The sequence below is a fragment of the Salvia splendens genome, chromosome 19, assembly GCF_004379255.2.
Source record: "Salvia splendens isolate huo1 chromosome 19, SspV2, whole genome shotgun sequence".
NCBI lineage: Eukaryota > Viridiplantae > Streptophyta > Magnoliopsida > Lamiales > Lamiaceae > Salvia > Salvia splendens.
Window position 1 is genome coordinate 8,550,551 of NC_056050.1, and position 132,549 is coordinate 8,683,099.

The 132,549-nt window shown below is 39.5% G+C and overlaps 10 protein-coding genes, 2 long non-coding RNA genes and 1 pseudogene across 35 annotated transcripts; 6 read left to right on the forward strand and 7 right to left on the reverse strand.

Annotated features, from left to right (window-relative positions):
* Positions 1 to 1,342: 1,342 nt before the first annotated feature.
* LOC121778978 (protein FAR1-RELATED SEQUENCE 5-like) lies at positions 1,343 to 4,014 on the reverse strand. The gene is made up of 3 exons (XM_042176345.1): positions 3,867 to 4,014; positions 2,934 to 3,666; positions 1,343 to 2,816 (listed from the first exon to the last, which is right to left on the reverse strand). The coding sequence occupies exons 1-3, from the start codon at positions 4,012 to 4,014 to the stop codon at positions 1,343 to 1,345; spliced, it is 2,355 nt and encodes a 784-aa protein (XP_042032279.1).
* Positions 4,015 to 4,434: 420 nt separating this feature from the next.
* LOC121778568 lies at positions 4,435 to 6,155 on the reverse strand (annotated as a pseudogene).
* A 226-nt stretch (positions 6,156 to 6,381) lies between these two features.
* LOC121778569 lies at positions 6,382 to 7,096 on the forward strand. Its single transcript, XR_006045694.1, has 2 exons — positions 6,382 to 6,678; positions 6,757 to 7,096. It is a non-coding gene; the product is annotated as an uncharacterized LOC121778569 (long non-coding RNA).
* A 10,617-nt stretch (positions 7,097 to 17,713) lies between these two features.
* LOC121780400 lies at positions 17,714 to 20,901 on the forward strand. Of its 2 annotated transcripts, none has more exons than XM_042177999.1 (2): positions 17,714 to 20,132; positions 20,401 to 20,901. In XM_042177999.1, exon 1 carries the CDS (start codon positions 18,501 to 18,503, stop codon positions 20,118 to 20,120), a length of 1,620 nt encoding a protein of 539 aa, XP_042033933.1. In that variant the 5' UTR covers positions 17,714 to 18,500; the 3' UTR covers positions 20,121 to 20,132; positions 20,401 to 20,901. The 2 variants fall into 2 exon arrangements, with proteins under 2 accessions (XP_042033933.1, XP_042033931.1); XM_042177997.1 differs by having other exon boundaries at positions 17,714 to 20,128.
* Positions 20,902 to 38,331: 17,430 nt separating this feature from the next.
* LOC121780109 lies at positions 38,332 to 40,106 on the reverse strand. Its single transcript, XR_006045977.1, has 2 exons — positions 38,650 to 40,106; positions 38,332 to 38,561 (listed from the first exon to the last, which is right to left on the reverse strand). It is a non-coding gene; the product is annotated as an uncharacterized LOC121780109 (long non-coding RNA).
* A 10,799-nt stretch (positions 40,107 to 50,905) lies between these two features.
* LOC121778290 (aberrant root formation protein 4-like) lies at positions 50,906 to 55,347 on the forward strand. 2 transcript variants are annotated; one of them, XM_042175613.1, is made up of 14 exons: positions 50,906 to 51,075; positions 51,183 to 51,356; positions 51,416 to 51,565; positions 51,770 to 51,842; positions 52,119 to 52,294; positions 52,381 to 52,484; positions 52,572 to 52,696; positions 52,833 to 52,892; positions 52,971 to 53,239; positions 53,321 to 53,392; positions 53,888 to 53,965; positions 54,064 to 54,261; positions 54,581 to 54,632; positions 54,938 to 55,347. In XM_042175613.1, the coding sequence occupies exons 1-14, from the start codon at positions 51,025 to 51,027 to the stop codon at positions 55,141 to 55,143; spliced, it is 1,788 nt and encodes a 595-aa protein (XP_042031547.1). In that variant the 5' UTR covers positions 50,906 to 51,024; the 3' UTR covers positions 55,144 to 55,347. The 2 variants fall into 2 exon arrangements, with proteins under 2 accessions (XP_042031547.1, XP_042031546.1); XM_042175612.1 differs by having other exon boundaries at positions 50,907 to 51,075; positions 52,381 to 52,440; positions 52,546 to 52,696.
* A 2,163-nt stretch (positions 55,348 to 57,510) lies between these two features.
* Positions 57,511 to 61,183, forward strand: LOC121779535 (geranylgeranyl transferase type-2 subunit beta 1-like). Of its 11 annotated transcripts, none has more exons than XM_042176873.1 (11): positions 57,512 to 58,015; positions 58,483 to 58,496; positions 58,582 to 58,636; positions 58,858 to 59,008; positions 59,196 to 59,312; positions 59,776 to 59,842; positions 59,908 to 60,056; positions 60,407 to 60,540; positions 60,621 to 60,719; positions 60,799 to 60,874; positions 60,970 to 61,183. In XM_042176873.1, exons 3-11 carry the CDS (start codon positions 58,583 to 58,585, stop codon positions 61,062 to 61,064), a joined length of 942 nt encoding a protein of 313 aa, XP_042032807.1. In that variant the 5' UTR covers positions 57,512 to 58,015; positions 58,483 to 58,496; position 58,582; the 3' UTR covers positions 61,065 to 61,183. The 11 variants fall into 11 exon arrangements, with proteins under 11 accessions (XP_042032813.1, XP_042032807.1, XP_042032811.1 ...); XM_042176877.1 differs by having other exon boundaries at positions 57,512 to 57,682; positions 58,481 to 58,496; XM_042176869.1 differs by having other exon boundaries at positions 57,513 to 58,015; positions 58,352 to 58,496.
* On the reverse strand, positions 61,034 to 64,174 carry LOC121779534 (MLO-like protein 1). Of its 2 annotated transcripts, XM_042176867.1 has the most exons (14): positions 64,001 to 64,174; positions 63,865 to 63,922; positions 63,438 to 63,637; positions 63,234 to 63,350; positions 63,110 to 63,170; positions 62,599 to 62,699; positions 62,455 to 62,529; positions 62,296 to 62,384; positions 62,182 to 62,231; positions 62,062 to 62,102; positions 61,774 to 61,983; positions 61,641 to 61,708; positions 61,502 to 61,562; positions 61,034 to 61,417 (listed from the first exon to the last, which is right to left on the reverse strand). In XM_042176867.1, exons 1-14 carry the CDS (start codon positions 64,121 to 64,123, stop codon positions 61,205 to 61,207), a joined length of 1,467 nt encoding a protein of 488 aa, XP_042032801.1. In that variant the 5' UTR covers positions 64,124 to 64,174; the 3' UTR covers positions 61,034 to 61,204. The 2 variants fall into 2 exon arrangements, with proteins under 2 accessions (XP_042032801.1, XP_042032802.1); XM_042176868.1 differs by lacking the exons at positions 63,438 to 63,637; positions 63,865 to 63,922.
* A 779-nt stretch (positions 64,175 to 64,953) lies between these two features.
* LOC121780266 (actin-related protein 7-like) lies at positions 64,954 to 70,104 on the reverse strand. The gene is made up of 7 exons (XM_042177808.1): positions 69,855 to 70,104; positions 67,181 to 67,396; positions 66,808 to 66,949; positions 65,886 to 66,130; positions 65,583 to 65,766; positions 65,446 to 65,513; positions 64,954 to 65,370 (listed from the first exon to the last, which is right to left on the reverse strand). The coding sequence occupies exons 1-7, from the start codon at positions 69,930 to 69,932 to the stop codon at positions 65,218 to 65,220; spliced, it is 1,086 nt and encodes a 361-aa protein (XP_042033742.1). The 5' UTR covers positions 69,933 to 70,104; the 3' UTR covers positions 64,954 to 65,217.
* A 31,711-nt stretch (positions 70,105 to 101,815) lies between these two features.
* LOC121778243 (methionine aminopeptidase 2B-like) lies at positions 101,816 to 105,829 on the forward strand. Its single transcript, XM_042175566.1, has 12 exons — positions 101,816 to 101,969; positions 102,068 to 102,214; positions 102,485 to 102,521; positions 102,612 to 102,719; positions 103,734 to 103,833; positions 103,928 to 104,073; positions 104,187 to 104,278; positions 104,412 to 104,506; positions 104,607 to 104,703; positions 105,007 to 105,150; positions 105,226 to 105,443; positions 105,535 to 105,829. Exons 2-12 carry the CDS (start codon positions 102,079 to 102,081, stop codon positions 105,643 to 105,645), a joined length of 1,284 nt encoding a protein of 427 aa, XP_042031500.1. The 5' UTR covers positions 101,816 to 101,969; positions 102,068 to 102,078; the 3' UTR covers positions 105,646 to 105,829.
* A 3,232-nt stretch (positions 105,830 to 109,061) lies between these two features.
* On the reverse strand, positions 109,062 to 111,447 carry LOC121780305 (aquaporin SIP1-1-like). The gene is made up of 3 exons (XM_042177865.1): positions 111,064 to 111,447; positions 110,463 to 110,735; positions 109,062 to 109,384 (listed from the first exon to the last, which is right to left on the reverse strand). The coding sequence occupies exons 1-3, from the start codon at positions 111,364 to 111,366 to the stop codon at positions 109,238 to 109,240; spliced, it is 723 nt and encodes a 240-aa protein (XP_042033799.1). The 5' UTR covers positions 111,367 to 111,447; the 3' UTR covers positions 109,062 to 109,237.
* A 9,436-nt stretch (positions 111,448 to 120,883) lies between these two features.
* Positions 120,884 to 130,596, reverse strand: LOC121778126. Of its 11 annotated transcripts, none has more exons than XM_042175434.1 (17): positions 130,295 to 130,596; positions 130,156 to 130,221; positions 128,886 to 128,947; positions 126,617 to 127,003; positions 126,254 to 126,511; positions 125,888 to 126,067; positions 125,110 to 125,245; positions 124,326 to 124,657; positions 123,359 to 123,488; positions 122,449 to 122,577; positions 122,325 to 122,369; positions 122,132 to 122,159; positions 121,909 to 122,005; positions 121,741 to 121,816; positions 121,608 to 121,661; positions 121,468 to 121,551; positions 120,884 to 121,146 (listed from the first exon to the last, which is right to left on the reverse strand). In XM_042175434.1, the coding sequence occupies exons 4-17, from the start codon at positions 126,934 to 126,936 to the stop codon at positions 121,003 to 121,005; spliced, it is 2,013 nt and encodes a 670-aa protein (XP_042031368.1). In that variant the 5' UTR covers positions 126,937 to 127,003; positions 128,886 to 128,947; positions 130,156 to 130,221; positions 130,295 to 130,596; the 3' UTR covers positions 120,884 to 121,002. The 11 variants fall into 11 exon arrangements, 8 of the variants coding, with proteins under 8 accessions (XP_042031368.1, XP_042031369.1, XP_042031364.1 ...); XM_042175435.1 differs by having other exon boundaries at positions 121,468 to 121,533; positions 130,295 to 130,595; XM_042175430.1 differs by having other exon boundaries at positions 121,741 to 121,830; positions 122,080 to 122,159; positions 126,617 to 126,983; positions 130,295 to 130,477.
* Positions 127,239 to 131,039, forward strand: LOC121778979 (ethylene-responsive transcription factor 5-like). The gene is made up of 2 exons (XM_042176346.1): positions 127,239 to 128,070; positions 130,875 to 131,039. Exons 1-2 carry the CDS (start codon positions 127,813 to 127,815, stop codon positions 131,037 to 131,039), a joined length of 423 nt encoding a protein of 140 aa, XP_042032280.1. The 5' UTR covers positions 127,239 to 127,812.
* Positions 131,040 to 132,549: the final 1,510 nt, after the last annotated feature.

Sequence of the window (132,549 nt, forward strand, 5' to 3'; positions counted from 1 at the left end):
AAGGATGACAGCGGTGTGTATTTGATGAGACACCTTGAAACTTACATGGGTCAGAAAGGGCGTGAATGGACTTGTGGCCTATCAAAGAAGAGCAAAGGGGTGTTGCAGATATTGAGAGCCAAGTACTGTACTGCACTAATGCTGGCAGAAATAAATCACGAACACTTCAAGAATAAAGCCAAGGTAATACCATATTACGCAAATGCACTACAGACCGAGAAGATAGACGTGGAAAAGTTGATAGCCAACTACGCAAAAGAAAGAGCGAATCTATTTAACTAATTCACCAGAGGTTTCATCATTTTAAGTAGTTTTGAGACAATGTTTCAGAAGTTTTCGCTACATTTTGAATAATCATTAATGACATTACACATGAGGTGTTTTTTTCAAATGACCTATATGAATTGATTGTTTCTCATATTATTTGAAACTCATTTTGGTGTTATTAGTTGATATTTGCTTAGCTTTTTTATATGATAGTTCAATGTCTTTGGTTTCCCATTCACAAGTTGACCCAACATTGTCGTTAATAATGAGTAATCAATTAGTCTGCAAGGTCTATATTAGGAAAATCTAAAAGTCAATCAGATATGGTGTCCATTATCTGTCATGATTACGCAAGTCAAATGTCATTACGGTGCACGTCGTACTTATGACGTAAAAATAAACTTATGATGACTTAAAAATGACATTTGCATGCTTGGTTCTGCATTTTTGTAATAAGAATGGGCTTTGCATAACACGAACTATAACAATTATAATTGAAAGATTCTACTCCCTCCGCCCACAATTTATAGAGCCCTTTTGACTCGGCACGAGTTTTAAGAAATTATTTGACTTTGTGAAGAAAAGTAAAAGGAGAAAGTGAGGGGAATGTGAGACTCATTTAAAATATTGGTTTTATATAGGATTGTGAATGTAAAAAGTTGGTGGAATATGGGATTTGTACACTAAAGTGGAATAAAGTAAATGGTTCTATAAATCATGGACAAACAAAAATGGCAAAATGGCACTTTAAATGGTGGACGGAGGGAGTATTATTTTTATTCTTAATAGCTTATAATTTTACTCTTAGAAAAAACAAATCGACTGTGAAAGTCTTAATTTGTTGCAATAGAACACGAATGATACTCTTCAATGCATTAGCATGTCCAAAAAGCACCAGACACTAGAGAACTATGGTGGTCCTGATTTCTGCATTAGAAACTAGGCGTAATTACCTTAGTTCCTAATATGAAAATATTAAAAAAAAATTGTCATTATTAATGAAAAATCCGAAGTTCATCACAAGACTGCATGAAAACAAAAAGAACAGAAATGAACAAATGAACAAGTACTGCTCTTAACTTTGAGACTTTCTACGACGTTTTTCTTTTCTTTGACTCTGGCGCAGTTCCTTTTCTTTTTCTTTGACTCTGGTGCAGTTCCGCGAGTCATGGTGCCCCATCTCTTTGCACTTTGCGCAGCGACGTTGAGGTTTTTTTGACAGCTGAATGGCTTTCTCCTTCTTTGAAATCAACCTAGCTACAGCAGTACTGCCGCAACCTTTTGTATTCACATATTCAGGAGGATGAACATCGATTTCATCCGGCTTCTCGCAACCATAATAGCTCTCAATCATCTTCTTCTTGTCAAAGGCCGACATTACGACATCTCCGCTGAACAAACCTTTTTTGGCATCATCAATGAGGGCAGTGGCAGCATGAATTTTTTCAATGTCGCTTTCCACGGCTTGCACCAACTCAAAAAAGGAAGAATACAACTTCTTTATCGCCATTTTCTTCTCATCTGCAAATGCGTATGTCCTGTCCTCCTCAGATAAAACACCATGTGCAGCCTTCATTAGTGGTGTCTTCAACCATCGACCTCCAAATAAGGTGTCAGGGATCAGCTTCACGTGGTTGTTTTTAAGTATGAAAAATATGTGACTACATATCTTTCCAATCCTCTCAAACAATTTACAGCCGCATTGGTATGAATCATCATCCGCACAGAATGTGACAGTCCATGTCTTCTCATATAGATCATCAACCTCGTAGTACTGAATATCGTCCTCCGTGAACATCCCTTTCATACCACAGTTAGAGGATGCGTCAGCCATCTCCTCTTGAATTGATTTGAAAGCATTCTCAGTGAAGATGGTCGAAGCATATTTCTCAAATAACAACTTCGTCTTCAAAATGGGGATGGTTGTCGAGTCCAAGTAATCATGCTTCGCACTATTGTTTCTTTGGGCATCCAATGCATGATTGAAATTCATGATGAACTGAACAAGATTCGCTGTAGAATTGTTGTATCTTTTGAAAAACATATTCTGTGATTCTGAAACGGAAGTTGTTTTTATCAATGAACTCATTGGGAAGTCCCTAAAGTAAGCAGGGACCCACATTTTTCTTGCTGCAAACATTTTTCTAAACCAACCCACACCCGTCAACCCATATTTGTTCATGACTTCATTCCACGCAGCTTCAAACTCGTGAGGTTCTATCAACTCTGACCAAACACAAGAATTTAATTCCTTCTTAAACCGATCATCAGCTCTAAGATCCTTACCCACTTTATCAGCAAGCTTAAGCATAATGTGCCACATACACCACCTGTGTCTAGTATTTGACATTACCTGCTCAATAGCACCTCTCATGGCTGGATCTTGATCGGTTATGATGAGCTTAGGAGCTGAACCCATACATTTAACAAATTGCTCAAACACCCAAGAGAACGATTCAGTACCTTCATTTGCTAACAAAGCAGCTACAAATGTGATAGGCTTGCCATGGTTATCCTTGTCTGTGAACGGTGCAAAAATCATGCGATACCTGCAGCGGAAATTAAGACATCATTACTAAGAAATCCAAAACGTCATTACATTAGAAAGTTGCAATCATTACTCCTATAAGAACAGAATCATTGATAAAAATGTTTAGAAAAATTACCTGTTAGTCGAATATGTTGTATCAAAAGCGACGATATCACCAAACATGTAATAACTCATCTTCGAATAAGCATCACACCAAAATAGTCGCGTGAGTCTTTCTCTAGAATCTTTTTCGTATTCAAACGTAAATCCCTCACAATTATCTTTCTTTTTCTGCATTTCATTGAGTAACATTTGAACATCAAATCCGTCGGCATACCTTCTGACATCACGTGTGAAATTCCTAACTTCACCAACAGTACATCCAACTGATTCGTATCCACCGAGCAGCTCCTTCAATAATCTATAACTAAGTGTAGGCCCAATATTTGCATTGGCACAATCAATTATAAATTTTTGATGCACTAAATCCAACGAACGATTCAACCTCATGAAGTGCTTATGTTCAGCTTGAACCATCTCATGGTTATGTCCTTCTATGAAATCATTAACAACATAACCCAACGAACCAGCAAATTTGAAGGAAATCCTTGCCGGACAACTGCACTTCTTCGTAGACCGTTTGCGTTTTGGAGTGAAACCTTCCTCATTAATTTTCCTTTCGCCTTCTCTCGAGCATACCATATAAAGCCAAGTGAACACATCACCTGACTTTTTAGAACCGTTTCTACGTGTATCAAATCCACCAAATCGAGCATAATTGTTGTAAAACTCAGTAGCGTCTTCCAATTTGAGAAATCTTTGGCCAATATATGGTTTAATTTCGTTAGAGCAAACTGGCGTGTGTGTTCCTGTAATATATAGGTACCCAATCAAAACATTGTCAATCTCCTAAAACTACTGCATCAGACGTACATATTAATATCATTAATATAGAGACGTAACATCATTTTAGCCAAATGAAAACTTTTCATAAATTGGTTTACACATAATTTATAAAAAGTTCAGTCAGAGAGACACTAAAACCATGTTCGTCGAGTTAACAAGTTACCTTCAGACTCAACTGTGTCGTCAGTTATGGGTGATGAAGCATCGAAGGATATGTCTTCCGGAGATGACGGTGTATGATTGATTGGCATCTCGACAGGATAGTCTGGTATAGGTGCAACGTCTGACATGGGTGTCTGATTGATTGGCATCTCGACTAGATCGATTGGATTCAATTGTGCCGACGCTGCCATGGAGAAGACGAATCTTTTTCTGAAAAGCTAATCGTGTGGGATATTTGTGGTCTTGGAATAAAAGATTATGAACATCAAAGTAATTAGTGTTGAATGAATTGATTGCAATTAACGTGATATGTAGTTTCCATAGTAATCTCTCATCATAATAGCATGCAAATGATTACAAAGTCTAAACTAACCTTCTACGAAAATAACACACAAGATATCCGTTATTTAATTATTATTTTATGGTAATTGTTTGACCGTAGGATCACTAAATCCGAAGGTCTATATTAGGCCTGCACTTAAGGAATAAAAGGGGTTTGGGATTGATCATCCTCCTATATATATATATATATATATACCAAAACAAGTATATCTCTTATTGCATCTAAATCCACCATAAAATCTCCTCATTTTCCATTTGTTGTTGGAATATTCTTGGTGACCTCCTCAAGGTCACAATTTGTATCCACTCCTATTTTTTCATTTCCAACAAAATTCATATTCATTTCAATATCTTTTCCGGAGTTTGAGACACTCTCCTTGAGCTCAAAATTTGTTTCCACAACTTTCTTTTTGTCCTTGTAGATGAAGTACAAAATCATTTGGGTAACTCCTAATAGAAGTCCCAAAATATTTGGCAACTGTCAAAAAAAATTAAAATCAAATCACAAAAATATGAATAAATTGAGAAATTAATTCATTTGTCACACTTACTGCAATGTAGTAGTCCCTGATGAAGAATCCATGGCAAAACCAACTTGCAGCACAAAGGGAAAGGAAAAATGATAGTGCAAATGGCATGAACTCTACACTTCTCGTTCTAATGACTTGTCTCTGTAAAAAAATAAGTAAAAACAAGTACGTACTTATGTTTATTCGATACTCGCACCAACAAACAGTTGTTACAAGTATCTTAAGAAAACGGAAAAAAAATATTTACCATTACACTTAGAGGAGAGCAAACACAACTATATTGATGATGGCACAAACCCATCCTACTAAAGCAACCCTCTTTGAGCCATTTACGGCTAGTAGAGAAACTAGCATGATCACCCCTAAACCTTCCTCCATTGAATAGTAGAATCCATCTCATTGTGAAAATCTGAAACAAAAATCACATTATCAATAACAAAAGCTTGTGTTGTTTACATACATTCATGTAGGGCTGACAAAACGTTCAGGCTGGATTGTTATCGGCTAATCTTTAAACCAAATCCAGTAAGGCCTAGCCCAACCCAAAATCATCGGGTTGGGCCGACCCAATAATGACCCGAACCCATTAACTTAGTGTGTATTTGTGTCATACCGAAAGTTTTCAACCCTACCATCGATGATATGATACAATTCGAGTAGACACGACCCGAACATGATATTATACGAGTAAAACTTGATATTAAACGCTTAAATCTGAAACTACACAGTTAAAACATGACATAACTCGATTAAAATTTTATCACGATTTAAATATAAATAATAAAACTAAAATATAATATAATATTTTGCAAAATAACTAAGATAATAATATTATTTCTTAATGGAATATTCGAACCCAACCCAAAATCAGCAGGTTCACTTCGTGCGTGTTCGTATCAAGTTGAAAATTGCAATGGAGTAAATTGTGGTACCTTAATCTTGTTTGGAGCGTATAGTATATAGAGGAAGATGTATAGTGCTTCAATGACGCAACCAATACCATTAATGCTAACGATCATATAGGCATTTGTTTTAAGGTAAGTATAGTAAAGCAACAATGAGGCACTGAAAAATGAAATTGAATATGATATTGATTGAAACCCTTCCGACGATTTCTTCCTACAAATTCTGTAAAATGTTGGCCTGCATATAATTAAACATTATTACACAATTATTATTATAATAAGAAACCAAATTAATGCATATATAAACTCTTCATTGTATATATGGTTCATACAGTGGCGCCAAGAATACCAGAAAAGATATTATATTTTCTGCAAAACGAGACAAAATATATTTTATCAGAACTAGAAAATAAAAAATACATGCACATCATTTTTATAGTAGTAAAGTGAAACATAAAACATACCCAATAGGCCAAAAATGATAGCTAATTTCTCAGCACTCAAAAATGCCATTTTAATCTTTTATTTTGTCAAATGATGCAATATTCGAACACTTTTTTCTAAAAACAAATCGGCACAGTATTATTATTATTATCATCATGTACAACTTATGTATACTTGAGACTATTGTATTTGCGTATAGGCAATTTATGCTAAATGCTTGGCCTATCATCACGGTATAATTGTACGTTGTTAATATACCAAACAAGGAGGAAATATACGACTAATTAATTAATTAATTCAGACATATGGTTTGCCACGTACTTTTTATTGACAGTAACCTAAACTTTAATAATTCCATACCTAATATCAAAAAATTTGGCATACTTTTTTGTGATATATAAACTTACAAATAATCCATCTCACCTGTTGTCATCTTTATTAACTCTAAACAAAAATCTAATTCATTTTTTCCTTCACCACTGATATAAATTATAATGAGTTGTTTTAGAATTGTTATGAACTCGAAGATTAAGTAGTATGGCTAAAAGGTCCAAATTTACCTGAATTTGCATTTATGAAAGTTGGATCAAAAGTACGTAGCTTTTTCATTTTTGTTATGATTGTAATTTTGCAACAACACTGTTTGTAAGATTGATTGCAACTGTTTTAGATAAGTGTCTGTTATGAACCCATCTATTCCACCAGTGATGGAGGTGCCACCGAGCGAGGAGACGGCAGAGCCTACCCCGGAAACACTATCGGGTGAGTCGGTTTCGACATCAACGGAGGAACGTGGAACGGAGGAACGTGGAGAACAGGTGAAGGAGGTTAGGGAGAAGACGGAGAAGAGACAGTTAAGGCCACGGAAGGGACTCAAGCAGCCTGATCGCTTTCAAGACTTCGTGACGAAGTAGCACACCAGCTGCTCGAGGAAAGGCCAGAACCAGTTTACTGTTTTATCCCTTTTATTAGACTTTCGTATTTTATTGTAATTTCCCATTTATTTTTTGCACGAATATTGAGTCGAGCGTTTTATAAGCTCCGTCGGGTTTTCTTTGTTGGTTCTTTCCCGATGTATAGGATTAGGTCGAACCAACCCTAGGGTCCTAGATATTATAAATAGGGCATATCATTAATTCATAAATCAATCAATGAAATATATTTAGCCCACTTATCGTGATTAACACTCTCAACACCCTACTTTGTTGCCGACGGAAATCTCTTCCGCGCCGACGTTTCGTTTTGGCCGCCGACCCTGCACGCGGGGCGTCGGAGTTCGTGGTGTTACTCTCGTAACCGGGCGAATATCGAGTTAGGAGAAGGAATCTCCTAACAACTGGTGCTTTCACATTGCTGAATTCATGGAGATACCTACCGAATCGACGAGCGCTCCTGTCGTGTTGACAGGAGGCAACGCACAAGAATTAGTAACAACCGACGGCCATCGTCACCAGGGTAATCGGAGAAACGGTGGCGGCTCGCCTCGACCTCCTCCGAGAGGCGACCGCCGCCCGACGGATAGGACCCCTACTGATCCGTTGTTGCAGGGATTTGATAGGATCATGGATCGTTTTGACCAATTGGAGTCCCGAATGGATAATTCTGATAGGCGGGTAGATGTTTTGGAGAACCCGCATGTCCCGGACACGTACCCACTGGACGACGAAGTTGATTCGGGGGATGAGGCGTATATGGAGCACCGGGAGTCAGAGTTTGTGAGGAGAGAGGAGAACCCACAGCATCACCAATTGGGGTTTCGGGATCTACGACAGCCTGGGTGGGGCCGTCGGGGTGGTGCCTACGGAGCACGTGGCGATTATCGTCGCGACGGGGCATGGCAGCAGGAAGACGGCGCTGACCGCCGGTTAGGGGTACACCAGCCGCGTCGGTGGTCCAGCTGGGATCCACCACCAACACGCGGGCACGGTTGGCGTGACAATCGCCGCTCTTCGTGCTGGGACCCGCCACCGCACCGGGACCGTGTATCCTACAATCAGGACTTGGGTTCGCGTCATGGGGTGAAGATGCGTGCCCCCCACTTCGATGGGTCAGACGCGTCTAATTGGATCTCTCGTGTCGAGTACTATTTTGACCACGTGAGGATGCCGGAGGAAGACTGCCTTCATTATGTGGTTATGTTGTTTGACCCCCCAGCCGCAGAGTGGATTTTCAACTACCGAAACAACAACCGTTTTGTGTCGTGGACTGAATTTTTGGAGGATGTACGTCACCGTTTCGACCCGCAAAGCTTTAAGAATTACATTGGTCCTTTATCCAAGCTGGTTCAAACCGGGACGGTGGCCGACTATCATGATACTTTCGAAAAGTATTTGAATCGAGTAGTGGGTATGCCCGACTATGTATTGTTGCCAATATTTATCGAGGGATTAAAGGAGCCTATTCAGGAGAAAGTGGAGATGCATCAACCCCAATCCCTCGCGGAGGCAATGGCTATTGCGCTCCGCCTTGGGACTAATCACGAACGCCGGTGGCAGCAGTCCTCGGGAGAGACGAAGAAACAATGGTCGGGTCGCGAATCGCGACAGCCGGCGCTGCCCGCCTCCAGCCCTGCCACGTCCACAGGGCCACAGCCGTCCACTGTACTACCGAAGGTTACCCCGATTCGGGTATCTAATGCAGAGAAGTCAGAGAGATCTCGCAAGGGGTTGTGTTGGCATTGCCCGGAAAAGTACGTCCCGGGCCATGTTTGTGCGGTAAAACTCCTTTGTTATGTAGGAGAGGATGACGTGGAGGAAGATGGGGATGGCCTTGATGAGCATCAACAAACCGACGAGGTCATCCGGGCGGATTTGTCTCACCTTCATGCTTTGAGCAGCAACACCCGCTCCAAACCATTCCAAGTAGTGGGCACGATTGGGTCGACGGAAGTGGTAATTTTAATTGACACTGGAAGCACACATGATTTCCTTCACCCACGCATTGCGGAGCGTCTCAAATTGTCGTTGACACCTATTCGACCGTTTCGAGTTTATGTGGGCAATGGTGGGTCCTTGCTTTGTTCACACGTATCACGTCGGACTAAATTGAGTATGCAAGGCGCCGAGTTTCTGATCGACCTCCACATACTGGATATTCATGGACCCGATATCATTCTAGGGATGGAATGGTTGGAATCCCTCGGGAAAGTGGCCGCTGATTTTGTGGGGAAGACGCTGGAATTTCACAAGAACGGTCAGAAATTTTTTATTCAAGGCAAGCTTCCGGGCCCTCGGCAGATATCCCTCCACTCCTTGGCGTCGCTCAATACACACTCGCCGGCACACGAGTTTTATGAGCTGGTACCCCTAAGCCCGGACGACCATTCAGCCGCGCTCCTGTCGGCTCAACCAGAATTTCCGCCAGACTTGCCCGGGGAGGTCCGCCAGGTGCTGGGCGAGTTCAAGCAGGTTTTTGGCCTCCCGGTGGGGCTTCCCCCTGCACGGCCTTTCGACCATAAGATCCATCTACTGCCACACACGAGGCCGGTCAATGTGCGACCTTACCGTTACCCGTACTTTCAAAAGAATGAAATTGAGAAACAGGTGCGAGAAATGTTGGATCAGGGAATTATACAACGGAGCCAGAGCCCTTTTTCCTCCCCAGTGCTGCTAATCAGGAAGAAGGATGGCACGTTCCGCTTCTGTATAGACTATCGAGCCTTGAACCTCGCCACGGTACCAGACCATTTTCCCATTCCCACAGCCGATGAGTTGTTCGACGAATTGGGAAAAGCTAAATTTTTCACAAAGCTGGACTTGCGCTCGGGATATCACCAGATCCGGATGCACGAAGTGGATATCTTTAAGACTGCTTTCCGAACGCATGATGGGCATTTCGAATTCTTGGTGATGCCGTTCGGATTGACCAATGCCCCGTCCACTTTTCAGGCGGCGATGAACAGTATATTTCAGCCGCTTCTTCGGAAATGCGTGATAGTATTCTTTGACGACATATTGATTTATAGCCCAACCATGGAGTCCCATTGTACACATTTGACCGAGGTACTATCGCTCCTACTCGCACATCAATTTTTTATAAAGTTGTCAAAGTGTGTTTTTTGTAGCACCACTGTTGAATATTTGGGGCACTTGATTACAGATGGACAGTTGGTGGCTGACCCGGCGAAGACTGCAGCGATGACCGCCTGGCCATTACCGCGCACGGTTAAACAGTTGAGGGGATTCCTGGGTTTGACGGGGTACTACCGTCGTTTTGTAGCTCATTACGCGGTAATTGCGACTCCCTTGACTGATTTGTTAAAGAAGGACTCTTTCGAATGGTCAGCAGCAGCAGATAACGCATTCGGGGCTCTCAAATCAGCCATGACATCGGCCCCTGTACTTCGTTTGCCGGATTTTAACAAGACTTTTTGTGTAGAAACGGATGCCTGCGATGTAGGGATTGGGGCGGTTTTAATTCAAGAAGGTCACCCGATTGCTTTTTTCAGCCGCAAATTGGGTCCGCGACGCAGAGTGGCGTCCACCTATCACAAAGAACTTTATGCGATTGTTGAGGCGATTCAAAAATGGAGACATTACTTGCTCGGCCGAGATTTTGTCATCCGCACGGACCAAAAGAGCTTGAAGGAGTTTTTGCAGCAAGTGGTGCACACACCAGACCAACAGTTATACGTCCGCAAGTTGATGGGATATAAATTTCGTATTGAGTACAAGCGGGGTATAACAAACAAGGCGGCGGACGCCCTCTCTCGTCGGGATGTCGTCGAGCTGCCGCCTCAACCTTCGGCATCAGCAGACGCGCGAGACCTAACTGGGGCAGAGCCGGCGCTGGACGATTCTGAGGCAGATGGGGCGTTATTGGCGACGGCAGCCCACCCGGTCCCGATATTACTCGATGTGTTGCGTCGAGAGACAGCCACTTTGACAGATTTGAGAGACTTAACAGCAAAGATTCAGGCGGGCGACGCACCTCCTCAGTTCTCCTTCGTTGACGGGTTAATCTATTTTAACAGAAGAATTTTCGTAAGCCCCACATCTACTATGAAGACGCTCCTATTGGAAGAGCATCATAACACGCTGGTGGCTGGTCACCCCGGCCAGGATCGCACTTTCCGTTTACTTGCAGCAGGTTTTTATTGGCCAAGAATGAGAAAGGAGGTCAAGGAGTTTGTTGATGCTTGTGTCATCTGCCAATCCACGAAGTACTCCACCCAAAAGCCGGCGGGGCTGCTCCAACCTCTCCCCGTTCCATCCCAGGTGTGGGAGGATGTATCCATGGATTTTATAACCGGACTGCCGCAATCCCGGGGGTACACAACAATAATGGTGGTGGTGGACAGATTGTCCAAATATGCTCATTTCGCTGCACTGCCGGCACGTTTCGATGCCATCCGTGTAGCCCACCTTTTTGTCAACACGGTAGTACGGCATCACGGCTTCCCGAAGACCTTAGTCTCGGATCGTGACTCGGTATTTCTGAACGCCGTGTGGGAGGAAATTTTACGACTCAGCGGGACCAAGCTCAACTTCACTACGGCCTACCATCCCCAATCCGATGGCCAAACAGAGATTCGGAACAAAGGGCTTGAGCAATACTTGAGGGCATTCACCGCGGATAGACCATCTACGTGGTCCAATTTTTTGCCATGGGCGGAATTATCTCTGAATTGCTTTCATCATGCAGGGTTAGGGACGTCTCCTTTTCGAGCATTGTATGGTCGGGAACCGCCTTTACTGGTTGCTGCTCGTCCATAGACAAAAACCCCACCCAAGGTGGCTAAGCTGATCAGACAGCGAGGGGAACTGTTGGAAGAACTTACACGCAATTTGTCAAGATCTCAACAGCGAATGAGAGATACGGCGAACAAGCATAGGCTGCACATTGAATTTGAGGTGGGTGATTTCGTATGGTTAAAGTTGCAACCGTATAGGCAACATTCGGTGGCCAAACCGTTATCGGCTAAACTGGCCAAACGTTTCTATGGCCCGTTCGAGATTTTAGAGGGGATTGGTCCGGTCGCATATAAACTGAGGTTGCCTGAAGGGAGTCGAATCCACAATGTCTTTCACGTCAGTCTTCTCCGGGCGTTTGTGGGAAGCAACGAGGTGATACCGTTGCCTGACAGATTCTGGGGCAACCGGCCCATTGCTCACCCGGTGTCGATCTTGGACTCCCAAACAATGTGGCATAAGGGGGCAGCGACCGAACACGTGCTGGTGCGATGGTCGGACGGATCCGACTCCCCTTCCTGGGAACCGCTTCAAGAGTTACAGCGCCGATTTCCTTCGATTCCCCTTGAGGCCAAGGAGATACTTAAGGAGGGGGGAGTTGTTATGAACCCATCTATTCCACCAGTGATGGAGGTGCCACCGAGCGAGGAGACGGCAGAGCCTACCCCGGAAACACTATCGGGTGAGTCGGTTTCGACATCAACGGAGGAACGTGGAACGGAGGAACGTGGAGAACAGGTGAAGGAGGTTAGGGAGAAGACGGAGAAGAGACAGTTAAGGCCACGGAAGGGACTCAAGCAGCCTGATCGCTTTCAAGACTTCGTGACGAAGTAGCACACCAGCTGCTCGAGGAAAGGCCAGAACCAGTTTACTGTTTTATCCCTTTTATTAGACTTTCGTATTTTATTGTAATTTCCCATTTATTTTTTGCACGAATATTGAGTCGAGCGTTTTATAAGCTCCGTCGGGTTTTCTTTGTTGGTTCTTTCCCGATGTATAGGATTAGGTCGAACCAACCCTAGGGTCCTAGATATTATAAATAGGGCATATCATTAATTCATAAATCAATCAATGAAATATATTTGGCCCACTTATCGTGATTAACACTCTCAACACCCTACTTTGTTGCCGACGGAAATCTCTTCCGCGCCGACGTTTCGTTTTGGCCGCCGACCCTGCACGCGGGGCGCCGGAGTTCGTGGTGTTACTCTCGTAACCGGGCGAATATCGAGTTAGGAGAAGGAGTCTCCTAACAGTGTCTTACTACAATATTTTTTCCACACTGCATCCTAAATCTTATTAATTCAATATTTGCGACAAGATCTTGTTACACTTGTCAAATTCTTTTTAATCTGTAAATTTAAACAAAGATTAATAATTTTATGGTCAAATAAATTGTCGTTGGTCACTTAAGTAATTGAAAAATCAGTCATTAAAGCCTATGACTCGTTTAACAACACAAATATTTTAGTATACAAATAAATTAATTATACTAGTACTAATATATTACCAAAAATTATAATATTAATAATATAATACTTCCTCTCTCCCACAAAAAGAGTCACATTTTGTTATTTCAGTTTGTCCTACAATAAGAGTCACATTTCACTTTTACCTTAAATGGTAAGTAGGTCTCACATTCCACTAATTTCGTTCACTCACATTATATTATAAAACCAATATAAAAAAGTGGACTTCATATTACACTAATCTTTCCAATCCACTATTCTTTACATTCCTTAAAACTCGTGCGCACACCAAGTGTGACTCCTATTGTGGAACGGATGGTGTCACGACCGCATTTTGCTAAGGATAGCAAAAACGGGTAATTCGCGACTAATAAGGGGGGATTATAAAAGCGGGGAAAGAAAATGGGTAGAATTCAAGGAACTTGCCGAAAGGCCAATCAATTGATACCATAAAATAGAAGCCAAGTATTTGATTACAAGATCTCAAAATAGAATATTTCAGCATATCAACTAAATCGGAGTTCGAATGTGAGACTTTGACATTCTCACTTGACAAAAGTACAGCGGAATAGGACCTTACTAAACGACTTCATGTATGAAGACACGAATCGTAGAGAAATTCACTTGATTATTTAATAGCATCGACTCCGATCAATATTCCTTCCTCTTGACGTTCAACCTGCACATTTATAAATACATGCATGGCTGAGTACAGGAGTACTCAGTGGACACGTGCCGAAAAAAAAACATACATATATAAGTTGTCATCCATCAACAGTATCACACGGGGGTTTTTCTTAAAAAGGCCCGAGCATACTAAATTCTTTTGTGATCTTAAAAGTCCGACTGCAGTCTAAGTTCTTGGTGTATCCTGCCTTGTCTGAGAATCTAGTGTACCGTGTAGGTGGCCACCTTCAATAGTACCCTCGCCGGCCAACCTCTCTAGGATGGCTCCCGACTCTTGCGCGCTATATTCCAATTCGTAACGTTTTGGCGTAGCCAAAACCAACAAACATATATCTCTAACAGACAAGTCTCGAAAACAAACATTTATGGCATGACAACAACTTTAAAATGATCGCATATCCATTTTTTAGAAAAGGTATTTCATAACTTCAAAACATTTGCTTTATATCCACACTATACTGTTGGATATTAAAAGAAAGCCCACCTGATACGCTTGTCTCCAAATAACAACTCTCTTCTGGCCTCACTTACCCTTGAATAATTTATCCTTTGAAAATAGCGTAGCACGCTAATTAGTACTTGACTATTTCTCTTGAGAAAAAAGAATGCATGCATCCTATTGGATAGCACCTATATCTTAGTCTTGTCTTATAGGATTTTCTTAATCCTATCTCGGGTTTTACTCCTCTGCAGAGTTTAATTATTCTCTTTACTAATTCTGGCAAATCCTATTTTCTCTAGCACAATTATTCGTGCTCTTATTTAATAGAATATGGATTCTTGAAAAAGATCCCTTCTAATTCTTTTCTTCGAATTTTCTTAAGGCCGCCCATGGCGTCGCGGGGCGACGCCGGTCGGACCTTCGCATTTCCAACTTTAATATTTTCTTTTTTCCATATTCGGAAACTTAGTAATTTATTCAGGAATTATATAATTAAGCTCCAAGCTCTATTCGTTAAATTATTTCCGCTCCAAGAGTAAAAATCTTAGCCCAAATCTACTAATTAAATGTGGCACTCCAACTTTTCAATTTGTTAATTAACTAGAGCCTCTATTTAGTAGCCCAAAATCTTAACTAATACATGGCCCAAAAAGAGACAGCCCACTGTACATATTTAGTTAAATGGACTTAGCCCAAAAATCCTTCTCCTTTGACTTTCCCGTCGGTATTCCTTCTCCATTCACATTTTCATTTTTCAATTCCTTTTGAGAGCCCAAAATGCAAGGTATAGAATTGTCTTCTCCACTTCGTTCCTTTCTCGGCGGAATCGCCGTTCAACTAGATCGCCGGAGCTCCACCGGCGCCAGCCGTCTCTCGGCTCTCTCTCTCTTCTAATTCTCCCTCAATCAATTTACACCACAATTCCTCCAACTCAGAACCCTTAATTTGGGGAGAAGCAGCGCCTACCTCATTCTCTCGCCTCGCTCTTCTCCGGCGAGCTCTCCGTCGCCGTTCACTCAGCCCGTCGGGGATCCGCCGGGTCCGTCTCCTCCATCTCCTCCGATTTGGAGAGCAGCGGCGTTACCAACGAGAGAGAAGGCGTCGCCCTTCCCATCTTCACCTCCTTTTGGTTTCTCCACCGCGAATCTTCCTCTAGAGATCGCGGCACTGCCACCGGCTGCCAGTCCCTATCCCGTCGCGTTTTCCTCTCCTCGGCGGTGGAATCTCCTCGCAATGGTAGGAGCATTCTCCGGCGAACAGCCGCACCGCGCGCTCCATCGCGCCCACGCAATCAGTCCCGGCGAGCAGCGTCGCTGCCCTCGCCACCTCCGTTGCTTGCCTGCTCGACGCCGGACTGCCCGTCGTCTAAGCTAAGCTCCTCCCCCCTTTCCCTTCGTACCTTTTTATTTGTGAGTTATGGCAGTAACATGTTGATAATTTCCAAATGCATCTGGTGGAGCAAGTTATGATTTTTTTCCCTTTTTGGAAGGATTTATCTCACTGAAATGAGTATTATTATTTTTTTGTGAATTCTTGGTTCGACTCAGTGGTGTTGGAGATTGCCCATGTTGTCCTAAAGCTGTGATCTTGGGGCAGAGGACTTGTTCAATTGTGTTAGCTATCGTTGCTTGGCTAACTTTCGAGTTGCCTAACGTGGTGCTTGCTTATTGTTGTGTTGGATATCCTATTTGAGCTCCTATGTTTGGCTATCCGTCGTTCTAACATGATGCAAGAGGGGGATGGGTGTTGAGGGAATTACCTCACTTGGTGAACACTCTCGGTTTGTGACTGCCCTCCTCGCTGCCACTGCCTTGCGTCGCCCGTTCCTCCCTCCGTCGTTCTTCACGCCCGAGAACCTTGGGGCCGAATGGGTGTGTGGAGGAAAGGGGTGATGGTTGTATTTATAGGCCACTCCTTGGCCTCTTGTGGCAGGTTTTGGGGCATTGGTGTTCCCATTTTCGGCTAAGAGCTTAGCCCCCTTTTGAGTTCCATGATTATGTAGATCATACTAAATTTGTGTAAGCTTTGGGGTTGCCTCACTTGGCTGTCATCTTAGCCTCGTTTGATGGGGAGGAGAATGTATTGTTGCCTCTAAAAGGCATTAGTGATGAGCTCATTCCTTGCTCCTTTTTGTTCTTTCCCTTTCTTGTAGGATTGGTGATGTATTGCCTAGATTCCCACACTCACTATCTTGAAAGAGCCTCCAACCTGAGTCCTGGTGAGACCTATTTCTAAGAGCATCTCCAGTGGTCGGCGAGCGAGCGCTCGCCGATTTTTGGCGGCCGAGCGGCTCGCCGAACTATTGCAGCCGGCGAGTGCCGGGTAATCTTGCCAGGTGAGAGGAGGTTTATTGAATGGTTTGAAAAAATAGTGGGTGGTGATTTAGAGGTGGAAGTTGAAGAAGTGGTTGTTGTGCTGTGGCATCTATGGTGTAACAGAAACAAAATTATTTGACGGAATGAGAACGGGTCAGCTGCTGGAATTATTGGTGCTACTCGTAGTTGTCTGACGGCTTGGAGAGAAGCTCAGGTTCAAAATGATATTGGTGGACGGGGTGGGAGACCTCACTTGGAGGAAAAATGGGTGAAGCCGCAGAATGGTGTACTAAAATGCAATATAGATACTGTTGTGTTCCCGGGGCAAAGAAAAGTAGGTTGTGGGGCGGTTGTTCGAGATTCTGAAGGGATGGTGGTAGCGGCGATGTGCGGACAGGTGGGAAGTGTAGCTGACCCTTCTATGGCCGAGCTCCTTAGCTTGAGAGAGGTACTGAGTTGGGTCAAAAGAGAGGGATGGAAGGAGATGGAGTTTGAGATGGATGCCCAAACGGTAGTTCTCGCCGTGACAGGGGTACAGAAGGATGAATCCATCTTTGGGGCAGTGGTAGAAGATTGTTGTCAGCTTTTGAAAGAGGTATATGGATCATCTATGATGTTTGTAAGGCGATCAATGAATTAGGTTGCTCACACGCTTGCTCGGACATCGGGTTCTATAGTTGATAGCAAGTATTGGTTGAATTGCATTCCAATATTTATTCACAATGTAGTCGTAGTGGATTTAATTGAATAATATATTACATTTGGGGTAAAAAAAGGTCATTTTTTTTAAATTCACTTTTTCGGCTAAAACGAACAAATTCTAATTTATACTTTCATATTCTCCGGTGCTTAAATTTTCACTTATCGTTGGCGTTATGCATTTTATTACTCCCTCAGTCCGGTATTAGGAGTCTCATTTGAGTTCGGCACGTGTTTTAAGAAATATAAATAAAAGTGAGTGAGAAAAGATAGTGGAATGTGAGGCTCATTTTTTATATATTAGTTTTATAATAGAATGTGATGTGTACCTACCATTTATAATAAAAGTAAACCGGGACTCCTAATGGCGGACGAACTAAAATGGTAATCCGGGACTTCTAATGGCGGACGGATGGAGTAAATGAAAGATTCAAACCTACCATTCGATTGTAAGTACCAAACAAAAATCACCCAAGATCACTGCGCGAAAACGGATAATCATGCACGGTTGCTCAAAATTGAGAAAATGCATCACAAATTGTGTTTTTATCCGAAAAGTGGTTGAATTTTTTTTTACTCCATATAAATAATGGAGAAAACCAAAACTCCAATTTTTAAAAATAAATAGCAAATTATTTTATATTGCCTCCATCCCACTATAGTTGTATTCTATTTCTGGGTGGATCGTCTCACTATAGTTTAAATGATTTTTTAGCAAAAATAATGCATTCGAACTATCCTAATTTATTCTCTATTTTGTACCTTGTTTTTTTCTTATTTTCTAGATACTACTTTATTCTCTATCTACATGACTCACTTTATAGTAATTTATAGTAGAATGAGTACTATTTTATTTTATTCAGATTAATCCTAATAATTCCTTTTGAATCCAACTTTTCTTATTTACTATTCCAGCTGCAATTAATTAGTGCAATTAATTATTTGACTCTATAATTAGTTAGGTTATAAATGATTGGAGAATGTCAAACAACCTTTTTAATTTGTATTGTTCTCATTTCCAACGGTCACTAACAAAATAATGTGAAATTTAGTTTAAATAAAAAATTGCAGACACCGAAATCTGAGCTATGTCTGATGAGTGACAACTGAAAATGGAGGCCCAGAAAAATGCATTGAGCTTGAAGCGGAAGAAATGCGAGCAATCCAACACTAAAATCACCTCAAACTCATCTTCTTCTGCTGCTTCAGCTGGATCTCGAGATGGCCGTTTGAGATTTTTACTTTCTTCAAACACTTCTTCTGATGCTTCTTCTTCGAGGGCTCGTGTGGAGAGAAAGCCCTCATCTTTGCCCAAATTGGGAAGCAATTTCTCTGCGAAATCGTTCAGATCTAAAGAGAATGAGCTTCCCAGAAAGCCCTTTTCCGAGGCGCCGAAGAAGAAGAAGCAGCAGTTGTGTGTTGACGGGAGGGGAATTGGCAAAATTAAGACGAATCCCATGTCTAAAACAGCTCAAATGTTAATGCTTTATTGCGGTAGGGGGAATCAAGTGAAGGGTTCTGAAGAATTGGAGGGGAAGAAGTTGAGGAGTGAACCACAATTTTTGAGTTCAACTCCCCCACGTGTTCGACGAAATGCCGCATTGGAAAAATTGGATTCGGGAGCAGCTGAATGTGGCAATTGCAGCGCTACTACGCCTCCGGTGGAAGTCTCTGTGTCTCCTCAAATCCAATCCAAGATGTTCGTTTCGAAATCTTCTGCAACTCCGGTTTGCTACGGTGCAGGCCACCTTCTCTCTGGAGTCACTGATAAAAGGAAGTGCAGGCGAAGAGGGAGCTTGCGAGGAGGCTGTGAGAAGGTTACTCTCTTTGATGATGAGAATGTGGTTGATGATTTGCAGGATTCATTGATTCCTTTGCCTAGCGAGGCTTCGGTGCGCTGGCTGTCGTCGCCCTGCAAAGAGGGGGCCGAGGACCAGGGGCGTGATTCGGGGAATAAATTAGAAGATTGTGGTGATGATGCTCTTGCTCTTGATTTATCGTCTTCGCCTTCCACATTGTGTGAGTTAGAATGTGATGACAGTGACTTCAGAAGCAGTGAGATTTTTAAGCTTTCTCGTCGAAAAATTTCAGGAAATAACATGTGTGATCCTTTGTTAGCTGCTACTCCCAATTCAGTTTCGAACGATAATGGTTTCGGTTTAGGAGAGGGGAATAGTTCAGCAGTATCTTTAGGTTCATTAGGTAGTGGAAATTTGATTCAGACACCGGACTCTGAGTGTAGCTCGTATGAGTCTTTTAGAAGGTGGAATGTGGAGCTTGATTCAATAACAGAAACTCTAGATGCAGTGAGTTTATCTAGATGTGAGAGATTTGCATACGCAGGGATGGATTCATCTTCTCGTTCTACTGTTCCCGAGATAAATGTGCGTTCATGGGAGTCGAGCTCGACATTAGACAACTTGACACTCTCCCAGATGAGGATATCATGGAGGGATGAGGAGATTGATGCTTATGATCAGCAGCTGAAGCCATACCGACTGTCTCGTTCAGGAAGGGAAGAGAAAAATAAACGTAAAGAGAAAGATCCGTGGATGGATAATGATGTATCACCAATTCTTCTTGAGTATGAACCTTGCATTTCTACAGCACCTAATGGAAAAGCAACCGGAGATAGGCACGATGGTTGTGCTGAGTCGATATGCACCAACGCGGGTGACTTGGCTGTCTCTTGTGATTCGGATTGGGCAACTATCCAGAGTCGGGCCGTGTAGTGACAACTGTAAGTAAGTTAATTCTTTGCTTTAATTTTACCTTATGTTTTTTCCTACAGATTACGATATTGATGTATGTGACTTAAACTGTTTTGGCATTGAAAAATCACAATTTTTTGAAGGAATAATGCTAACACTTCTATTCATTGAAATGTCTAATCTGGATTGCATATCTTTGGCTTTTTAGTTTTTGTGAGTTAAGAGTGTGATTTGTTGTGAAATGTTAAGTAGATAACACATTTCTTATCTGATTAAAAACTTTGTATTGTTTCTATAACAGGACATGAGCCAAAGGCGATTTGACATCGTCTCTACTAAATTCAACATGTTCTTCGAGGCTGTGATCACAAGCTAGATGTGATGGCGATGAATGAAACCTCAATAGACAGTCCTTTGATGATCGGTGACACTGACACCCCGTAGTTCTATCTTCGTTTACATTTCCACTTGAAAGATGGAACTGCAACTTTAAGGTATACCATCGTTTAACTTAATCCCTTCGGTTGAACTGTAAATCGAACGTATATGAGCAATTATGTAGCAATAGTTGTTGCTATTTGAGCTATGTACTCGTTGAGGAGAGGCCCATTTTAGATTTATATAGTAGTGGTTTTAGCTATCTATTTACACCGGTGAGATATTGTTGTAGTAATACTATTTATTTTTCTTTCATTTGCCGGCAGAGGAAGTGTGTATTATGCTTGAACTTGTTGGAAAAATTGCACTTGTCCCAGTTCATTTATTCATTGAGATGCAAATGATCTTCAAATACATTTCTTGACTCTTCACTTTTTACTGTAATTCATTTAATCTTTGAGATGCAAATGATCTTGAAATACATCTGTTGAATCTTCACTTTTTTAGTGTTACACAATCGTCAAATTTTATTTTGTGGCGAATCAGTATGCACAAGCTCACATCAGCAACCTAATTGCTTGAAAAAATACTTGAAAAAACAAATCTCAAACTCAAAATTTGGCAAATCAAAATAGTCAGTTCTCCTATTAATATACAAATGTTTTTTCGCAGTGTCAAATTAGAGCAAATTCAAAATTTTGTTACCTATTCAGATACAGTCAAGCAACAACTCAAATATAGCTAAGAAAATAGTAGTACTTAATAATTTAAGGTTAATAACCATTAAATCATGAACTTTGGTTAAATTCTTGGCTTGTCACGAGAACTTTGAAATTGGAAGGTTTGTCCCTTGAACTTTAAAATTGGAATATCAAATCATAAACTTTCACCTTTTCTAAATTGTCCCACCCATGATCAAAATATGGTCTTTTTTAACGATATTCAAAATGACATGTTTAATTAAAACTAAAACTTTCTCAACATTTTAAAACGACAAGTCAAGCAAAAGAGGTCTGGGTGTGATGCCAACTCATAGAGCATTCATAATGGGGCGGACTCATAGCCTACCCTATACCAATTTATAGTCCTTCACGTCGGCATCATATAGTACTCATTCACGTGTAATTGGGCGTCCTATAGCCCGCTCTATCTTTTTGAACAACTATTTTGTATTTCTTCTAATTTTTTTTTGTTTTCGAATAAAATAAAATAGTGAAATATGCACAATCAATATGAAAATCTTCGTTTTATTAAAAATCTGAAAATGTACAAAGCGAAATAGTTAAAAAAACTACAATTTCGACGTTTACGTGACCAAATTTCTACGATGGGAAGTGAATTGGGAAAAGAGATTGGAAAGCGTGAGAAATGAAGATAAAATGTGGTGAATTTATAGAGTGGAAAATAAAAAAAATGAAAATCATAGTCCGAGCTATAATCTGGGTGCCCGCAATGGTGGACTATAGACCGGACTATACATAGGGTGCGTGTATGGGGCGAGGCCTAGGGCGGCCATCCGCAGTGGCGGACTATAGCTCGAACGATGCACAGTCCGAGCTATAGTCCGCCCCATTGTTGATACTCTTATACACTAATACGAAAAGTATGCAAAAATTAAACCCAAAGACTTTTAGCTACATATTCTCTATGAATACAATCTCGAATATTCACATCAAAATTATCAATAAATTTTTGTAATCCAGAATCGGCAAAAATCTCATTTTTATCAATTTCTTCCGATCAACTATTGATGGAGTACGTACTAAACAAGCCCAACAGCAGTAAAGCCCAAGACAGAGTATCAGTTCGGCATGACTAAAGAGTATCAGTCCGGCATGACTAAAGAGTTCAGTTCGGCACAACCAAAGAGTTCGGCCCCAGCCTACAGCTCGGTGAAAGCCAACTCATCAAGCTCTGCTCTCAGGTCGGCATCAAGCTCTACTCTCAGATCGGCAAAAGCTGCTCGGCAATAATTCAGCAGTTCGGTCTCAGTATTCGACCGAACTAGGAGATAGTGGGCTCATGCAAGATTTCCACCTCCACTACACCGACGATCTATTTAGTGGTGTCAAGCAGTCATTAACTCATGCAGGATAGTGGACCCATGCAAGGTCGCCACGATCTCCACGACATCCACTACCTAATAAATGCTGCATGCCACGATCTTGGTTCACTGTATAAATAGAACCTAGGTCAGATAGATAGTTTCTTCTGTAAAATTCTAAAAAGCTCTCTAGAGAGAATATCATAAAGCAGGCCAGTGCTGTAAGCTGTAATTCGCAGATCAAGCAATACAAACCTGCCCCCTTTTCTCCCCGTGGACGTAGATTTACATCAGTAAATCGAACCACGTAAAATCCCTGTGTTGATCTTCATTTATTTCCTGCATTTACAAACATCAAAAATTCGCCGATTCATCACTGGCGCCGTCTGTGGGAAACAGAGAACAAAATTTGTGATAAAGCGAATTTTTGACCCTTTTCCACCCCAAAAAATGCATACCAGATCACATAACACTCATAATACCGTTCGTGATAACCGTGAGGAAGCTAGTCCAGCTCGCAGGTCTGAAAAACGGCCTCGGGAGACATCTACCTCCGGTTCTCACGAAGAAGGAGCAAGCCACTCCAGGAGTCATCGCACCGAGTCTTCCCAGCAGCCCAATTTAAATGAAGCTGTCAAGCTGTTCTTGGCCGAGAAGCAGGAGGAGTTCTTAACCTTCCTGCAGAAGAGCCAACAGCCGGAGAAGACAACGGCGGATTCTCCCTCCTCATCCAGACATGAAAGTCACTACCGCAGTAGTGACGTGTCTTCCAGGAGAAAGAATCCTCAACCTCAACATGCTCCTGCTCCTCCTCGGTACCGGAACCACAGGAGAACTCCGTCTCCTCCGTACCGAAGAGATGTCGGGTTCGCCATGTACGGAGCATTAAAGACTCCGTTCTCGGACGACATCACCCGAACTCCTTTGCCGCGGAACTACCGGACACCGTCAATGACTTATGACGGGCTAGAGGATCCTCATGACTTCTTGGGACGCTATCAATATAATATGGCGAACCAGGGTCTCAATGAGGTCCATATGTGCAAACTGTTCCCCGAGCTGCTCATCGGGAACGCCAGAAGGTGGTTCGACAGCCTTCCTCGAGGCAGCATTAGATCCTACCGAGATCTAATGGATGCTTTCCACAGGAGGTTCTTTCAGAAAGCAGAAGCCCGGATCACTTCGGCTCAGCTGCTTTCTATACGTCAAGGTCGCGACGAAAAGATCAGCGACTTCCTGACGAGATTCCATAAAGAATGCCTACAAGTAGATAATCTCAATGATCTACTTGTCATTTCGGCATTCCAAAATGGAATCCTGCCCGGAGCTCTCTACAGAAAGCTCGTGGAGTGCGGTCCGCAAACAGCTCAAGAAATGTGGGACATTGCGGACCAGTTTTCCCGTGCGGATGAGGCAGACCGTCGAAAACGGTCTTTAGACAGCTCATCCCGAGGAGACGAAAAGAAGCCCGATCATAGCGATCAGAGGCTTCCTCGCCGAACTCCTTTTGAAAGAATTCAAAGGGCACCGGTACAAGGCAGATTGGGACCACGTCTCAACCCCGAGAAGCCGCCCGCTCAGTTCGTACCGCTGAACAAGTCAAGAGCGGAAATTTTCGAACTACATTCCGATATGTTCGAAAGACCAAAGCGGATGACGAAATCAGCCGCGCGGCGACCTCAGGATCAATATTGCTCTTTCCATCACACCCACGGTCACGATACCGAGGAGTGCCGAGATTTGGCTGCAGGTATTGATGTTCTTGTGAAAACAGGAACGTTAAAAAAATACCAAAGCAAGCAGCCGAAAAAGAACAAAAAGCAGAGAGGTGCGAACTGCAATCCTCAGGATCCGAAAAGGCATGAGGATCCCGAAGACGACGACGAGCCGCAATATGATGGAGTAATCCTGACTATTGATGCTCTCCCTGCCGGGAAGACTAAGTCGTCCCTAAAAGCAGAACGCAGAGGTTCCAATCAAGAGGAACCAACACATAAAAGGCTGAAGAAAGACGAAGTGATTACATTTTCAGATGCCGATCCCGTCCCAGCCATCTCTCCTCACCAAGACGCTATTGTCATTCAAGCCGGGGTGGCAAACAAACTAGTCCACAGAGTATTTGTGGATACAGGAGCGTCAGTCAGCATTCTTTTTAAAGAATGTTTCGATAAAATGGAAGTGGATCCAGCTCGGCTCAGTCCGGCTCCACTTCCTCTGAAAAGTTTCGCCCAGGAGGACACCCGCCCTGAAGGTATTATCAGCCTTCCGATCACGGTGGGAAAAGCGCCTACAAGCTCCAATACGATGATCGAGTTCTTTGTGGTGAAAGCTCGGTCTCCGTACAACGTCATCCTGGGGAGGGACTGGCTCAACACAGTTCGGGCCGTTTGCTCTACTTATCACCTCACCATCAAGATCCCCACTAAAGGTGGGATAGCGGTCATCCGAGGTGATCAAAAGAGAGCAAAAGAATGTCTGCAGATTGCGCTTAAAAGTGCCGAGCAATCAGTTCGGCACCATCAAGCATAGCAATCACAGCAACCGGAGCCGAACTCGATGACAGTTCAGCTGTACGAAGACGATCCATCCAGAACGGTTAAGATCGGCTTCGCGGGAACACCTCTACTTCGGGAAAAAACCATCCAGCTCCTCAAGGAGTATAAAGACGTCTTTGCATGGTCTCCGTTGGACATGACCGGAGTGCCCCCCGAGGTAATCACTCATCGGTTAAATATTGATCCTTCGGTCCGGCCGATAAAACAGAAGCAAAGACTCTTTGCGGCAGAACGAAGTCAAGTCATCCATGATGAAGTCCGTCAATTATTGAAGGCGGATGTGTTATTCGAAGTGAAGTATCCTTCATGGGTGGCCAATCCTGTCATGATCAAGAAAAAGGAAGGAGGATGGCGGATGTGCATAGATTTCACCGATCTAAACAAGCACTGTCCTAAAGATTGCTATCCCCTTCCGAGTATAGATAAAAAAGTAGAAGCTTTGATCGGCTTCGAAATTTTCTGTTTTCTTGATTTATACAAAGGATATCACCAAGTATTGATGGATGAGAGTGACGCTCCGAAAACAGCTTTCATTACCGATTTCGGCATTTTCGCTTATAAAAAGATGCCATTCGGTTTAAAGAATGCCGGAGCCACTTATCAAAGGATGGTAGACAAGCTTTTTCGGCACCTAATCGGGAAACAGGTTGAAGTGTATGTCGACGACATAGTTGTCAAAAGCAAAAGCACTTCGGAGTACGAAGACAACCTCAAATCCACTCTCAACGTGCTCCGAAAAGCCAACCTCAAACTCAACCCCCAAAAATGTACCTTTTTGGTAGATTCGGGAAAGTTTCTGGGTTGTTGGGTTTCAAAGGACGGACTCAAGGCAAATCCCTCAAAAGTTCAAGTCGTTCAGCACATGGCAATGCCGAAGTCCATACATGACGTGCAAAGGCTAACCGGATGTCTAGCCGCACTGAATCGATTCCTTTCCCAAGCAGCCGAAAAGCAACTGCCATTCTTCAAGGTGTTGAAAAAGGCACCAAAGTTCGAGTGGGGAGCCGAGCAGAAAAAGGCCTTTGACGAGCTCAAAAGTTATCTAGCCGAGCTTCCTATTCTCTCTGCTCCAACCGAAGCCGAAGTAATATTCTTATACTTAGCGGCATCAGATCAAACCATCAGCGCGGTGCTTGTACGAGAAGAAGGCCTAAAGCAGCTTCCCATCTACTTTACAAGCCGAGCATTAAGAGGTCCAGAAACAAGGTATCAACCTCTGGAAAAAATTGCTCTGGCGTTAGTAAATGCAGCAAGGAGACTGCGGCCATACTTCTATGCTCACAAGGTATGCGTCTTAACCGATCTGCCTCTTCGGCAAGTTTTGACCAAGCCAGAAGCATCAGGCAGAATCGCCAAATGGGCCATAGAGCTGGGAGAACACTCAATCGAGTACCTACCTCGGAAAGCCATCAAGGGACAAGCCTTGGCAGATTTTCTTACAGAGGCCAAGTTCGATCAAGCAATCCCTGTCATTGCCGAACAGAAAAAGTCTGCCAATACCGAACTAGCACAGCCCTTGAAATCCGAAGTAGAGCCGCCAGACTGCTGGAGCGGATTCGTAGATGGAGCTTCAAACAAGATGGGAAGTGGAGCTGGTATTTTACTCGTCGCTCCCGACGGACACGAGGTAACCTACTCACTTCGGTTCCTATTCCCCACTACTAATAATGAAGCCGAGTACGAAGCCCTCCTTGCCGGACTCCAGTTAGCGCAAAGTCTGCTCGTCAAATCTCTCAAAGTCCATTGTGATTCACAAGTCATAGTAAATCACATGTTGAGTACAAGTGAAGCTCGTGACGAGAGAATGAAGAAGTATTTGGACAAAGCGCAAAGCATCAGCCGAAGTTTCTCCTATTTTCGGATAATCCGCGTTCCCAGAGCGGAAAATAGCCGAGCAGATACCTTAAGTAAGTTGGCCTCAGATCCGAGCTCAAAGGCGGAAGAATTAATGCATCGAAGCATTGATGAAGCCGAGGTGCATTCAGTATCCAGCTCGCCGAACTGGATGACGCCGATCTTGCAGTATCTGGATCAAGGACAATTGCCCGAGGATAAGAGAGAAGCTCGGAAGATCACGTGCCGAGCACTTCGGTACGAACTTCATGAAGGAGTCCTCTTTAGAAAGTCTTACCTCCAGCCGTTATTGCGGTGCGTAGGACCAGAAGAGACGGACTACATCCTCAGAGAAGTTCATGAAGGATCGTGCGGCAGCCACATCGGAGCTAGAGCTTTAGCTAAAAAAGTTCTAAGATGGGGATATTATTGGCCAACCTTGGTACAAGAAGCAGTGCAGCTCGTCAAGACCTGCCCGAAGTGCCAAATCCATGCAAATATCCCAAGGATGCCGCAAACCGATCTATCCACTATGCAGAGCCCTTGGCCTTTCATGCAATGGGGCATAGACATAGTGGGACCACTTCCTCAAGCTCCTCGGCAAATGAAATTCCTAATCGTTGCCGTGGACTACTTTACGAAGTGGGTGGAAGCTGAACCATTAGCTACGATAACGAGTTCGAAGGCATTGGATTTCGTCTGGAAGAACATAGTGTGCCGATTTGGCATACCCCACATCCTCATCTCGGATAACGGGACTCAGTTCACCGACAAGACGTTCAAGAATTGGTGCCAAGAGCTGAATATTCAACAGCGGTTCACTTCGGTCTCTCATCCACAAGCAAACGGACAAACGGAGGTAACAAATCGTATCCTGGTGAAAGGGTTAAAAGCTCGGTTAGAACAAGCCAAAGGACAATGGATAGAAAATCTCCCTCAAGTCCTATGGTCCTACCGAACTACACCCACAACCTCCAACGGTGAAACTCCGTACAGTCTTGTGTACGGCACTGAAGCCGTAATTCCGGTGGAGATCGGCATGCCCAGTCCTCGAACTCTAAATTTCTCAGCAGAAATGAATGACGACGGACTGAAAGCTGAGCTAGATCTCGCCGAAGAAAGAAGAGAATTGGCATGCATAAAAGCAGCCAAGTACAAGGAGCAAGTAGCCCGGTATTACAACCAAAGGGTGAAGAAGCTGCAATTTCAAGTGGGAGATCTCGTCTTGAGAAACAACGAAGTAAGCCGAGCAGAAAAGCTGGGCAAGCTCGAACCCACATGGGAAGGTCCGTATCGGGTGTCAGAAGTCCTCGGCAAAGGGTCTTACAAATTGGCTCACATGTCAGGAGAACAGGTACCCCGAACATGGCACATTTCCAACCTCAAAAAGTTCCATTTGTAAGAGACAGTCCGGTCAGTCTGTCTTGTGTCTAGTTCGGTCCTAAGGTTATGTGCGTTTTTTGTCTCTGTGCTTTATTTGGCTTACTTGGTCTTTTTTTGTCTCTGTGCGTTTTTGTCTGTCTGTTTCGTCTGTCTCTGTGCGTGTCGTCTCTTACAAATGTTACTGAGGCATCTTGTTCTTCGAAGGCTGATCCCCTTCTTAGAACATATACAAGCTAAACGATTGTGAGTCAAAGCTTCTACAGAAGATACAAGACTACAATTCAGCTTAAACAAGCAGTTCGTCCGAAACGAGCTGCAACAAGCCAACGATTGTAAGTCAAAGCTTCTACAGAAGATACAAGACCACAATTCAGCTTAAACAAGCAGTTCGTCTGAAACGAGCTGCAACAAGCCCACGATTGTGCGTCAAAGCTTCTACAGAAGATACAAGACTACAATTCAGCTTAAACAAGCAGTTCGTCCGAAACGAGCTGCAACAAGCCAACGATTGTAAGTCAAAGCTTCTACAGAAGATACAAGACCACAATTCAGCTTAAACAAGCAGTTCGTCTGAAACGAGCTGCAACAAGCCCACGATTGTGCGTCAAAGCTTCTAAAGAGGATACAAGACCACAATTCAGCTTAAACAAGCACTTCGTCTGAAACGAACTGCAACAAAAGTCCAATTCTCGCGATAAAACTTGCCTGAATTAGGACTAGGGAAAGTCCGATCCACGCGATAAAACTCGCCGAATTAGGACAAGGGAAAGTCCGATCCCCAAATTAGGACAAGGGAAAGTCCGATCCCCAAATTAGGACAACGGAAAGTTCGATCCGAGCGATAAAACTCGCCAAATTAGGACACAAACCAAGTCCGGTCAAAGAAGAGTTCACTTCATGAGACCGTGGACAAACATCAACTTACCCCATACTTTTATCCAGAATGCCGAAGTGATTCACTTCTCTTTTCGGGGGGGGTAGTGATGGAGTACGTACTAAACAAGCCCAACAGCAGTAAAGCCCAAGACAGAGTATCAGTTCGGCATGACTAAAGAGTATCAGTCCGGCATGACTAAAGAGTTCAGTTCGGCACAACCAAAGAGTTCGGCCCCAGCCTACAGCTCGGTGAAAGCCAACTCATCAAGCTCTGCTCTCAGGTCGGCATCAAGCTCTACTCTCAGATCGGCAAAAGCTGCTCGGCAATAATTCAGCAGTTCGGTCTCAGTATTCGACCGAACTAGGAGATAGTGGGCTCATGCAAGATTTCCACCTCCACTACACCGACGATCTATTTAGTGGTGTCAAGCAGTCATTAACTCATGCAGGATAGTGGACCCATGCAAGGTCGCCACGATCTCCACGACATCCACTACCTAATAAATGCTGCATGCCACGATCTTGGTTCACTGTATAAATAGAACCTAGGTCAGATAGATAGTTTCTTCTGTAAAATTCTAAAAAGCTCTCTAGAGAGAATATCATAAAGCAGGCCAGTGCTGTAAGCTGTAATTCGCAGATCAAGCAATACAAACCTGCCCCCTTTTCTCCCCGTGGACGTAGATTTACATCAGTAAATCGAACCACGTAAAATCCCTGTGTTGATCTTCATTTATTTCCTGCATTTACAAACATCAAAAATTCGCCGATTCATCAACTATCATATTATTTCTAATCGTCGTGGCGAGATCAACGGTAGCATTAGAAGAACCATGGGATCTTTTTGAAAAATACATTTCCATTGATTTAAAAGTTGACAAGAATCCAACATTAAAAGGGTGGGGGGGGGGAATATTCTAGAAGTATGTTCGAGAGCAATTACTGTAACAATGCAAACAATCAAAAGAATAAAGATTATGTAATAAAATTAAACAAATAGAATTAAATACATAATAATATCAACTAAGTTAAAGAAAATTATAATCGTTTAATATCTGAAATATTTGTGCCTTATTGATACAGCAGCAGGCCAAAATTGGAAGAATACAGTTTAGGAATAGAATCAAATATGTTCATTGAAAATGGGCAACTAGGATTTAAATGGGCTATGGCACAACGTTAATTAATGATTATTTACATAGTACCGTATCATGATGTATGCTTTGAATTTGTTGGCATATCAATGTGTAGTGCTAATTGTTATGAATTCTTGTATTTGAGCGTAGCGAAAATTACAGACAAGAATAACAGATCTATATTCATAATCATATTGCAAGTTGAGCACGTAATACACAACGGCACTAAATATTACTTGTTGTTGTGTTTTCTTCTACGATTGTGTCCTGCAAGTTGAATCCACTACTATCGAGGTCCACGTGTATTCTGATCCGATGCAGGAACAATTCCTCGGTACAATCGCTCTATAGAGAAAGCTAGGAATTCTCTACAAAGCTTTACATATTTTCTCTCTAATGTTACGATATTTCTCATCTCCCCACAATGGAGAATAAATAACCATTATATAGACAAAGAGTCATTAGGGTTTCATGATTGTTGGGCTTATGGACTAATTATAATTGTAGCCCAACTATAATTATTTAATCCATATTAATCTAATCTAGCTCATATCCTTTCAATCTCCCACTTGGACTAGCATTAGATATAATACGCAGTTCCAACTTTGTACCCTTGAGCGGATCAAATTACACTTATAGTGTGACCCTTTAGGCCCTCATTATCGACGACTATCTAATCGAAGTCTGCACAAAACTCCTAGACTGCGTTGGCAGCGTAGCTCGATATATGAAGGACGTTTACGTGAATTCGGTAAACAAGCCTTTACACAAAGTTTATAGTAATATCCTTTCATTCACGAACCACCTGATTGAGCCTAAGATTTGTCATGTGTCATCCAAATAGCTCAATCACTTTATCTCATCTTTATTAAATGATCCATTCGATCATATTCAATTACTTTAATTGAATATATCTTTGCATTGGCCAATGACTTAATGGTCAAGTAATATAGAGAATTTGAGTGTTCTCTCGAAATTCTAATCGAAGAATGAATCTCATTCTTGGCTCAACTACCATTTCCATTTATCTTATGATGTACCCAACACAAGTCCGTGTCTTAATCCTCCGAGGGGAGGCAAAGCGTTTTACAAGGTCAAAGCACACCACTCAATAAACAAAATGTGTAATGACCTCAGATCCAAGGACTATTACATACTTCATGTACTAATAAACTGTAGACACTCAACAAAACAGTTTAATAGTAGGGTATACCAATACTCTCCAAAGTATACCATGTGTCCATCACGAGTATCTAATATCTCATAGTTGTGAGAACAACTACATTCTCGAAGAATGTGATGCAAACCACATGCTAACCTATAACATATCACCAATATCTCATTCTTGATGATCATTGGTTAGGGCTATTTTAGAATTATACTATATCATTAATGTCTCACACCATTAACGACAATCACAATTCAAGGGAACAAATATTTAGACTAAAATCAAACATTTAAAACAATTATTCCAATAAGTGCACAAAACCCATAGGAAATAAAATTTTCATATAATGTGATCAAGTAATATTGTCTCAACACAAAATGTTTCTAAGACATATAAAACTGTAACTCCCACTGATTCAAAGCCATCTACCAACATGCATAACACCTAAGCTCTCAAAGTGCTTGTTGTGTTTTGCTATACATAACGGTTTGGTGAAAGGATCAGCCAAGTTATCATCAGTGGGTACTCTTTCTAATTTTATGTCGCCTCTTTCAATTATTTCTCTGATCAGATGATATCTTCTGGGAACATGCTTGTTCCTGTTCGTAGCTCTGGGTTCTTTTGCTTGCGCAACAGCACCAGTGTTGTCACAATACAAAGGTATTGCACTATTGGCACTCGGAATGACACCCAGTTTTTTAACGAACTCTAACAAAGCAACAGCTTCTTTGGCAGCTTCAGATGCAGCAATATACTCGGCTTCGGTGGTGGAATCGGCAGTTATACCTTGTTTGGAACTATTCCAACTCACTGCTCCACCATTGAGGACAAAAACATATCCAGACTGAGACTTATAGTCGTCATGGTCTGTTTGGAAACTAGCATCAGTGTACCCAGTAACTGATAACTCTGGTTGTCCACCATAGACTAAGAAATATTCTTTAGTCCTTCTAAGGTACTTAAGAATAGTCTTAACAGTTTTCCAATGTTCCTCACCAGGAATTTGCTGAAATCTGCCTGTCATGCTAAGCGCATAGGCCACATCTGGCCTAGTAGATATCATGGCATACATAATAGATCCTATCGCCGAAGCATACGGGATCCTTTTCATGTTGTCTCTTTCTTTGTCGTTAGAAGGACAATCCTTCTTTGACAATACAATGCTATGTCCCATAGGAAGAAAACCTTTCTTAGAATTCTCCATTGAGAAGCGCCTTAGCAACTTGTCTATGTAAGTGGATTGTGATAATCCCAACATCCTATTCGGTCTATCTCGATAAATCTTGATTCCAAGGATGTAGGAAGCATCACCCAGATCCTTCATCATAAAGGAACTAGACAACCATTCTTTCACGGATTGCATCATGGAACGATCGCTTCCCATAATCAAGATGTCATCAACATATATGATGAGGAAGACAACGTTTCCATTCTCGCGTTTACTATAAACACATGGGTCCTCTTTGCTTCTGACAAAACCAAACGATTTGATTGTTCTGTCAAAACAAATATTCCAACTCCTCGAAGCTTGCTTAAGTCCATAGATGGACTTCTTTAGCTTGCACACTGCATTCGGCCTTTCTTTCGATACAAAACCTTCTGGCTGTGTCATATAGACATCGCCTTCTAATTCTCCATTGAGAAATGCGATTTTGACATCCATTTGCCAAATGTCGAAATTGTAGTATGCAGCAATTGCAAGTAATATCCTAATGGACTTGATCTTAGCAACTGGCGAAAAGGTTTCATCATAGTCAATGCCTTCGCGCTGACTATAACCCTTTGCCACCAACCTAGCCTTATATGTTTGTACTTTGCCATCTGCATCTCTCTTCTTTTTGAAGATCCATTTGCAACCTATGGGGTAAACCCCATCTGGCAAGTCAACTAGTTCCCAGACTAAGTTGAAGTACATCGAGTCCATTTCAGATATCAAGGCTTCAAGCCACTTCTCTCGATCGGTGTCCGACACCGCCTCGGTATAGGTCTTAGGCTCATCATCATCTAAATCAACTTCATCATCTTGGTTCTCAACCATTAGATTCAGTCTCTCGGGTGCACGACGAATCCTTCTACGCCTATTGAGTTGGTTTTCTTCTGGCTCGGGCTGTTCATTCTGATTGTGAGTAGGCCCAGGAATATCACTATGATCTTCTTGAGGTAGAGGTGATGCAACTATTGTATCATCTTGTATTTGATGCATCTCATTGTCTTGAGGAGGTTCTTCGAGAGTCCCTCTAAGGTCTCCTCTAATAGTATTTTCCCCTCCCAATAGATCATCAAAAACTCCCACTGAGTTATTGTTCAAATCATTTGACAATACATCATCCTCATTGTTAACTTGTGGTTCTTAAATTTCTTCAAGATCTACTGTACTTTGACCTTGTTCCTTGCAGACATAACTGTCTTCAAGGAACGTCACATTCCTTGATGTTATCACCTTGATATTTTCAGGACAGTAGAAATCGTATCCCCTAGTTTGTTTAGGATATCCCACAAAGTAACACTTCTCACTTTTAGATTCCAACTTATCAGTCATTTGTTTCTTAACAAAAGCTGGACAACCCCAGGTCCGCATATAGTTAAGACAAGGCTTTTTGCCATACCATAACTCATATGGGGTTTTCTCAACTGATTTAGATGGAACTCTATTCAGAATGTAAATAGCAGTCAATAAAGCATGACCTCAGAGAAATAAAGGAAGACTAGCTAAACTCATCATGGATCGAACCATATCTAATAATGTTCGGTTTCTCATTTCAGATACTCCATTCATTTGTGGTGTACCAGGAGGTGTCCAGTCCGACTGAATTCCATGTGATTTCAAGTAATCAAGAAATTCTCGGCTCAAGTATTCCCCTCCTCGATCTGATCGAAAAGTTTTTATACTTTTCCCAAGTTGTTTCTCAACTTCACACTTAAACTCTATAAATTTCTCAAAGGCCTCAGATTTGTGTTTCATAAGATACACATATCCATACCTTGTCAAATCATCAGTGAAAGTAATGAAGTACGAATAACCACCTTTTGCTTGAGTTGGAAACGGTCCGCACACATCTGTGTGGATCAACTCTAGCACATCATTAGCACGCACCCCTTTCCCAGAAAGTGGCTTATTAGTCATTTTTCCTTTGAGACAGAATTCACAAGCACCATATGATTCAAAATCAAATGAATTTAGATAGTCTAACTTTCTCAATCTCGCTATCATTTTCTCATTGATATGACAAAGTCTACTATGCCAAAGATAAGTAGCATTATCCGTATTACATAGCTTAAGTCTTTTATTTTGCACATTGAGAATATCCTGTTTGCATTCAAGCATATATAATTCATTCTCTAAAGAGGCATTTCCATAAAACAATCCATTATTAGAAAACAAGCACCTGCTGTTTGCAAAATGGAAGGAAAAACCTTCGATGTCCAACATCGGAATGGAAATAATATTCTTTGAAATAACTGGAACAAAATAACAAATATGTAAATCAAGTCTATGTCCCGAGGGAAGATCTAATCTATAAGTTCCCACGCGTTCGGCAGCAACTTTTGCTCCATTTCCAACACGTAGGTCTACTTCCCCAGGCCTCACTTTCCTACTGTCAATTAAACCTTGCACATTATTACAAATGTGTGAACCACAAGCGGTATCCAATACCCAGGATTGTGGGTTATTCATAGACATATTTATCTCAATGACAAACATAGCTGAGCTCCCACTCATTGCACCTTGTGCCTTGAGTTTTGGGCAGTCTCTCTGCCACTCCGTGAAATTTGACCTAGTCAATTTGTTTGTTTCCATCATACACTCATAAGATAAGTTTGACATATTATCTGAACAGAAAATAAAACGAAAAGCAAATTAGAAAAGCATACAAAGATCACAATCGCATCACTAATCAAACAAGGGTTTATTGTATTGATTAGCTCCCACTAATTTTAACATATATTATGTACCCCAAACATAAAATACGAATTTATATCTAATATAAATTTTAGTGGTCCAAGATCCAAGTCTATATTATTGCAGCCTCTGCGAGGGCTGATGACTACAATAATATCATCAGGTAGGCCTCCAAGCCAATTGTAAAAACAATTTTACAATTCTTGGTTTATTAATCTAATTAATATACGTCCATAAATTATTCTGGTTGCGAGGGCTACTCAAAATAATTTAAGCAAGTCAACCCCATCACACGATGCCAACCATGCATCTATGAATGAGCCTAAACCTTGTAGATTTAGAGTAAACGCGAGGGCGTAAAACTCGTGGTCGAAAAGGCTAGGAGCATCAAACAATTGTGATGGACGACGCGTTTGTTTCAAAACGAGACTTATATTTTGTGGGGAATAATTTTGTGATACTAATTGTCAATTTAATATCTAATATTAAAATCTTAAACAATTACTGGGCGCCGCCTACCCAGACATAGTATAACACGGACTACAAATACTGGGCGCCGCCTACCCAGACATAGTATAACATGGACTACACATACTGGGCGCCGCCTACCCAGACAATAAAACGGTCTCTAACTACTATAGTTAAAATAAATAAGCATAAAATCAAATAGCATGCTTATCACATAAGATATCAAATAATGCTCAACAAATAAAATCAAATTTTATTCTCTAATTAAATATGGATTTAATTATATTAATTCTAAATTAATATAATTATGCATATTTAATACTAATTCTAAATTAATATTGTGCTGTGGAGTATATATTATCATTTCCAGATGATAATTATGTCCCAATTTGTTAATCTAATTAACGAAATTAATCCAATCTATATTAATTCTAAATTAATAAATTTGTAAATCAAGTAATAACTCCAAATCATCATCAAGCACATATATTATTTATTATTCTAAAAATAATAATATTAACAAATTCTAGCTCATTAATCCATTAATCCAATTAATAAATTTATTATCTAATCTATATCAATTCCAAACTAATATAAACAGATATTTAATATTAATTCTTAAAACAATATTAAAACAGATTTACTATTATTATTCCAAATAATGATAGTAAGTAATAATTTATTGGCTTGATTAATATTATTGATTCTAAATTATCATGATCACATATTTAATATTAATTCTAAATTAATATTAATAATATATTTATTATTATTAGTATCCAGTAACCTATTGATGAATTCAAATAATAATATATATTATAATAATTGTACCATAATCCTAGTGAAGCGCATGAATCGTCACTGCAACGACACGACACTTACGCAATATCATTATTTAAAATAATAACAATGAATCATAATCTATTAATCATCATTCGTTGAGTTAATCGTCACAATTACAAATCTTCCAAGATCACACAAAAAAAATTCTATTGTTCTTGGATTTGTCGGCAGAAGCTTTTCTTTTCCTGCTTGTTGCTTTCGATTAAGAATTCTCTTTCTGCTTACTAGTACATGCCTCAATGATGTACAATAGGAATTCAAAATTAATGACTTCCAGCATAAAACTAAAACGCATCGCAACTTCCAAATATTGCATAACTGTACTGCTCTATTGTATTAATCAGTAATTGCGTCATATGTTGCACTAATTTTCGAAAGAATTTTGAAATCCAATTTTAGAATTTTGATTTCCAAAATCATCCACAAATTAATTAGGAAACAAAATTAATTATGAATCGAGCCTCGAGCTTTGATACCACTGTTAGGAATTCTTGTATTCATCTAATGAGCGCAGCGGAAATTGCAGACAAGAATAACAGATCTAGATTCATAATCATATTGCAAGTTGAGCACGTAATACACAACGGCACTAAATCTTACTTGTTGTTGTGTTTTCTTCTACGATTGTGTCCTGCAAGTTGAATCCACTACTATCGAGGTCCACGTGTATTCTGATCCGATGCAGGAACAATTCCTCGGTACAATCGCTCTATAGAGAAAGCTAGGAATTCTCTACAAAGCTTTACGTATTTTCTCTCTAATGTTACGATATTTCTCATCTCCCCACAATGGAGAATAAATAACCATTATATAGACAAAGAGTCATTAGGGTTTCATGATTGTTGGGCTTATGGACTAATTATAATTGTAGCCAAACTATAATTATTTAATTCATATTAATCTAATCTAGCCCATATCCATTCATGATTGTTAGGCTTATGGACTAATTATAATCGGAAGAATACAGTTTAGGAATAGAATCAAATATGTTCATTGAAAATGGGCAACTAGGATTTATATGGGCTATGGCACAACGTTAATTAATGATTATTTACATAGTACCGTATCATGATGTATGCTTTGAATTTGTTGGCATATCAATGTGTAGTGCTAATTATACAGATTTCTGATATGTAAGTAACTGTAGTCACATTAATTCAAATGTATAATGAGTATAATGATTTGTGTTCATTAATCATTATAATATTGATTAAAGACCTTCAAAATTAAAGTATTCATTAAATTCCACTTAAAATTGCACAAACTGGAAAAATCATATCCCTCAGCCCCATTCAAAATAGCCACATTTTCTAATGGCACGAAATATTAGTTGGAGTTATTGAGTAGAACGAAATAAAGTGAAAAAGATTGTTAAATATTTTAATAAAAATAAGGAAGAAGGGAGGTTTATTCTAAAAGTAGAAATGAAATGATTATCTTAATTGTGCAAAAAAAAATGTCCACTACATAAGAAGGTTGTTGGTGCCATTTTGGGGTGTCAACATGAGCCACGACAATGTCTTAGGTTGTGTCTCCTGACTGTGAGCCCAAATAGAATGTGATCATGGCCCGTGGGTTTAGATCTCTATTGTGGCCACCAACGTGATGATTTATTCTAGCTTCTTTTTTTTTTAAATAATACGTTCGTTCACAAAAAATTAGTTTTAGTATTGGATAATACCAGTTGTAACGTAAAATTAGTAAAGTTGTAACAACCGGAAAAAAAAAAAAAAGAAAAAAAAATTTAAAATAATCTAACTTGGTCACCAAGTTAGTAAATTAATATATAAAAAAAAATCTAAGATATTTTCCTCCAAACCGCCATCCCTCTCTATTAAATCTTCTCCTCAGTCTATTCTTCTCTCTTTTTACGTTCTCTGCAGCAAGGAAAAAAAAAACACATCATGCTCGAATTCAATTCAAGAAACCCAGAGCTCAATCAATTGAATTACAAGTAATCCATACTCCTCCGTTAATAGCACAATTTCGCACTCCTTTTGGAAATCAAATATGTAAAATTTTGACAGAAACTGAATCTGCAAAATCCAGTGGGCTACTCCTTTCGGTCCTACAATTTCACAATCGATATCGGATTATCGAGGTAAAATCCTTTCCCAATTTCGAGTTTCAATCATCAGTTTATGCATAAACATACCATCATCCGAACTAATCGCATAACTCAAGCAATTAACACAATTGAACACTCCCACGATTAATTCGAAATGCGAAAGAACTTGGTAAAGGGAACTTATCTTTCGGGGCTGAACGGGTTAGTTTCGGGACGTTTCGGGGCTGTTCGGAGTTGCTCGGAACTGCGCGGTGTCGGTTCGGGGTGGACTCGGAGTCAATCGGAAGCTGACCGGCAGGCTGGGACAGCAGCGGCTACAGCAGCGCCTCCCGGCAGCTGCGTCGCGTCTCCCGGCAGCAAAAGCAGCATCTCCCGGCGGCGACGGAGCAGCGACAGCAGGCGCCTGACTCAGCGCTGCTGCTCGGCTTCGGTGACTCCACGGCGGCGAATCTGGAGAGAAAGAGCGGGGCGGCGGCGGCGTGAGAAAGAGGGAGAGAGAGAGAGAGAGATGAGGGGGGGAAGGGAACACCGCCGGAGACGGAGACGGAGACGGAGATGGAGACGGAGGAGGAGGAGGCGCTGGTGGGGTGGTTGGTCGACGGAAAGAAGAGAGATTTTTCCCTAATTTTTGTGCAAATTGGGGAAGGAGATTAAATAGTGTAGGTAGAGAGAGAAACCGAGGGTGGAAGGAGTACATCATACATGAGTTAATTAAAATTAGAATTTGGGGGCTGCACTTTTGTTGATTTATCTATTGGGCATGCAACTATGAAAATCAAGCCCAACTGCTCCTAATTAAATTGGAGCTACAAGGCATAGGGAATAAGAGGCCCATTTCGAAATTTAATGACTGGGCTTAAATTAAATGGTTTTTAAATGGAGGGAAGCCCAATTTTGAAATTGACTTATATTTTGGGCCTCCCTCTTTAAATTTGGAGTTGGACCCTAAATTAATTTGGAGAAAATAAAGATTGGGCCTCTCTTGGAGTTATAGTAGTTGGGCTTCTTAATTTAATTAGAGGAATAAGTTGGGCTAAGTAAATAATTAATTTGATTCTTGGGCTGATATTTTATCGTGGGGAATTATCTAATTAGCTTCCTGCTCCCGAATAATTTGAAGTATGAATAATTTATCCCAAGCCCGGAAAACATATAATTTTTCATAACAAAGGGAAATACTTGCCATAATTTAATTGTGCACTTTTATAATTTTTGGGTTTTTAATTCGATATCGTGAAGGGAAACACGAGGAGCCAACGGAGGAATTATGGGCGTAAGCGACCGACCGGCATCGCCCCGCGACGCCTCGGGCGGCCGCTAAGGAAATGGAAAGAAAGAGGGAGACGAAGTTCTCAAGTCACAGAAATAATTAAGTTTAATAAATAAGTGCTATTAATTAAATTTCCCAATTTAATTAATATGCAAGTTTCTAAAATTTTCTAACGGTGAACAAATGATAAAAGAAATAAAGTAGGGGCATGTATTCCTATAAGTATGTGAATTTCTCGAGTCTTATTAGTACGTTGTTTGTTTTCAAAAGGCTATCTCCGTGAGTTAAGGGTGGAGTCAGGAAAATTCAAGTTAGAGAAACTAAACGATCAAGGTGAGCTTTCTTATACTAAAAATACAAATCGTATTTTTATGAAAACATGAACACATGTTTGTGATTTTTTTAAAGATGTTGTCTTGTCATAAATGTTTTGTGTATGATGCCTATCTGTTTGGCTAAGGCCAAATGAATTATGAATGATGATATAAGTCGAATTCGGGTCCCAGTGAGGGTGGTGTCCCCGCTCGGACTAGTGTACACAAGCTACCTCTGTCATGATGGGCAGAGCAGGTGACCGAGGAAGGTGGCCACCTTCCCGGCACAAGGATACCTCTGACATGTTGGGCAGAGAAGGTGACCGTGGAAGGTGGCCACCTTCCCGGCACATGTATGTAAGGTGACCGTGTGAGAACACCATCTCAACGGCACAATGTGATCAGATATGGCTAAGTACATGATAAAGGGACTGCAGTCCAATGTGATATGTTTAGTAAGCTCGGGTCTTTTCAACAACACCCCGAGTGTTACTGTGATGATGGCTTGACAATATTTTCAAATGTATATGTGTAATTTTCGGCAATGTGTTCACTGAGTACTTTTTGTACTCAGCCCTGCATATATTTCTAAATGTGCAGGTTGAGCAGCGAAGTGGTGGAGGAAGTGCTATTGAAACAAGACATTTAATTCAGTCAGATTTTGACTCTCGGAGGTTCATGTCTTCATACATGGAACCGCGTTCATTTGCTTCCGTTGTGCATCTTAAAAGACTCAAGTCTATTTTGTTCAAAACTCTGATTTTATTTCGAGCTATTCCCATTTGTTTGGAGCTATGGTCGAGTTTTGATGTTTTTCCCCTTTCTTCCCCGCTTCTTTAACCCTCCCCTAGTCGCGATCAACCGTGTTTTCTATCCTTAGAAAATGCGGTCGTGACAAAAGTAAAACTAGTAAAGTAAGAGAGATAAAGAGAAAAGTTGGCTGATGTATAATTAGTAGTAGAAAGTAAGGTCTACTTCATTATAAAAAAAATTCTTCTAAAATAGATAGAGATTAATTTTTATGGACACCTCGATAAGAAAAAGTAAGACTATTTTTCTGTGAATGTAATAATATTAGTATCTTTTTTTTTTCTAGGTACTGAGCAATCTTTTAAACTAACTTGATATAGAAACTCATACTTTTTGTGGTTGTTCGATTTGTTAGACAAAAAGATGTAGTCTATGATTGAGTTATGAGATTATTTTAATTGGAGGGGGTAGTTATGGCAAATTATCATATGACTATCCATCTAGGATTGAGTTGTAAGATTTAACCGTAGGAACCAAACACAATACAAATTTAATCACGATATATAATCTTGCAAACCAGACAACTCCCTAATAAATAATAAGGGCATTCATATCAGTCCAGAGCCCTTGTCCTAGCGGTAAGGAGCTTAGACATTATTGCATAATGTGCCGAGTTCGTGCTCTCTTGACATCATATATATAGTATAGGAGTTTATTTGTAATTTCCTTCCCTTATATAGGAGTTAATTTAAAAAAAAATAAAAATAAGGGCATCCATATCTTGTGTCGGAGATATGTACTTAAGTTGCCTGAATATTTATCCATTTTCTATATCTATGTGTACTTAAAATGATTTAATACTTTTACATTTATTATTTTTATTTAAATTAAGATTTTATGAATAAAAGAAAAATAATTTCATTAAATAACTAAAGTTACATAATTTAAAATTATGCACTTCAATTTTATAAAATACTAAAAAATAAAGAAAGACTCAGTAATTTAAATAAGAAAATTGCATAATTAAAATTTGAAGCTACAATTCCACTTCTAGAAGAAGGTTGCTCCCAAATTAGTGCACAACGCTGTCGCGAAGAGAGATGGGAGAGAGACGATATGATATTGTGACTTGCTTTTTCTTTTGATTCGCATATATATAGGATCCGTGTTTTTCTCTTCTAACCTAAGAATTGAAAGTCGTGGAATCACATTTTTTTTGGTTTAATATGTGGAATTGAAATGGTGTAATTAGGAAATTTGGGATTAGAATTCCATTCCAATTCTATATTTCTTTTGTGATTCCAAACACTAGGATCGGCTGAAGTCTCCAATTCCAATTCCAATTCCATTGTCTGAATTCCACGTTCCCAAGCGTCGCCTAAGAAACTTTAGATGTTAGCAAATCACTAATAGTAAACACTGCAACTTATTTGAGCTCCAATGCTAAGATATGGCTAGTATTCTGTAGGACATTTTAGATGTTATCAGATCACTACAAATAAACGTTATCAACTTATTTGAGCTCCAATGCTCGGAATGGCAAATCAAAACTTAATTTTAATGAAAGATAATTACTTTGTTTGGCACAATATCTTGAGTTTGAGTTCACACCAATACGCAATAAAAACGTGAAAACTAAACTAGCTTGAGGTCGACTCATCGTATATTCATTTAAAATAATTTTCAAGCAATTTAAGTGAAATATATCAACAGATACATTTCTCAATTTTTTTCCTATTAATGTGAATTTCGTGTTGGCAGCGATGAGCACGTAGCTACGTCCATGGCATGCAATTTTTATTGACTTCAAAATTTTAAAAACTGAAAAGAAAGAAAAATCAATCTCTTTTGTAGAAAAGAGGAAACAGCCGAATTTCCAGACTTTATGAAAATTCCAAATTTAATAATCCTCGTCTCATAAAAGTAGATTAAGAGTATTTCTTTTTAGGCACATAATTTTATATAATACTAGTATTATTTTGCGCAGAGAGAATAAATAACAAATAGTGAAATTATTTATTTTTAGAAATGTATCACTTTGTGAAGAAATAATTAGGGATTTGAAGAATGGTGTAATATTATTGCTTAATGATATGTGCAGAGATTACAACTCTTATAGGTAAGATTACAATTTACATATGGTAACTAGTATCTCCTAATTTAGGGATATGATCAATTAGAGATCAACTAGGAATCAATTTACATTAATTCCTTGATTTCTTTCCAACACTCCCCCTCAAGTTAAGCAACGGGATTCCCGATACTTAACTTGCTTAGTACTTCTCTGAATGACTTTGCGTTCACAGCATTGGTTAGGATATCTGCCAGTTGATCTTCTGATCTTACATATGGGAAATCAACAATCTTGGCTTCAAGCTTTTCTTTGATGAAGTGTCTGTCGACCTCCACATGTTTAGTTCTATCATGCTGAACCGGATTTTCAGAGATGCTAATTGCAGTCTTGTTATCACAGAACAACCTGCATGGTTTAGACATTGTAAGGTTAAGCTCCGTCATGAGTCTTCTCAGCCATAATATCTCAGTGAGACCACTCTTGATCCCACGGAACTCTGCCTCAGCACTAGATAGTGACATCACCTTCTGCTTCTTGCTCCTCCAAGTAACAAGGTTTCCTCCTACTAGCGTAAAGTATCCTGCCGTGGACTTTCGGTCATTTGGGTTCCCTGCCCAGTCTGCATCAGTAAAACCATTGATCTCTAAGTGCCCATGTTTTTCAAATAATACCCCATACTCCGCAGTGCCTTTCAAGTATCGAACAATGCGTAGAACTGCTTCCCAGTGATCCTCTTGCGGTGAGTGCATAAACTGACTTACAATTCCCACGGCATATGCTATGTCTGGCCTGGTATGGGAAAGGTAAATAAGTTTTCCCACCAATCTCTGGTATCTTCCTCTGTCTGTGAGTTTCGCCCCTTCCACCATCTGCAGTCCATGATTCTGTATCATCGGGGTGTCTGCTGGCTTGCAGTCTACCATGCCCACTTCTGCTAGGAGGTCAAGGACATATTTTCTTTGATTGATGAAGATCCCTTTTTCTGATCTCAAAACCTCAATTCCCAAGAAGTATTTGAGTGAACCTAGGTCTTTCATTTCAAACTCTTTGAACAGGTTTTTCCTCAATTCGCCGATTTCTTCCTCGTCGTCCCCTGTGATGATCATGTCGTCGACGTAGACAATTAGGCATGTGATTCTTCCATTCTTCTTCTTGAGGAATAACGTGTGATCTGAGTTACTCTGCACGTAGTCGTATTTCTTCATCTCTTCAGTGAATCGACTGAACCAAGCTCTGGGGGACTGTTTCAGTCCATATAGCGTTCTCTGGAGCTTGCACACTTCCCCGGGTTGAAACTCATCTAAAAAACCTGCTGGGGGATCCATGTATACAGGCTTAGGTAGTTCTCCATGTAGAAAGGCATTGGTCACATCGAACTGATAGAGTGGCCAATCCTTATTTGCAGCGACCGAGAACAAAACTCTAACCGTGTTGATTTTAGCTACCGGTGAGAAAGTCTCAGCATAGTCGACCCCGTATGTCTGAGTGTACCCCTTTGCTACGAGTCTTGCCTTATATCTCTCAATTGACCCATCTGGTCTCCGTTTGATGGTGAACACCCACCTGCATCCTACGGCTTTGACTCCTTCTGGCAGCTTTCCTTTTACCCAGGTATTATTCTTCATCAATGCTTTCATCTCCGTAAGCATAGCCTCTTTCCAGTGCTTATGCTTCATTGCTTCCTCGGCAGTTCGTGGGATCTCTTCTTCCTCATAGAGTGCTGCTTGGAAAACACGTGCCATCTTACTCAGATTCCCTTGCACGAAGTTTGCAACTCCATATCTGCTCTTAGCTCCAATTCTCTTGGGAGAGTATCTTTTTGGGGGAATCCCTCGAGTACTCCGAGGTGGAAGAACATACCTCCCAGTGTCCCCATCAACGGTGTTGTTTTCTTCTTCTGCAGTGTTAGTGTCAACTACATAGTTTTCCTCAGAGATAGGTGCGGGACATACCTGGGATATTGGGTGAGGTTGATCGAGAGGTGGTTGAGTAGACTCTGGTTGGGGGCGTGCTCTGCGGCAGTGACCGCAATAGACTCTGTTGGTTCCTCAATTGAAGGACTTGGAGGTGACACAAACCAACTTAGACAGTCCCTATGAGTAGTTTCAGGATTTTTCTCCCCCTGACTGCTAAGGTGGTGCGGGTAGAAGAACTCGGTTTCCAAAAAGTTACAGTTTATAGTGGTGATGATTTTCTTAGTATTCGGGTCAAAGCATCGATAACCCTTCTGGTTTACCCCGTATCCCACAAAGACACATTTGGAAGCACAAGGTGAGAATTTGGTTATTTCATGTTTGGGTGTATGGACGTAGACGGTGCAACCAAAGACTTTGGGAGGCATACTAAGGGTTTCGGGTATTTTGGCTTGTTGGGAGAGGACATCAAGATGGGTTTTTTTGTTGAGGATTTTTGTGGGTAGTCGGTTTATGAGGTAAATTGAGGTTGCCACGGCTTCAGGCCAAAGGAAAGTGGGTACTTTGGATTCGATCATAAGGGCACGGGTGACTTCTAGAATTGTCCTATTTTTTCTTTCTGCAACCCCATTTTGTTCGGGCGTATAGGCACAGGAGGTTTGGTGAACGAGGCCTCGTTTTTTAAAGAACTCAGACATGTCACTGTTGACAAATTCTCTCCCATTATCAGATCGAAGAATTTTTATGGTGGTTTGAAACTGGGTTTGGACCATATGGAAAAACAGGCTAAACTTTTCAATTACTTCAGATTTGTGTTTCAAGAAATAAATCTAAGTCATCCTAGTGCAATCATCAATAAATGTAACAAAATATCTAAAACCCTTTCCCCCGGTAACAGGTACAGGGCCCCAAACATCAGCACAAGTTCAAACATAAATTTCATACGAGTATCTGAAGGTTTGAAAGATTGTCTGTAGCTCTTGGCCAAAACACATGTCTCACAGGAAAAATCTCTAGGAATTTTAAAGTTTGGAAATAAAAGCTGAAAATAACCATGGGAAGGATGTCCTAGTGTTCTGTGCCACAGCCAAGCCTCCTCTCTCGTGGATCCTTGAGCTAGCATTGCACTGCCATGTTGAGCTACCCCATCCACGTAGTAGAGTCCCTGGTTCTCAGTGCCACGCCCAACGATCTTCCTCGTCCGAATATCCTGTAAGATGCAACAATTTGGATGCATTAGAAGTGTACAGTTCAGCTCTCTTGTGACATGGCTTACTGACATCAATCTTTGAGATAAGCTTGGCACAAACAAACAATTTGACAAACGAAGGTTTGGAGAAATTTCTATGGTTCCGGCCCCTGCCACTTTGATTAATTCCCCGTTTGCAGTTCTAATATAAGTCTTAGTGACCTCACTAAAATCAATAAAATCTGGTTTCTCCGGAGTCCTAGTATCTGTGGCTCCACAATCAAAAATCCATCCCCGGGTATCCCTTTTATCCCTATTTTGCACGTTAAATGCAGCGGAAATTTTTAACAGAGGTGCAAAACGATTCCGGGTTTCAATTTGGTCAATATGTGGGTTTATTTCGGATTTTAAGATAGTTGTAGGCGACTTATTGTAATATAAAGAGTTCAGGGGCCTACTTAAAAGAGTGGGGTTGGTTATGTGTTTTTCACAAGACGGAGGACCTAATTGCAATAAAACAGAGTTGTTAGGGTTTGGTCTATGACCAAACCCGTTACCTCCATCCAAGGCGCCGCTGCTCCATTTCTGTGATTCCATCGTTCCTCCGGCTCTCGCCACAAAATTACCGACCCGGACTTCTCCCCCGCCGCCTCCGCAGTTGCTGCCACCATTGATTTCGGGGCGAGTGGGATTCGCCTGATTTTCCCCTCCATTTGGTTCGCCCCTGTTCTGATTTTGGGGAATCTGTCGCCGCTCCGTCTCGGCGACTCCCATGGCGGCGAATTTCGCCTGAGTCCGTGCCTTTTGCTTCTCATCCCACCACTCCGGATATCCTACACGGAGGAAGCAAGTTTCCCTCGTGTGCTTGTTCTTCCCACAGTGGGAACACCATAGCTTGCTTTTGTCCGGCTTTCCTCCGAAGTGGTGCGCGGCTGCGGCAGGTGGCGGCGCTCCACGGTTGTTCGGTCCTCCTCGGTTCGGTCGATCCCTCTGAGCCCCGAATCCATAGCATATCTCCCCCGATGATGCATCAGCGCTTCCTACGCCAGTGGAGTCTCCGGTGGGTGGAGAGGATGCCGGTGGCATGATTTTCTGTCGAGCCGCCTCCTTCTTCACCCATCCGTAGGCTTCTTCGACTGAGGGGTAAGGCTGCTCCTTTAAGATCTCCCGACGGATGTGATCATACTCTTGATTCAATCCAGTGAGGAATTTGATGAGTCGTTTCTCGCTCGTGTGTTGTCGGAACTCCCCGATCCCCTTGTCGCAACATGTTACGGGTGGTTTCTGACTTCGATCAATTGTTACCCACAATCCGTGGATTCGACGGTAATACGTCTCAAGATCAAGATTTCCTTGTCTCATGTATATTATCTTGTCTTCCAGGTCGTAAATTTGATAGGGATCCGCCTTGCTTTCGAAGGTGATCGCGAGATTGTCCCACAAGGCTTTGGTCGTTTGATGGTGAGCAAAATCGGCGATAATATCATTTTAGATATTATTGACGATCCAAGAGAAAACGATCAAATCGGTTTCCTCCCATTCCCGGTATCCCTTGCTGTTCGGCTCCGGTGGTTTGTCGTAGATGTGGGAGTATCCCCCCTGCTTCCAATCTCGACTTTCATCAGCCGAGCCCACAACGGGTAATTTTTCCCGTTCAATTTGAACGCCACGGTAACGCCCTTGTTTGTCCTCAACTTTGAGGATTCTCCTGTTGGCTTGTTGTCTGTGTCTGTCATATTTGGATTGGTTTTTTTTGGCTGAATTGATCTATGGTCACTCGGCTATGATGAGAATTCTCTGAGCCAGAATTCTTCCTGCTCTGACGCCATGAAGAAATAATTAGGGATTTGAAGAATGGTGTAATATTATTGCTTAATGATATGTGCAGAGATTACAACTCTTATATGTAAGATTACAATTTACATATGGTAACTAGTATCTCCTAATTTAGGGATATGATCAATTAGAGATCAACTAGGAATCAATTTACATTAATTCCTTGATTTCTTTCCTAACACTTTGAATGTAACATTTTAAAAATAAAAACGTGTGAAACTGAGTGAGTAATAGAAAATAGTAAGTTTGTAACCATGCATTTTGAGTTGAGATCTTTCATTTACATTGAACTATTAATATAATATATGTATGTACATATATATTTGCAATGTATTTCTGATGTATTAAATAGTTACTTGATTTCTTTCCACCAACAAACGATCCATTTGATACTTAAACTGAGAATCAATAGGATAATAAAGTGAAGATTTGTTTATTTTTCTTTTTAGAGTTAATAGCTATTTAAATCACAAAATTTAGTCAAATTCTGGCCTATCTCATGATATTTAAAATTGAAATATAAATCATTAGTTTCAATTTTTCTCAATTATCCCTTTTATGTACAAAATATTTTTTTAATGTTGATAAAAATGATATTTTTCATTAAAATTGAAATAAGAAAAAAAATAATACTTAACTTCATATAATAGACCAAAATTTAATTAAATTTTAGTATAATTTAAATGACTATAAACTCCTTTTTATATTCTCCATCCAAGACACCCTAAGTAATAGAAAGAGAGGGAGAGATGGGGTGAAGGGACTAGGGGAGAAGAACCTAGAGGAATTCAAATTCATTAGATTAGATTGAACAATCCATCAAAATATTTGCTTGTCAACAGCCCCCACTTGACTCTACCCCCATACACTGAATCCACCCCCAAACCCCCCTTGTCTGCCCATGGTTTTCTCTCATGCACACAAATGGGGCTCTTTTTTCAATCATGTAAAATCTATATATTCAAATACTTATAATTAATTAATCATGCATACATGTACTCTCTCTCTCCAAATTTTTTAATTAAGGCAACAAACACAACCACATGATCCACCCAAATCCCTTCCTTCCTACCTAATAAAGCAAATTGCACCCCCCCCCCTTACCCTACCCACCCACCCACCCCACCCGTCCCGGTAAACAAGGAATAAAAATACCGCCACAAGACTCAACTTGTTAATCAAACACCCATGGCAATAAAAACTCCTATTCTCAGTTTCAATATTGAGTTTTGAAGAAGAAACAATTTTGGAAATAAACAGAAGAATTGTGGAGTGCGAAATCTGCATTATAATTTGTTAAAGGTACAGATTCCAAACCTCTTTCAACTGGTGTTGTTTTGTGTGTGAATGAATCTGTAAATAATTTTGAATGGCAGACAAGCGACGAGATCTATCTCTGGAATTGAAGAAAAGGAGAGATCAGAGATTGAGTAATGAATTGGGAGCATCCTAGGTCTAGATCAGCATTGATGAATCTCCATCTGAGAAGATCGAGAAATGGGGAGGCGGATGTGAAGAATGAATATGAATTGAGTAGTAATTATCCATTGCGATTGGGGCATGGGAAGAGAATGTTTCGATACTTCACATTGGAGTCGTTGTTTCTGCTGGTGTGCTTGACGGTGTCGTTGCTGGTGCTGCCCGTGCTGCTGCCGCCGCTGCCGCCCCCGCCGTCGCTGCTGCTGCTGCTGCCCATCCTCATCCTCGCATTGCTCATGCTCCTCGCCTTCGCGCCCTCGTCCTCGTCCGCCACCACACAGGCCTGCGCCTACGCATAGCTCTCTCAATTTCCATCCATTTTTCTTTTTTCTTATGTATAATCATATTTGTTCACATTTTGACCACTTGTAATTTCGAGGCCTAAGAATTAGTAGTACAAAAGTGAATTGAAAGTTGCAAACTCAAAGGTAGTTAATTCTTTGTTCAAGCAATGTGATCCAACATTAAAAGAGCATTCACAATATGCGACCATCCGATCGTCGTGTAGGACTTACGGTGGTCGCGTTGGCGCCTATCGTGGCCGCCGAGCGACCGCCATCCCGTTTTATTTTTAATTAATTTATTATTTCAACTCTATATATACGATTCACTGCACTTCATTTTATTTATGCCTCTCGTTCTTCCAAGTACAAATTTTATGCACAACTCTCATTCTCTCGAGATATAATGAATCACGATAACGATTACACGTGCACCGTCTAATCTGATAAACACCAACAATTAATATGAATTAAATAAGAGGCTGTTAAGAGAACTGTGAGAGTGCTGATGATGTGACGGGAGGTATTTCTGGATAACTGTGGGAGGGCTGAGTCTATTATGAATGCTCTAAGGTCATGAATTTAGTTGAGAGAATTGGTTGTAATAGAACATGTAACTAGTGGCCAGTATGTTAACTACTCACTATATTATAGTATTCCCCCTATTTCATTATAAATAACTCTGTATTCTTTTTGGAGAGGTCTCATTTAAAGTAAATATAGTATTTCCCTGTTTCATTATAAATAACTCGTATTCTTTTTCGAGAGGTCTCATTTAAAGTGAGTCATTTTCCTCTTTAACAAAATATTATACAATTAGCAATGCAATGGGTCTCCAAAATAAAGTACTTGTATGGAGTAATTGCTAAAAGAAGGAAATGACGCTTGTAACCTTTGATATATTGTTGAGCCTTAATGGACCTGTGGCCCATTATCAAAGCCCAACTTATCGCTTGGATCTATTTTGTGTGGGAAGAGCCCAATCAATTCCTCTCTCATTGCAGCAAAAGGCGATTCCATCGCTTGGCGGCCCCATACTCCGGCCCGATGAGAGGTTAAATCGCAGTAGCAGTTGAGGGTAAGCCTTAATCCATTGACTGCCGATCAATTCCTGTCTCATGATAGAGAGACACTGTTACCTTCGCTGACTGATACTGAAAGCTCCGATGGATACTGTGCTCACCACTCTCCATCAGACCCTAACTTCGTGCGCCAAGGTAATGGCCTTTTAATCATGTTTCCCCACGCTTCTACTTGTCTCTGTTCATATCTTACGTATCAATTCTCCCGAATTCCTGAGCAATTCCTCTCATGATGCGGGCAGCTGATTGTAGCTGGTGATTACGCCACTTCGGAGCAATCGATTGCAGAACTCGTAAAAACTCTCAATGCGATCTCCGAATCGCTGATAGCAGAAGAGCCTCAGTATTCGCAAGAGTTGGCGGTTGAAATTCTCACTCAAATTCATCAATACGTCGCCACGCCTGCGCTTGGACAGGTATGTCGCGAATCGGTTGTTACTGATGTTCGATGATTGAGATGGAACTATTCTTTTAGGAGATCATCGATGCGTTAGCTTTTGAGTTGCCCAAGGCTGTGGCGCGGTTTGCTTGTGTATCTGATAGGTGTTTGGAGGTCGCAGAAGGCGTAGTTGATTTGTTCGTAGAGAGATGTAGTCCACGAGAGATGCTTTCGATTTTATTGGAGGTATAACATGTGTGCTTTTGATTAATTTTCCTTGAAATAGTTCAGAATTTTAGCTACTGAAATTTGATTTATGTATTTGTTGATCTTCCTCTCAAAAATCAAGCAGTGAATTTGCAAAATCAACATTTTCTTATCAGCTTAATACTTGCATTTGGCTTTTGATCCTGCAAATAATGTGAAAAATGATACTTTGCAATATGACAGGCAATATCTTCTCTAAGCCATCCATTTATGCTTCCTGATTGCTTCATACCTCTTCTTACCGGGCTCACAAAAGGTATATTTTTATTTATGTATGCATGGTTAGGGGTAATAGTGTTGGCTACTGACCCACCCTTTGCATTTATCTTATTCATGTTTTCGTTTGTATGCTGGAAGGTTAATCACACACATATTCTGATGCCGAGCCCTGAAAATAGATTCTGATTTGTCATGTTTCTAGCAAAAATTAATGCTTGAAAGTTGAAATCCTTGATATCCGTGTGTACGAAATAAGTCTAAGGACCTCCCATTGAACTATCCTGAATAGTTATTCCTGCTTTTCTGGTTCCAGTTATCGTATTGATCCAGAGGCGGCTCTATGAACAAGTAAAACATGCAGTTCCAATCATTCTTAATGTTTTCACAACCTTGTGCTTGAAGTCAGATGACGAAGATACAGATTATGAGAAACTGTTTAATAGAACAACTGGCATTGCCAGCTCTATAAGAACAATCAGTGTAAAGTTGGTAGGTAACACTAACCATCCTGCATTATTAGCTTTATCTTGTGTCTTTACCTGATTATGCTATGATATTTTTATCTCATATGGCAGGAAGGCAAGGACAACAGGAAACTGAACGCTTTGTTAGGCCTATATGTCTTGCAGATCATGGTGGACAATCTTTGTGAAAGTGAATCTAGTTTTGGCTGTACTAAGTTGTCTCATAGTGATTTGATGCCATCATCTATGTAATAATGCATCATCCTTGATGTGTAGGCTCTTGTTTCACATGGAATGGCAAGTGACAAGTTGAGATGTCGTCTCGTGGTGCTGCGATTGTCTGACTTCCTTCCCCATTGTGATTTGTCTTATATTGGTCTGGTAACAGGATGTGAAGTTGATATGATCTCTAAACTAGTTATTGGAGGTGACTTATTATTGCCTTCATATGAGTATATCATAATTCATCTCTAGGTTGTTTGCATATATAACTATTGGAGAAACTTACCTCTCCTTGTTGTGGATGCCATACAATTGTGATCCTTTTTGAACTAAAATTACAGATGATAGTGAAGTTGGCGTGGATTGCTTTTCTCAAGTGAAGCTTGGAGCGGCACTAGCTGGTTAGTAATTGCCAACTATCTCTCTCTAGTTGATGTTGCCAGGACCTGATATTGATCTAATTGCTCTGACTGATCCAGTGATTTGGGGCTTTGGGGATGGCGAGATTGCTTTTGCTGCCAAAGCTGATATGACCTCTGTCTTAATGGAACTCAAAGGTAACTGGACTAGAAGATGGGAGGCAGTAGGCATGTTAAAGTACCTATTCTCATATGCCAATATGCCATGGGGATTGAAGTGGGATGGTATCAGCTTCATTGCATGTATCATGGATGGCATCGTGTCGAATACAAACAATGAATTTGTGGACTACTCCTTACATATGCCAACCATGTATACCAGCTTGCAGGTAGGTTGGTACTGTATGAGTATTTCCTTTTCCTAAACTCTCAAGTTTATACCATTTACTCATTTGACTTATTATTATTAGGTTGTCACAATGGTTATCATGCATACTCCAGAGACTGAACTAAGAAAGAAAGCATTTATAACATTTAAGAAGGTAAATTTCTGGTGCTTTAGTCTTGAGTATGTTCTTCTCTACGAGAAGATTATCATATGGTTTCTTAAGTTTTAATCCACCCTCCCCCAGTCAATGATGCTTCTGAAAATTTCTCAAAAACAGTCATTCTTAATAACTCAGAAATCTCATGATTCTCTTAATTATCTTTATTTTTGAAGCAAGATAAGCCTCTATTGCTTCCAGGCTTTTCAGCAAGCTTAAAATGGTAGTACTCACAGACTTTTTGTATTTTTTTGCTTGTATTTATGCACCAGAAATTTATCCAATTTGCAGTTTCATGCCAATAAAAATTCATGTTCTTGTTCTTATGAAGCTTGGAGTTACTTCAAATGTCTATAGACTGTGCTTAATGATTTAGGTGCATAACTGCTGATTCTTATGGGATAAATTTGCTGTTGCAGAAGCTATTAACAATGTCTTTTAGATTTTCCACTGAATACTTTCATGGGCATGATATATTGCTTGTATATGCAGATGCTTGCCGACATCCCAACGCCTTGGAGATTTGATGTCTTAATGGCTTTGATCAAGAATAGCAACTCTCCTTCTATGGTAGGCTCTTAGGTACCCTCATTTTGGAAGTATGAAAAACTGCTAAGCCTCTTGAATTGACAATTTTAATGTTGAGTATGTTGTCCTCTGGATTGCAGATTGGAATACTTATAGATTGTGTCAGAGAGGAAATGCGATTGGAATTGGTGAAAAGAAATGCATCAGTGGATACCCTCCCGAATAGAGAAGTCAGTCAATCTACATCGTTTTGGAACCCATCTGTGCTACAATTAGTGGAAATGGTTCTCAAGCCTCCAGAGGGTGGACCTCCATCCCTTCCCGTGGACAGTGATGCAGTTAACCTCTCTCCTCTCTATGCTTATCAACTTTTAGCTACCCCTCCCCACCACGACCCTTACACATGCCTGCCTTTTTAATTTGCTTTTGAAAATAATGGAATGTCATAAATTCTAAAACACTTTATTTTCATTAGTGTTGCATGGTTATAATATTATGCTCCGTATTTCATTTTTGGTGACATTTTTCGGTTTTTCCTTTTCTCTGGAACATTTAAAGATGTTATAAGTTTTTTTGGGACTATGATCCTAGTTAATGCTGAGTAAATTGTGTTGCAATGTAGTTAATCCACCTTCTATTGATTTCCTCGTGCTGCAGGTTTTGTCTGCTCTCAATCTCTATAGATTTATACTGATCACCGAATCAACAGGTAAGCACGAGTTTCTTTGGAATCATAAAAAATCCGTATCTTGTAATACTGCGCTTGTTGCTTCAGTTTTGGAGTTTCTGTGATCACCCTCCCTTTTACAAGTCGACGATGTAGGGTATTATATAGACTTAACCACTACATGATTATATGCTACATGTATATGAAATTAATCACTAGATTTCCCTCAAAATAATGAAATATGACCATTGATCTTGAATTTCACATGAGTCACCAAAACTAAGTTCCTATATACACGAAGCAAGTGTTGTATATTGCATTGTGATGTGATGGAGACGGTGATGCAGGAAATTCTAACAGTAGTGGAATTTTAGCCAAGGAAAAATTGCAGAAAGTATACAAGGAATGGCTTCTCCCGTTACGTGTATTGGTGAGTGGAACCATGGCTCGAAGCATGAAAGAATCTGATGATTCTATGTGCGCTCTCAACCCAGTGGAGTTGGTTCTCTACCGTTGCATCGAACTCGTTGAAGAGAAGCTCAAACATTTGTAACTTGTGGCAGATGTTAGGTGTTCATTCTAGGCATGGCACGTTTGTCTTTTAACTAAAATCAGATCTTATTGTGAGATCCATTGCTTTTAATATTGTAAGAATGTTGTAGCGTTTAGTTTGGCTTTTTTAAAATGCTCAAGAACATTCGACTTGTTGTACATTATTTGCTGAAATTCGAACTTTTATAATCTGTTCTGTAATAAATCCAAATCTGGATTTTTTTGACTTGTGTTCGGATCTATAGAAAATAATGAGATCCTGTTCAAATTTGCATGCTCCAAAGATCAAGATTAGGGATGTTAGTGTAGCTTAAAACTCATGGATTAACCTTAATAGCATGCTAAATTTAGAGGTTAGGGTCGAAAATATTTAGCTGGTAAATCTCATACTCGATCAGCCCGCCCGCAAGCTGAGTAGCGCTTATCCGGAATTTGATGTCTAGTCCACTTTATGGGCTCTATACAACTTTGTACTTGGTCATATTTGCATTTATACTTCTATGATTAGTATCTTCAGTTTTTGTATATTAAGTACTATAAATATAGGATCCTTAGAAATAAAAATATATTATTGGGTTAATTTTAATATTTAGCTTTTAACATGTTTGGCCTGCCAAGCTAATTAAACTCGACCGTTTAGGGTTTAGATCACAAATTTCAATCCAATTAGCTTACAAACTAAATGGAAATGACGCGAAAATGGACCGACGTAGTTAATATTTTTAATTTAGACTCGAATTTATAATTTTTCTATCTCAAAATAAATCCTAAACGAACAAAATTAACCACAATGATAACCATATAAAGCAATAATAGCACCATAATCTAAAAAAGGTCACTTCCTCTGTTGAAGTATTGTTAATTACTCTCTGTCCTAGAATAGGAGTTCTATTTGGTTTCGACACGAGGTTTTAAGAAATATAAAGAAAAGTTGGTTGAATAACTTAGTTAAATATGTGTATCGCTTATATATAATAAAATGTGAGTGAAATAAGTTGGTGGAATGTGAGACCTATTTACAATTTAGGGTAAAAATGAAATATGACGTTTAATGGAGGACGGGCAAAAATAACAAAATAAGACTCTTACTGAGAGGACGAAGGAAGTGTAGTTTAAGAAATAGAAGGGGAAGAAAAATATAAACGAGAGAAAAAATATATTGAGCTATGCTATTTAAAATAAAAATTGATTAATATTTATGATAGGACTAATAATTCCAAATAAATCAAAATATTATGAATAGTAATAATAAAAATACTACTACAACTATCAAAATAGTGAAAATTATGATTTAATTTGTTACTACCTGTCATTTACTAACAAATTAGGATTGTTACTAAATAGAAACTTTGTAATTTAGAGCATGCGCAGCGGCGTCGTCACCGCCGTCCGCGCCGCTGGCACGGACGCCATCCGCCGCCGCTGCTCTCGGGCCGCTGGCACGGCGCTGCTCGATGTATCGAGCACGTCCGTGCCAGCGGACGCACACGTGGCGCGCTCCCATTCGTCAACGGCATAGCCGTTGTGTTTAAACATTTTTTATTTTTTTTTAAAAATTGGTATTTAATTATAAATAATGCTAAAAAATAAAAAAAAAATATTTTCCAAATCCCAAAAATATGGCCGTTTTTTCCCGTTTTTCTGAATTTTTTTTATTTTTTTTATTTTTTTTTCCCAAAATCATCTATAAATACACACATTCATCACTCATTTATCACATCAATTCATCTCTCATTCATAATTCTTATACAAACTATCAACACATTCAACCTTCACTCAAAACATCAAATGGATTTCACTCATCTCATGGCGGAAGCGGAGCGCGAAGAACAAGAATACTACGAACAACATCGTGCCGCTTACGAAGCATATGTCGCGGCGAATACCCCCGCTCATCCTCCTCAACGCACTAGATCAAATCGCCGCTACATCCATCGTGACCGGGAGGGAGCCCACGAAAGGCTCGTTGCCGACTACTTTGCCGACTATTTTAATTATGTAATGTTTAATTTTATTTGTCATTTGTAATATTTATTGTGGTTTTTAAATGAATTTTAATATTATGGAAATGTTATTGTTTAATTGAATTTTAAATTAATTGTGCTCGTCCTTGCGTAAGAGCACAGTTGTGGGTGTTGTGCTCTTGCCAGAGAGCAGACATGAATAGTACCGCCCGGGCCCACAACCGTGCCGCTGACAAGAGCACGGTTGTGAATGCTCTTAGGATTGGGATCCTATATGTCACTAACACTATTTTTTAATTTTTTCTTATATTTTATTTATTTATTTTCTCTTATTTTGCTAATTCTATCTTAGTTACTAGTTCTATATTAAAATGTGTGTAATTTTAAAAGTTTATAACTATTTTACAGGAAAGCAAATCGTATAATTTAGATTGAAAAAATTTGATAAGAGATTTTGCCTCCTCCAAAATCTAATTCTGAATTTAACAATCCCTCATTAAGTTCGCCGCCGTGCCACCGTCTGCTTCTTCCCGCCGCCGCTGCTGCTGCCTGTGTCTGCTCCCTTTCCCACACTCAAGTAGTAGTAATATATTGTTAATTTTTATGCGTATTAGATTTCTATTTTTTTCATTATTACTTGCTGTTTATTTTTTATATATTTTTTTCGTTTAGTTTTTTCCCACACAGCCAGCCAGTGCCCAGTGCCTGTTCTGCCTTTTGCTGTTTTTATTAGATTCTTTTCGAAATTTTGTATTATATCGGAGTGGGTTCACATGATATTTCTCTTCTCCTCCCTTGTGCTCTTGTTCTTTGTATTAGAATTTGGTCCCTTTTTTATATTAATTTTCTTTTGATGATTTGTCAATAGTTGGAAATGACTTGCATTTTGTAATACTCCAATTTTACGAGGTAAGTCAAATATAAAGAAGACATTTTATGATGTAGCAGAAGCCACAAGATTTTAGGCAGTATTGAATAATGTTTTAAGTGGCGAGAGATTAAAGTATAGAGAGCAGTGTTTGTTTTAGAAATTGTGTCACTTTGAATGGAATGGGGAGAAGTGGGATCCGTGTTTTTATTCATGTTTTGTTTGGTTTTAATATGAAAATTTTTGGTTTTACCATTTTGCTTTATATAGGTAATTTGGTGCGGTACAGTGATTGTTTAAGTTGGAATTTTGGTTTGGTTCGGATTTAGCAAAAATCTAATTGAAAATTGAATACTCATTACTTGCCTTCAAAACAGGGTATGCATCCTTTTATGAGATTTTTTTGACAAGATTGTTGTTCAGTTTGGTCTACTGAAGTGAACACCGTAATATTGGAAGATGTGTTTGTACGCTAATGTGTCGATTTTCTTTTATGGAGTAACTTCAGCTAACATATTGGAGGTTGAAATTTTGTTCTTGATGTTATATTTTAAAGCTCCTTTTATTTTATCTTATGTTTGATTTTCTGTGTTTGAATAAATGACAGAATGGGGGAGCTCATGGTTGAAAAACATGTCAAATATATCGTATCAATTGAAAAGGTAGGCCTCGTATTCGTTTTTAGTTTGTAGATTGTACCAAGTTTTGTTTTCCCCCCTGGGGTAATGGAATGAAACTTGCTGAAAAATGCACATTATAAAAGAATGGCATTAAGAAATGATACGACATACACTAAGACGGGGTTTCTTATAGATAAAGGCCTCTAGATTCTTGAAGTGGTGAGGTATTTCTTTTAGTATTAATGAGCACCCTTTTGTAGCAGAAAAAGGATGATTTTGCGTCTGTGGTGATGGAGCACCTGAGGTTGAATGGCGCTTATTGGGGATTGACTACTCTGGATGTTTTAGGAAAGCTTGATGCAGTGAATCAGGATGAGGTTGTTTCGTGGATCATGCAATGTCAGGATCAATCTGGTGTGTATCCAGGCTTTAGTTTTTGCGTGCATTGTTTGCCTTAGATTGATATTAGTCAAATTATTGTTTATTGCTTCACATTGTCCTGGTTCCAGCTAGTTCTTTACACTATTTTTACTGATTGAAGATGTTAAATAGATTGGTTCTGATAAACTCGCATCATCTTACTGCCCCTTGGTTTATGCAGGTGGTTTTGGTGGTAATATAGGGCATGATCCTCACCTGCACTACACATTAAGTGCTATTCAGGTTTTAGCACTATTTGACAAGATAGATGTTCTTGATATTGAGAAGGTTGCCAATTGTATCTTTCAATAATAGATATAATTATATACTCCTCCTTCCGTCCCTTAAAAATAAGAACTACTATTTCCTTTTAGGTATTGTGCTACATATACAAATCCAACTAAACACTACTAATAATATGGACCCTACTATCCACTAACACTACTTCTACTGTCTTTTCTCTTTTTCTCTCTTACTTTACCGATTGTGCATTAAAAGCCTGTGGCCCTTCTAAAGTTCATTTTTTAGGGGACGGAGGAAGTATATATTTTCTTCTTTAGTATAGTTTTTGAAGTTCGGGTCTGTGAGTAAAGCTTTAAAATTAATAGTGCCAGATGGTGGTTGCTATTATGTATTTGCACTGATGGATGATTTTTTCCACTTCATTTTTTTCTCTTCTTGCTGAAATTTATCTATTCCATAGTATAGTCGAACACAGAATCAGAATTGAATACTACGTAAGCACTTAACCTACTAGCTAGATATTGCCAGCTTACAAAATGAAGATGGGTCATTTTCCGGTGACATTTGGGGTGAAGTGGATACCAGGTATGCTTTCTTATTAATCCAACACTTTTCAGGTAGGAAAAATAACAAGCCTTTGCTATTTTCAGGTTTTCTTATATTGCAATATGCTCTCTCGCATTACTACAGCGTCTGGATAAAATAAATGTAGAAAAAGCTGTAGCGTACATTGTAAGTTGCAAGAATTTAGATGGTGGATTTGGATGCACACCCGGAGCAGAATCTCATGCAGGACAAAGTATGTATCATGTCTTTAGTTGTTTCGCATACTTGCAAAATTTGTCGAAAGTAAATGAGTACAAAAGGTATCATATGTTGTGGTTCAGTACTGCATCTTTGGTTAGCTTGTTAAGTGATTGACTCATTATATAACTGAATATGACGAGACCATTTATACCTGCAGATTTATAAACCTGATAACTTAACTGAACTGAATGCATTTTAGTAAGAGTCTTGATCCCTTTTATTCCGCTGCGGGAGAAGTCATACACAAAATCATTAATTTCTGTGACTGATTTCTGGAAAATAAAGTTTGGCCCAAGTGTCAACTAACAGATGTCGACGCATGTTGCTGAGTTGTTATTGCAGTTTTCTGTTGTGTGGGAGCTCTTGCTATCACTGGTTCTGTAGATCATGTTGACAAGGATCTCCTTGGATGGTGGTTATGTGAACGACAAGTAAAATCCGGAGGTTTAAACGGGCGCCCTGAGAAGCTTCCTGATGTGAGTGATTCTTTCCTCATATGAAATCTGACAACAAGAATATTGTTCTCATATGATCTAGTGTATATTCCCAACTCCAGGTATGCTACTCGTGGTGGGTTCTTAGTAGTTTGATTATGATTGATAGAGTTCACTGGATTGACAAGAAGAAGCTCGCTGATTTCATCTTGGATTGCCAGGTTATTGTTTTGCACTCGGAATTGACAGAAGCCTACATTTATAGAGTAATCTTTGACGCTGTATCCTTGAATGGCGCAGGATAAAGAGAACGGTGGAATCTCAGACAGACCTGATGATGCTGTTGATGTCTTCCACACCTATTTTGGTGTTGCTGGTAAGATTTTGAGCTACTACTACTATTACTGCTGCCCTCCTTTTTGTATGATTTACTTGCTACAATGCAATAGCCATTTTTTTTGGTGAATTCAGGTCTTTCGCTTCTTGAATATCCCGAACTCAAAGCTATAGATCCAGCTTATGCATTGCCTGTGGATGTTGTAAACAAAATTTTCTTCACCACCTGAAAACTCGTAGTTGATCATTAGATTTGTAGTGCTACATGTACTTCTCTTTTGGCTATATATGAATTATTGACTACTCAGAAATCTTGAATTACATTCTTTTAGAGCTCCATATTTTAAAATCCTTCCTTGTAAAGGAATGCTCAGTTCTGAGCATTTGATGGAGCACTTATAGTTTGGATTTCAATTTCTCTGCCTTGATCTATGGTCGACTCCGTGGCAGGTGGCTGCGGAGAGGGAGTTTTTTTATTGCCGCCGTCTACATTTTTCCTGTTTATCTTTGCCTTGTTTGCCCAGCCTGTGATCTTGGCTTGTATGTGATCTTCAAATATAGCCTTGTTGAATGAGCTTCCCATCTTCACTCCAGAAATCAAGAAAACTGTTACAAAACTGAACACGAGTGTCTGTTTCTCCAAATTATAGAGGAAAGCAAGACATACCTGAGCAACAATGGCATACAGTGGAAGGGTACTATAACTGCAAAGAAGCTGCACCAGAACCCTATACACGAACACATCTTCATGTTATATTTTCATTTAACATACGGGAAACTGATGTGTAGGGGTGTGGTGTATGTACCCTATTATGAGCCGGGGGATTATGTAGCCGAATTCTCCCATGATGCAAGAATCGAAGCCATACAAAACCTGCACCGGCAATATGGTGTTTGAATTTGGAGAGTTAAAAGGATAGGGAAACAATCATATCTCACCAACACCCAGAAGAAAACTGCGATCTCGAAGGAGTTCTGGAAGAGAATAATGTGGATGAGGATGAGGACGAGACGCGGTTTGTTGAACCAGAAATGATGATCAGAAGGCTTCACCACAAGCTCCCCAGGTATTGCTACATGCCTTTGAGCTACTTCTCTTGCTAGTTGAGTGATAATGTGCTCAAGTTTTGCTCCCACAGCAAGAAGAAGCTACCAAATCAACAAAAGGAGGTTAATTAGGTTTGTGTGTGTGTGCGTGTGTGTGTGTGAGAGAGAGAGAGGGCTCACAATAAAGGGCAAGAATGCAATCCAGAAATATGCATGCCATCCTGCATGATAAATGTTATGTATATAAACCAGCATTGGTGGAAAGATTTGATCTTGGAGGAAGTAGAACTGAGAGGTTACCATGAACATTGAGCAGCAAGAAAAGCACCACAAGAATCCATAAATACCAACTGCATGTGACAGAAAATCAGTAAACAGGGTGGTGGTTGTGTGATACGATGAGAAAATACTGACCTTATACCGACGACTTTCTTGAAATCAGTTTCGAGAGCACGAAGCATGTACTTGTAGAAGTTGAACTTGGGATTATCTCTGTAATGATTCTGGAAAACAGATTTGTCAAGTTAGTTTGTGCAAGGAAAAATATTGTAGTGGTAAAGGTGAGAAGATTACATTGATGAAGCCGCGGCGGAGTGTGGTGTAATCTAGTTCATTCACAGATCCATAAAATTGCTTGCAAAAGGAGTGCTGAAAAAGAAGAAGAGTTACAAAAAAGAGTAGTGTAGTATTTGGAAGAAAATGAGAGTTACCATTTACCAGCCAACTCAAAAGAGCCAAGTCTTTCCCTATGCCAAGAAACCTCCCTCTAATGAAATCATGCTGGTGGATGTGCGTTACTTTTTCTTGCTGTTGCTGCCCTGCGTGTATGCATACCAAACTTAGTCGTGCGTATGTACACCAACATAGTCGTGTCGGCAAATGAAACATAATAAATATAACAATTTATAGGAGTATATCGGTGTAAAGAGAGAACTGGAACTACTTATATAAGTCTCATTGATCACTCCGATTACCAATTTTTGGTTTTATGATGAAACCCCATGTATTTCTATCATAGTATCAGAGCAGGTCGCCGATTGTGAGCTGAATTCAACTGTCTAGACTTTAAATTTGAATCAGTTCGATATAGTACAACTGGTCCAACCCATTTAGAAAAAAGTCCAATATCACCCTAACTAAATAAGTCTCATAAGCCACTCCCCCTGACACCAATTGGTTTTAGGATTGGTCGAGTTGGATCGATGGGTTCGGGAGATGTTAACACTACCTTGTTCTTGATAGCCTTCCTTTTTCTGGATAGCATCTTCCCAATGTTTCCATTGCCGAATCTGCAGTACAATACAATTAATGAAGAAGCCACATTCATCAAGGTGTTTATTTTTTTTACCAACCTGTAAGCTTCCAAAGAGAATTGTTAGAGCAGAGAATACAACATGCACCACAGCTAGCACAAATATGAATATATGTAGATCATGCAATGCCTGTAGAGACAACAATGGAGCCTTCCCCTGCATGCATGCATACATAAATATATCAACTAATCCATCCCAATTATTATTATAAATATGTGTATTTGAACCCCTTTTTTTTAGAACCTCTAATTGACAATGGCCTTGAGCATCAGATGGCGCTGCAAGAAGGCGGCGGTGCCCACCACCGCCATCGCCTTCTTGATCATCTCTTTCCTTTTTGCAAGGTAGCCAGTCATATGTTAAATGTTGTGCTATGCATATTGTGCTGATTCTATCTTGGAAAACAGTGAGCAGCAATGATATGAATCCAAGCAACATCAACTCTGCATCAACCCGCTGCCCCCATCAATACTAACTCCGTCCATCAATACTAACTCCGTCCACGAATAATAGTCTTATACGTATTTAACAGTAGTAAGTTTTTTCTCTTTAAACATTTTTGTTAATCATTTCTTACTTTACCAATTTTGCATTAAAACTCGTGTTGTCTACAACTAAGACTGGACGCAGGTAGTATATACAACCCTCTCTCTCTCACTCGCTCGCTTACCTTCCTTAATCTTGAGCAACGCCTCGAATAGGGGCCATTGCTTTTTCTTCACCAAGAACTGTACACACGAATCACATGATGATGATCATCATCATCCTACAAATGAAATGATCGAAAACAAGAGAAATATCATAACCTTGCCAGTGTAGTGAAGGAGTCTTTCTGCAGTCAAAGAGATGGCGACGATGACCGTACAAACCAGCGCAAGCACCCACGTCGGTGTATACTTCAAACTCTCTCCGTCTCCCCCGCCGGCCATTCTTAATAATCACCTCTTTCCTAATACTTCCATTTAAATTCTTAATAGCTACTACAGCAAGTCAAGCAGGGAGACTGCATTTAAAATGTTGAATTGGGACAACTTGCATTATGGTTTAGGTCCACAAAAAGTTAAATTGACGTAGACTTCCACGAAGACAATTTTAATGAATATGTTAAGTTGCAACTAATCTGTTGTTTGCTCCTTTTTTAGTCGATGTTTCCTACCATATGGCAATTAGTTCTTGTCGTGTGAACAACGTTTACAACATCTTCATTTCCCACCTTTGCAAATAAATAAAATTTAATTGAGGCCATCTCTTTATTACTCCCTTTGGCCTATAACAGAAGTTACACGTAATGACGTGAAGGTGATGTTATTTTGTGTGTTAAGTAAATAAAGAAAATAATATATTTATATTACTATGAGAGAGAACTTTTTTCGAAAAAGAAAATATGATATTTTTTATATGACAAAATAAAAAGAAAAATATAACATCTATTTTGGGACGAAATGAACATTTGTAAAGCCCAGCTACCAAAGCCAAAAACCCACTCTCTCCCTTTGCTGCTCTACCCGGAACCCGCCCAATAGGGCTATGTGTCTTTCATCTCCAAAACGGAAGAGGAAATCGAAGAATTCGGAGATGGGGCTAGTGTTCTACAGAACACTTCGAGGAAGCTCATTGATGGTGTAAGGAGGAAGGGTCTTCCTAAAAAAGGTTACAACATACAACCAATTTTGAGAATGATATTATTTCCCTATAGCATCATCCATAGTTCACTGGTTTGAAATCTCAGACTCAAGATACAGTGAAATTAAAAGTCGACTGATGTAAATAGTTTTCATATTTGAAAACCACATTTAGTTTTTACTACTTATTAAGCTACAACTCAAGCCTTAGGCATCCAGAGTATCACATGAAATATGAAAAAAAATGTAATTTTACTTAAGCTACAACTCAAGCCTTCAGCGTCTAGAATACGCACATAAAATACGAAACGACGTGTAGTTTTTGCTTAAGTCCATAATAGCTCAATTACTGATGCACACACAGGCCTAGCAACTACCTCGACCAGAGTTGATCTTGTTGCTTAAAAACATTTGCGATGGATGACGGATGGTCCATGCTCGTCATAATCAGCCTTGGTCAGATGCTGGTTCTGAGGGAACACCACTTTGGCTAGTATGGCTCCTCCCACCCATGCTGAGTGACGTGTCACATTATCCGGCATGTATTCTGGCGCCTGTGTAATAAGACACAATCAAATGTGCTGTGCGTTAAAAAACGTTCAACTGCTATAGTTAGGAGAGGATTATACCTTCACCAGACATGGCCGGATAGCAGAGGAGGAGACAGCAGCTTCCTTCTGAAACCTATCCTCGAAACCTACAACCGAAGGGATAAAACATCAAGGCATTTCCTTTAGCCTTATATAATACAATGATCACGTCTCACCAGTCATACAGGCAGTTCCACCACACAGTACAGTATTTTCCAGCAGCTGGCGGTGATTCTCAGTTGACACAGTTGAGATGCAACGAACAAGCTGCTCAGCTATTCCATGAGCCTCTAAACCTAAAATTGATGGTTGGAATAAGGCCTCACCAACAGTATACCTTTCTTTTCCAATTTTTATCACCTGAATTAGATAGCATTAGAACATCAAACCAAAGTCTGTAAACGATCAGATTCTAAAGAATTGTGTGATATGCAAAAGGATTCTCTCTCATTTCACCACCAGATAGAAATACATATAACCTGTCCATCAGGCAGAGTGTGTTGCTCCTCAGGGCATCCCTGCTGGAACCTTCTGTAAGCAGCCTCGTCCTCAGCACAGCAGGAATATTGCTCCTTCAACTTTTCCACGTCAGAGATGCTTAAGTTCACATGTGGATTGGACATACAGAGTTCTTGAGCAAATAAGTTGGTCAAATCCAAACCACCTATTTCAAATCTTCTAGATGATATATGCTGAACAGCACCTTCTATTACTGATGCAATATCTGAAAATTTGAGAAAATAAACCATTTGTTAACAGAACATATACCAGAGAAACTATACTGCTATCCTAGGTCAAGTCCTTAGGCAGTCAAAAGGAACACTTGATACAGATAGAGTTGAGGACAAACAATGAAGAATTAACAGAACACCTCAAACTTGAGCTAATCGAAGCCACCTACAAGTCAAAACATACGGGTTGCCAAAACAAAAATGGCTGATAAGGTCATATGAGTAAAAACAGAGGAGACCACTCCACTATCATTATTGAGTTAAAAATTGGTCCATATGAGTAAAAGTAAAAGGTTAAGAGAACACATCTAGAGCCGAGAGACAAAGTTTCGCAAATAAGGTAAAATTCCTTATCTTCTGTTTTTTTCCCCAATGTTTTATGAGGAATGGCAGCATATTAATGGTTAATAGTTCCACAAGACTTTGCAATTAACTCTTTTGTATCTAACAGAACATTGTTTAACCGTAGAAAGAAAGAACAAGACATCCAGATGACTCTCCACTTACTAAATTTAGATATATGTTTGAGTTCAAATAAATAAACTACTACTATATAATGGGTTAAGATCAAGCTCATACAGTAGTTCAGGCCAATAAACGTCTACATGTCATCTTCACAGCAGCAGTTCAAGAAAGGAAAATCAGAAACAACAGGTTCAGCAACACATACCCATTTTTCCATGTCCAATATCAACTGTGCATCCTGAAATGCGGCCTAAAGCATAAAGTGATAGCACTGCTTGCTCAGATGCAAAAAAGCCTGAGATGTTGAACTTTTCAAACATCAATTGTACCACTTGCTCTCTAACTGCCTGTTTCACAATATATGACGTTGACAGATCAGAGAAGTGTTTAAACAATATATATTCCCATGTCACATGATTTGAATGCTACATTAGCATCCTACAGTTTTGAAATTTAATTTATTTAAAGGTCAATAACACGTCAATTACCAGCAGTTTATAGAACAACACATATCTGAGAAGGCCAGGAACAAATGAAAGATATAATTTTGACAAAGGGAAGACTTTGACTAAACCAACCTTTGGAGTTGCCAGTGGATCTGTAAACAAAATTTGGCCTTCATTACCAATCTCCCAGCCAAGACCAGTATATAACACATGGCTTAATAAATCTTCCATGGCATCCCAATCTCTGATAAAGCCTCGGACGACTGGATCAATAGTCACACTTTCGAGGGAGGAAGAATCGGTCAAGGATTCATCTGCTGGTACACGTTGCATTTGTGTTGGAATTACCTAAAATGAGGAGGGGACATTGTAAATAAAGTATGTAAGAGAAAATGGCATAAATGAAAGAAATCATCATAGTTAAGTGTAGACAAGTGCTAGAAAAGGGTATGGAGCACTGGAAATCATGAACAACATATATCCAATACAATAAGTAAATCACTAAGAAAGGTATAAAAGATTAAGAAGTACTAGGTGCAACATTAATATAGACTGGGCCATTCACAAAAACTAAATAACTGAAGCACATTTTTGCAACACAAAAAGGAGCACAAGTTCAACTGAAGGGAAAAACTAAATAACTGAAACATAATAAACATTGATAACTTGAACAAATGATGAAGGACCACAAAATTTCTTCAAATCCAATTTGGGAATCTTAGTTTGTTTCCTTAATTGAACACTGAATAGTCAAGAAGCTCAAGCAATTAAAACTGAAATGGATCCATCACTGATCTTGGTATCAGTTTTCAATTTCGTTTAGTCTGAATTTTTTCTAATGCATCACGATTCCGAAATGAAACTCAAACATTAAAACCCTTAAGCATTAACTCCAGTTTAAAACCCCTAGCCCGTACCAAATTCAGACCCATAATTACAACACATTCCTTTGCAGAATTCTGAGATCAAAGGTAAGAGTTTCACCAAATTTTTCTCGCAAATCGCAATCTCACCTGGATCACTCTAAAGGCTTCCCAATAAAATCATTATTTCCCTAAATCGTAAAAGTATTACCTCAGGGTCACATTCAGGAAGGGCATGATTATATTTGAAAAGTTTAGAACCAGCGTCAACCACAGCTGGCTCCATGCTCCAAATTGAGTTCCAGAGGAACCGCGACGGCCCAATGGTGGATGATGAATTGAGATAGAGAATTTGGAGGAGAAAAATTGAAATGTAGGGCAACCAAACTAAGCCGATGTTCATTTATACGACAGGGGAAAAGGTGGTGAAGATGCTCATTTATTCCATGGTACTAAGGCTGACGTGTGAGTGATAAAAGTCAATAATGACCCTCGGAAAGCACCTTGACATCTCCTTAAAACATTAAAAATTACTGCTAAATATTAAAAGTAGAATCTAGGTTAGCATAATAGAGTTCTCTGTGACAGCACAAATTAGAATTACAACTCAGCTTCTTAAATCTGCCATAAATAAATTGCTTCCAAGTATAGCTCCTCCTCATTATGGAAAGATTATTTGCTATTGGGGCTGATCTACCTGTTTCTTAAATCTTCATATTTTCCAATCAAACTGAATTCAATACCAATTGACAGAGGATCGAACTAAAGATGGTAATGCTTATCTTTAAATGCCTTTCTAATCAATGTCACGTGGACAACCTATTATCATTGAAGGAGTCCTTGATGTAGATGCTCAAAAAGAAATGAGTTGAGAATCTTCATTTCACTCAAATAAGAAAGGGCGGGCGCTCTTGCCTTCAGTAGCATGAGTTGAACCCTAGGTAACTGACACTAATAATCTATATGTGACAATTGACATAAATGGAAAGCCTAAAAGGAACCGTTATCCCTTCAAAGCTTGTAACACACATCCCTTGAGTTATTTGGAATTATGCCAATCTGCACATAAGTCATTATTTCATTCTTCTATCCGCACTCGATCAGAGAATAAGAAAAGGAATTGCAAGTTTAATTGCCATGTCCCTCTCTGGCACGGAGCAACCAGAAACATCGTATTATTGATCATTTATGATGAACTGAACTGTGACAGAAATGGAATTTAACTTTCATTTGCGCTCTAAATAGTAGTACTACCACTGATGATATATACCATATATTTTGCAATATTTTTAGGATCAGCATTATGTTGAGAGGTCAGATGAGCCTATAGACTACAATAACTACAAAAAAACGCACTTCTTTGCAGTCATACCATTCGACTGCATAACTACGAAATTACTAGCTATTTTTCATTCCTGAATAATGCAGTATGAGGATGCCTAAAAATTTCCTAATTAAACTTAAACTGAAGGCCGGAAGGAGTAATACTCGAGCCTCCTTCCAATGTTGTAACTCAAGCAATTCGCTTTAGCAGAGATAGGGCTAAACAGGACAATCAACGTTCTTTTGTCAAGTAAAAAAGGGTATAAATAAATCAAACAGCTCAAACTCAAAAAAAACTTCTCTGGATCCATCCACTGGATGATGCTCAGATAAAAATAGTTCTACAACAACACACAGCAATGAAAAAGAAAAAAGACGTATCCAAACACAATTACTGCTTAAAATTGATTGCAGAGAAGAAGGGGACAAGCGTCGGAAAAAAACATCCCAGTTTCGTAACTGTAAGGGTTTCATGTCTTCTTATACAGCAAAATTGGTCAATTTTTTACAGTGGAAGCATAGCAAAATGAAGAGTGCTTTAAGCAATAGAACGAAGGGCGGAGGTTCGTCCTTGACAGCGAACATCAGAGGAAGAAAAGGTGAGCCGAAATTGAAGTTACCATAGAAGGAGGCTGGTCGGGAACAGCAAAACCGGATTTGAGCATCTTAGAGCCAGCGTCAATGACGACGGCGTCCATATCTCCGGCGGCGAATTGTTAGGGTTTTAGAGTAGAGGAGGGAGCAAATGCATGCGATGCCTGAAGCTGAACGACGTCGTGCAACGCCGGTGTCTGTATATATAGGGAAGGGTATTGCAGAGTGAAAGGAGCAAACTTGGAAATTCGAAAATGTGAATCGGCTCATTAAATGCTCTCTACACTGTTGCTGCTTGCTTGGATTAATCAATTAGCTTTTTTTCTTTTTTGGGTAATTTAATTAAATATTGTTACGATGTTTTCAAACTAACCTGTCTTCGTCCATAAAAAAATAAGGAAAAATATAGCTTAAGATTCTTATATTAATGGAGTAATGAAAAGTCCCTTCTTCTTTGCATCTGCTTTCTCCTCTTTTTTATCGTTGTGAACTGCTCAAGTTGAATCGTCAGACTGATCCATTTGGCCTAGGTGTGCTTTCAACTCGCAAATGTCAGCGAGTGGATCCAGTGGAGACTCGGACTGATCAACTCGACTTGAGTGAGGTGAAGTGAGAGACTCAAAAGCGTGTTTTTAAAACCTTAACCCACAATACTGTTAACTAGTATAGGGAAGTAAGGATCGATCTTACAGAGATGATGTGTTTTACATTTGTTTGCGAACACGATTGGGAATGGCTGCGGCCACTCTTTCCAGGGGGTGGGTTAAGTTAACTACTTGACTTAAGAGACTAAACTACTAAACTGATCAACTTGCTAAACTTAACTAAATCTACTTGATCAACTCATACTAAAACTTTCCCGAAATGGGCAAACAGAATAAAATGGAGGGCTGTCAGTCTCCTGCAAAGTGTACGATAAAGTAAAACTTTTCTAACAACTTCATCTTTTTCACAGAATCAACATGAAAAACAGAGTAAAAGCATATCCAAACAATTACGAACAACGAAACATCATAACAACTTGTAAACTTAGATCTACTCCTAAGAACTAAACTACACCCACGTGAACAAGAAACTAAACCATTATCATGCGGAAATATGACATTAGCTACTAGATCTAAACATCCTAAACAACTTATCCATAATTTCCTTCACAACTAGACAGAAACATAAATCGAAAGCTCAGATCTAACCAAATCAAAACATAACGAAACATTTTAGCTAAGATCTGCATCATAGGGCTGAAATCAAAGGAAGAACAGAAATATCATGCATGTACGCAAACATTTCAACAAAGATCGAAATCAAAGAGTTGGTAATATCAAGCATAAACAGAAAATAGACAAAACAAAAGAGATATTGTTTCGTCGTCTCTTCTCGTAGCGGAATAACAGAGCTAAAAGATTAAAACGACAAAAACCAACACCAAAACACCTTCTAAACTAAACTAAAACAGGAACCAAGCGTGTATGCAACGAAATTTAGGAGTGTGGAGTGTTGGGAGCCCCCATTTCAGCTCTGGAAGAGAGCTGAAAACTAATGAACGTCACGGCTGGAAGCTCTTTCTTCCTCCTTCTCTATTTCCATTTATAGGAAGGCGTGAGGTCTTGACCCTTACGGCATTTGTTCTCTGAAAAGTCTGCTTTACCCTTTACCCTTGGGGATCTTTCTTGTGTGACGCATCAGTCTTCTAATTGGGTGCTCCCGCTGCATGCCATTCGGTCCAACTTGATCCGTTTGCGCAACAAATTTGACTCCTTCTCCTGATCCATTCGTCCGCCCAGTTAATCAACTCATTTTCTAAAAATGGCGGACTTTCATATACACCTGGCTCAAAATTTGATAGAACACATGCGTGAAACGAGCCTAATCAAGTACATTTTATTTCATTATCCTTCTACTGTACCAGAATTTAAAAATAAATACTTTTAGGATAACATAAGTTTCAATGTAATCCAAGTCCCCTAGCTCAAGTGGTTGAGGAGGGAGGCAAGGATACCGCGCCATCCTAGAGGTCACGTGTTCGACCCCTGGGAGGTGCATCTTGGGATTAATTTCTCTTGGGGTGATAGTCGATAAGCCGTGTACCATTTCTGGGGTCCGACCGTTAGGCCGAGGGTCCGAGTCACTTCGGGGGTAGGTGGAGAACCACCGTTGATCCTCCTAAAAAAAAGAGGAACATAAGTTTCAATGTACATTTGACAAAGAATGTTAGAAAAAAAAATAATTAAATTATTGTTAAAAGAAAATATGATCTATTGTATTAGAGAATAAAAACATAAATTATTTTTATAAGACGGAATAAAATAAAAATAATGTCTATTTTAATATGACGGAATAACTTTTTGTTGGATTGTATAGTTAAACCGTTAGTTTTATTTGTGATTGCTCCACCATTTGAAATTATTTATAGTTTTAGTGCTAAGGTAATAATACAATGAATATTATTGAAATACAAATGTCCTTAGTAGTATATTAGGTAATCAATGTTATTTTCACATAAATTAGATTCTCTTTGACTAGATATTTCTTGGCAGCCATGAACGTATATGTGTATTATATGAGAAATTTCATAATATGGATCTCAATTTGCTGATCTTTTGAAGTTTAGGATTAAATTTGATGATTTTCAAAATATGGGATCAGGACATGCGAATTTTTTTGAAATAAGAGTTTTTTAACTATTTTTCTATTTTCTGTTCATTTTCTTGTTATTTTCCAAATAAAAATAAATGAATGGACTATCATCTCCTTCTCCCCCTCTCTCCTTCGAGAGGAGATCCTCTACTGTGGTGAAAATCACAACACCAATTGCTATGCATTAAACGCACCAATTAAAAAATGAAACGCAAATGAAATCTTCTACTGTGGTGAAAATCACAGCACCAAACGCACCAATTAAAGATTGATACGCAGATGCTTTTTTCTTTTGAATTTTGTTTAATAAGTTTATTTAGTAATTATGGATTGTTTTATCATTTAAAAATTCATAAGCATGTCAAAATTAGTTAGTTTCAAAAATTAAAATCCTTTAATGCTAACTGATTCTAACTATCATATCATATACTCCATTACTCCTATTATATTTATGTTTTTGTTTAATATTCTCTTTATTTACAAAAACATACTCCCTTCGTCCCTGCAAATTTTATCACATTTCACTTTTATCATTTTTTATAGTGAACCCCATAATACATTAACTCACTCTCACTCATATTTTATTATAAAACTAATATGTAAAAGTAGGACCTACATGCCACTAACATTTTTCAACCTAATTTTTTATTACATTTCTTATAACTCGTGCCAGGTCAAATGGTGACAAATTATTTGGGACGGACGGAGTGATATTTGATGGAGTACAATATCAAAATAAAAATAGTAAACAAAAATATACTCCCTCCATTCTATAGTAGTGGAGTCATTTTGCTATTTCAGTGCGTTCCTGATAAGGCTCGTTTCATGCATTGTTTTTTGGTAATATTACATGCTTTTTGGGGGAGATAATGCGCAAATTTGAGCTTAAGTGTGCAGATATTTGCTGGGTCAAGTAGATGCTGCAAATTGACCGAGCAGATGCAAAATGAACAGAAAAGGAGTAAAAAGTGTCAAAAATCCACTAGGTCAAGGAGAATTATCAGGAGAGCAGGTGTGTGAAAAATCTGCCGGACCTAGGAACGCACACAAATTACCCGGGGCAGGGAAAATGGAGCAGAAAAGGTGAAGAAAGGAGCAGATTTAAAAGATCATATTTTAAGGGTACAAACGTCAAATCATGAAGAGCATACCCTAGGGATTCGAGCTTGAAGCCTCCCTATATAAAGGGACCAACATGAATGAAGAAAATGAGCGCTTAACGCTATGGTAGTTTCGGTAGGGAGCTCTCGGTAGCGCTTAACGCTACCGTTCTCGTAGTTTAGGTAGGAAACTCTCATAGGCGCTTAACGCCACTGCTCTCTTAGCTTAGTTTAGTTTAGTTGCTGATTTCTTAGCTTAGTTCAATGGTTTCGACGGTGGAATTGACGACTCCGACATTGGATCCTTGCTTTCTTTACCGCTTTTGAGACGATGTAGTTGGATCTCGAGTTTCATCGGAGGAATTGACAACTCCGCCTTTGGATCTCGACCTATTTTTGATTTTATGAAGCTTTGGTGTTTATTTTCATGTTGATGATGCTATTTACTCATGTTTCTTGGATGCTTTTCACAATTGGTGGCTTAGATATTTAGATCCATGATGTTTACATGATTTCCAGTAGTTTAGAGGTTGAGGTCTAGTGATTCACGTGCTCGATTTCTGTGATCTGTTAGTTTAGGTGATGCATGCAAGGTATATCTGTGTTTATTCTGCTTTCCGCTTGACCCAGGAGAGTAGATCTGTTAGTTCTAGCTTGAATTTCGTGTTTACGAGAGGTTTTGAAGCGTGCTCTGTTTTATTTCGTCAATGGTGTTCAATGCTCTGTTTTCACTCTGTTTTAGCTTAGTTACATGAAGAAGATGGAGTGGGAAGTTGGTTAGAGAATCAGATCTGCTTTGCTTTTACTTTTTGCTTTTACAGTTTCTGTCAGGCTATTTAGGGAAATCTGTTCTGCTGCTTTTCTTACAATCTGTTGTCTGGCTGTTTTAGGAAATTTATTTGCTTGACCCAGGAAATTCAGTGAATGTTCCAAAGTTAAATTCAGTTTCGAATCATGCATGCATTTATATTTCAAGCAATTTCCATTCTCTGGACCCAGTGGATAGAATAGATTAGGTTTAATTTCCCAGGTCTAGAAGTTAAAACTCAACCCTCTCGTTGCGTGGCAGCAGCCGATCACTTTTCTGAATGTGTCGTAGAAACAATCTCGAGTAGGTCCCTAGTCTCAGTGGTTCAACCCCGCTCTTGCCGCTTATACTTTCTAATATTTGTTGCATTAGTGGGAAAATTATAAATCTTGTTGAAAGGAGGAACACGTGCACACGACACACGTGCAAAAATCCTCCCTTCAATATGTCTTTGCCATAAAGACAAAGCATCTTGTACACATAAATTTAAAATATGACATATACATCGTTGGTGAAAATACTTACCACTTATCACCGGGGAGCAAGCCGCAATTAATTCGGGTATACTTGCAGTGTTAGCGGTTGCGTTATCAAAACCAACCGAAAATATTTTGTTGCATAAATCATAATCATTCAAAACGTGAATAATTAAAGATGCAATTGCTTGTGTGGTGTGTGGTGAAGGAAATTATCTAAAACCAATTAAACGTTTATTTAAAGTCCAACTATTATCTATAAAATGATATGAAATTCCCATGTAAGAATTTCTTTGGAAAGAATCCGTCCACACATCAGAGCAAATATTAACTTTGTCTCCCAAGTTAGATAAAAATTTTCCTACTTCTCTTTTTTTTATCAAAAAACTGTCGGTTGTTAGATCTTTGAGCAGTTAAGGGGGAATTCTTTTTGTAGCAACATTAAATGCGGTTTGCATAGTAACTTCATATTTTTTGTCATTAAAAAAATTAAACGGCAAATGCTTCATTGCCGCCCATCTTACCATAGCATCGGTAACATTTTTGGGATCATATTAAAATAGAGGCGTACCTGTTTGAGACGATGAGCCGGCATGGAAGTTTATTTGGCTTTGGGACTTAGTATGCCCATATTCCACGGGATGTTTAACCTTCAAATGGCGATGGAGAGTACCATATCCCCCACCGGTTCCAAATGGATAGACTTTCTCGCAATAGTTACAATATGCTTTGAACTCACTTGTCTCTGTGGTAGTGGTCGGATCATTAGGATTTGAAATTACCACCGGGACCTTCTTGTAATATTTGGTGAAAATATCGGATTTCAACTTTGGAGACATCTTCTTCTTTTGTCATCCTGAAGGAGGAGGAGCATCGGGCTCCTCATCATTTTTGCCAACTTGGCCAGCGCTAGAAGGGGGAATTGATGCGATCCATCATCTCCTTCGTCCGATGATAGATTCACATCGTATTCGAAATGCGAAGCCGAATGTGAATGCCCCCCCTTCTTGGTCGGTGTCGGCGAGGGCAAGTAACAAGGCCGCATTTCAATCTTCTTCCTCCTACGAAAATTATACAATTAAGTAAAAATACTAACAAAAATAAAACACATAGACACATAGATGTTAAAAAATGAAATTATGAATTTAATAAAAATGAATTAAAAAAACAAAAACATATTAGAACTTACTTGCGCTCGAAGAGCGGCTCGCCTCCCCACCTCCTCCGCAACTTGTGCTCTAGTAGGGGCACGACGATGACGAGTATCACTTTGATCTTGGGCAATTCCCTTGCCCCGATCACCACCACGACGAGATGAAGACATGATATTTATGGAAATTGAAAGTGGAGAATAGAGACTAGAGAGTAGTGTGATTGTGTGAATATGATAACGTAAACAACGTGAGTAAATTATGAGCGCAAATAACGTAAACAACTTGAGCAATTAGAGAGAATGGTGGCTTCAGAATAGAGAAATTGAGATTGAGAAGAGAAAGACTTGTTAACACAAGAATGAGGTGAGTAGAAGTGAAGAGGAATGGGGTATTTATAGGGGAAAAATGTGATTAAATTAAATATAAAAAAAATTCAAAATTTCAAATTTTTGAAAATTCGGCGGAACTGCCGGTTAACCGCCAAAACCGGCAGTTTTTTGGACGGAACCGTCGGTTTAGTCAACGGTTTCTGACGAAAACCGGCAGTTTCTGAACCGGTTTCTGAAAAAGGCTAGGGTGTTGGTCGGAAATAGTGAAAAGCTGTCGGGAACCGTCGGTTTGGTTCCGACGAAACCGACGGTTCAAAACCGCCGGTTACGGTTTGCATAAAATTGAAACCTGAACCGGCCCGGGGGAACCGGCGGTTCCGGTCACGGTTCGAACCGTCGGCGACGGTTCCAGTTCCGGTTCGGAACCGCCGGTGACGGTGACGGTTCCGGGCCGGTTCGATTCGGTTTGGGGACCTCTAACGAGCACCACCGCCTGCACCGACGAGCTTGTCGTCTTCTCCTCGGCTCATCCCTCTCCCTTATGCAGACGCAGTCTGCCAAGCCCTCTCCGGCTCTCCCTCTCGGCCCGCGCCGCCCAAGTAGTGGCCGCCCCGCCACCTCCGCCGCCATCTGAAGATTGAAGAAGGTATACATACATTATCCTTATTTGTTTACGTTATGCTTATTTGTTGAATTATACACTTTCTAAAATAGCCATAGTTAATTAATTAATTAAGCAATTCCTATAGTTGTTTTGAACTTGAATTATACACAAATTAAGCAATTCCTATAGTTTTTTTGAACTTGAATTATACACATTATAATCCTTGTGTACATGTTAATTATACACTTTCTAAATCAGCCATATATATGTTTTGGACTTGAATGTGGCTGTTTTGGACTTTCTAAAACAACCACATTACATATATATGTTTTGGACTTGATTACTTGAATTATACACATTAATCATTAGAATGTGGTTGTTTTGGACTTTAATTATATGTTTTAGACTTGAATGTGGCTGATTTGGACTTTCTAAAACAACCATATTACATATATATGTTTTGGACTTGAATTATACACATTAATCATTATAATGTGGTTGTTTTAGTCTTTCTAACACATTATATATTCAAATTGTGGCTGTTTTTTGGAGTTTGGACTGTTGTGGATTGTGATGGACTTGTTTTGGTCTTTTGGACTTTATTTGTGTTTGTTTTAGACTTGAATGTGGTGTGGTTGTTTTGGACTTCATTTGGAATTTATTTGTGGTTGTTTTGGACTTCATTTGATAAGCAACTTATTGATATGATATGTGTAACTTCAAACTCGTAGGACGGCTGAAAGTCAAAGTGGAAGATCACCAAATTGTCCAAACATATCTCAATCACCTTTGAACACGCAACAAGATAGCAACGATGTTCTAAATGACCAAGATTTAGAAGATGCTTCCATATTAAAGGATATAGAAGAGGAAGATGTAGATGTCGATGTTAGTCAATCACGATCAAAGAATAGAAAAACTGAGAAAAAGAAGGAGCCAAGATCTATTCATTGGAAGGATTACATTAGAGTGAAGGTTATGTCAGGCGATCCTCCTACTGAGATCCTGAAAGGAAAGTGCAAATGTTGTGACACTCTAATTGCAGCTGACCCGCGTTGGTGTGAAACTAATGGTTTTAAAAACCATACCATTTCCTGTTTGAAGAAATTGTCACAAGTGGAAGGCAGCAATAGAGGTCAAATTGTGTTGAATTATGTAGTAGATGAAACATGTGACAATTCATCTTTGACTAGTTGAAAGTTTGATCAAAAGGCGAGTAGACTTGCTCTGTGCGAGATGATCATCCTTGACGAGCAACCATTCAGGATGGTGGAGTACGAGAGTTTTAGAAGATTCTGTCAAACTAGTTGTCCACAACTACAACTTCCTTCAAGACAAACAATAAGAACTGATTGTGTGAAGTTGTTCCTTGAGCGCAAACAAGGTTTGGCCAAGTATTTAAAGAAAGAGAGCATGGGCAGAGTATCAATCACGAGTGATTGTTGGACGGGAGTGAATAACTCAAATTTCATTTGTGTTACTACACACTTTATTGACAAAGAGTGGAGATTCATAAGAGGATAATAAGTTTTTCCTTGATTGAAAGTCATAAGGCGACAGACATTGGTGAATCTATAATCACAACGCTGAAGGATTGGGGATTGACGTCTCTTTTTTGTTGCACAATGGATAATGCATATGCAAATGATGGAGCTATTGGAGATGTCAAGTCTTACTTGAACAAGTTTAATAGTAATGTTTTGGAAGGTAAGTATCTTCATATGCGTTGTGTGAGTCACATTCTCAACTTGATTGTTCAATATGGTTTGGAAGAAATTGGCACGTCAGTGCGCCGAGTTAGGGAGGCCGTCAAGTGGCTCACAAGTTCACCACAAAGAATTTTACAATTGGCCAAGGTGGTGAATATTCTTGCAGACAGGATTGATTGCAAGAAGGCATTGTGCTTGGATGTCCCCACTCGTTGGAACTCGACTTACTTGTTGCTTCAGTCTGCCATACCTTATGAAGAGGCATTCCAGCTCTACAGTCAAATGTATCCTTCTTATAAAAAAGATTTGAGCCAAAAGAAGCACAATGATGACTTCATTGGATTGCTTGAGGGACAGGATTGGATAAATGTGAATAAGATGATTGAATACTTACAGAAGTTCTATGAGTTGACTGTCCTCATGTCTGGCACCAAATATCCAACTTCACACATTTTTTTTCGCTGAAATGTGTGATATCTTTGATCTCATCTCCGAATTAGAGGTTAGTGATGATGAGGTAAATACTTAAATTGTTTCTTTGAACCACAATCTACAATACATTACTTTTTGGTAAAAATAATTTTATTCAGTTTCATTTTTTTTCTTAAATAATACGGTGAAGATTGGAAAATATTGGGCTGAGGACATGGAATTAAATCCACGGATGAACATGATCTTATACATTGCTGCCGTGCTTGATCCGAGACAAAAGATGAATCATGTTGAGACATGCTTCAAGTCAATCTATGGAGATGCACGTGGGGAAATCCTGGTAAGAGATATTACATACGCATTGAATGAGTTGTTTGACTATTATGTGGCACAGAAAGAGGCTCGGAATCCTGCTCAACATCGGAAAGATGCTGCCAATGAGAATATGCGCAGTCAAGGGCGGTTTGATCGTCGAGGATCCCTTAGTCTCGTGGGCTTGAGAGGTAATCGGCAGGCCAACAACAATGCAAATGAGCTCGCTGTTTATCTTACTAAAAACAATCACATAGAGGATTTTTGCACGTGTGTCGTGTGCACGTGTTCCTCCTTTCAACAAGATTTATAATTTTCCCACTATTGCAACAAATATTACAAAGTATAAGCGGCAAGAGTGGGGTCGAACCACAGAGACTAGGGACCTACTCGAGATTGTTTCTACGACACAAACGGAAAAGTGATCGGCTGCTGCCACGCAACGAGAGGGTTGAGTTTTAACTCCTAGACCTGGGAAATTAAACCTAATCTATTCTATCTGCTGGGTCCAGAGAATGGAAATTACTTGAAATATAAATGCATGCATGATTCGAAACTGAATTTAACTTTGGAACATTCACCGAATTTCCTAGGTCAAGTAAATAAGTTTCCTAAAACAGCCAGACAGCAGAGCGTAGGAAAAGCAACAGAGCAGATTCCCCTAAATAGCTACTGACAAGAAAGCTGCAACTAACAAACTAAAGCAGATTTGATTCTAACTACCAGCACACTTCATCTTCTTCATGAATCCAACGGGAAATACAGAACAAAACAGAGCATTAAACACCATGAAAACAGAGCAATCTCAGATCTAAATTTAAACATGAAATTAAAGCCTAAACTAACAGATCTACGCTACTGGGTCTAGCTGATGCGAGATCGAACAGTAAACAGCCATAATCATGCAGAATAGAAACAGAGAACTTCAGATTCACTAGCACAGATTCAGATCCATAACTTCCAATATCGAAAACGAAACGTAAACACGAAATTCAAGCTAGAACTGCCAGATCTATTCTCCTGGATCAAGCAGAAAGCGGAATAAACACGATTAACCTTGCATGCATCACCTAAACTAACAGATCACAGAAATCGAGCACGTGAATCACTAGACCTCAACCTCTAAACTACTGGAAATCATGTAAACATCATGGATCTAAATATCTAAGCCACCAATTGCGAAAAGCATCCAAGAAACATGAGTAAATAGCATCATCAACATGAAAATAAATACCAAAGCTTCATAAAATCAGAAATAGGTCGAGATCCAAAGGCGGAGTCGTCAATTCCTCCGATGAAACTCGAGATCCAACTACATCGTCTCAAAAGCGGTAAAGAAAGCAAGGATCCAACGTCGGAGTCGTCAATTCCACCGTCGAAACCATTGAACTAAGCTAAGAAATCAGCAACTAAACTAAACTAAGCTAAGAGAGCAGTGGCATTAAGCGCCTATGAGAGTTTCCTACCTAAACTACGAGAACGGTAGCGTTAAGCGCTACCGAGAGCTCCCTACCGAAACTACCATAGCGTTAAGCGCTCCTTTTCCTCATTCATGTTGGTCCCTTTATATAGGGAGGCTTCAAGCTCGAATCCCTAGGGTATGCTCTTCATGATTTGACGTTTGTACCCTTAAAAATATGATCTTTTAAATCTGCTCCTTTCTTCACCTTTTCTGCTCCATTTTCCCCGCCCCGGGTAATTTGTGTGCGTTCCTAGGTCCGGCAGATTTTTCACGCACCTGCTCTCCTTATAATTCTCCTTGACCTAGTGGATTTTTGACACTTTTTACTCCTTTTCTGTTCATTTTGCATCTGCTTGGTCAATTTGCAGCATCTACTTGACCCAGCAAATATCTGCACACTTAAGCTCAAATTTGCGCATTATCTCCCCCAAAAAGCATGTAATATTACCAAAAAACAATGCATGAAACGAGCCTTATCAAACTTCTCACACTTAAATCATGCTTGTCCTCAAGCATGAAAGACAAGAAAAAGAAATAAGGCAAGTTTCAATGCATGTTCCCCTTTTAACCGACCCTAAGAAAAGAAAACCAAACTAAGACTCCTAGACCTAGGAAAACTTGGACACAGAAAACAGACACGAACACTCATACGGAAAACAACATGACAAAGAAAAACACAAAAACACATAAACGCATAAGCTGGTATTTTTCCTAGCAGCCATCCCCACAAGTTTAAGGTCAATCCAAGCATTTACAGCCTCAGATTCTTCCCCCTCCCTTCTTCTATCTAGTCAAGCTGTCAGTTCGTCAAGATAACCTTAAATTTTACCTTCTGTTGGATTCACTTGATCACTCATTCCTCACTAGGGATGTTAGTATCGATTCACTCTTAAGTCAATGACACACCACTGATGCTTCGGGTTATGAGAGTTTCTCCTTTCTACAGTCCCCTTTTCCTTTTAAATCCTGGGTCAGGTTACTATTGCTTCCTGCCCTTAGATTTTTTTTTCTTCTATTCCCCCTTTTATATATATATTTTTTCCCCCTGGACTTCGTCCAGCTTATACCTCCGAATTTTTAGTTTATTTCTCCCTTGGACTTCGTCCAGCTTATACCTCCTTTTCCTGGACTTCGTCTAGCTTATACCTCCAGAAACTTTTTTTTTTCTCCGTCAGACTCTTCTCCCTAAGCATTCAGTGGCGGTCCCCCTTTTTTTGTTAGCTCAAAGTGTTTAGGCTTATAACTCACTCTTATAGAGGGGCTTCACAGTAAGCTTAAAATTTAGGCATTTTCTATCGTTCTTACTTCATCCAACTGACTTTGATTTATTAAGAGAAAAGGATTCACAAATTGGCATGTATTATCTCTTCAATTACTCTCCCTAAGGGGCTTTTGCTATTTATTATACCATTTATGCATACACAAACAGAGAACCTAAAAAAAACTACAGACTCTTAGACCTAACAGAATATGTACAAGACACTAACTGCACTAACTGCTTCCCCCCTCCCACTTCATTTATGCTTGTCCCCAAGCAATCCTTATGAAGTGGAAAGCAGGCCCATTAGTGGCGACAAAACAAAACAAAAAAAAAATAGAAAAACAACAAGACACACACTTCTCACACTTAGACCAAGAATTGAGCTAAGTGTAAGAAGACAAAAACACAACGAACAAAAGCAAAACAATCTTCTCACACTTAGGCCAAGCAATGGGCTAAGTGTAAGAAGATACCCAAGAAAAACACAAGAAACACAACATACTAGGCATACAAACTTCTCACACTTAGGCCAAGCCAATGCCTAAGTGGGAGAAGGCACAGAAACAACAACCTAGCATGCTCACTAAAGAAAACTAAAAACTAAAACAAAAATAAAACAGAAAAAAAAAATTACTTGGTTACTGGGGGTGGTGGATCAATTCAGACCCTGGCTCCTTTGAGAGTCAGCCTTCCTGGGGGTGCTGGGGTGCTTGCCTTCTTGGTCCTCTTGCTGGTCATGGGGGTTAGTCCTCTCTTGCTGGTATATCAACATTGATAGTTCTGGAGTTTGTAGAGCAGTTTTGGCCACCCCTGCTGAGCAGAATCATCTGTTTCCCCTGTTTCTGACTTGCCATTCTGCTGGGTAAGGCGGTCGTCTTCCTTATTTCCTGAATTGGGAGCTTCATCCTTGGAATTCCTTGGAGGTCCCTTGTACTCTCTTCCTGACCTACGAAACTAAAACTTGAAATTCTTAAGCAAACTGGTCAAGTGGATGTAAGATCCAAATTTTTTTCATTTATAAGCTTCTTTCCCAGATTTACTTAGAATTTCGAAAATATTTTTGGGATTAAATTTTTTTCTTTGTTTGGATTTTAATAAGGAATTTCAGAAAAAACATATTCACACTATGTACAACTTTTGCTCAAGTATTCTTGGGAGTATACTGGTTCAGTCCAAAAAGTTTCAAATTCCTTCCTATCTACCTGACCCAGCAGATTCCCAAAGAGTACTTAGCAAACTAACCTAGGCAATAATAAGGTGCATGCATAGTGGAATTTCTTCCACTATGCGTAACTCCGAATTATCCCTAAAAACTATTTTTTTTAATTTTTTAATTTTTTTAAAATTTTTTTTTTCTTTAAAACATAAAATCTTTTTGTAATTTTCTGATTTTTTAAAATGTTTTTGAAATTTTTTTTTAGAAAACTATTTACAAAAATTAAAACTCAACTAAAAGTATTTACAAAATGAGCTTTTAAATTATCCAAGGATTATATATGCAACCAATAATCATAAAATTGAAAGAACAAGAAAACTCCCTGCCCCCACTGGCATTCTTTTAGCCACATGTATTAGGAGAGCTTTCCTTCTCCACTTCAGCCCTTGATTTTTTTTTCAACCTTGGAGACCGCCTTGGATAAGAAGTCATGCCTAGACAAAAGAAAACGATCAATAACAGAAAATTAAAGAAAGCCGAAAGCTATTTACAGTGTCATAGAAACAAAATCAAGTATATAACGCCATAGTCCCCGGCAACGGCGCCATTTGAAGGGAGGATTTTTGCACGTGTGTCGTGGGCACGTGTTCCTCCTTTCAACAAGATTTATAATTTTCCCACTAATGCAAGAGCGGGGTCGAACCACTGAAACTAGGGACCTACTCGAGATTGTTTCTACGACACATTCAGAAAAGTGATCGGCTGCTGCCACGCAACGAGAGGGTTGAGTTTTAACTCCTAGACCTGGGAAATTAAACCTAATATATTCTATCTACTGGGTCTAGAGAATAGAAATTGCTTGAAATATAAATGCATGCATGATTCGAAACTGAATTTAACTTTGGAACATTCACCGAATTTCCTGGGTCAAGCAAATAAATTTCCTAAAATAGCCAGACAAAAGATTGTAAGAAAAGCAGCAGAACAGATTTCCCTAAATAGCCTCTGACAGAAACTGTAAAAGCAAAAAGCAAAAGCAAAGCAGATCTGATTCTCTAACCAACTTCTCACTTCATCTTCTCCATGTAACTAAGCTAAAACAGAGTGAAAACAGAGCATTGAACACCATTGACGAAATAAAATAGAGCATGCTTCAAAACCTCTCGTAAACACGAAATTCAAGCTAGAACTAACAGATCTACTCTCCTGGGTCAAGCGGAAAACAGAATAAACACAGATATACCTTGCATGCATCACCTAAACTAACAGATCACAGAAATCGAGCACGTGAATCACTAGACCTCAACCTCTAAACTACTGGAAATCATGTAAACATCATGGATCTAAACATCTAAGCCATCAATTGCGAAAAGCATCCAAGAAACATAAGTAAAAACATCATCAACATGAAAGTAAACACCAAAGCTTAATAAAACTAGAAATAAGTCGAGATCCAAAGGCGGAGTCGACAATTCCTCCGATGAAACTCGAGATCTTACTACATCGTCTCAAAAACGGTAAAGAAAGTAAGGATCCAACGTCGGAGGCGTCAATTCCACCGTCAAAACCATTGAACTAAGCTAAGAAATCAGCAACCAAACTAAACTAAGCTAAGAGAGCAGTGACGTTAAGCGCCTATGAGAGTTTCCTACCTAAACTACGAGAACGGTAGCATTAAGCGCTACCGAGAGCTCCCTACCTAAACTACTATAGCGTTAAGCGCCCCCTTTCTTCATTCATGTTGGTCCCTTTATATAGGGAGGTTTCAAGCTCGAATCCCTAGGGTATGCTCTTCATGATTTGACGTTTGTACCCTTAAAATATGATCTTTTAAATCTGCTCCTTTCTTCACATTTTCTGCTCCATTTTCCCCGCCCCGGGTAATTTGTGTGCGTTCCTAGGTCCGGCAGATTTTTCACGCACCTGCTCTCCTGATAATTCTCCTTGACCTAGTGGATTTTTGACACTTTTTACTCATTTTCTGTTCATTTTGCAACTGCTCGGTTAATTTGCAGCATCTACTTGACCCAGCAAATATGTGCACACTTAAGCTCAAATTTGCGCATTATCTCCCCCAAAAAGCATGTAATATTACCAAAAAACAATGCATGAAACGAGCCTTATCACATATTCAACATATTACAACAACTGTATCCTTGATCCACTGGAAGCCTCATATTGGCAAGGCGTGGAAGAAGTATTGCCATTCGAAGAAAATACGGTACACAACTTTTACTTTAGATGTGTCTACTATATGGAACTCTACATATGATATGTTGCATTTTACATTAGATCATATAGAATATTTGGTTGATTTTTATAGAACTATCCCTGTAGATGATTTATATCTAACCTCTTCTTGTTGGGATCAAAGCATGAGTTTATTTAAATTATTCAAAGGGTTTAGAAGTGCCACCGTTGAGTTATCGGGTGTGTATTATTTCACATCCGTTCGTGTTTTAGAACATTGCATGTATATATCACCTGGTTTTAAAAGTGCAATGAAAAATTCCGTAAATAATCCTGAATTAATGTGTGTTTTATATTATATGGTTGAAAAACGGCTTAAGTATTTCAATGAGATCCCAACGGTTTTTTTGCTTGCAAAAGTTTTGGATCCAAAATGGAGACTAGTTGGTACTTTAAAAATTTTAGAATTTTATTACAACAATTTGGCTTCTATTGATCTTGAACCACTCCGAGCTTTGCAATCGAATGACGAGGATGACGACAACAACATAAACCTAGCCTAAACATTCCAAATAAACCTCCCCCACCTCTCAACCCTGCAAAGAAATTTTGAGTTCGACTTGCGGGCTCTTTTTCACGATTATGAAGCTAAGTACAACAGTACCCACCAAGTGAGACCTAGACCCCCCCGTCAAACACATAACTTTGGCTTCTTCCAAGTTGATGACCCCGACGCCCAATCCCAATTGGCGGACCTATACGGCTACAACAACGGAGGAAGAACGGCAAATTCGGTAAGTGAGTTAGATTTATATTTGGACTCACACTTTTCTTTCAATGATAAAGAAGGAGGTTCCGTTCCCCCAACAAATCGACGTCCTAGATTGGTGGGGATCACACGAGAAAGATTTTCCCATCCTTGCATCAATGGCCAAGGAGATTTTTAGGTTTCGGCTTCTACTGTCGCCGTCGAGTCCGCCTTTAGTGTTGGAGGCAACGTCTTGGACAACAGAAGAAGTAGACTCACCGGGCAAAACATGGAAGCCACCATGTTACTTGATGATTGGTGCTCCACCGAAATTAGAGAACAAGAACCGGATTGGGATAATCAAGTAGTACAACCCGACCAAGACTACTTCCCTGACGAAGAAGAGTAGGCCAATTCCTCCGATCAAGCCAAATAGGTAAGCAAGGTAAGAGAACTACGTGGACTTTGATTCCAAAATGCAATTGAGCATTGAGGATACATAGGCATCTCAACTTAAATTTTAAATTTAAGTTGAGCTCAAGTCCTTTTCCTTTATTTCTTTTTTCTCCCATTTGTTTCGAATATGTAATTTGTAAATTGTAATCAAGACTTTAAGTCTTTTGTAATTTATAATTTTTAAGTTGTAATTTGTAAATTTTAAGTTGTGTAATTTGTAAATTTGAAGTTGTAATTTGTAATTTTAAAGTTGTAATTTGAAATTTTAAAGTTGTAATTTGTATCAATAAAATTGCATTTGTACATCGCATTATTCTAATTTTATTTATGCAAGTATATTTACATTTTTTACTTGAATTACAATGTTAACAAAAAAAATACATGAACCGCCGAACCGGACAGGAACCGGTGGTTCCTAATCTTGACATGAACCGTGGGTTCACGGTTCGTGAACCGGAACCGTCGAACCTAGGACGGGTCGGTTCAGGTTCAAGAAAATCTTGAATCGGAACCGGCGGTTCCGAACCGTGGAGACGTCTAGTGCTCGTCGGTGGGTCGTGGGTGAGAGGCAGCCCACAGCCGAGAGGGAGACAGAGTGAGAGTCAGACAGGGAGCTGGGAGCGGGAGGGGGAGAGAGTGTAAAATATGTAATGTGTAATGTGTAGATCCCTAATTCCCTAAATTCAAATTGATTAATTGAGTCAAAGTCAATAAGTAAATAATAAATTGACAAATTAAATAAATCATTATTAAAATTATATATTTTTTCAGATTTTCGGGTATTACCCGATCGGGTATCGGGTAACCCGATACCCGAAAATCCCAATAACCCAATACCCGATCCCGATCCGAAACCTGATTTTTTGGGTATCGGGTATCCAATTACCCAATGTTTTCGGGTTTGGGTATCGGGTATCCAATACCCGATATCCATTTTGACAGGCCTACATTTACTTATTAAAAAGTAAAGATGAGGCAATTGAAGCGTTTAAAGACTTCAAAAATGAAGCCGAAAATCAACTTAATTGTCGGATTAAGTGTGTTCGAAATGATAGAGGTGGTGAATATGTGGCGCCGTTTGCAGAATTATGTCATGCAAGTGGTATAATTCACCAAACCACGGCTCCATATTCTCCTCAGTCGAATGGTGTTGCTGAATGTAAAAATCGAACACTGAAAGAGATGATGAATGCTCTGCTGATTAATTCAGGTTTACCCCAGAACATGTGGGGGAAAGCTCTGCTAACCGCGAATTACATCCTGAACAAGATTCCACTCAAAAATAGGGATGTGACTCCTTATGAATTGTGGAAGGGAAAGAAACCTTCATATAATACCTCAAAGTGTGGGGGTGTTTAGAAAAGGTACAAGTGCCACCTCCAAAGCAAGTTGCAATTGGCCCTAAAATAGTCGATTGTATCTTTATTGGATATGCATTGAACAGCAGCGCATGCCGCTTCTTAGTTCATAAGTCAGCTATTCCCGATGTAGCTGAAGGAACAATAATTGAGTCTAGGAATGTTGTATTCTTTGAGAATATGTTTCTTTGCAAGAAGCAAGATGATCGTTGTAGTAAATGAATGGTGGATGAAACCACTAGTTCTAATTCTCCAAAAGTGACGAGGCCAAGTCCTGGGGATGTAGAACCAAGACATGGTAAAAGAGTTAAAGTTGCTAAGACTTTTGATCCAGACTTCATAACTTTTATGTTGGATGGTGAACCAAAGTCACTATCAGAAGCACTGTCTGTCTGGCCCAGACTTGGTGTGGTGGCTAGAAGCTATCAACAGTGAAATGGAATCCATTATGCTAAATAACACATGGGTGTTAGTAGATTCGCCGGTAGGCTGTAAGGCCTTAGGATGCAAATGGATTCTGAAAAAGAAATATAAACCCGATGGTACTGTAGATAAATACAAAGCATTCATAGTAGTCAAAGGATTTAAACAGAAAGAAGGGCATGACTTCTTTGATACATACTCACATGTTACGCGAATAGCTTCCATTCGGGTGCTTCTTGCGATTGCTGTGTTGCACAATCTTCATATTCACCAAATGGATGTGAAAACTGCGTTTTTGAATGGTGATTTGGAAGAAGAGATATACATGGAGCAACCTGAAGGGTTTGTTGTGACCGGGCAATAGCACAAGTTATGCAAATTGGTAAAGTCTCTTTATGGATTGAAGCAAGCGCCGTTACAATGGCACATGAAGTTTGACAACGTGATATTGACAAATGGATTCACTATCAACGAGTGTGATAATGTGTTTACATTAAGAACACATATAACGGGTTTGTTATTGTGTGTCTTTATGTTGATGATATGTTAATAATGGGAAACAATAGTACAATTATTAACGAGACAAAAAACATGCTGAAAAGAAATTTCGATATAAAAGATATGGGTCTAGCTGATGTGATTCTCAGAATCAAAATATTGAGGACTAATGAGGGAATTGCCTTAACGCAATCTCATTATGTTGAGAAAATGCTTAAGAAATCCAACTCGTTTTATTGTAAGCCAACAAAGACTCATTTGGAGCTCAATGTCCATCTAAGCAAGAATATTGGTGAGCCTGTTGCTCAAGAAGAATATGCAAGGGTTATAGGAAGTTTGATGTTTATCACGAACTGTACTCGACCAGATCTTACTTGTACGGTGAACAAGTTGAGCCGATTCACGAGCAACCCAAGCAAGGAACATTGAAAAGCTCTGTGTAGAGTTTTTAGATACTTGAACTATATTATTGACTTTGGACTGCACTACACAAGATATCCTCAAGTACTTGAAGGGTACTGTGACGCAAATTGGATCTCTGATTCAAAAGGCTCATTTTCGACAAGTGGGTATGTGTTCACTATGGGGGTGGTGTTGTTTCATGGAAGTCAATGAAACATACGTGTATTACTCGCTCCACCATGGAATCCGAGTTTATCGCATTGGATAAAGCAGGGGAAGAAGTCGAGTGGCTTAGAAATTTCCTAGAATGTATTCCATGTTGGAAGAAGCCAGTGCCCACAGTAGTGATACACTGTGATAGCAAAGCAGCTATAGGTAGAGTACACAGTGGCTTCTATAATGGTAAGTCTCGACACATTCATCGACGGCATAATACCGTAAGGCAGTTGATCACAAGTGGTGTTATCGTAGTTGACTATGTTAAGTCAGTGGATAACATAGCGGATCCGTTAACAAAAGGTTTAAACCGTGGCCAAATGCATAAATTGCTAAAAGGAATGAGACTGAAAACCGCATCTTAAAAGATGAGTATAGTGGTAACCCAATCATACGATTGGAGATCCCATGAGATTGGTTCAATGGGAAAACGAAGCTGTACAAATCTAGCTGTAACACTCAGAAGATTTTAATATTCACCCATTCTTTAGAAAGTATTGAGTGTTGTAACCTGCATGTGGTAATAGGTTGAAATCTCAAGGAGATACAGTATGATAGGATACTCAAGAAAGAATCACCTATGTAAGTGAGAAGTGAGGCCGCTTCGTGTGTGTGAGTCACTTATGAATTCCAAAGAGGTGTTCCACGGCCGAAACAGACACAAACGTGAGAACTGATGGAGTTGAGACAATATTGTGTTGATGCTATTGACTAGGCATACACCAAGGATGAATAGTTCAAGGCATCGCGTCCACTAGCCCGCCGGTATGTCCGATAGTGTTGACTATGGACGGTTCAAAATCATAAGTTACCTCTCCAAATACGGTATCGTTTCTTGAGAACTGGGCAAAGAGTCTGCATACATGCATTTGTGTCTGGTGTTGGTTTGAGCTTGCAGCGCTCTAACCAATGTGGGGGAATGTAGGAAAAATGTGTAAAATTTGAAAAGGTTAGGCCTTCGGCCTTTCATCTTGTGGTAACCTCCAAATGCATTATGAGGTGCCTTAATGCCATGACTCTTCATGTAGGCACTCCTATCCTATAAATAGGTGGAGTTTTGGGAGATGAGAACACACCAACAAATTATTCTCTCTTCTCTCTAGCTCTCAAGCATTCTAGTTCACTTTTAGGAGCATTACATTACTCGGTTCTCGCCTCCAATTCAAGTTAGTCGGTGCCTACGAGTTTGAGGTGCTTCAACTTGGTAGGAGGAAAGTCGTTTCATCTTTGGGGACGTTGTGCCAATCCGTGAGCACTAGTCGGGGCGTATCTCGTTCCTTTTATTGTATTTACTTTGTTTTATTTACCTTCTAGTTTTTGGTTCTATTGTAATAGCAAGGGTTTTCCCGTGTAAAGGCTACATTATTTCCAACATAAAACATATGTATAATTTACAACAATTGGTGCATTTCCTTCTTTAAAAATCCATGGGTTCCGTCCTAAAACCAATTGGTGGTGCGTGAGTTTTCTTCTTTAATTGGTGCGTATAATGCATAACAATTGGTGCTATGATTTTCACCACAGTAGGGAATCTCTTCCCCTCCCCTTCTCCCTCTCCTTCCCGTTAACTGTTGCGCTGTGAAGTATGCGCTTGACTCTAGCATTGTCGTCATGAATGAATTGATTGATATGTATGTCAAGTGCGGATCGCTTGAAAGAGCTGGAAAGGTTTTTAACTGCATGCCCAGTCCGAGTGTTGTCTCGTGGAGTAGTTTAATTGTGAGATACACATAATATGGCTTTGGGACAGGAAGCTCTGAATCTCTTCAAAATGAAGAAGCAAGGCATAAAACCTAACCAGGTTACATATGTAGGAGTTTTGATTTCTTGCAGTCATGTTGGACTAGTGGATAAGGGGATGCAACTGTTGAAATCTATGGACACAAAGAGACAGAAGGAGAGAGAAAGGGAGAAAGAGATGATGGTTTGGGTGAGCTTGAGGTTGAATATAGTGGAGCTCGAATTGAGGTTAAGTATGGCGACCAGAGAGCTCAAATTGAGGAAGAGCGAGCGGAGGCGGTGATACGCTTGGATTTTGCACGGTTTTAAGGGCATTATTTGGTTCGTTTTGAATGTCAAAGTTGCATTACATGTCTATTACTTGCGTATTTTATCTATATTGGTATTTTGACATGTTTTGTGAGAAATGTGCATATTTGAGCCTAAAAAAGGAGTCAAAACGCGAAGATGGAAATCTAGAGATTCTGGGTGCGTCCAGCGGCCGTTGCAACACTGCCGGCGACCGTCGGCGCCCAACGACCGCCAAGTCTGTAGCGGCCAGCTCCGGGAAAGCTGTGCATGGGTACTAAACTTTAGTTATACTATTTCTACTCTGTATACTTGCAAGTATTTATAGTGCTAATAAAAAGTGCATCAGGCGGCTGTGGAGTAAGGGGAAGAGGCAGGAGAAGGTGACAAGGGTGTGGAAAGGAGGGTGGAGGCAGCAAAGGGGAGGAGGAAGAGAGCTGGAAGGAGAGGATGGTCCATTTTATTTATTTTTGTTTGGAAAATAATAAGAAAAATATTAATAAAAAAAGAGAAAAAGTAAAAAAATCCTTATTCCGAAAAATTTGCATGCCTCGATCCCATATTTTTAAAAGTCAGCGAATTTAATCTTAAATCCTGAAAGGTCTATGAATTGAGACTCATATTCTGAAATTTCTCGTATTATATATAGTTATCCCATTGCATATTGAGTTACACATTTATAAAAAAAATTCCCTCAATCCTATTGTAGTTAAGGCATTTTTTATTGCATAGAGATCAGGAAAAGAGGGTTTAAATAGTTGATGAGTCTCGTTCTCGGCCTTGGTTACTGATCAGTATAAGGTGCTTTATTGAATAATATCTGCAAAATAGTTGTTAAAGTGTGCAGGTTGAAGTACTAAATTAGGAGGAAAGATTCAGAAGGAATTCGAGTGAAAAGGCTACGAAAAGTGTGCAAACTGGTTAGTATGAGCAGAAAATACGCAAACTGGTCAGGATAGATGCTACAGAACTGGACACGAGAAGGAATGACTTGCTTGGAATAATCACCTATCTAAAGAAGGGCAAAATTGTCATTCCACATGAAGAGAAAGCCTGAGAAATTAGGGCAAGCCACCCTATTAATAGGAGCTGAACATAAAGAAAAGAGAGAAATTTTTACACCACTTTACTTAGGACTTATCATCACTACTACATCACTTTTGAGGAGAATAGCTCCATTAGCTCTTAGTTCCATCTAAATCCAGCAGCCTGACTTGAAGATTCCGGCCACCTGCCGGTCAGGAGCATCATGCCTGATTCATTCCAGCCGCCGTAGTTCCAGAAATTCCTCCATTTTCAGTTTCCGATGAGCCTAACAATCTTTTACTTGCTTTGTTTTTAAGATTTCTTAGTTTAAGTACTTGTTTTTGCTTGCCTTTGACTTGGATTCCAGTAGCTACTTAGTTGGAACATCTTTTGGGTGATAATCTTGAATGCAATGAAGTTTATTGTGGTTTTATTTTGTGTTTCAGCTTGCTTACTATTTCTTTCTGTCTAGTAGCTAGATCTGGTAGTTTTAAGTTGATTTCTGTTGTTTAAGTGCTTGAATCTGCTTTGCTTAGTTAGATCTAGGTTTTCTTGGAGTGTTTACAAGTTTTAATCAGGTTAAGTTCCTCAAAAATACATGGGAATCGTTTCTGCTTGCTTCTGTTACCTTGTCCCGCTGACCAGTTTGCGTAGATCTCAGTTTTCTTAGCTTTCGTTCTCGATTTCAAGTTAAATATTGCATTTACGAATTTTCAAGCTTGGTCATTCATCAATGGAGTTTGTTAGATCTTGTTAGTTTAGCTTGGTGAAGAAGAAAATGTCACAATCAAAGAATGGGACCACTTGTATTGCTTTTGTTGCTTTATGCTTTTGTACTTGCACTTTTTCTGCTTTTCTTCACACCCAGCAGACAGTCTGCCAGCATGTCCTTTGATTCTCTTTACCTTTTGTCTAGCCATTTTTAGTAAGTTTCGTCTAGTAGCTTCTCACATGCACACTCGCACCCTAGTTTACACACGTATTTTAATTTCTTTTAGCATGCAGCATTTAGAGCCCACCCTGACCTACTGGTCAGGAGGGGTATAGGTTCCATTTCATTTTCCGACTAGGTAAAACTCAACCCCCAAAAAAAGCGTGGTAGCTAACCAACCGCTCCCAGAATGTCATTGCAAGTGTATCTCGCCTACATCCATCTCTGTGGGATTCGACCCTTACTCCACTATACTAGCCAGTAGAAGTGGGTTGAGGTATTTTATTGTTGATAGGGAAGATAGACACAGACCCAACGACACAGCTAGGTCTAGGTACCCTCCTGGCCAGTTGACACACATACAGAGTCATAGTCTCATCTTCTCCTCCTATCAAATGGCGCCGTTGCCGGGGATGGATGGCGTTTTTGCATACATTTGTTGCATGACACTTTGGTGTACATATAGTTAATTGTTTTTCTTTTCTTTTGTTTCTTAGTTTATGAGGAGTTTTGTTAAGAATTTTGGTGTGAATAATGTAGATAAACTTTTCTTTATTTTTTGTGTTCCGCAGTTAAATGAAACTGAGTCCAACTGGCCAAGGGAAGAAGGGGTAAATCCAGTCACCACTCATTCAGAATTAACCACTGCCTTGCTTGTTGACTTGGATGCGAGCGGTGAGGAGGATCGCAACACAACCATCAAGAGTGAACCAGAATCAATATCCGCAACTGAAGAGGAGAAAGCCAACATGGCTGACCAGGAAAATGATCCCAAGATAAGCTCGTTGTACGCTCACTTGGATGGCGAACCACCGCAAGCAATCGTCACGACCCTAGGACAAGAAGCAATCTACGTGGAGCCCCACATTATGGCCATCTTGCCTGTGTTCTTGGGAAGGAGTTGTGATAGCCCATACGAGTTCTTGCATGAATTTTGCAAAATCTGCAAGGCTCTAAAGCGGCCAGCGGGGTCGAGCGAAGACGACTACAGACTGAGGGCCCTTCCATTTGCCCTTAAAGGGGAGGCGAATACTCGGTTCAAGAGGCTGCCACCAAATTGTATCAGAACCTGGTCTGACTTCAAGATGATGTTCTTGGATCAGTTCTTTCCAGCGGCCAGGACAAGTGCATTAAGAGATAAAATCCGAGGAGTTACACAAGGTTATGATGAGACCCTGAGTCAGTACTGGTCAAGATACATGGGTCTGTTGGACGCATGCCCAAACCACCACATGTTGGAAGTAGAAATTTACTCGATTTTCTATGAGAGGATGAATGCGGAGAGCAAGGACTTAGTGAACTCATCAAGTGGATGAATTTTTTCCAAACTACGAGTTAGTGAGGCCAAGAGAATCATGGAAAGACTTCTCTACGCGAAAAGAGCCTATGACAATCCACGTACTCTCCCGTCCAGAAGAGGCATGGCGAATGCTGCAGCAGTAGGAAATAATGATCAATTAGAGAGTCGGATTGACAAGCTCGAGAGGGCACTTTTGTCAGCAATTGAGAAGAGTAAACCGCAAGTTCCTCCAGTTAATGCCACCATGGTAACTGCCCAAGAGGATCACTATCCAAATACGACTGGGCTTTGGAATTCAAATAGAAACTGGAATCCTGAAAGGCGGGAGGACACGCCTTGGAGAGAACACCTGGACTTTAGATGGGGAGAGGGAAACTCTAACCAGCCCAACCCACCTCAGAATGTATATGATGGACCCCCAGCCCAAGATTCACAGCCGAACTGGTCAGTAAAAAACCAGCATAATCTGCACCCACTAAATACATATCAAAATACCACCTATGTGCCACAATATCAAATGGGAAACCAGAATTACCCTTCTCACTCACCCCAACATTGCCAAAATCACCCATGCCCTAACCCTAACCAGCATCACCATCCCAACCAGTTCAGTCAGTACCCTTCACACCAAAATCAGCCAAACTACCCTTACAATCAAAACCATCCCATCTACCAGTCGCATCCCAACGGCCAGTATAACTCCCATCACCAGCAAAATCCCTACATACACCACCTGAATCCCAATCACAGTCAACCCCACAACTCTAACCAATTCGGCCAGTACCCCTCTCATCAAAATCAGCCAAACTATACCTACCACCCATACCCTAACACCCAGTATAATCCCCACCAACAGCAAAATCCTAACCATTTCCTACACCAAAACAAGTCAGGAAGATCTATGGAAGAGATGATGGGAGAGATGCTTGCTTACCAGCAAACCATGAGGAGTGAATTTCAGTCAAATAATGAAGTGGTGCAAGGCATGCAAAATGCCCAGAAAGAGCATAAGAAAAATATGGACATGCTGAATAAGCAACTGTCCTACCTGACCAGTTCGATGAACGAGATTTGTGGGAATGCGGAAAGGCTCCCAGTTCCGGTGCACATACCTGACAAGGCTAATGTGAGGAAGGTGACATTGTGGTCAGGAACATCCTACAAGGAGCCTGAACGGAAGGAGTCATTTGGGGAATCAAGCAAGACGAAGGATAAGGGGGGCATACTGACCAAGAAGAGTGGTCCTGATGAAACTGAGCCAGTTGCTGAACCTCAAATCAATCAAGGTCCGGAAGAGAGTTCAAGGGAAACCACTAAAGAACCTGATGAAGAGGATATTGAAGAGACTATTTGTCAGAAGTCAAGATTCGCTAGAGCCACGGGGGCTCACCAACTGGCCGAGAAGAAGGCAGAGAGAAAACAAGGGCCGAAGCGCGCATCGAGGCGAATCATCGGGCGTAAGATTGAGAAAAAGAAGGGGCCCAACAAGGTTCCTGATCTAGTAGAGATCTCAAGCGAGGAGGACAAGACTCCTTGCAACAAAAAGAAGAGCAAGGACACTGATACTGGCCAGGAAGATAGTGGACCTCCTACAAAACCTGGGGAGGATCCAAAACATGCTACAACCAAGTCAGAGATCCCTGTAGTTGCTGGACATCCGTCATCGACCCTTACTATCCAGGAAGGGGGTTCTCCTACAAAACCTGGGGAGAACCCGACTGCAGCTTTCACCCAGCCAGTACAGGAGGCCAACATCGACAATCACTTGCCATCCTTGCTGCCCAGAAAGAGACACCTGTACCAGAAACTGACTTACAGGAAAATCAAGACAAAGAAGGAAAATGCAACCAAGAAAGAAAGAGGAAAGACAATGGTGCAACAAAGCAAAAGAAGGAGACCAAGAAGCCCAGGGTGGTCCTATCGGCCATTATCATCAAGAAGCTGGGACAAGTGCCCAAACTGATTGGGAGCAAGGTCCCCAGTAACCATCATCTGCGGCCCATGGAAAAGAGGAAAATCAAGGGGACTTTCAAGAATCATAAGAAAAAGAGTGACACCCCTGATGTGTACCAACAAAGGAACCAAAGAAGGAAACTGCACAAGGCTCCTGACCAAAGAGGATCCAGAGGAGACGATGACCGACCCTACCAACTGACCAGTTAGCTTTCTTTTTATTTTCAGTAAACTTGAGTTTTTTTCTAGTTGTGTTGTTTCTATTTTTTGTACATGTTTTAGCATGCGTATACCCTCATTCATAACACTTTGCCTATTCCATAGTCTAAGTGTGAGAGGACGAGGGTTTACAACGTAAAATGTGTTTAGGATGTTAGAAGTTGTCTTTGTTTTGTGTTTTTTTTTATGTGTCTCCTATACCTTCTCCCACTTAGCCTATTGCATAGTCTAAGTATGAGAAGTTTTTGTTAACATAGTATGTTTTGCATATTAGTTCTTGTTCCACATTGTCTATGTGTTCTCTGTGTTTGTTATTCTTCTCCCACTTAGCCTATTGCATAGTCTAAGTGTGAAAAGTTTCATATATAATATGTTTTCCATGTGTTATGTGTTTTCTAGTTTCTGTGCTTCTATGTGTTGGATACTGGTCATCCTGTTTTCCACTTCACTAAACTTGCGTGAAGGCAAGCAAGGATGAAGTGGGAGGAGGAGATAATGGCCAGTATAATTGTATATATGTGTTGTCATGTGTCGAGTTAGTCCCTAATGAGTCAGTTTAGGTTAAGTTTTATTTTTTTTAGGACATGTGTTAAAACACGGGCTAAAAACTCAACTGATCCAATCTTAAGGCGAGATGATCGATGGAAATAAAACACACCAAGAGTAGAAACCATCTTTCTTAGATCCAGGCTAGTCTAGAGGATGCAAGTATGAAAGAAAAACCTGATTAGAATCCAATTGTGAAAGCCCTCTTAAAATGGTGAGTTAAAAGCCTAAAGTGGAACCACTTTCCGCTAAACATTTAAAAAAAAAAGAAAAGAAAAGAGTGGCTGCCATATGATGCCTACGGTAAGGTGACCGCGTGTAGCAAGTCCTGAAGGCATTAGGAAACCCCCCCATGCAAAAAAAAAACCACCCTTAGAACCCCACTTTCTAGCCAAATCTATACCCAGATATAACCCATTAGCCACTGGGACTGTGTGTGTGCGAGGCATAAGGCAAGAAGGCGACTGGCCAGGAGGACGTACAAGAAAAATCAACTGGAGAAAGAAATCGAGAGGTAAGGAGAAAATCGACCAGGAAAAATTACGGGTCCAAAAAAAAGAAGGAATAAGTGTGGCAAAGCCACATTAAAAAAAATGTTGAAGAAAATGGTTTAAAACACTTGACCACAAAAAGAAGGAAGAAGGAATAAGGGTGGCGAAGCCACAAAGAAGCTACTGACCAGTTGGAGGTCAATATCAGGAAACGCCCAGCCAAAGAGAAGCAACAGCCAAAAGCCCAGATACACACAGTTCCCCCACATCAAAATAAAGTAGTAATTTTTGAACCTTAGAGCCTTAGGAACACCCACCCCAAACACTACAAACCAATAGCCCCATTACAAGCCTTAAAGCCCTTCAGGAGCCGCACGTGAGATCTGAGTCCGAAGCATCTGTGGTTCAGCAATTTGAGAGAATAGTCCTAATATTTCTGGTGAGGAATAAGTGACTGAGCGAACCTAGCTTTTGGCTTATAAGAGTGGCGATCTTGACAAGCGGATAGACTAGCCAGTGAAGGGGAGGGTGGTAGAATTTCGAAGTTGTTTACAGCCGGATTAATTCAACCCAAGGGGGAGGATTGATTGAAAATATAGCCTGTGTAATGTGTTTATGAGTTTTTTTTTTCTTTTGTCCATTTTCTTGTTTTTTTGTTTTCTGTGAGTCATCTATGTGTTGAAGAGTCTTTTAAGTTTTAGAGTCTTAGGTCGGTGAAAGGAGGTAACCAGGCTTGCGAACTCAACTAATTATTTTTATTTAGCTTGTTTCTTCATACTTGAGGACAAGTATGTGTTAAGTGTGAGCAGTTTGATGAGTCTCGTTCTCGGCCTTGGTTACTGATCAGTATAAGGTGCTTTATTGGATAATATCTGCAAAATAGTTGTTAAAGTGTGCAGATTGAAGTACTAAATTAGGAGGAAAGATTCAGAAGGAATTCGAGTGAAAAAGCTACGAAAAGTGTGCAAACTGGTTAGTATGAGCAGAAAATACGCAAACTGGTCAGGATGGATGCTACAGAACTGGACACGAGAAGGAAGGACTTGCTTGGAATAATCACCTATCTAAAGAAGGGCAAAATTGTCATTCCACATGAAGAGAAAGCCTGAGAAATTAGGGCAAGCCACCCTATTAATAGGAGCTGAACATAAAGAAAAGAGAGAAATTTTTACACCACTTCACTTAGGACTTATCATCACTACTACATCACTTTTGAGGAGAATAGCTCCATTAGCTCTTAGTTCCATCTAAATCCAGCAGCCTGACTTGAAGATTCCGGCCACCTGCCGGTCAGGAGCATCATGCCCGATTCATTCCAGCCGCCGTAGTTCCAGAAATTCCTCCATTTTCAGTTTCCGATGAGCCTAACAATCTTTTACTTGCTTTGTTTTTAAGATTTCTTAGTTTAAGTACTTGTTTTTGCTTGCCTTTGACTTGGATTCCAGTAGCTACTTAGTTGGAACATCTTTTGGGTGATAATCTTGAATGCAATGAAGTTTATTGTGGTTTTATTTTGTGTTTCAGCTTGCTTACTATTTCTTTCTGTCTAGTAGCTAGATCTGGTAGTTTTAAGTTGATTTCTGTTGTTTAAGTGCTTGAATCTGCTTTGCTTAGTTAGATCTAGGTTTTCTTGGAGTGTTTACAAGTTTTAATCAGGTTAAGTTCCTCAAAAATACATGGGAATCGTTTCTGCTTGCTTCTGTTACCTTGTCCCGCTGACCAGTTTGCGTAGATCTCAGTTTTCTTAGCTTTCGTTCTCGATTTCAAGTTAAATATTGCATTTACGAATTTTCAAGCTTGGTCATTCATCAATGGAGTTTGTTAGATCTTGTTAGTTTAGCTTGGTGAAGAAGAAAATGTCACAATCAAAGAATGGGACCACTTGTATTGCTTTTGTTGCTTTATGCTTTTGTACTTGCACTTTTTCTGCTTTTCTTCACACCCAGCAGACAGTCTGCCAGCATGTCCTTTGATTCTCTTTACCTTTTGTCTAGCCATTTTTAGTAAGTTTCGTCTAGTAGCTTCTCACATGCACACTCGCACCCTAGTTTACACACGCATTTTAATTTCTTTTAGCATGCAGCATTTAGAGCCCACCCTGACCTACTGGTCAGGAGGGGTATAGGTTCCATTTCATTTTCCGACTAGGTAAAACTCAACCCCCAAAAAAAGCGTGGTAGCTAACCAACCGCTCCCAGAATGTCATCGCAAGTGTATCTCGCCTACATCCATCTCTGTGGGATTCGACCCTTACTCCACTATACTAGCCAGTAGAAGTGGGTTGAGGTATTTTTTTGTTGATAGGGAAGATAGACACAGACCCAACGACACAGCTAGGTCTAGGTACCCTCCTGGCTAGTTGACACACATACAGAGTCATAGTCTCATCTTCTCCTCCTATCAATAGTTAAGTAGAGTGAGAAAAAGTAGAAGAAAAAACATACTACTACTTAGATAAATGAAGATAAAATAAAGTATGAATAAGAATAAAGTACATAAATGTAAAGAAAATATAGTAAGAGAAAGAATAAAGTACTCGTTCTATCCCACTATAAGCTAGACACTCTATAGGGCACAAACATTTTTAAAAAATGTTATTTGGTGATGGAGAAATAATAAAGTAGAAAAATGAAGAGAATAAAAATAAGAGACAGTAAATGTGTTGTTTTTTTAGTTAAAAGAACTGCTATTTACTTATAATGGGGTGTATGAATTAAGAAAGATTAAGTGCGTTAGTTTTTGCCATAAAAACAAATAATTTTATTATAATGAGACAATAAAAAAATGAACACAAATCAAATATAGGTTGTTTTCCCAAAATACAAAGAATATACTCCTCTACATAGATTGTACGATTTTGGATATAAATAGTGTCAACTTTGTACACTTTTGGGCATAAATATCAAACTAGGATCATATACTCCTCTACATAGATTGTACAATTTTGGATATAAATAGTGTCAACTTTGTACACTTTTGGCATAAATATCAAACTGGCTATATATCCTACGTGAACTCAAAGAAATAGAGCCCTAAATGATAGAACACCATAAATATCTCAACCACAAATAAATGCCCAAAGGCCATGTTTAAACCATTTTACTTTGAAAAAGCAATTATTTAATCAAATACTCCTACTTAACTGGAATATAAACAAATTCATACTAGACACATGCTATATTAAATTAAATCATGCCAAGTCTAACTCCTAAAGACAACTCTCATTTTGCACGACCCATGTGCTTCTTTTCTCTCTGATGGGGGATTGTTAATTTGAACACGAGTCGTGGGCTTCGTCTTTGACTTGCACGATTGTGTGGAACTCTCTGGATTGGACTCGACGGACTACAAGTGTCACGTGTCCGGCTAACTGCCTCTCTCAGATTGGACTCCAACCGCACATTCTGTGTACTTTGCACGACCTCATTTTTTGCATTTTTCGGTTCTTAACTTTATCCTTTCTTCATAATTCCTCAATCCACAACCTATAAGAGCAAACTAACATTATAATCATCCTATTAAGTACTCATCTGTCCCTTGTTAAGTGATTCATATTTCCTTTTGAGATGTATGAAGCTAAGTGTTTCATATTTCTTTATATCCCCCACTTAACTAATAAAACTCCATTATCTTAAATCTCGTGCTGAAAAGAAATGTTTCACTTAGTGTTAAAATAAATGCATACAAAAATTCTACACACTAGTTATTTCCAAGTTTTAAAATAGACACAACAAAATTAAGTTTGTTAGAAGAGAAATAGAAGTAGGTATTTTTGAGGTAAAAAATTGGAAATCGACAAGGGGAAAGAATGATTGATGAGCTTAAAACAAAAATCGCAGTGGTGTGCATACTATAAAGCGCATTCGCTTCTCAGCCGCCCCCACCTTGCTCCCTATATTGCGTCTCTCTCTTTCTGGTATTTCCTCAATTTCTTTCCTAACCCTAGCTCTATTTGGAAATTTTCTTAATTCACGTATATATCTCCGCTGTTGACCTCTTTTGCGGTTTGCGCAGTGTTGATCGACATGGCCAGCGATGATAGCTCCGCCGCAACCCGCGTGGACGACCTTGTGAATGGATCCAGTGAATCCAGCGCTAGTAAAGTTGCAGCCGAAGAGGTTGAGGATAAAGTTGACGACCTAACTCTCGATGAGCCCCAAGGTTATTACGCCGCCGCTTTCATAGCTTAGCTAGTAAGATTATGATGAAGATAAATTGCAATCAAAATAAGGTTTCTGCAAAAGTTCCATTTTTGGTAGCAAAACCGTCTCTGAATTTTTGTTTTTCTTTCCATGTCAATTGAGTTTTTGAAATAGTGTAATCAATTAATTGGTTGTTACAATTTGGATTAAATTCATTTGCTGATTGTAGCTACTTAACCTTCCCTCCTTTCCTGACTCTCACATTGGTATATGCATTTGAATATTGTAGAAGCTGCAAAGAAGAAGAAGAAGAAAAGTAAAAGCAAGTGAGATATATTTCTTTTTGCATATTTCCCTCTTTTCATTTATTAGGTTTGAAAGCTCAAATCATCTGGAGAATGTCTTATGATTCGCAGGAAGAAAAAAGAACCACCCCAACAAACTGATCCACCATCGATTCCTGTAGTCGACCTCTTTCCATCTGGCGAGTTCCCAGAGGGTGAAATTCAACAGTATAAGGACGAGTATGTCTAACTAAAACTACAGCATCATTCTAGTATATTATTTATGTGATGATTGCTATGTCTAACTATATTCGACGACTTTTATCCCCCATTGAAGAAGATATATCTTCACAGGTTTTTATTCCATACCAAAAAAAGGGATGAGATCTCGTGGTACATAAAATGGATGCTAAAGAAAAGGGACATATTGTATTGAAACATAAGTAAGGAAAATACAGATAATCAGATATAGTGGGCAGTTATGTATTTTCAGGAATAGCTGTTAATAGTTCTTGTCAATCAAGGGGTAACTTTTGGATAGAAAAGAGTTAATATCGATATATAGCCCTATACAGATGGTCATAGTCAATCTTGATGATTCTAGAGAACCCTTGTCTGTGAAAGATTTATGTGTGATATCTTGGTGCCTTATTCTTTTGTGGTATTGCCCATTAGTAGCTTTAGTTGTACTCCCTCCGTCCCACTCAAGATGTCCACCTTTCCTCTTTAGTTTGTCCCACTCAAGATGTCCACTTTCCATATTTGGAAATAAATTTCTCTCTCATTAAAATATTCAATTACCTTTTCCACTCTATTTTATCATACTCAACTACTCCACCTAAAATCCCATGCCATTCAAGAATGTGGGCATATTGAATGGGACGGAGGGAGTATATACATTGAGTTTTAACTTCTATTGTGTTAAAAATAAAGATTATAAAGGCATAACCCTTGCATTGCAAAGGTGTAACAGTAGTTTAATATAGAGTAGGAGCTTTCACCATTTCCTGGTGCATTTCATGTATCATTTACTATGTTATATCATCATGGTGTTGGATAGGCAATTTGATTTCCACCTATCATATAAACACAATTATATATGCTACTACTTATTTATCCAAACAGTTAACTGTATGCTAAACCTCTATAAGAGTATCTGCACAGAAATGAAAAAATTATCCAGATTGATATTTTCTTACTATAAACTCAAAGGAATATACAGTTTTTATTCCATTGGCTAATGGTTCAATGCAGTAATTTGTGGAGAACTACATCTGAGGAAAAGAGAGAACTGGAGCGACTAGAGAAACCAATTTATAATTCAGTTCGCCAAGCAGCCGAAGTCCATCGACAGGTAGCTTTGAACTTTATATGAGCATGTATGTTAAAAAATGTGACTTAGATGTATTTACCAACTTCCAAGTTTCTAAGTTTGTGATCCTTTGTAGGTCCGGAAATACATTAGGCAAATCGTGAAACCTGGAATGTTGATGACTGATCTGTGTGAGACCTTGGAGAACACAGTTCGTAAATTGATATCTGAAAATGGTTTACAAGCTGGCATTGCATTCCCCACTGGATGCTCATTGAACTCGTAAGGATTGATTTCAAATGAGGTTCTTTCATCCTTTTTTATTTCAGCTATCACTGGTCTGAGTCTTAGTGCTATTTTTTGTGATGAATTCATTCAGCCTACTTTAATTGCAGGGTTGCTGCCCATTGGACTCCAAATTCGGGGGACAAAACTCTGCTTCAGTATGATGACGTGATGAAACTGGATTTTGGAACTCACATTGATGGTAATTCAGCTACTGTAGTTGTTATCTTATATAATAGGATGTGGCTGTTTGCCTTTAATGAAGCCTACTTTTAACTCCTTTATTTTTATTGCGTATTTGACTTCAATTTGATTTTGCTCTTACTTTATTTCAGGGCGGATTGTGGACTGTGCATTTACTGTGGCATTCAACCCAATGTACAATCTGCTGCTTGAGGCCACACGGGAAGCCACAAATACTGGTATCAAGGTGGGTTTCTGAAAATAAATCCATATAAGTATGATTTTATGATTGACGTTGTTAGAGAAAGTTTGGAGCTGCTGCTGATGTTTTTGTTTGTAAAAAATAGGAAGCTGGAATTGATGTGCGCTTGTGTGATGTTGGTGCTGCTATTCAAGAAGTCATGGAGTCGTATGAGGTTGAAATCAATGGAAAGACATTCCAGGGTATAATTTTAACTGACAAATTGAGCATCATGTACTCACAGTGAAATGTTTATTCATTTATGAATAATGGATGTTCCAGCTCTCATATGACAAGATACATGTTAATAAACACAATTTCCTACTGTGTTAGGCATGCTCTCAATGTGCATTTGTCTCCGTGTTTAGTATTCTTCACCATGCATGAAATTGGATCACTGGATTGTGCTCTATATGCCTTTCTTTGATTTCAAAAAAATAAACAAATTAACAATTGTTTCTGCCCGAAATCTATTTTGTGAACTGGATGTTTTGGGTGATTTGCAGTTAAAAGTATCAGAAATTTGAATGGGCACAGTATTGGGCAATATCAGATCCATGCAGGGAAGTCTGTACCAATAGTAAAAGGAGGAGAGCAAACAAAAATGGAAGAGGGTGAATTTTATGCCATAGAGACTTTTGGATCCACAGGTATGCCCTCTGAAGTTGTTTTTTTTGTTGTTGAAAGAGTTATGTTGAATGTGGAAGTACAATTACGGCCTGCAGGGAAAGGACATGTGAGAGAAGACCTGGAGTGCAGCCATTACATGAAGAATTTCGATGCTGGCCACATTCCACTGCGGTTGCCTAGAGCAAAACAGCTCTTGGCAACTATCAATAAGAACTTTTCTACCTTGGCTTTCTGCAGACGTTATCTAGATCGCCTTGGGGAAACCAAGTATTTGATGGCACTGAAGAATTTATGCGATGCTGGCATTGTTCAGGTGTGTCTTGTGCACTTTCAGAGCTGACTAACATGTTGATCTTTGTACCATTGTGTTCATGAACTGTATACTGAGAGATGGTGTTTGGCAGCCATACCCTCCTCTTTGTGACGTCAAGGGCAGCTATGTTTCTCAATTTGAGCATACGATTTTGCTTCGTCCAACTTGTAAAGAAGTGGTATCAAGAGGTGATGACTACTGATGAAGACATTTGAAGAATCTACCTACTCTAATTTAATACTACTTGTTGTCACATGCTTGGATTTCTTATAAACTAGACTTTATTGTGAATCCTTTTCTTCTGTTGTTTTCTTTTCCTTTGAGAATGGTTGTATAATCTGTTCTGTGGCTTTTGCATCTCTACTCAGTATTAGGGTTTTACTTAACCTCCCGGTCCAAGATCAAGACTAAACGATATTGTAAACAAAAATGAAGCTTTATTTGGATTTTTATCGGGGAGAGAGTAGAGTTGTCTGATAATGCTTACCTCTTGCACGGAAAACATTTGCTGGAGGTCTCCAAGGCAAGGATGTTGGAAATTTTGGACTCGGTCGATGATCCCAAGATTTTACGAATACAAGGCTTGTTATCGAAGCAAAGTAATTTGTTGAGATAAGGAAGGGGAGAGGCACCATTGTGTGTAAAGATGTATAGCTCTAATCCCAGTAGCTGAAATCTTTATGCACATTTGAGTTGCAAGTTGAATACCATATGCCTTGATAGCTTCTTTGTCCATGATTGGTTCCGTAATCTCAGGGTGTTATCGATATTGTGGAGGGGGCATGTTGGTGCAGGTGAGGTGCATCATGGTCTCAACGGAGACCATGTTCTGCATGCGGTTGGAGGGAGAGATCAGCGGTGCATCACCTTCATCTTGATCTCATCAAATCAATTCCATTCATTCGTCAATATTATTATATATTCCCCGCATCCTCTGAAAATAGAAATTCTTTCATTTTTATTTAGTCTTCTAAAAATAGAAACTTTCATTTTAAGGAAATTTCTCTCTAATGAAGTGTGATCCATTTTTCACTAATACACTTTTTTTTAATATCTTTCTTACTTTACTAATTTTACATTAAAATCAATGTTTCAAATGTTTCTATTTTTGGGGGACTGGGGTAGGCCTGCTTATTCGGCCGATTCTGGTTCTAACCGGACCGATTGACCGGTTAACCGATTTCAAATTTTCATAAATCCTAGAACCGGGACCGGAACCGATGTTTAATTTTAATTCAAATTTATTTATAATTTTAAAAATTCAATATTAATAAAATAATAATCCAACATCTGGATATATAACAAATAATACCTAAAAATTCAAATAAATACACAAAAAATACTAACCAACAATACAATAATATTCATACATGAGTAAGAGTTAGTGTAGTAGGTCATCCTAGTTTATGCTGCAAATTCTTTTTATAAAAAATGACTTCTAAAATTTAGCATTTTTTAAAAGGAAATTTTAGAATTGAATTCCATTTTCTTTTTTTTTTTGCTAAATAAATATTCAATTGAATTTCCATTACTAATTGATCTTGCTGTGACTTTTTAGTTTAATAAATCATTCACAAACAGGTTAAAATCGTATATTGAATGAATTGTAACATATATTTGTTATAAAGTTAAATTTCTATTATATAAAATGATATTGTATTTGTATAGTTCTTTAAAAACAAACTTATGATGTTCTACTCATAATAGTTGTAGTTCATAAAAATAGATTGTGGAAATAATTGTAGATTCAAAGCATCACAGTTTAAATATTAAAATAAAAAAATGTTTCAAATTTTTTTATTTCAATTCAATATTAATTCAACTAAGTTAGATTTATTAGTATGTTAAATTATGAAAAATTAAAATTGAATTGTAATTCGATTCCCCGTTAGGATCCGGTCAGTTCCGATTCTAACCAGAACCAGTTTTATATAATAAGTTAGAACCGGTACCAGAACCGGAACAGATTTTCCGGTTCCCGGTTCCTCAATTAACTAGCGGGTTCCGGTTTCGGTTCCGGTTAATTGAGAATGGGGAACCGTTTAAGCACCCCTAGACTGGAGAGTATACGCATGCATCTATTTCAACTTTTCTAAGAGCATCCACAGTGGGACGGATGTCCCGACGGACATCCCGACGGACTTCCCAAAAACACCTCCTGCCACGTCATAAGGACATCCCACTGCACTACATGTCATAGCCCATGTTGTGCTGGTTGCCGTTGATGACGAAACTAACGGCCGGACCAACACCCATACACTAGTCGTTGAAAAGGGGCGATGACTGGAGGACATTGATGTCGTTGTTCGACCTGGCTACTCCAAAATACGCATGCCAAATCCACAGCCGGTAGTCAGCTACCGCTTCAAGGATCATCGTGGAATTCTTGCCCTTGAAACCGGTAGTGTACACCCCTTTCCAGGCGGCGGGGCAGTTCTTCCACTCCCAATGCATACAATCTATGATGCCCAACATTCCCGGAAACTCGTGCTGACTCCCGTGCATATCCATCAGAGCCTGGCAATCTTCGGGGGTAGGCTTCCGAAGATACCTATCCTCGAATATCTCCCTCACGCCCTCACAAAAATACTTCAGACAATCGCAGGCAGTCGTCTCGCCGATGTGGAGGTACTCATCGAACATGTCGGCCGCACCTCCGTATGCCAACTGCCTGATTGCGGCAGTACATTTCTGTATGGGCGTGTGGCCGGGTTTACCAACCGCATCCTCCCTCATCCTGAAATACTCGTATCGATGCTCTAAAGCGCCCACGATACGCAGAAATAGCGGACGATGCATCCTTAAACGTCTCCGGAACATGTTCTCCCCAAACCGCGGCTCCGGAGCGAAGTAGTCCTCATACAACCGACGGTGTGCAGCGATGTGGTCCCGGGGTACTATAGTTCGACGATGGATGGGTCGAGGTACCGCCTGCTGCTGCTGTTGCAAGGACGCTTGTATCGCGCGATTTATCTCCCTGGACGTAACGGCCCGCAACTGTTCTCTAATTCGCCAACGTACGTCATCAGAAATTCCATGACTACCACCCGCACCACTACCACCACTACCACTACCACTACCACTAACCATTCTGTATATTTAAAAGAAACGTAGAGAGAGAAACTCGTTAAAACAAGTGGTGCGAATGAAATGAAGTTCAACGAGCCGTATATATAGAGTTTTTTTTTAAATGAAAATTCGGGACGTCCGTCGGAAACCCGCAATGGCGGACGTCAGGACGGGAGTCGTCGGAATGCCGCGGAACTCCGGTGTCCGCAACAGACGTCCGTATCCATCCCTCCCACGCCTAATGGCGGACGTCCGGCACGCCGGTCAGACATCAGCCGGGACGGCCGCCGTTGTGGATGCTCTAAGGTGTAAATGACATTAAACATAGACATTTAATCTTATGTTTAAATAGAAGAATTTACAAATTACTACGCTATTAATTATTGGGCGGCTATTTATTAGATCAAAAGACACGTAAATGACAATAAATATAAACCTAATTTATTTTCCTGCGCCTCAGTCGTCGACCCCAACTACCCAGCCGCATCCCCAGGACGTTGCTCGCTCCAGCTACGATGGGGCAAGGCCGAGCCACGCCCCAGGCGCAGATTTGATGAAACCATAACTTTAATATTGACTAGGAAATGAACTGAACGTACCACACAATGTCAGCTAAGTGCAATATTTTGCATTATGCTGAACCTCTACATCCAATACCTAAATAGTCATAGTAAAGAGAAGTGAATGTGTTCCTAATATACTGATTCAATGATTGAATATCGCTTTCAAGCTTTCTTCTTCTTCGGGGGTTGAGGACATAGAAAACGGAAAACCCAGGCAGACAGTATTGCTCCGACAAAGGGGCTGATCCAATACACAAGGAAATGCTCCCAAGTACTGTGTGTATTGTTTACATAAGCCCACCCAAATGCCTGCACACATAAACCATACTTGTTTCAAGCCAAAAACACACTCTCATATGAATGAATATTTGCATCATAGCATTTGTTCTATACATGCAAACTAAAGCTGCAACGAAGACGTACGATTTCACACAAAAACACATAACCATTAATAGAATATCACTCAAAATAATACCATATGACATTTCAAATTGTCAAGACAGGTTGCAACCATTTATGTCGCTTGTCAGACAGAATTGCTGTGAGCCCACAGGCCATAACATAAGTCTAACCCTAACATATACTCCCTGTATAAATAACCAAATCTGCCACAACAGATGCTGTGCTGATTCTTGTTTTCACTTTTTTTGTTTTAGAAAAAGAACACAAGGGAACACACAGTGGATGGGTAAAGGGATGGACTGAAACAAGTTGAATACGGTGTTGAGAACATATTGTTGTGTTAATAGCTTCAAACGGTTAGATATTGACCATAAATTCACAAATCGACTAGTAATCTAGTATCTACATCCGTGTACCAGAATTATTGCATCCCTGAGACTAAAAAGAAAGTCATCTATGATTATACTGATGCACACTTTTACAATCACCCCCAAAGTTACTATATCTTCTGGAATAATTCAACAGTAGTAATGCGATCACAGATGCTTTAAAAAGCCATGTCACCAAAAATAGAAAATGACAAACATAAGCATCTTTATATTTTTTGCATGGTCTACAAAGTCAATTATCAAGTTATCAATTGAGTAATGAAGTCTTGACTAAAACGAAAGGAAAGTCATATGATCACATGACTTTTTTCAAATGATAGTTATGAATCTCATACCTCCTCAATATTGTCAAATTCTAAAATCTCAATTGAAATATTTCACAGGGCCCATTTATTTTCTTGGCTATGTGGTTAATTGTAATGCTAAGAAAATTGTTCTAAGTTGAAGTTTAGAAACAGCACATATTGCCCTGTCTTACTCTTAGAAAACTATGACTGTGGTTGGTGTCAAAAAGAAGACCAACTGAAGATAAATGATGAAAGTAGAAGGAATAAAAAACAAGTGAGAGAAGAAGTGTGAGGATGAGGATGACTCACATTAGCAGGATTCATGGAAGGACCTGTATAAGTGGTACCTGCAACTACAAGAGACACAGTGGAGATAGCAAGCATCCAGTTCTTGACAAACATGCTTTTAGGACCTTTAATGATTATGAAGAGCACAGCCAAGGTCATTAGGAAGGTCAAAACCCCCTCAGCAATTGCTCCAGTGTTGGTGTCGACCTTCAGCGAAGGACCCCCGAGCATATGCTTGTACTGCACCGGCATCGCTTCTATAATCGCCACCGCGCCACCGACTGCACCAGCTGCCTGTCCACACACTCAACACTCAGTCGATATAGTAATTGCATCAATAAACTAATAATCCCTCCGTTTCAAGGTAATTGAGTTGTATTTATTTTTAGACCGTCCCAAAATAGTTGAATAGTGGCAAAATCCTCTCTCTCTCATGCTTCATCTCCCTTTCTACTTTATTCTCCCCGCAATTCAACATTTAAACATCAATTTTTCATAGATCCACTGAGAACAAGTTGTTCTATCAGTTTCTAGAGATTAGGGAGAAGAAATCTGTGTTTCTTCCCAAGTCAACTGTGATTTCATCAATCTAATTAGGTATTTAATTAGTGAAGGATCGGACCTGAGCAGGAAAGCGGACGGAGGCGGAGAAGAGAGAGTCGGCGCCGCCGAGGCCGGCGGCGTAAAAGGCGGCGGTGCCGGTGGGATTGAAGGAGGCGCCGCCGAGGAGATCGCCGAGGAACCCGAAAATGAACAAGAGGATGAAGATGAGAAAAGTGGTGATGAAAAGGGAGGGCAGGCCGGGGGCGACGCCGAGAGCGGAGGAGACGACGTAGGTGAGGGCGCCGAGCGAGGAGGCGCAGAAAACCCACATGAAGGTGAGCACAGCATCGCCGACGGAGGCCTTGATAAGGGCGGCAACCATCGCGGCAGAAAATGAGGAATGTGGGCTACTCCTCTTGGCTATATTTTCTTACTACTGTATTTATTATTCTCTCTATCCACGTTACGTTTCACGTCAATCTAACTTGTAATCCACGAAACTAAAATTTATAATTTTATAACGTGAATATAAAACGCTTATATGGACCATCCCGAATGGATTGGCGGGCTGACCCGATTGCACTTTTCAATTAAAATAATGATAAGTTTAAATTTTATTTTAAATATAGATCATGTTTTCATAAATTTTATGTATATAATATTTCAATATACAATAACAATTTTTAAAATCTTTAATAAAGACAAATGAGCTCAGTTATATGCTAAACATTTTTATTCTATGCAAAGTTATGATTATAGATTACATTAGTTTTAAAATTATTCTTTACTAAAGGTCATGAGATTATATTTAAAATATTATTATTATTATTATTTTATAAATACATGATATTTTATTACTCCCTCCGTATTCAAAAAATATAAACATTTGAAACGGCACAAGTTTTAATGCACAATTCATAAAGTAAGTGAGAGAAATTGGTAAAATAAGAGAGAGGAAAAGAAAAATTGGTAAAGTAATAGAGATGAAGAGAAAAATTAGTGAACGTTGAGTTAGTGGATTGTGGGGTCCATGTCCTAAAATAGAAAGATTCTATCGTTTCTATTTTTAAGGAACAACCCAAAATGAAAATAGTTGTTATTTTTAAAAAACGGAGGGGCCATTATTTTATACTTTTTATGTTTCATGTTATTCGCTCTTTTCATTTTCAGCCCGTTTTAAACTATTTGCACTATTTTATTTTAAGTAAGAACTATTGTATTTAATTAAAATATTAGAATTAATTAAGTGTTCACTTATTATATTTAAATTATTAATTTAACTACCATAATTACTCAATTTTTAATTTTCGATTTAAAAAGAAAAATGTCTGAGTTTATATTCTCTATTCAAACCACCTTGTCCACTATTCATCTACTCATAAGGCCACTCGCAAAGCGTTACGCGGGTGGCTCGTGTCCCGTCCCTCCGTGACGAGACGGGCGCGAGACGCGTTGCAGCGTCCAGTCCCGCAACCATTCCGCCGGAACCCCCGTCACGCCGAGACAGCCCGCGATCTGTCTCGCCACGCGCTTGCGCGACGTGGCGTGCTCCTGGGCGATGCGTGACGCCCACTCGCCGGCCAGCGGGTTTCGTCACGCTGATGCAATAAATCAATTTTTTTTTAAAAAATCGAATAAAAATATTAAAAAATCAAAAACGGTAATATTACCGTTTTCGACCGTTTTCCTTTTTATTATTATTTTTTTACTCTATAAACACTCATATTTCATCATCATTTCACACACAAACACACATCTACTCCTCTCAAATCATCTCTCTTTCCACTCCAATTTTCATCTCAAATCATCTCTTTTATTCTTCCCCCAAATTTAATCGATCTAATGGATTCATATGAGCAAATGCGTCGAATAATGGAAGAATCACTTGAAGAAGATCGACGCCGGAAGGCGGAGGAAGCCGCGCCGCCCCAAAGACGCTCCCAGACTTACATCCATCGTAACCGGGAGGAAGCCGCCTCAAGGTTAGTCCGCGACTACTTCTGCGATAACCCGGTGTGGGGAGATACCTACTTCTGTCGCCGTTTCCGCATGCGGCGACCGCTATTTCTCCACATCGCAAATACATTGGCAGCTCGGGAAGAGTTCTTCCAAGAAAGGTTCGATGCCGTCGGCCGTCCCAGCCACACGACGCTGCAGAAATGTATTGCAGCAATCCGTCAGCTTGCGACTGGACAAACGGCGGATGTGTTCGACGAATACTTACACATTGGAGAAAGCACTGGGAGAATGTGCTTGATCCAATTCTGTAAAGGCGTCCGGGCAGCCTTCACCGACGAATTTCTCCGGAAGCCAAGCACGACAGATTGCCAGTTCCTGCTCCGCCTTCACGAAGAAGTGCACGGATTCCCCGGGATGCTTGGCAGCGTCGATTGCATGCGCTGGCAATGGAAGAATTGCCCGGTGGCGTGGAGGGGGTCGTACACGAGCGGCCACAAAGGCACCCAACCCACCGTTTTACTCGAGGCCGTCGCCGACTACCGGCTATGGATCTGGCATGCGTACTTCGAGGTCCCCGGCTCGAACAACGACATAAACGTGCTCCACCAATCCGACCTCTTCGCCGAAGTTTTGGATGGTAAAGCGCCGGCCATCAACTTCACCGATAACAACCGGCGCTATAAAATGGGGTACTATCTTGCCGACGGAATCTACCCGAAGTGGCCAACCTTCGTGAAGACATGCACCAGGCCTGTGAACGCAAAGCAGACTCTTTTTGCGCAGAAGCAGGAGGCTGCTCGGAAGGATGTGAAGCGGGCGTTCGGGGTTCTCTAAGCGCGCTTCAACATTATCAAAGCCCCGTCTCGTACGTGGTTCATGGAGAGCATGGTCGACATCATGTATACGTGCATAATCTTGCACAACATGATTGTCCAAGACGAAGGACCCGAGGCGGGAAATTGGTTCGACCCTGAAGCCCCCAGAAGCTCAACCGCAAGTAGTCCGCCTCGAAGTGGAAGTAAAGTGCATCCGTCTATACAAGAATGGTTGTCTATTCGGGCAAGGACACGTGACTCTACCGCCCACGCCCAACTCCAAGATGATTTAATGGAGCACATTTGGGAAAAATTTGGCGGAGGAAATTAAATTATGTATTTTTAATTTTTTTAGGATTTTTAATTATGTTTTGTTTTATTGTTTTAATAATGTAATGTTGTAATTTTATTTTATATAATGAAATGTGTTTTTATTAATTGAATTTGTTGGAAATAAAAATAAAAAATGAAATTGAATGAATAGTAATTTAAGGGACGGTTAAGGGACGGATAAGAGATGGAGGGTTGCAGGCTTCGTCTCTTAGTTAAGAGATGGGGTAAAAAAGTACAGTGAGGCCCATGCATAGTAATTTAAGGGATGAATAAGTGACAGCGTTGCGGATGACCTAAGTACTCCAATCTTATTTAATATTTCTTTCGTCCCTTAAAAATAAAAATAATTAAAATGACAGATTTTAATGAAAACTTGGTAAAATAAGAGAGATAGAAAGAAAAGTTTGTTAGTGGAAAATGGATCTCACCTCATTAAAAAGAAAGATATTTTCTGAAAAGGGAAAAAGTTTCTTTTTTTTAGAGGACATTCATATGTTTTCTTACATTATGCAATCTGCAATCATATATTGATATATCCTAATTAAATTATATACAAATAATTAAAAATAATTTTGTATCTAAATATAAAAAATTAGCTAATTAATAATACCATCGTCCACAAAAAATAGACTAATTTTACTATTTTAGGAAGTCCACCATTATTAGACCAACTATAAATATAGAGAGTTTTAAACAAATACTAACCCTACACATTATTCTAAATATGGACCTCGCAATCCACTAACACTACTATCACTACCTTCCCCCCCTCTCTCTCTCTCTCTTACTTTACCAATTCCTCAATAAAACTCGTGTCATTTACAACTTTGTCTATTTTTTATGGACGAAGGTAGTATTAAAAGCAACATAGTCGAAAAAAAGGATCACATAAGTGATCAAAAAAATGTTAATCGTTCATCGAGATGACCAAAAAGCGCCCAACTTTCTTCTAATAAATCGATTTGGAGTCTGGAGTGGGCATCATCACGCACTGATTCATAATGCTTGTAATATTCTCATGCATGGGCGGATCCAGGAATTAAAAATGGTGGGGTCGGACGAGAAAATTAATATAATAATATTTAAATATATAAAATAGTAGTAAAAATACATTACAAATGAAATATCCCTATTTAATATTAAGCACGATAATTGACTTCTATGAGTATTCATATTTTGATGCTAACTTAAAGTTATTTCATTGGAAATAGTTATGAATATGTATCTTTTAGTCGTGTTCAACATTAGTACTAGAAAAACAGACGAAAGCGCAAAATCTTTATAAAAGAAATGTATCCATTAATCTTAATGAAAAGTAATTAAAATCAATGATTAAAAGCAATTATTATATTTATTAAAATTAGATAAAAAAATTTATTAGTTACTACTAGTTTAAAATAAAAGTAAAAACTAATACATGATTAAAAGATAATCAATAAACTACTGGTTTATAATAATTCGAATTTTGATTTCAATATTCAAATTTAATACCCATTTTCAGTGGAAATTCCACTGAAATGCCGCACCTTGATACAATATTCAAATTTATAATAATTCGAATTTTGATTTCATAGTTAACTCTTTAAAAAACGGGGTACTACTTTAAAAATGTGCATACATGTACATTTTTTTAATCACGTCCATCAAAGTATTTAAAAGTCAATTTTTGAAAGGGACAATGCTAATAATTAATTTTCCCTATTTAAAGTGGTTGTACTTAAATATAACTCTAAATTTTGTACTGAGGTATCACTTGCTTAGATGATAATAACCAATAACTAATAATAATATTAATAATAATAAACACATTTGAACTAATATATATTAGTTCAAAGACCTCACTTTACTAAAAGAAAACTGTATGATCTTACAAATTAGAATGCAATTACGTGGAATTAAATCATATACTCCTCATATAGAAGTAAAAGAACTCCATTGGAGTAATAAATGTATGTTGTCCTCTCAAAGTGGCGCATATTTTCGCATCATAAATCAAAGCACGCAAGTATACCATTTCTTCCCATTAAAATAAAAACACAAAATTAAACCAAATTACCATAACCTAAACAATAACCATATCAATTAATATTCTAAAAAAGACTAAACTAGCCTTCTTCTTCATCATCATCAGCACATCTTCATCAGAAATCCTTGAGCAACTTCCTCACCTGCTCAAGCGTCACAAACAGCACCACCGTAAACGGCCCCTGCCTCGATATCGTCGGAATAAACCCCTTGTAAAGGGTGAACGGCCCCTCGGCCTGATCGTCTTCATCGGAAAAGCTGAGCTGCTTGAGGTATGAGGATGAATCATGGGGCGGAGTTCCGGATGCCGTGGGGTCGGGGGCTGTTGGGAGGAGTCTTCCGGCGGTTCTCCGGGGACGGCGGTGGGGTCGGCCGACCCTGCGCGACCCCACCTGCATCCGCCGATGTTCTCATGAGTGTATTTGATGCTCTTTGATATGGGGGCTTCTTACGGTCGAGAATCTTGAGGCATCGACCATGTCGTTAGTCTATCAAATAACGGACGTTCTGTTATTCACTATCTATTACCATGTTTTGCAATATGATACACATACAATACATGATTTCAACTAGCACATCCTTGAACCACAAAGGAGCTCGTTTGGGGTTAGTTGGGCACAAAAAGTACTTGACAAATGTAAACCATCTGTGATGGATGTGTATGCCTAGATAGTGGGCATATTATGTAATGTAATAGCATCTAAGAACGAGACCATTTTTTTTCTTTTTTCTCTCCACCATCTAAGAACGAAGATCATTGGGTAAATATAGCTTAGAAATTGTGTAGAAAGCTCGATTGAAGCATAACTCGTATACTCTAGTTTTTCTTGAACCACAAGCAAACTTTGACTTCGAACTACCGGCACGGCACACTCTCTTATATGATGTATGCAATGCAATAGCTTTGAAGAACGAGATCATTTAGGTAAATATAGCTCGGAAATTACATAGAAAGCTCAATTGAAGCATAACTATTATACTCGTGTTTTTCTTGACCTGCAAACAAAATTTGATTTCGAACTACCCACATATTCCCTTAGTATGATGTATGTAATGTAATAGCATCGAGAACGAGTTCATTTGGATAAATATAGCTCAACAATCGCGTAGAAAGCTCAATTGAAGCTAACTACTATACTCGAGTTTTTCTTGAGCCGCAAGTAAACTTTGACTTCAAACTACTTGCATTCTCCCTTAATACGATGTATGTAATATAATAGCATCGAAGAACGAGATCATTTGGGTAAATATCGCTTAGAAATTGCGTAGAAAGTTTAATTGAAGCATAACTCTTATACTCGTGTTTTTCTCGACCCGCAAGCAAAATTTGAATTTGAACTACCCACGTACTCCATTAATATAATGTATGTAATGTAATAACATCGAAGAACAAGATCATTTGGATAAAAATAGCTCAGAAATCACGTAAAAGTTCAATTGAAGCATGACTATAATACTCGAGTTTTTCTTGGGCTGCAAGCAAACTTTAACTTCGAACTACCCACATACCCCCGTACGTACCCTTAGTATGATGTATGTAATCTAAAAGCATCGAGAACGAGATAATTTGAATAAATACAACTCAGAAAATGTGTATAAAGCTCAATTATTTTGTGTCGACCGTTGACTGAATTGAAAAGTTAAATATGTACATTTATTGATTAAAATCGATCAAATAAAAAAACTAAAATGTTCTGAATAAAAATAAACATTCTTACTCACGAGCACATCTAACGAGTGCAGAGCACGCACCAATCCCATTGGCGAAACTGGCCGCGTGCGCTTAACGTGCGCATGGCAGTCATCCCACCACTTATTTTGCATGTGCAACTAAATGGACCCACAATGCTACATTGTCGATGCCCTTAGAGCATCTCCAGTGGGCGGATGTCCCACTCGGACATCCACTAGGACATCCCAAAAACACCTCCTGCCACGTCACTAGGACTTCCCATCCCACTGCCACGTCACTAGGACATCCCCTGCACAATCTGCCCTTCCCATCGCCCTTCCCACTAGGACTTACAGCAATAAAAAAATCACAATAATGTAATTACGTAAAAATGGAATTATAATTTTGACACGGAATACGGGAAAGCAAAATACGGGCAAAAATACATAGTCATAAAACATAAAAAAAACATAGTTAGAAAAAAAACAAAATACATAGTTATTCAAAAAAAGAAAAATACATAGTCCAATATCCCCGGCTCACTCCGTGCTGTCCTCGTCGCCCGTGCCGGCCCCGTCGTCCCCGCCGCTAATCTCGGCGCCATCATCTCCAATGGGTGGCATCCCCAAATCACGCCGACATCCATCGATGACATCCTTCAACATCCTCTTGTACACCGGATCGGTCGTGCTATGCCACCTATGCATGGTCCGGACCAAGCTAGTCGTTAACTGCGCGCGGGCGAGTCGGTCGATATCTTCTGGGGGAGCAGGGGCCTCCGATTGGACCTCGAACGACCCGCTGCTGCTTCCCCTAGCCCTCCGATGCGCAGCCTTTTGCCCAACCGGGCGACGACGGCGGCGAGAGTCTGATTGAGGTAGCGGGGACACTTCGTCGGCTTCTGGGAGCTCGTGCGAACCAACACTGCTGCTGTATTCACCAGAAGAGTTGATCTTCGTCCGCTTCGCCCAGCCCGATTCGACTCCCCCACAAAACTTTGGGGAATCCTTCACCACGAGAAAGGCCTCCCACTGATCGAATTGTTTGAACTTCAAGGCTCTGTCGGGGTACTGAGCAAAGGCACGGTTCCGGACATCCTCCTCGGACATACCGCTGCTTGCTTGGCGGAGATTGTTTTGGTAGAGGCCCGCAAATCGACTAAGCTTAGGCCTCAACCGCTCCCACTGTTTCCAGCACTGTTTGGGAACGCGACGCTTCGCCCCAGCCGGTTTGTGTGTGTGGTAGGCTTCAGCGATGCGATACCACAGTCTGTCAATATGTTGGTTGGCACCGACTTAGGGATCCTCGACTACTGAAACCCAAGCCTTCGCAAGCGCGACATTTTCCCACGGGCTCCATACCGTCCTCTTTCCCGTCTCATCCTCATCCTCCTCCTCTGCCACTGTTCGCGAGGAAGAGCCCGGGGCTTTCCCCTTGCCCTTGCCACGTCCCTTCCCCCTGCCTGGAGTCTCCCTGACTGGAGATAGCCCCAACTCCTCTAAAGAGAAAGTTTCCAAGCTGGAGAACTGAGTCTCCGGAACATAAGTGGAGGGGGTATCAGTAGACAGCATATCGATAACTGGCCGATAGACATCGTCCACTTGTGGGCCCCTGCCACCCCCTCCCCCCGGCATCATCCCCGCCATCATCCCACCCATCCCCATCATATTTGGGGTCATGCCCCCCATCCCCATCCCCATCCCCGGCCCCGGCATCATCATATTTGGGGTCATGCCCCCCATCCCCATCCCCATCCCCGGCATCATCATATTTGGGGTCATGCACCCCATCCCCGCAGCCCTGGGCATCATACCACTCATCCCACCCATCTAGTTGTACATATAAGGGGACATCATCCCACCCATTCCACCCATCCCCGATATTGTCGGAACTGTTGTCGCATTTCCGCTAACGTTTCCCTCCAGGTCGATGGGAAACGCCGGAGTCTGCGACTCGCTCGTGGCAGGGGAGTTCCTATCGTTCTCCATTAAGTAGAAATGAAATTTGTAGTAAAAGAAGAGAGAAACTTGTTAACACAAGTGGTGCAAATGAAATGAAGTTCAACGAGCCGTATATATAGAGTTTTAAAAAAAAAATTAATTACCGGACGTCCGACCCGGACGTCCGACCCACTCCACAATGGCGGACGTCCGCCCGCCCGTCACCCGCACGTCCGAGGACACCCGACGTCCTCACGGGACGTCCGTATCCGACCTTCGACGCCACAATGGCGGACGTCCCGGTCGCCCGTCGCGGACGTCCGACCGGACGTCCGCCATTGGAGATGCTCTTATAGGTGGAGTTAGCAAATAGTCCATTTTTTTATAATAAAATATGAATGGAACGAAGAGTTAGTGAATCACCCGCTTCTAAAAATTAAAGTGTGATTTTTATTGAGAAATACTCATTCTGTCCGCGAATAGGAGTCCCGTTTTTCCATTTTAGTCCGTCCGTGAATAGGAGCCCCGATTCATTTTTACCATAATTGGTACTCCCTCCGTCCCACTTTAGGAGTCTCAGTTGAGTTCGACACGTGTTTTAAGAAATTTAAAGGAAAGTTGTTGAAAAAAGATAGTGGAATGTGGGTCCTACTTTTTTATATTAGTTTTATAATAAAATGTGAGTGGAAAAAAGTTTGTGGAATGTGGGGCATAATACCATTTATGGAATATTCCAATCGGGACTCCTAAAGCGGGACACCCAAAAATGGTAAACCGAGACTCCTAAAGTTGGATGGAGAGAGTAATAGGGTCTCACCTTCCACTAACTCATTCCACTCAGATTTTATTTAAAACTAATACATACAAGTGGGACCCCTATTCCACTAACTTTTTTCCACCCACTTTTCTTAATATATTTTTAAACCCATGCCGCCCATAAATGGGACCTCTAATGACAGACGAAGGGAGTACCAAAGAATAGCTAAATGAGACTTCAAAGAATATAAGGAGTATTGGACCTTTTAGTTGTCACATTCGAAATTATTTCATTATTCCACATTGGTTTCCCTTGATTAAATTGATCATTGGGATAATTATTTGGTATTTTTTCTACAGAGTCTTTATTAATTTATGATGTTTAACTGAACAAATCGGTTACGTGTAAAAGAGTTCTATTTCCGTAATAAATGAATACTTACAATATTAGAGTTCTATTTCCGTAATAAATGAATACTTACAATATTGTGGTGGTGGAAATACATGTTTGTAGGCAGTTAGTTGATAAGAGTATTCCACCTATTTCTGAGAATGATAGAAGCTGTGGCGCATGGAATAGGGTTTACTTCGTCGACCCCATTTTTTACTACTAAACCCAACCTCAACAGTGTGTCTATAGCCTTCTCAACTCCCATTTCCACCTACACCTCAATACAATTATCACACAATTACAACACACTGATACATACATGTCTTGATAGGGATGTAATCAAATCCAAACTTGTACAAACTCCAAATTACGATATAACCGTTAGATTTCATGATTTGATGTCAACAGTTGACAAATAACATCAACACAAAATGTCAACATTACGTTGTGTTGATATTTTCTATTGACGTTATTTGTAATATGTTGACATCAAATCTTGAAATCTAACAATCCATATCATTGTTTGGAGTTTGTAGGAAAGATGCAGTCTACATTTTATCACTGCACTGTCTTGATAAAATATTATATTTACCTTCTCTTGGAAAACATCATACATGAACGCCTCGCATTTATGGGCAATGCCTTTGGTGCTTTTCACCTGCATCCAAACAAATTCCTGCTCACTTGTTACACCATTCATTCACCTGCATTCAAATAATACAACCTTCTTACCTCGTCGCTCTCTGCCGTAAGTAGGGTTGCGTACACCAAGATGGCTTCTTTGTACTGCATAACATAACCATAACTAATGAGCCAAAAACCAACACCAAAACCAACAAATTTTTCAAGTCTTGAGGTTTCTCACTTGCTGCTGCTCAGAAGCGTCAAGAAGAAAATGAATAGATCCAAAGCCGCTAGCTACTGTTTTCTCGTACAGCGTCCTATTCACCAGAAGCTGAATAAATCATTAGATAACTAAACTTACACTGGATGGAAAAATAAAAAGAAATAGAATTTGCTCCGCTCCGCTCACTTGATATCTATCCCTTGTTTGTTTGTATCCCAAAAGTACACGAAACGTATATATCCCGAATGCAGTGGCTGCAACTGCATCCAAAAATATTGCAGATCTGCAAACAACACACATGAATGAAATCTACAAACTATACTATTGGAAATATAAATCACAAGAGCATCTACATACGGAGAAGATAAAATGTTAACAAATTTATAACTGAAGAAGTATGCCAGCAGACCCAATATTGTTGCAGCATCCAACCGTACCTGCACAAGGTGGGTGGTCAAGTTTGTGAGTAAGATCATTCAACCAGAGAACAGCACATGTTTTTTAACAGTTTTGGGATATGGAACAAATCCGAGTAGATTTATTGAAGGGCAGAAAACAATTTTGGGATAGGGAACAAATCAGAGGAGAGTTATTGAAGATACCGCATCAAGGATGCGGAAAGACAGCTGCTTGTGAGGGAAAACAACCTGAAAAAAAGGATAAATATCATTCAGTGCACTAACAATTAGCATATCAGAGGAGTGCCTTCAGTGCTGAGGCATTTACCGGTAAATCTGGAATAGGGATTCTCTCATAGATTTTCATTTGCAATGAAGGCACCTCAGCTTGACCTGGAGTTTCACTGTCTTCATTGTTCTCAGTATATAGCAAGATTAATTCTTGGAATGCTGGCTCCTGGAAAAAGTCATATTTATTTAACTTAGAACTGATAATATTGAAATGCTGATACAAAGAAAAATGGTATGCAGACTGTGAAACAGCCTGTTATCAAAATAACTTGTTAGCAAACAGATTAATTGGGAACTAACAGGATAAGGATAATAAATCTGTGTTAGCTGATAGATTCATCTCCTGGTTTCTGCAGTTCCCATGACAAGAGCTTCAAAATTGATTCTGATTGAGGAAGTAGAAATTAGTCACTTCCTAGTTCCAACAAAATTTTTATATTGTAAACGTGACAGAGAAAGCTCATATATAAGATTATTGCTATTGTCTTTGCAATATATAATGCCCTTGACCCACAAGATAGTTCTCGATAGTCATATGACAACAACATAAATCTTTAGCAACTTTAGTGTATATGTTGGGAATTGAATGTTAAAAGGTTTATAAGTGGGTATAATGAACTCTTTTAGCAACATATGTATACCATTTTGGCAAACAAGGACAAACACATTGTAACTACTAACCGAGGTCATTGTGCCATTGTATCGCTATTTAACCATGCCCTGTTTGCATCACATCCAATATATTAAGCTAACTCCATGCCCAAAAATTGTCTAACATTCCTAAACCAATTGCAACTTACAGAACTGTAAATTCAAATGGAAGATGACATCAAAATGTTGAACTAATCTCAACAGATAGTATGATGATTATAGACATGAAACATATACCGAAAGGATGAAAAAACCTCACAAATAAAATTAGAAAATATTATGTGCATTTAATGTACCTGGAGAATTGATCGTGAGAACAGAACTGAAATGGCTGTTCTTAACATCTTCCTGAAATCATTTCCACAATATCTAGGGGATGCAGGTTTCCATATGTCACTGAGAGATATCCTTGGTAGGAAACTTGGGCTGTGCAAATAAAAGTAACTTATAAGTACTAGAACTCTTTATCTCAGAATCAGATATATCACAATTATTTAGGTTCACATCATGCTATTTAGTTCCAGCACTCAACTTGAAGGTGCTGATGTCTACATGCATTGATTCCTCCAGATCCACCAAATTTTAAAAATTGACCATATCCTTAGAAGAGCAGTAACATGCAGCTGTATTGGCATGTGTTTGTGTGTGAGTTTGAGAAAGAGAGTAGACCAAATCACACCCAACACCAAATATGCATTGCAAAAGAACATAAATACTCTATACATTGTCTAACATCTTAAAGTTCGGCTTAGATATGATGCTTCTAAAGGATCTTGAGGCAGAACTACAAGAAAATCTTTCCAAAGAGGAACACAAGAATTAGATAAAAGTTGAACATCCTCAGTGTGAAACAGAAGTGAAGACAAATGAGACAAAATGCATTATAATAGATGTATCAGCGGCACAATATTTCGAGCAAAGTTGGCTGAGTCCTTTTGACACGCACATAAAGATATTTGACAAGCTTGGATAACCAGATAAGAAATTAATTTTAATATCACCCATGACCAATCTTCTGAATAAAAAGCTCAGAAGTTATTCAGCTGTTCCTTAAACTTGACTGGCATATTACAAAATATAAAAATTAGAGTGAAGATAAAAGGAGAGAAGCAATTCAGCAATAGGATGTGGTGATGCATCAAAATGAAAAATTTTCTCCTGAATTAATTCATCATCCATAGGTCATAAACAGGCAGGCTTTTGAATTTTATAAGACTTTACAAGTCACAAATTTAATGAGACAATAATCAATCAGAGTCAAACCTTAAATTGGATCCAGAACTACTACTGTCCAAGTGAAGGTCAAATGCTTCCTCTGGAATTGATGGTACTAGGCCAACCCATGCTAGAAACTTCCTCAAGAGCCTCTCACGTGGACCAGATTCAGAGAGAATTCCTTCATAAAGAGTTACCGCTTTCTGTGCAGTCACCCAGATTGGGAACTCACTGGAAAAGATGTCTATTCCATCAAGCTCATCAAATATTTTTCCATCATATGAATAGGACTTCAGGGAAAGAGACATGTCATCAAGCCAACGCTTAAATCTTTTGGCTAAAACTCCTGTATCTTGTATCTGTATAATGCTCTTGATAATCTGTTCCAAAAACATTGTAACAATTTAAGTAAACATATAACTAGGAAATCGAAATTTTTTTTACATAATCAATTCCAGAAACAAACATTGGTAACAAACTAAAGCATTATGTCCTCTTGAGAAGGGAATATTTCCATAACTAAATGTTCTGCACATGGAAGTTCTTGCAACGAAGAGGCTTCGGAAGGATTTCTGCTAAAGAAGAAAATTGCTTAACAGATCCCATAGTAAATAAAAATAGGTTTCTGGGTCAAGACTAGTCAAACAATGTGCATGAAAGTTCTCGTCTCACCGACATCATTAATCATTTATATTTTAACGATTTACAGATATAGTGTGTCCAACACCTTATGTGCAAAAGACAAAACTATTCTGACCACAGTGACCTAAAGTCCTAAACACAGAGAATTATAAGAATAAAAAAGTATAGAGAAACATGTTATGCCAATTACCTCATCCAACCAGACACCTAATCTCCCCATTGGTTTAGCAATAAGAAAAATGATGTTCTGCAACAACTTTGATTGCAAGTAATCCAGTTTTTCAGCAATTAGCAGGCCCTTCTGCCTCTCAGTTGTGTATCCCCGCCTGTATATAAAAAATGATCACGTGGGAAGAGTGAATGACCTGCCAATATTCCATTAGGAAAGGTCTAACATAGATGAGTCTCTTATAATAAATGGAAAGAGAAAAATTTTAAATATGAAATGGGTTTTCTCCATATAGCGGCTCAAGAGCCAGATAAAAGGTTAACAAATAACTCAAAGCAGTATATAAGAAATAAGAATTGCAATAATTTTTTAATAAAGTACTTTTGCTGCACAAAGAGTACAAAAGATAGGATATGTTTTCTTCTTTATCAATAAAGGTGCATCTAAATTGACAATAATTAGAAGAGAAATTTAGCTATTACACAGAACCAACAAGAACTCTAAAAATGCAACACAATCATGGCTTAGTCCAAGATCAACTGCTGCTAGTTAACTTGCATGATAGAATATTATATCTTAAGCAAGGCACCCTTGTTTCTCTCATACAGTAACTAACTGGATGGCAAGATTCATATTGGAACAGAAACATTTTCCTTGTCTACGCAAATAAATATATATGGTGATCAAAGGCGCAAAGAACATAGTGCAGATATGATATGGAGACCATTAAAAAATATATGAACAGATGAAGCAATTCGGACATCCAGTAGGTGGCAATCATTGTACACATTTTTTTTACCTGAATACAATAACACTGGACAGTGATGCTCTTTTCCAGTCAACATAAATAGGCAATGTGAGGAGATAATCAGTATTTAATGCAGAAGTCAACATCAAATCCCTGGGAGACAACTCTTCAAACTCAGCATTTTTGAGCAGCCTCATCAAAGAGCGTTGAAAATGACCTGGGATGGCAGTTCTAAACAAAAATGAAAGAATAAGTGAAATTCAGGACATACACCAAAATGAAAAAAGGTTATGTGAAAGCAGTGAAGTAAGTTATTTTCACTCTAATAATACACATTGCAGAATGAGAATTAGTTATTTTCCAAATAAATTCATTAGGATGATGTAGTATAAGTAAGTAAAGAAACATAGAAGAGACCTGGAAGCCTTGATATAATTCCTCTCATCATTACTGGAAGAAAAATCGAAGAGTGAATTGAAGTCGAGTGTGAAACCAAAGGGCAATGATAGGTTGGATTTGGAGTCAGTCTCATCTCCTTCATGTTCACTATCTCCATTCGTCACAGGTGGAAAATCATCAGCATTAGTCTTGGTGGAAAGAGTGAGGTCATCATAGTAACATCTCATTTCCTCTAAGATGGTTTTGTGTTCGGCGTGAAGAATTGAATCCAAGCTTCTGCAGTTGTATTCAACAATTCAACTCAATTAGGCGTAAAAATCACCGAAAAGTAAAAGTGATTTTAATAAAGTGAAAGGAGTAGATCGAAGAGGAGTTACTGACTGGGAGAGAGAGAGAAATTGAGTGGCTTCCTCCGGCGAGGGGAACATAGAGGAGACAATGGCGTCTAGCAATTCGGATTTGGAAACTGAGATGTATCTGTGTCTTGGCACCTGAATTCCGGAGGAATTGCTAGGGTTATCTTCATCTGGCGACGGCGGAAGAGGCTTAAGCAGCTCAATTCGAGAGGGGATTAGAGGCTCCTGCAGAGAGGGTGAGGGAGAGCAGCGAATGGAGGCAGCACGACGCCATTGGTGATTGGAAGAAGATGAGGATGAGAGAGGGGTGAAGCAGCAGCGCAGAGTCTGAGAAGATACTGACATGAGTCACCAATTGCTATGCTCTGCTCTGCTCTGCTCAACTCTCAACTCTGGTATGAATTGTTGTTTTCTGGTTAGACAGACAGAGAGAGAGAGGAATAATTTGAACCTCACATATCAGGTTTCAGTTTGTTTGTTTCCACGTTGCATGCTCTCTCTAATCTCTATTCATCACTTTTTCATCAATCCTAACATATTTAGTTTTATTTTTAAAAATAGATTTTTATACTCCATATATAAAAAAATCAATTTTTATAATTAAAATTTTTAAATCAGCCAAAATGATGCCTACTCTGTAGGCATCACGTCGAACACCCATTGATCGCATAAGGGGCTAGCTTTCTATTAAGTTCATATTAACAGTTAAAAGAATTCTAATATAAAAGATAGAAAAAGATGATATGTCTAATTGTGATAATGTAATATTATATAAAATATATGTACATATGAAAGGACATTATGATGATAATGTATATATATATATAGAGTAGTGATCTAGGGCAAGTGCTCATTAAGTACATAACCAGAGAACAAATCTCAGCCACACATTTTAATACTCTAAATTAATCTTATGGCTTAGCTATTTAACATGTTTTAAATAAAAACTAATTAACAAGGGTATTTTTGGAATCCATATTCAACTCCAACCATCTCCTTCAATTTTCCAACTCCAATTCACACGCCTTTTCCTCTCCCCTCTCTTCCTCCTCTCCCCAGCCTCTCCCCTCTCTTCCTCCTCTCCCCAGCCTCCGCCGCCGAGCTCAACACCACCCGCCGCAAAATAGATGTGATCAATATGATTAATATCATATTCGTTCTGTCCATAAAAAAAGTTAAACTAAACTAACTAATCTTGATTTGATACTTAATTTCGTTTCCATGGAGTTCGCCGATGAATTTTCCGCAATCGAAAGAATCAGAATGCATCTCGTAGGAGAATTTGAGATTGATCGCACACCGTCGGTTTCCGCCTCGGAGTCATCGTGCGATTCACAGCTGTCCTTTGATTTTGTTTGGCCGTCGGTGATCGACCTCTCGATTCCGGCGAAGACGCTGGAGTGGATCGTGTTCGGGGGTGGTGATGATGATCATCATCATGAGCGGGTGGTGGAGGAGCAGCTCTGTCACGCCCGCATTTTCTAAGGATAGAAAACCCGGTTGATCGCGACTAGGGGAGGATTAAAGAAGCGGGGAAGAAAGGAGAAAAACATACACATTTGACCAAAAATTTACTAACTGAATTAACTTTGAAAACGTCATATTATTATCCTAACAATAATACCAAATCTAAGAAAAAGAATGGACAAAAACAATTTGTCAACGAGTTAGACTCTCCACGGATAAACAATTCTAAAGAAAATGACTCTTAGCGGAAGCGTTCAAGACACGGAAAATGCCGAGTATGAAGACACGACAAATCCAACAATTATTAATCATGACAAAACGATCCATGAACTCTGCTCAACATCCTCCACGTCCATCGCCGCTCAATCTGCACATTAAGAAAAAACAATATGCAGGGCTGAGTACTTGATGCACTCAGTGGACACATGCCAAAATATAGTTTGTCAAGCCTTAATCAAGTGACCTTGGGGGTTTTAATTAAAAGAAACCCAAGTACACCAAAACATATATTTCACAAGTTCGGTCGGCCAACCATTTTCCATCCACATTCACCATCACCATATCTGAACATACATGACAAGGAACGTGGCCACGAACCAAGTCACTAGACCGGCCAACTCCAAAGAGATAGCACACGATCTACGGGGTGTACACTAGTCCGAGCAGGGTTTGCAGCCCTACTGGGACCCGAATTCGATTAAACATACATGGCATAGCCACTTCAGATAGGTTCATTCAAATACAAAACATGGCAAGACAAACACTTTCCACCTCCTTTCACATAAAAAGTATTTAGGACATAGTCCTTATTTAAAAAGAAAGCCCACCTCAAATGCTTAACTCCTCAACACTTTCTTGTTCCAACCGCAACAACGTGCACAAGTTCACCCTTTTTGACATATCATGATATGCAAAATTAGACTTTGCAAAATAATAAATTTAACAATGCATGCATCCTAAGTGTGTGCTCAAATTATTATCCCATCATTTCTTGGTCCACACGAATAAAGTCCTCGTATTTTATGGCTCATAATATCACTTAAGTCATCTGCCAACAATAAATAATCTGTCCTGTAACTAAGCAAAGTATATGTAAATTTTTAATTAAAGTAATAATCACAGTAGCACTTGATCTAACCCAACACTGTACCAATAAATATGTCCATCAACACACCTAAAGACATGATTAACAAATTAACATTATACTCTGCTAGTCTGCTGCAGCATAAGAAACATACCAATTAAATAACTATTTATTCATATACTCCCAACCCAACGTCGTTCTTGAAGGGGACAACAAAACAAACTCTTCATTCAAAGAATAAAAAGAAATATTCCATCTTAACACACGTACGTACTACATTCACAAAACATTAATATCAATTCCCTACCTTAGAACTATTATACACTAAAGCTACTTGACCCCATAATATAGTATAATTAATAGTACTCAAACCATAAAAGAAAAAAAAAAGAAAAAGACAAGAGAGTCAGTAGCATGTATACTCCCTACCCAAACTAATTCATCTTTCTCTATTAAAACCCACTAGTCCAAAACAAGAGTGGCCCAGCCTCCTTATCACTCCACGTATACCCTCCTTACCCAACAAAAATCCTCTTTTTTTTCTAAAAAGGAACACTTCGAATTTTATTAAGCTCCCAGCGTCCTTCACTCAATTTTGAAAAAAAACTCTCGTCTCTCTCTCTCAAATTCTTCGAATCCCTCTCTGCTCTTCATCCCTCCCTCTATCTCCTGCTGTCTTTCTTCCGTAAACCATCAAAACATCAAGCTCGCTCTCAAAATTACTTCGCCGAAGCAACAATTTCGTACCCCGGTCATCTCTCTTCCCCCCCTTTCCCCAAATTTTAAACCTTTTGTTTCATTTTTTTTTTCTGTTCGATTCAAATAATTTTAGGCAGAAAAGGGAATTTTAGGAATTGAAATTGCAGAGAAACAAAAAAAAAACATCTTCCAAGCATTAAAGATCGAAGCTTTAGGAGAGAGTATCATCATTCAACAAGTTTCAAGAGAATTACAGTAAATATGTGAACTAAATCATGGAATGGAATGCAGAGAGTTTAGATGTATGGATATACCTCAAGGAAGACAAAGTTTACTAGCAAACAAGGGAAATTGAAATCACAGCTCTCCTTGGTTTCAAACTGCAATACCACGGAATTGGCTACAGAATCAAAATGGGAAGGTTACGTATTCGTGGAATCAAAGGGAGTTTACCTTTGATTGGAAGGGAAGAAACTGTGCTGAAATTATGAAACGCCGCTGATAAAAGATGCAGTTGTGGGGAGAGATATATAATGCCGAGATTAGATTTGTTTGTTGGAGAAAAATTTGTGGGTGGAGATATTGATGGAAAAAAAACGTGGGTTTAGAAGAAGGGATTTATGTTGGCTGCAGGAACTCAATAGGGATTATAATAAATGGTTATATTAAAAGTGGCCCAATTGAATAAGGATAAATGGGCTAAAAGAAAATAAATAGACAAAAGTGATAGGCCCAAATATATATAATTTTAGTACATTGATTAAATTGTGGTGTTTTATTATTTTAGTACTTTGGTGTTATTCCAAGTACATTGTAAACGAACGCCCAAATTTTCCCATCGACGATTCTCGCGTCAATCTCATCGACAGTTTACACCACACAATTAATCAACAACAATTCCAGCATTTACTATTTTCATTCACCACCAATCGAAACAACACGGTATTTTATTCAAGGTCTATCACTCGCTCGTTCTTAAAACAAAAAACTTAACTTAAAAAAAAGATTTAAAAAAAACGGGTATTACAAGCAGCACTACAGGGGTGAGGCGGAGGTCGTGGGGAAGTATGCGGCGGAGATACGTGACCCGAAGCGGCGGGGGTCGAGGGTGTGGCTGGGGACGTTCGAGACGGCGGCGGCGGCTGGGGAACGAAATTCTAAACTGATTAATATCTTCTCACATGCATGCCAAAATTGACTTACATAATTAATATAGCTTCTTTTTTGAATTAAATAGCTAAATAATTTGATGTAAATAATTAATTAAGTAATTGAACTTCATCACATAAACTCATAAATCGTGTGGGTTGAGCTACCAATTAACTAATAGTGATGTATTTTATTAACAAAAGTGAAGTAAAATCATGCTAAGAGTGATGTGTTTTGTAAAGAAGAGTGAAGTAAAATCATGCTAAGAGTGATGTGTTTTGTAAACAAGAGTGGAGTAAAATCATGCCAAGAGTGATGTGTTTTGTAAATAAGAGTGGAGAAAAATCATGCTAAGAGTGATGTGTTTTGTAAACAAGAGTGAAGTAATATCATGCTAAGAGTGATGTGTTTTGTAAACAAGAGTGAAGTAAAATCATGTTAAGAGTGATGTGTTTTGTAAACAAGAGTGAAGTAAAATCATGCTAAGAGTGATGTGTTTTGTAAACAAGAGTGAAGTAAAATCATGATAAGAGTGACGTGTTTTGTAAACAACAGTGAAGTAAAATCATGCTAAGAGTGACGTGTTTTGTAAACAACAGTGAAGTAAATTCATGCTAAGAGTGATGTGTTTTGTTAACAAGAGTGAAGTAAAAATCATGCTAACAGTGATGTGTTTTGTTAACAACAGTGAAGTAAGGTCATGCTAAGAGTGATGTGTTTCGTAAACAACAGTGAAGTTAGATCATGATAAGAGTGATGTGTTTTGTAAACAAAAATGAAGTAAAATCATGATAAGAGTGATGTGTTGAGATAATTACAATTAGTAAATTTTAATTGGAAATCTGAATTTGATTGTGTACATAATTGTTCGCCTAATTTTTGGCAAGATACAAAATGCTCAAACCATGGCTGTGGCCAGCAATAAAATGACAATACAAAGATATTTCAAAATCGAAACAACAAAAAGTTGTGACATTAATACATAGATAAAAACAAAATGACAATACAAAGATATTTCAAAATCGAAACAACAAAAAGTTGTGACATTAATACATAGATAAAAACAAATGCTCTATCTTAAACTACTACATAAGAAATTCATGACACACACAAAAAAACGGTATCAAAGAGGTAGAACTCATTAATTACTTTTTATTTAAAACATGTAAAAATAGCTAAGCCATAGGATTAATTTGGAGTATTAAGATGTGTGGCTGAGATTTGTTCTCTAGTTATACACTTAAGATTAGTTATATCTTGATCACTAACCTATATATATATATACACAAATGGATTATGTTTATTATAATATACATATACATATGTTGGACTTCTGTCGAGAAGTTAGAGCATCCTCATCCGTGCTCTTGCCAACGAGTATGGATATGGGCTCGGACCTACTTTTACTCCATGCTCTTAGGCAAGAGCACAACACCCACATCCATACTCTTCCGCAAGGACGAGCTCAAGGGTCCCACCATTCTATTATTCAATTTAAATAAAAACATTTCCACAATATTAAAATGCATTAAAAAAACTGGAATAATATTATAAATTAC

What these genes read in the sequence shown, in the direction of transcription:
- LOC121778979 (XM_042176346.1), top strand. Translation starts at nt 127,813, where the DNA reads ATGGAGTTCGCCGATGAATTTTCCGCAATCGAAAGAATCAGAATGCAT. An exon ending in AGCTCTGTCACGCCCGCATT is followed by an intron (nt 128,071 to 130,874) that starts TTCTAAGGATAG and finishes TATTACAAGCAG; the next exon opens with CACTACAGGGGTGAGGCGGA.
- LOC121780266 (XM_042177808.1), bottom strand. Translation starts at nt 69,932, where the DNA reads ATGGACGCCGTCGTCATTGACGCTGGCTCTAAGATGCTCAAATCCGGT. An exon ending in ATCCACTGGCAACTCCAAAG is followed by an intron (nt 66,950 to 67,180) that starts GTTGGTTTAGTC and finishes ATTGTGAAACAG; the next exon opens with GCAGTTAGAGAGCAAGTGGT. An exon ending in TATTGGACATGGAAAAATGG is followed by an intron (nt 66,131 to 66,807) that starts GTATGTGTTGCT and finishes TCAAATTTTCAG; the next exon opens with ATATTGCATCAGTAATAGAA.
- LOC121778978 (XM_042176345.1), bottom strand. Translation starts at nt 4,014, where the DNA reads ATGCCAATCAATCAGACACCCATGTCAGACGTTGCACCTATACCAGAC. An exon ending in CGACACAGTTGAGTCTGAAG is followed by an intron (nt 3,667 to 3,866) that starts GTAACTTGTTAA and finishes TATATATTACAG; the next exon opens with GAACACACACGCCAGTTTGC. An exon ending in ACAACATATTCGACTAACAG is followed by an intron (nt 2,817 to 2,933) that starts GTAATTTTTCTA and finishes TTTCCGCTGCAG; the next exon opens with GTATCGCATGATTTTTGCAC.
- LOC121779535 (XM_042176873.1), top strand. Translation starts at nt 58,583, where the DNA reads ATGGGGGAGCTCATGGTTGAAAAACATGTCAAATATATCGTATCAATT. An exon ending in ATATCGTATCAATTGAAAAG is followed by an intron (nt 58,637 to 58,857) that starts GTAGGCCTCGTA and finishes CTTTTGTAGCAG; the next exon opens with AAAAAGGATGATTTTGCGTC. An exon ending in TGGGGTGAAGTGGATACCAG is followed by an intron (nt 59,843 to 59,907) that starts GTATGCTTTCTT and finishes TGCTATTTTCAG; the next exon opens with GTTTTCTTATATTGCAATAT.
- LOC121778243 (XM_042175566.1), top strand. Translation starts at nt 102,079, where the DNA reads ATGGCCAGCGATGATAGCTCCGCCGCAACCCGCGTGGACGACCTTGTG. An exon ending in AACTCTCGATGAGCCCCAAG is followed by an intron (nt 102,215 to 102,484) that starts GTTATTACGCCG and finishes TGAATATTGTAG; the next exon opens with AAGCTGCAAAGAAGAAGAAG. An exon ending in CAATGGAAAGACATTCCAGG is followed by an intron (nt 104,704 to 105,006) that starts GTATAATTTTAA and finishes GGTGATTTGCAG; the next exon opens with TTAAAAGTATCAGAAATTTG.
- LOC121780400 (XM_042177999.1), top strand. Translation starts at nt 18,501, where the DNA reads ATGGAGGCCCAGAAAAATGCATTGAGCTTGAAGCGGAAGAAATGCGAG.
- LOC121779534 (XM_042176867.1), bottom strand. Translation starts at nt 64,123, where the DNA reads ATGGCCGGCGGGGGAGACGGAGAGAGTTTGAAGTATACACCGACGTGG. An exon ending in TCCTTCACTACACTGGCAAG is followed by an intron (nt 63,923 to 64,000) that starts GTTATGATATTT and finishes TCGTGTGTACAG; the next exon opens with TTCTTGGTGAAGAAAAAGCA. An exon ending in GTTGCTCAAGATTAAGGAAG is followed by an intron (nt 63,638 to 63,864) that starts GTAAGCGAGCGA and finishes GGGTTGATGCAG; the next exon opens with AGTTGATGTTGCTTGGATTC.
- LOC121780305 (XM_042177865.1), bottom strand. Translation starts at nt 111,366, where the DNA reads ATGGTTGCCGCCCTTATCAAGGCCTCCGTCGGCGATGCTGTGCTCACC. An exon ending in CCGTCCGCTTTCCTGCTCAG is followed by an intron (nt 110,736 to 111,063) that starts GTCCGATCCTTC and finishes GTGTGTGGACAG; the next exon opens with GCAGCTGGTGCAGTCGGTGG. An exon ending in CTTCCATGAATCCTGCTAAT is followed by an intron (nt 109,385 to 110,462) that starts GTGAGTCATCCT and finishes TTATGTGTGCAG; the next exon opens with GCATTTGGGTGGGCTTATGT.
- LOC121778290 (XM_042175613.1), top strand. Translation starts at nt 51,025, where the DNA reads ATGGATACTGTGCTCACCACTCTCCATCAGACCCTAACTTCGTGCGCC. An exon ending in TGCTTTCGATTTTATTGGAG is followed by an intron (nt 51,566 to 51,769) that starts GTATAACATGTG and finishes GCAATATGACAG; the next exon opens with GCAATATCTTCTCTAAGCCA. An exon ending in GAACAATCAGTGTAAAGTTG is followed by an intron (nt 52,295 to 52,380) that starts GTAGGTAACACT and finishes CTCATATGGCAG; the next exon opens with GAAGGCAAGGACAACAGGAA.
- LOC121778126 (XM_042175431.1), bottom strand. Translation starts at nt 126,936, where the DNA reads ATGTCAGTATCTTCTCAGACTCTGCGCTGCTGCTTCACCCCTCTCTCA. An exon ending in TCCCTATTCCAGATTTACCG is followed by an intron (nt 122,370 to 122,448) that starts GTAAATGCCTCA and finishes CCTTTTTTTCAG; the next exon opens with GTTGTTTTCCCTCACAAGCA. An exon ending in ATGATGTTTTCCAAGAGAAG is followed by an intron (nt 121,147 to 121,467) that starts GTAAATATAATA and finishes ATTGAGGTGTAG; the next exon opens with GTGGAAATGGGAGTTGAGAA.